Here is a 132754-nt window from a genome sequence, read left to right as displayed (position 1 = left end):
TATATCCTCATTAGTCAATAAATATAATGATGTTCCCTCCTACAATCACTAAACCAGACCTCACCTATACCTACACAAGTCTGGTCGGTTGAAGAATACAATTAGCCGAGTTGGCAAAGGCCATACTTCCTTAACTTCCTCTGCTTAGGTTCAAATCTGTGGTAAGTGGGTGTTGCCGTGAATTATCAGAAAAGAAAAGTCTGGTCGGTGCTAGTTTTATCTTTCTCAAGTAATTTATTTCTATTTTTTTCTTGGTAAGTGGTGGAGATTAATAAGTGTAAGTGCATATTATAATTACAAAGTCACGCGATTTTGAGTTGGGTAAATTTATGTAACAGTTATATTATATTATCTGGGCACAGTTTTAAATTTTGTACATATCAAAGTAAAATATATGAATTCTACAAAATAATTGTTAAATATTCGACTATTAATTGTCCCGCTGCCCCAGCTCATTTATGTAACTGTTACACATGGTTTTCTCTACCAGATAGTAGTTTCTTCGCATGCGAGTGGGTAGGCCACATTGGAATTTATTAGTCTAACTTGACAGCAGAGGCCATAATTAGAGAAGGTCACTGCTTACATATTATACACCTGGTTTCATACTCTGTTCAATAATGTAGCTTTCAAGTTTTCCAATTGCCAATGGACCGTGTCTGCTAGTCTTCACTCTTTCTTTAATTTTTTTCCCCCTTCTGACATCATGCTGCTGCCATTTGCTTCCTGTCATTGATCTGAATTTAAACTCCCAATCTTTTTCTAATAACTTTGTCGTTAGACTATTCTCGAGACGAAATATAAGATTTATAGAGTTGATATTACATATGTCTACTTAGCCTATTGGTTTCATATGCATTATTATATATTATAGTTTGTGCAAAGCATATTGATAACTTGGAAAAAAAAAAAAAAAAAAAAAAACACAAATAGTGGAGGGGAAATGAACGAAGGCCGAAATAAAAGATTACCTTTTCACATCAATAACGTAACTATGGTAAACATTTCTATCAAAAGGTGTACAAATACCCTGTATTGACTACAGAGTCTTCTTTACAACTGGGTTTGGATATATATATATATATATATATCTCTTTCTGTATCTTAAGCATATGCTTCTACTCGGTCATAATGAAGAACATGACATCCAAAAGGGTTCTTTTTATTTGGTTGGTTTTCTTCTATCTTATGCTTCTCCCAATTCCCCAGGCAGAATCAAGGCAAGTACATGGGGCTTGCAATCCTTGCATTATTCGTAAGTCTTCCTGTCTCTCTCTTTGTCTTTATTTATTTATTTATTTTTGCTGTTTTACATTTATTACTGAAATCTTCCTAATTATGAATGATAATGTTTGTAAGACAAAAATGCGTGAGGACAATAATGTACAGAAGAGACATGGCTGGGATATATATGTATATATAGCTCTCTAGCTTTGTCGAAAACCATAATTTTGTTTTTCTTCTCCACCCTATTCCGTTTGTGTATATATACATATAAATATATCAGAAGTTTACACTGATTGATTAATTAGTATTAGTCGTATGATTATTAATCTTTGATGGGGCTTAATGAACACAAATGCAGTTTGAGAACAAGTTAGAAGTGACTAAGGTAAAACTTTTGTAAAGAAGGATATGTTAACGATGACATATATGCAGTATAAGAAACTTCACGGAGTGACTTGGAATAAGAGCTATATACATACATAAATATATGATAAATAATATTATTTGGTTAGGCTAATAAATTATGCGTTGTTGTTTTCAGATGAGAAGGTTAGGAAGCTTCTAACTGTATTCAAGTGCGATGATCCTTGGAGCCACAACTATGAATCTTCTAAGGTGCCTACGGGTGTTGCTCCTGGAGGTGGTTGACTATTTTCTTCACATAAAGCATATTTGAGAAAATTCTGTGATTCGTAGCTCTTTAAATTAACCAAAAAAAATATACATATGTAAAATAATTAAGAGAAATCGTGCTTGCATATTGTTATTGAGTACTAATATTGGCTCTTTGATTGGAAGGAATCATGATGTGAAATTATGTGTAACATTTGGATATATAAAGAAGTTATTCGACAAAATTGGAGGAGCATATTATATATTTGCATGTATGTTTAATTTCATTAATATTAATTAACAACTTAGTGAGCAATATAGATGGTTCCTTTTTTTTTTCTTTTTTTTTTTTCGCATTTAATGTTCCATGCTATCAAACATCAAAGCAGAAAATTTCATCAATAAGAACGTAGCCAGGATTTAAAAATAGAGTGGACTTCTATAATTTTTTAAACATGTGCTTAGATGGCATTAAAAAAAAAAATTTATTAGTTGAAGAGAAAGAAATGCACCTAAATAAAGGGGAAATAATTGAGTTTCAGCTCTCAACGGCATGTAACTATCAATTTAAACATGTTAACTTAAAAAATTTTAAAAAAATAAAAGACAACAATATATGAATGCATATACCATAAATAATTACTTAAGAATATATGAATGCATATACCATAAATAACTACTTAAGTCGTAACTTGCAGAATACCTAAAAATTTGTTCTATATTATAAAATGTAATTATTCCATTTAATATAATAACAACCTCTAACTAAATCATAAAATATTGGCAAATAATATCATCTAAATCATCTCTAAATTTAAACTTTACCAATCAAAATAGTAAATCTCAGTTAAAATTCACTATTTTAAAATGAAACCAATTTAAATTATAAAAATGTACAAAAATTCTTGCCACTATTCCCTACATTTTTATATTTAATTATTTTTCTTGAAAGAAGGCTTATCATTTTTTTTTTAAAAAAAAAAGAAAAAGAAAAAAAGAAAAACCCACTAACATGGAAAGCAATTTGATTTATATACTCATTTTTATTTCGCCATTATTCCTTTTATTTTTATTTTTATTTTTTTGTCAATGAAATACTAATGTTTATGTACATGCATACATATATGGGCGGGCTTGACCCAACCTAGCCCTGTTCCTCAGTTCCACTCTCTAGGATAAAAACCTAAGAAGATCCATAATTCATCAAAATAACATTGAAAAAAATAAAAATAAAAATTAAGAGGGCCCAGCACTATGTTCAACTATCATTAACAAGACAATAGTTCGCAAGAGAATCTTCTGCTGAGTTTGAATCTTCTATCTTCAGTATTAAAAAAAAAAAAGAAAAAAAAAGAAAAAGAAAAAGCCAATGAGAGATAAACATAATCATATTTTTCTAAAAATATCTCAACTAGCTAATCCCGACCGAAGCGATTATCATATACATCAGTACTGAAGATACTGAGCTGCTATCCAAATTTCTTTGACTACTTACCAAGAAATCAAACATGCTTTATTAATCATGTAAAGGACGACTTGGGTCAATGAGCAATATAGAAGTGGAAAAGTGTGGTCTCGCAACAAAAGAAATAATGCAGATTACAATGATTCTTCTTTGATCCCAACTTATTAATTTAATATATTACCTAATATGCAAAATGGGTAGTTTCGTTTGTGAAAGAAACAATAATAATGATGGAAATCTTTCCTAGCTCCTGGTGGAATAAGATGCAGCTGTGTACCCAAGCATCATAAACCGTGTGTTTTGGTTATATTTATATGAATATGTGTTCCTAAATAATATATATTGCCTCCTTGAGAATATTAATGGGTTTCCCCAAGCTTATTTTCATGATCATTTTTGCTGTTCTTGTAGCTGTCATGCTTCTTCCAGTCTGGGCAGTGGCAGCCAAGGGAGTGATTATATCTTATGGTTCCCATGCAGATGCAACTGCCAGTAAGTTCTTCCTAATTAAGCCCTCCATCCATATTAATATGGGACTACAAACTCATCTGGTGATAACACTTACTTTCTCTTGCTAGTTACATATATATATATATATATATACATATATGCATATATTTTAGTCAACAGGGTACTTTTTTGCTGATCCAAATTATATGAACCAGTTTCTTTTGAATTATACTCTGAAATCCCTAATAAATGTTATTTGTTTTTCCCCATATGATAACCTTTTGGGTTTATGCATAGAGTAGTACTCTAGGGTCCCATGTATAGCTCATTTAATATATATATATATGTTGCAAGCTAGCATATCTTTGTTTTCTAAAACAAGAAAATGTTATGTATATTAGATATAGATTGGTAAATAAATTTGATATACTCATACAGGAGATTCTTCTATTCTACCACCCAATTTATTGACAAATGATAAACCTTCTTGTGTTGATTTATTATTATTATTATTATCATTGGAATTGAGAATACAAACTTAAATAGTTGTTCAAGAAAATAACGACTTTATCAATGACTCTACAGGAATATATGCAGTATTGATAATGTAAGAGAAGGGAATTTTGATGTCTTCCATCTGATTACCCTCTAGCGCATAGCACTCAGTTTCATACAATCATCTAGCATTTATTATTTATTTTAATTTGTTCTACCGACCATAGGATCCTTTTAGGAAGCTTATCTAATTCGAACTCGATGAATTGACTTCAGATAGACAAGATTATTACAGCATTAGTTTGTGTGATTGTGTTCCTTGGAAATGTTTAATATTCAAGTCCTGTTCACATCATATGATATCTTGAGTCCTCATGACTTTATCATACTTATATATACGTATATATGTATATATATATATATATATATATATCACTAATACAATGAATTATTTAGATTTAGTTATTGGATATGGATTTTTAACTAATTATATATTGTTGTTGCACGCTATATTTTTCAGAAGAAGTTGCGAACAAAGCGGCCACTGCTATAGGAAAATCACATGATCCCATTGATCATAATTACAGAAAGTAAGCCCTGAAGTTCATGTATGTTAACACCGTTTATGTATATAATATGATATAAAAGAAAAAAAAAAAAATATATATATATATATATGTACGTATGTGCAGTTATGTGCCTAAAGAAATGCACTACTATCAGGACCCGTCCAGAATTCCTTCCCCGGAACCCTAGACAGCCCTGATCCCAGGGAAACCCTACCGAACCTTCCAACGGAAGATCCGGCAGAGCCTCCCCTAAGGGATTTACTTACCACAAAATTCCCTGCACTGAAAACACACTTCTAAAATTATCCCCTTATTCCTCCCACAGTACTACAAATCGATTCCACAAATTGCAGCACTTAAAAAAATAAATACAGTAATCCAGTGCAAAATAAATACAACAAGAGTGAAAGAAATATTACAACTGCAATAAAAGAATAACAGGGTACTGCCGAACTAAAACAGCGAGGAAGATCAAGTCCGCTCCGAGTGAACACCGACAACCTGGTACCTAGAGGAACGGAATTTAAGAGTGTGAGATGCTAATCATCTCAGTGAGCGACCCTACGACTATACCATATAATATCACAGTAATAAGTATAAATAATAATTATTTGGAAATAATAATTTCTCTCAAAACCCTTACAATTCTCTCAGTTGGAAAGGTTCCCCTTTTAAAACATTTTCACAAAACCCTTTATTCATATTCCCCGAAAACCAAGACATCAAATAAATATCCGAACAGTAATAATTATATTTTTAATTCAATACAGTTTCCAAACATTTTATTTTTAAAACACAGTTCTGAAAATCATTTGATGCACCCACTATATACCAGTGGCGCCAGAGTACCCAGCGTCCCGAGGTACTACCAGACAGGAGGTTATAGAGAGAAACCGGCATACGGTCGCGTGGCGTCCCACTGCGCCGCTGCTAACCTGGTGTCCCGGCCAAAGGGGGGTGGCCACCCTCTCCGATGGCATCCACAGGACACCCTCATAATATCACCTGCGCGCTACTCACACCCACCTGCGCGCTAATCATATCCGTGTGCACAATATCCATATCACATATACCATATCACATAATCAGAACACCAGTACGTGCGTGGTGCATCTAAAAATTATAAAATCCATAAATTTAAATCATAAAACAAATTTCACATTTTTCATAAGCATAGCGGGCATAATCCATCCGCTTGAACCGGGAAATTCTCCACAATTTCCTTATAATCCATACCATAAATTCCATGATTTTCAAATCCACCAACTCCCAAATCCATCAATTCAAATATCCACATTTTTTCCAAGCATAAATAATTTCTCGAAATATCATAATCAAATCCCATAATATTTTATGGGCATATTTCATAAAAATTGAAATCACCAACATAACCAAATATTTTCCTTGAAATATTTGAAAATCAAATCGTGTCCAATTTACCATTAAAACCACACCAATTTCAAAATCCTCAAAACCATAAAATAATTCCACATGGCATAAATTGGTGAAATGCACATTTTCTTAAATCCGATAAATTCACAATAATTTCCACAATAAATCAAATAAATATTTGGCACATAAAAATTAAATTCCAAATATTTAAATCACACATAATATATTCACCAAATTAGAGTTCCCAAAATTAAATTGAAGGTGGGTCACTCACCTGGAGCACGCAATTAACCCATGATCCACTACGGGATCAATTCTACGACTCACCGGTGCTCCTAGAACAAAATTCACAGACAGTCAAATAAATTAATATTTTATTCGGGTAAATAATACCCGGTACCCGGGGGGTCAAAACACAAACGATATCTAGAATTTACGAGTTATATACCGAATCGAAGCTCGAGTGATGCTAATCACAGATCCGGTCTTAATTTTCGATGATCGTACCCGACGGGGTTTGAATTTCGTCGGGAAGCTTTCCGGGTTTCGGCTCCGCAATTCTCCCAAACCGTCGCGAATTGGCGGAAACGGAAGTCGGATTTGGGTTCAGGAGGTCGAACACTGCGGACTGGAGCTGGCCGGAATTTTCGGGTACTCGCCGGAACAGTATTTTCCGGCGGTGGCCGTTGGCTGTGAAATTTTGCAGATTTGTAGATCGTGAGGAGAGCAATCCAACGGGACTGACGGTGAGCAAAACGGAGGTCGGACGGCGGAGAAATCACCGTTTGAAAATTTCCGACCCCTCGCCGGAAAACGCTCCGATCCCGGCGCGTCGGTGGTCCGATGGCCGTGATTTTTGGTGGGTAGGCCGGACTTGAGGAGAGGATGATGGGTGTATGGCGCGTGTACTGTATATCGGCCGGAATAGTGCCGATTCGCGGTGGCCGGCGGTGGAGGGGGAAAAATCGCCGCCAAACTTCGGACGTCCGATCCGGGCGCGTCCGGCGGCCGTTCGTCGTGAAATTTGGAGGGTTTGCCGGAAATGAGGTGGGCAATCTGGCTGGCTGGCGCATGTACAGTAACTAGGCCGGAAAACGTGAAAATGGCCGGCGGCCGGTGACTCTCTCTCTCTCTCTCTCCTCTCTCTTTCTCTCTCCTCTCTCTCTTTCTCTCTCTTCTCTCTCTTTCTCGAGTGTTTTAACAAATAAAAACCCTGCATGATACTGTTCATGCCACATGGACCAATCAGAAGCTGACACGTGGCATTTCACTGTTCACCGACCCAAAAACATTAAAATAATACGGTATCCGGTAAACTTCAAACGTCCATAACTTTTTAACCGGATGTCCGTTTTGAGCGTGCCGCTAGTCTGTGAACTCGTATCGATGAGCACTTCACAACCATGCATGAGTCAAAGCTCAATTCCCCATAAAAAAAAAGTCAACTCCAGCACCCCTTGGACAGTTTGGACCGCAACTTGTTTCGTCCATAACTTTCAAACCGTAGCTCCGTTTTCGACGTGCTACCAGTCTACGAACTCGTGGCATCGTGCACTTCGCCACGGTACCCTAGTCAACTCAAAATTCTCACCGAGTCAAAAAGTCAACTTTTGACCCCCTTCGGTCAACGGTCAACCTCGGTCAACGTGCACGGATTCCGGTGCGATTTGGGACGGGGTGTTACACTATTATGGTAGTTTATACTTTTGCGTACTGATTTTGTTACTTAAAATTAAGTTGGTTAAAGTGAATGATGCTTTCCTAGACAAATGGCCCAAAGTGTGGAGAAAAAATCAGTTGGGACATGATTTATTTCAATCAATAATGGAAAATAAATAGCGGGAAAATCTCTCTTCCACTCTCTACACTTGTTTTAATAAAAGGACAGTTTAAGATTGCAAAAGTTGTATTTAATATAAATATTGTATTTTTGTATTTCACATTTTGACACTTAGAATTTTAGGATTGAATTTGGAATCATTATCTAGAAAATATGGCTTCATTGAACCAAAAGAAGAACTCCACAATTATCTATAGATGTAACAATTTTTTTTTTTTTTTTGGTAATCAAAGTTTGAAACAAAGAAACCGAAACAATTTTATATATATATATATATATATATATATATTTAATTTGTTGGTTATTAATTAAGATGTAGTTTATTCTTTGGTTAGGCTCTGTTTAATATCGTGTCTGTTCAAGGACTCTAGTTTTTAGACTGTATGTTTGTTTATTGAAACGAATTCAGTATAAATGGTTATTCTCCGAGAAATTAAAGTGCAACTTCTAGCTACTGCCAAAGAGTTTTCAAGATAATTTTCTAGCTCTTGATTAGCTGAGAGTGCTTCGAATTTCAGAATCATTTTTCTCTTAACCTTTCGTATTAGCAATTAACAAAATGATAGACAAAAATAGTCTTATATAGAAAATTTGAGTATATTTTCCGTTTCCATGGGACCCATCTTATAAGCACTACGAGATCGAGAAATTTTTTAGTACACATGGTGTATTGATTTGGAATTTTACCTGCTACACATGATTAATTATAAAATACCATGTATATTATTAATTATATATTATAATAAAAATTACCAAATCATCCAAAATATATTTTTACCCTTTTAACGCCTTCCATTATTTTATTTATTTATTTATTTTTTGCGTAGACTTTTTTTTCCCCTTCTTATTGAGGCCTGCCTGCATCATATATCTCAATTCCAATATATCCGTCTAGATCCATAGACATTCATGTGGGTAAGATAGAAAAATTTTGATAACACCCATTTGCTCATCTTATCGATTTACACCTATTCATCAAAATATAACTTTGATGAAAACTGTTTGTATTTACACTGTCATCTTCTACCAGGGATGCCTTCATGACACCCATTTTATTTTATTTCCTATTTCTTTCTTTGGACTTTTCTCTTTCTACCTTATCCCTTAGAATATAAACCGATCCCTTAGAGTATAAATAGAAACATCAGTTTTCCTCTCTCAACTAAATTAACTTAATTATTTTTTTTATTTTTCTATTTCGTAATTAAACCAGCATAAATATAGAAAACGCATATGACTGAGAAGGAAAAATTAAACATAAATAGATGGATGCTACAGTGTGCACGATAGCCGTCGGATAGAAGGAAAAAGAAAAAACAGATGCAAAACTTGAACTTAATGGCGTTAATATTCTAATCTAACCTATAATTGCTTCTAAACAAGAAATCTGAATTATTATTAATATTACATATGGAATTACATGAGTGGCTATGTGTACCAAGTCAGCTGGTACACATTGTGGATGGAAAAATTTCTTCCTACCAAATCTACCAAATAGCTAGCCAAAAAAAAAAGAAAAAAAGAAAAAAGAAAAATGAGTGTCTTGGAAGACATGGTTCACTCACGTGAATGCAGATAGGATTTACATAATACCACAAAATTTGCGAGAGAAAACTAGATAGTTCCAGAACTATTTGAAAATTGCTAGATGGTTAGACAGGCTTTGCCTAGGGATGGATATATAGGGAGAGATATAAACTGAATGGGACGGACCAAATTGACCGAATTAAATTAATTTGATTCAGTTCAACTCGATTTGTTATCTACAATCGGTTCAGTTCAATTTGGATTGAAAATAACACTGCCTAAACGAACTGAATCTATATATTATATATAATTATTTTATTAATTTATTATAATTAATTATATTTTTATGTTTTTGGATATTTTAATTAAATATATTAATAAAATTAAATTCAAAACATTAAAAAAAATACTATTTAAAAAAAAAAAATTAAAACAGTAAAATATTCAACTTGAACGAATTGATTTGGTTTGCTTTTTCTTTATGATTCGGTTTGCCAAAAAAAAAGTAAAAACTGACTAAAAAGATTTGATGCCAACCGCTACGCCAAATTCGATATTTTGACCAATTTCAACAAATATTAGTTAAAATCATTTTTTTAAATAAAAATACTATATTACCATTGATGACAATTAATAATGAAATCCATAAGCTCACCTAGCATTTTAGTTTACTATCTAAAAATATTTATTTTTCCATATTAAATTTTTAATTTTAAAATATAAAAAATTAAACACAACAATCAATACTTTTTATACGGTTTATATTAATATGCATTCCAGTAGTAATGAATATCATTAATAGCAAAAAGCAAAACTTTATAATGCGTCTAAAATATTTAAATTTGTTTGGGAAATAAATGTTTGAATTGTAGGATTTGGACAATTGTAAGTCATATTCGTGGTTCAGAGTGATTGATTGTTATTATTTATTATTTATTTATTTATTTTCCTTTAGCTGATCAAACTTTAGGGAGCGGCTTTCTTTTTTTAGTTTTTTATGAAAAGGGGGGGGTTGTTTGGTTATTATATTAGTCCTTGAATGCACACCACCATATATATGAGGGCTTACTTCACACACAGCGTAAGCACTATCTTTCTTTCTTTCATTTAATTTTTTAATGTACATATTCTGAAAGGAGCACTAACTTTTTTATTTTTTTATTTTTTTATTTTTTTAATATATTATTCCAAGATATATACTAATTAATGGAGTTTTGAGTATCATATCTTTCATAGATTTTATTCACTAAAAAAAAAAAAAAATCTTTCGAAGTTTTTCACCAAAGACAATTATTATCTTTGCATTAAATATAATGAGCAATAGGCTGATGTTTCTTCTGTTTCTGTTTAATATATTATATTTTCTTTCAAAAAAATAAGTTGCTTTCACTCACAAAAAATCTATAATATCTGTGTGCATAAGCTTAATTTTTCAATTAATTGTATATGTGATGAACGATGTGACTTTCCTAACCGGCCATTAAGGGACAATATTTAATTTTAAGGAGGACAAGTACAGTAATCTTAGGACAACCCAAACTATATGAATACCATAATATCTTGGTGGACTAAAAAAAACAAAGAGTAAATTGTATGCGATAACCAACAAAAATAATGCAGATTCCAACGGTTCCTCTTTCATTTAATTACCATTTGCAAATAGGTTGTTTGTGGAAGAATACGTTAGTAATCTTGATGAAATTAAGTACTAAAGGATACAATCCATATTTTGGTTATATTTATATATATTTTACGAGTCCTAAATAATATATTGCCTCCTAAAGAAATGGCTTTTCCTAAGCTTTAACTCTATCATATTGGCAGTTCTCATGTATGTGTCATGCTTTGTGCAAGTTAGTTTAACAACTTCCGTGTCTTGAACCTTTTTATTTTATTTTATTTTCCTTCCAAAATTTGCCTTACTATTTTCAGAAATTACAGATTCATCAAACTTATAAATAAGTTTTCTTTTTACTTTACAATGACATCCATCTAATTATTAGTCAAATTTTTACGTTGAGACCCCATCATTTCCACTTCTTAAAACCACCTTATATATAGCTTGCAACCTTTAAATAAACTAAAAAAAAAAAAGAAAAAAAAGAAAGAAAGACAAATATTGATCAGCTTAAGCACTATCTTATTTTATACCAATATATTAATGGAGTTATTGGAATATCAAATCTTCAATTAAGTCTCATCAAAGACAATTATTTTATGTTGTTTATTCATAAAGATGCTAACAGAAAAACCCATATATATCAAATCTGCCATATATATCCAAATTGCTTCCACTCACAAAGAAATACATTTAGGGGTGGATATATTTTATCAGTCATACTAGAGTTACTAAATTGTTTACAAAAAGGATATGATCACCATATTGTTTATGGAATGGTTTGGTAATATTTAATACCGATTTATTTATTTGTTAATTTACAAATTTACTTATTTATATCCAAGTTAATTAATATTTCAACCAATAATTACATATTTATATATATTATCACATTATTATGTTATATAAAATAATTATTTTAAAAAGAAAAAAAATTAAATACAACTGGATGATATGGTACAACAAACTAACTATAAATGAAATATTTAATCAATTTTTTTAGAACCTTCATACTTTTTTTGATATTGTACATTAATATAGATTATCAATTATACACTTGTATGTTACTATTTCCCATTGCACAGGTGACATTATGTGGCATCACGTTGTACCTAAGTGATTCTCCTATTGGAGATAATGCTTAACTCCAAAGTGGAAAGGTGTACGTAATATTGCAACCAAAGAAAATCTAGCACATTAATTCCACTAGTTTTTCTCCTTGATTCCCACTCGATTGTACCTCATGTGTGTGATGCTTCCACAGTAAGTGTGGCTAGTGGGGACAAGATGTGCAGCTTTGGACCCCCGAACATCATAAAATGTGTTTGTGCGTTTTGGGTTTATCATCATCTTTGTTTTATCAATCTTAAATAATCCATTGCCTCCTAATCACCTAGAATCAATGGCTATTCCCAAACTTTTTATAATTTCAGCGATTCTCATCGTGACTTTCATGGCGGTGGCAGTGGCAGTGGAAGCAAGAGACATGCCCATGGCCATGCCTTTAAAGGAAGTGGGACGTTTGGCTTCTACTTCTCCAAATTCTAGCCGTAAGTAGTCTTCCTAGCTAATTCTCCAAATTAATGATAATTAAATTAAGAAAAGTTTCCCACTGCTTGCTACTTTAATAAAGGGACATTTAAATATATAGATGGTCATAACATATTTATAAATATGTATGTGTATATATATGCATATATATATATATATATACAATTTTCTAAACCCATTTCAGCATTAATATATATTATACTGGACGATTATATTGTTTGATTGGTTCTGATTACTTATAACTTAGGGGATACTTCACACGGCTGACACGGTTGAGATTACATATAATATATAAGCTAAGGATATTACCTTGTAAAATAAAGTTAATTTATATATTAATGTAGTCCAACTTCAAAAATATTTTAATATCGTTACAAAATAACATTGGGATTCCAGCTAAGTGCTTTGCTCTTCGAATCAGTTCCATATCTACTTTTGAATCACTCTCTGAATCACTCTCAACCACACCTCTTTGAAATCGTACTTAACATTTTTCTGCCGTTCACTTCTCCCTCGAGAAATAGGGAAGTCTCACCGATTGATATATAGATGTAGTCGTCCCTGTGCATATTGTGTGTTAGATCTGGCCCGTTTCTTAATTCTGAGACTTTAAGCCTTGGCCCTGTTTTGTTCTCTTCAGCCCACTATTCTTGTAGAGCCCACCACTCTACATGGTCTATCCCTAAGTCAGTTGCCACGTAGGCCTTCCCAAGTCCAATGAACGACTTTTGTTTTTATTACGTTAAAGAAGTCTGATTTATTCCATCAAAAAAAAAAAAAGAAAAAGAAAAAAGAAAGGAAAAATGAAATTTGATTTGTACACGACATTTATATTTTTGTTTCTAAATTTCTTCCATAACAAATTCTTTTGAAAAACAAAATAGTAAACAAAAAGAAAAAATTGTAAGAAACAAGTTTTTATTACTAAACTTTTAGTAACAAACAAATATAAACAAAAAACACTTTACCAAGGAATTAAAAGGACTTAATTGGAATTCATTTGCACATTTCAATTTTCAAGACCTTAGCAATTAGGTTTTGTGCAACCCTTCTACCGTTTGTATTTGTATGCATAGGTATTTATGTATATAGTCCAAATAAAGTAACATGAGAATTAACATCAATTTTTTTTTTAAACTTTTATATGGCATTATCAAAGATTAAAATTTAAAGTTATATTTATTAATCATATCGAATTTATTTTTCTTAAATAGAATTTTAATATGTTATTAAATTTATCTTTTTGATTAATTTTTAAATTTTAAATCTTAATTCTTGATATAATTTAATAGCAATAAAAATAAATTTTATTTAAAACTATCTTACATATTTATATTTATATTGTTGGCTTATATGATTTTTCACTAATAGTCTAATAGTAATATATGGTTATTACAAATTTTTAATCTGTTTTCAGATGATCGGATTATTAAAGGGCATGGAGTTCGAGGTCTTGCAAACTTGGATCATATTACTCAGCCCTTAAGTCCGCCCAAAAAGCATAATTATAACAAGCATAATTATAACAACGGACACTAGTGTCATGTGTGTTCTTTTTTTTTGGGTAATAAGTATAGTGTGTGTATGTATTATATATATATATATATATATGTATAATAAGGCCCTTTATGGAGACAAGACTAAGTTTATATTCCATGAACAATCTGTTAGCACTAACAGGCTCCTATAACCGTTAAGAAGATTACAGGCATCTGCAAATCCTAAACAGGGGCATTTATAAACGCTTGCAGACTTTTGTCCAAGTAATTGTGGCTTGCTTGTGGAATTTTGTACTTTATATAAGGGTATTCTTGTACAGCTTATCATATATATATATATATATATACGGAAATTCTATGGTGAAGACTGTCCGCATGAGGACCGCAATATTAGTGACGGTTTTTCATAGTGTTAACGACGGTTTTTTAGAAAATCGTCACCAATACTATAAAAAACTGTCACCAATAATGTAGTCCGCATGAGTACCGTCCGCACCATAAACAGGCTGTATATATATATATATATATATCTAAGGAAAGTACTCTAGTTACGGTTCTGGTTTAGTTTGATTAAAATGTGCTTTCCACCTGGCAACTACTTGTCAATTTCAGCTGATGAGTTTTCTTGAATGGACACATGTACAAGATATGTTGCAATGAAACTCTTTGACTTCAAAGTGTAGCGATACCACTATATATATATATATATATATATTTATCTTTCTTACATTCTATGTATAAATAATAAGAAATTGGAGCTTAGTTTCAAGCCAACGATAATTATCTTGTATGATCTTTAATATTCAATAATATCCACAATAAAACTCCTTGGCGTGCAATGAACCAAATGATGGCACAATTAATTAGTCCGTGTTTGACACTGCTCTTCAAATTCTTTCTACACCATCATAATTTTAAATGTCAAAATATTGTAGTTATCACAGAATTTAACAAAAAAATTAATAACACGTTATTTGTTAATACAAACAAAAATGGGAATATATAGAAAATGGTCTTACTGGACCTTATAATATTCTTTTTTGGTAAATGGACTTATAAAATTCTTGGAGATTTAAAAGTGTTATGACATATAAGAAAAGAATCAAGTAAAAGTCATTTAATATAATCAATGCAATAAATGGAATTAACAAGACTACTTTAATTTTGATGGAAAGCGTCCTAACTTCTCAGAGAGAGCAGGAGCAGCCGAAAAGAAAAACTACAGTGAGCTTGCCATTTTCGTGGAGTGGAATTATTTATTATACAAGTGGAATTGTACAAATATAATTTATCGAACCATTACGAAACCCATTAGTCAAGGCAAATAATCAAGTTCGTGTGAAAATGAATCATAGCATAAGATCAAAATTAGCGTGTCCCAACATTTTCTCTCTCTTTTTCTTTGTATCATAAACAAATAAAACGAAAAAAATTTTCAGTATTGCTCATTTTGGTGTTGAGCCCATCATGGCGCAAATCAAAATAAGCGTGTCTCAGCATTTTGTACGAGCACTGTTGGTTTAGCTCATAATTCACTGTGCAGTCAGTTGGAGATCTCACTTTTCTTTTAAATATTTGCATGTTTAACATGATGTTGAAGAAGATAGACACGGAGAGAGATCAATACTGTGAATGAAACAAAATCAAGGCATATATAAATTCCCATATCAAGCTAGAAACAAAAAAAACCGAGTTTCCAACTATGGCCAGCCAAGGAAAATGTGTGTCATTCTCAATCCTTCTTTCACTAGTAGCTTTGCTATCTTTCTGCAAAGCTGATACTAGTAAAGAAGTTGAGGCTCTTCTAAAATGGAAGGATAGTCTCCCAGAGCAGTCAATTTTTGAGTCGTGGTATTTTCCAGTGCATTACAACAATTCTAGTACTCCTCCAAGTCCATGCAAATGGTTTGGCATAACCTGTGACATGGCAGGAAGTGTAACTGCAATAAACCTGGCATATACAGGGTTAAGAGGTACGCTTCAAAACTTAGATTTCTCCTCCTTTCCAAACCTTCTTCGCCTTGATCTTAAATTCAACAATCTCACAGGAACCATACCACCAAACATTGGCATGGTTTCCAAGCTTCAATTCCTTGACCTTTCTACGAATTCTCTCAATGGCTCTCTCCCACTTTCTCTTGCTAATCTCACTCAAGTTTATGAGCTTGATGTATCCCGGAACCATATAACTGGGATATTTGACCCTTTTTTATTCCCTGATGGATCTAGTCAGTCCAAAAAAGGTCTTGTAAGTATGAAAAATCTTTTATTCCAAGATAATCAGCTTGGAGGCAGAATTCCTGAAGAGATAGGAAACTTGAAATTCCTGGTTCTACTAGCTCTAGATGGGAATTATTTCAATGGTCCTATTCCTCAGTCTTTGGCTAATTTGAGTCACTTGAGCATTCTCCGTCTTGCCAATAATGAACTATCCGGACAAATCCCGGCTAAGTTGGGAACTTTAACCAACTTATCGGATTTGCGCTTATTGACTAACCGCCTTTCAGGTGTTGTACCTATTGAACTTGGAAATCTTTCATCTTTAACTGTTCTGCATCTAGCTGAGAATAACTTCACCGGCCAATTACCACCTCAAGTGTGTAGAGGTGGAAAACTTGTCAACTTCAGTGCAGCTCACAACAGTTTCACCGGTCCAATTCCAATAAGCCTTAAAAACTGTCCAAGCTTATACAGGGTCAGGCTTGAATATAACCAGCTCACAGGCTACATAGACCAAGACTTTGGTGTGTATCCCAACCTTACTTATATTGATTTGAGCTTCAACAAATTGCGAGGTGAGCTTTCATCAAACTGGGGACAATGCCGGAATTTAACACTGTTCCAAATAGCTGGAAATATGATAACTGGAAGAATACCAGATGAGATTGTTCAGCTGAGCCAGCTAGTGAAGCTTGATCTTTCTTCCAATCAGTTGTCTGGTGAGATACCGGAAGATATTGGAAATTTATCCAAGTTGTCCTTGCTAAACCTGAAAGATAACAAGCTTTCGGGTAATATAGCATTAGGGATTGGAAAATTATCCAACCTGGAGTTCTTAGACCTTTCTATGAACATGCTAAGTGGGCCAATTCCAGATCAAATAGGGGACTGCTTAAAGCTTCTTGATTTGAGTTTGAGCAAGAATCAGCTCAACGGTACAATCCCGTTTCAAATTGGTAACATGGTGGCCTTACAAGATTTACTAGATTTGAGTTGCAATTCACTCAGCGGGCAAATACCACCCCAGCTTGGGAGGCTAAAAAGTTTAGAAAACTTGAATCTCTCCCACAACAATCTCACTGGTTCAATCCTTGATTCACTCAGCAACATGGTGAGCATGACGGATATCAATCTGTCATACAACTATTTGGAGGGTCCTCTTCCTGCTGGAAACATCTTTCAGTCAGCTCCGCCGGAGTCATTCAGCAACAACAAAGATTTATGTGGAAAAATCAAAGGTCTTCGCCCCTGCAATGGCACAGCAATGGAGGAGCAAAAAGGTGACAGAAAAAAGAATCGCAAACTTTTAGTTGTAATTGTTTCTTCTTTAGCAGGTGCAGTGTTAGTTTCACTTATCGGAATATATGCATTCCTTTTGAAAAAGAAATCATTAAATCATTTGATGAAAGTTGAGCATTCCTCAAAGGGAAAAGATCCATTCTCAATATGGTATTTCAATGGCAAAATAGAGTACGAAGACATACTTGAAGCTACTAAGAACTTCGATGACATGTACTGCATTGGGTTGGGAGGGTCTGGGAAGGTATACAGAGTAGACATTCCTGGCTATGATGTCTTAGCAGTAAAGAAACTGAATTTTCAGGCAAGAGATTACTCAGAGATAGAGGATATAAAGCATCTTGGGAGCGAGGTGGCGGCATTGACAGAAATCAAGCATAGAAACATTGTGAAACTTTTTGGATTCTGTTCTCAAGGACAACATACATTTTTGGTTTATGAGTTCATTGAAAGAGGAAGTCTAGCAGATATGTTGGGAAGCGAGAAGGGTGCAGAGGAGTTGGATTGGGTGAAGAGGATCAGAGTAGTGAAAGGTGTAGCACATGCTTTATCTTATATGCATCATGATCATGTGCCACCTATAATTCATAGAGACATATCAAGCAAAAATGTATTGTTGGACTCAGAACTTGAGGCCCATGTTTCGGATTTTGGCACAGCAAGGTTTTTGAACCTTGATTCCTCAAATTGGACTGAAGTTGAAGGTACATTTGGATATTTGGCCCCAGGTAAGCTTTCATTAATTTCATGCTTTATCTGTTAGATTCTAAAATCTATATTTCATAACAACATATATATTTTTCGTTTTGTTGCAGAGTTTGCATTTAGTATGGTAGTGACAGAAAAGTGTGATGTTTATAGTTTTGGGGTTTTGGCACTTGAAGTTGTAATGGGCAAACATCCAGGAGAAGAAGTTTTGAGTTTTCAATCAGGGGCTGTGGGAAGAATCCAATACAAAGATATTTTGGATCATCGTCTATCACCTCCTGAAAGTCACAACATTGGTGTTGAATTAGCTTCCATTGTGAAAGTTGCTGTATCATGTTTGAGTCCCAATCCACAATCTCGTCCTACCATGCGAACGGTCTCTAATTTGCTCCATGTGTATGCCGATTGCCCGTGACTGCTGGAAAAATCTTTTTATTTCTGTTTTAATGTTTTTAAGATTTTGGATGAATGTATTCAAGGATCTTTTATGCTCGTATTTTGCATAAATATGTGACTGCAAATACAAGTTCTAGTTGCAAACTTGCAATGCAAAAGCAAATTTATACAGTCCCTACAATAATAATTATTAAAATTGGAGATGTTGACCATAAGAAAATAATACATGCTAGAAAAAATATTGTATGAATACTGAAATAAATGATTCATTGTTCAAAAGATGTAGCTTTTCCTTTTTATGTTTACCCAAAGTAACTCAAACGTACACAAATCATGCTGAATAATATTTTAACATATAAATTACAGAAATAAAAATATTTATCAAAATTTTAATTTAATTAAAATTTTAACAATATATTTTATTAGTACACTAAATTTTGCTTTTTCTTATTTATTATTTAATGCAATTATATTGATATAGTTATATATATATATATATATTTTGATATTATTTTATGTTAAATTTATAAAGAAAATTTAAAGTCTTATATAATAATATTAACATATAAATAATATAGACGTCTTAATAATAATATAATAGTTTCAATTTTTTTGAAAGATGATTTGGAATAGTTTTAACCATTAAAATCAGTGTGAAAACATGTAATAAAAAGATAGAATCCAAATTTAGATACTCTATACTTACCAGAAAAAAAAGAAAAAAGAAAAAAAGATTGAGATCTTCTACTCCTATAAAAGTGTGAATATCTAACTTCTTCAACGATCACTCTATCACTTTACAAAAAAAAAAAAATATATATATATATATATATATACATATATACACGTTAAAAATATGTATGAAATAATTTTAAATTATTTAGTAATAATTATTTTATAATTATTTAAACAAAGTTACATGTCTTGTATAATGGATTGAGGAATTGTGTTTAAACTTGCCATCTTAATTTTGTTAGAAAAGTAATTGCTATTTGTCTACTAATTCCTTAATAAAAATTCCTAAAAAAAAAAATAAGAAAAAATTCTTAGTGAGTAAATTGATTTTTGTAAGGAGAGTAATTGTACTAATTTCTTAGTTAAATTCGCTAAAAAGAAAATTTTAGTTAACCAAATATATTATACTACTGCAAATTTTGGACATCATACCATTGTTCGAACTAAAAATAATGTCCACCTTATTATCTACATTTATCATAACATGGGAAAATTAAACCAAAAATGACGAAAAGGATTATCTTGTATTCCAAATTTAACTTATATGAAATTCAAGTTTCATTATAAACTTTTTTTATGAAGTCTCTTTTATATTCCAAATATTTTAATTTTGACATGCCATTCCAAATTTTATTGTAAAAGTTTTTGATATTCTAAAATTCATTAACAGTTATGTTTAATTTTATTGCAAATATGTTTAAATTGCAAAATGAAATTCAAACATAATTTACAAGAGGGACATATGAATACAAGTTTTGAGTGTTCTGCATTTTTGTACATGCACTCAGAGTTTTTACTGAGAGGGTTAACAAACGTTACTTTTAATATATATGTCTTGCAAAAAACGTAATTGTTATTTGTCTACTACTATATTCCTCCTATTAATTTTCTAAGTGTAAAAATATGATATAAGATTATAGGTAAAAAATATGTATATCACATGGGATTTTGAATTTTAGATACACATATCATTATTATATGAAATGCGTATCTTAAAAAGAGAAAATATATATATATATATATATACACAATTACATATTAATGTACTGCAATAAGCCATTCTTTCTTAACAGAATATTTAATAAATATCTTTTGTTGAACTTTCATGCTTTATTTTAATATTGTGTATGAGTATATATATATATATATATATATATTCATTTATTTTACACTTATATGTGATTGTTGCCTACTGTACCGTTGTACCTAAGTGATACTCCTATAAAAGATAATTAATTCTTTATTCCAAAGTGGAAACATGCACGTAATATTGCAACCTTAGAAAATCTAGCATATTGATTAATGCACTGGTTTTTCTCTTTGACTCCCACTCGATTACACTGATATGTGTGATGCTTCAATAATAAGTGTGACTAGTGGGGATAACATATGCACTTATGCAGCTTTGGACCCAAACGTCATAAAATGTGTGTGCGTTTTGGGTTTATCAACATTTGTGTTTTATTTTATCAATCCTAAATAATCTATTGCCTCTTGATCACCAAGAATCAATGGCTATTCCCAAATCTTTTATAATATCGGCGATTCTCATCGTGATTTTCATGGCAGTGGAAGCAAGAAAAATGCCGAGCCTTCAAAGGAAGTGGGACGTGTGGCTTCTACTTCAAATTCTAGCCGAAAGTCTTCCTAATGATCCTCCAAAATAATGATGATAAATTACGCGCTAAGAAAAGTACTTTCTAATGATCCTCCAAAATAATGATGATAGATTACGCGCAAAGAAAAGTAGTTTAATAATAAAAAGGACATTAGATGGCCCTAATTTATTATATAGTCCATATTTTGGTGTTGAAACTTTTATTCCAATAGAAAATTCAAAAATATTTTCTATCTTTTACCAAATAACATTAGGATTCCAGCCATATCAGTGCTTCATTTGCTACCTATCCAATCAGTTCCACATTTACTTTTGAATTACTCTTAATGACACCTCTTGATTTTTTATTTTTTATTTTTTAATAAATATAGTTCGATTCTCCCTTGAGAAATATGGAAATATCACCCATCGAAACTTAATGGTTGTCGTACCTAGAACCATCGATTAAAAAATTCCATAATTTATTTGATATTTCTTTTAAAAACCGTATTTTTCAAGGGTTAATATAAAAAATTCTGTCCATATTTTCATATTTCTAAAAGGTTCTTTCTATCAATACCTGAGAGCTAATGTTCTCGTTGACATTTCCTTGTTTCGGAACCCTTAATATTTGTTTTGAACCTCGCTTTTTGCCACATCCTAATAAAAATGGATGTTTGAACCTCTCCTTTTGCCACATCATGATAAAAATGGATGTTTATTGTCAAACCGAGCATATGAGGACCAGATATAAAGGGCAATTTAAGCCTTTTACTTCTCTCTCAAAGAGAACGAGTATTTCACCATGGCCAGTTTCTAAATTCCTACATGTTAAGCCCTGGTCCTGTTTTACTGTCCCCAACCCATTATTGTCCAACTGCCCATCACTACACATGGTCATGCCAAAGTCAGTTGCCACGTACAGGCTTCCCCATTATTATTATTATTATTATTATTATTATTATTTGTTTGTTAAGAAGTAAGATTAAATCCATAAAAAACAAATTTTTAATTCTAAAATTATAAAAATTAAAAATTAAAAACAAAAAACTTTTACAAAGGAAGTGGACTTCCAACTCAATTCGTGCAATTCAACGCGTTACTAATTAGGTGGTTGTTGTTGTCCAGCCCTTTGGATCGTTTTGTATTTGTAAAGCACAGGTATATCTGTTTATATAGTTCCTTCAGATTGCTTTTCATGAATACTCTAATAACAATATATAGTTATTGCAAATTTTCAATCTATTTTCAGATGTCAGATTAGTAAAAGGCATGGAGTTCAAGGTCTCGCACACTGTGGATAGTGTTGATGAACCCTTGCATGCGCCCATTAATCGTAATTATATTTTTAATCAAACATATATATTATATTATTTTTTATAATTAATTATATTTTTAATATATTTTCTTGTTTTAAATTATTTTATTAAGTACATTAATAATATTAAATTTAAAACATTTAAAAATAATAATTTTTTAAAATTAACAAAAATGATAAAATATTCAATCCAACCAAACTAAACTAAATTGAACAGAAATTGATAGATTCATTTTGGTTTAATTTTCCTTCATTTTTTAGTTTGCAAAATAAAAGTAAAAAACTAATCAAACCGAACCAACATCTATCCTAGAAACTTGTGTACAAATACAATTTCAGCTTGTCTGACTATGTCCTTTCACCAAAAACGAAAAATGTCCTTGACCTTAACCACGTGCACATTATACAGCAATGAAAGTCGCTCACTTCAAGGTCAGCCAAACAACAACAACAACAACAACAACCCAAAAAAACAAAGAAAAAAAGAAAAAAAAAAGAAGAGTAAAAAGCTACTTGTTGACTATTTTTAGGAGTACGTATCTCATATTTTGTTAATTGGTTGTTAAAAAAAAAAAATGTTAGACTTCTCTATATTATATTATTATTATTTTTTTTTTGGTGAGAATAAATTTCTATATTAGGTTTTTAATGTAAAAGTTAATACATTGTTAAATGTATGGCTTATTATTTTTATAACGGAATCTAATGCCCATCACAGTAATTACAAATAACAAAACATATATTTATCTTCTTTCATTCTATATATCTATAATGGGAAATTGGAGGTTATTTTCAAGCCAAAGATAATTATTATCTTGCATGATCTTTAATATTCAATAATCCATATAACTCTTTGGCGTGCATTGAACCAAATGATGGCCCAATTAATAAGTCCATGTTTTACACTGCTTTTCGAATCCTTTCTGCACCCTCATAATTTAAGATGTCAAAGCATTTAGCTATCACATAATTTAACAAAAATAATAGCACGTTATTTTATAATACGTACAAAAAGGGCAATATGTAGAAATTGGTCTTACTGGCCCCTTATAATCTTGTTGATTTAAAAGTGATTTTCTTTTATATATATATATATATATATATTTTTTTTTTTCTTAATCTCGAAAATTTAAAACAAAGAACAATACTGACGAGTCCAAGCATGGCGCAAATCAAAATTAGGGTATCTTAGCATTTTTTTAAGCACTGTTGGTTTAGATCATAATTTACTGTACAGTTAGTTGGAGAGCTCACTCCTTTTGGTTTATTTGCATGTTGAACATGATAATCGACAAGAGAGAGAGAGAGAGATTAGTACAAGTGTAAAGAAAAAAGGAAGAGAGAGAGAGAGAGAGAGAGAGAGAGAGAGAGAGAGAGAGAGAGAGAGAGAGAGAGAGATTAGTACAAGTGTAAAGGAAAAAGGAAGATGAAGAACGATTAAATTTAATTCCATGTTAAAATGAGCAATTTTGAGTTAGATTTACTATTTTGATGTGGTTGTTTACTGACTAATTTGCAAGATTAGTTAAATCTTTATTTATTTTTTCATCACAACTTAATGCTTTAAATAATATTTTGTATGCTTTGTTGGGCTGATTATAAACAATTGATATATTAATTTAACTTAGTTGTTGATTTTATACAATTAAATATTAGTTGTTGATTTTATACAATTAAATATTTATTCTAGAATTATATTTTATTTCATGAACATTTGTATATAAAAATATTTTTAATGTGTAACAAATTTTGAATAATTACAATTGCTACCTAAATACTTTTTCTTAATACCTTTTGAAAGAATGTACTTTTTTTAAAAATACATATATTGTGTTTTATATTGCATAACATTTTTTTTTTAATTTTATTATTTAAGTTAATTTATTAAATTATCTTCACATCAAGAAATTCAATTTTAGGTATGAATTAATAACCACCTATAGCTTGAGGAAGATCACTCGAAGGATGTACCTTTGTATGATAACTGACTTTACCTTCTTTTATAGTATGAGGCAAGTGCCTTTTCTGTTAGTGTACCCCGTTGCAATCTTTCTATTAATTTAATATGAATTAATAAATTATTTTTGTACCATTGATATTCATTTTAATTTTTTTGTTATTATTATTATTTTTTTTGTATAAGCCACATCTAATGTTGAAACTTGGCTACATTCTGAAATAAAATCCTAGTTTTTGACTAATATTAGCACTTGTGGACGTGAATTACAATAGTTAAACAAGCCTTATGAGATATATTTTATTTATTTATTTATTTATTTTGTTTTTGGTGTGGGGTTTGAAAGAGTTCTGTTCCACATGGTGTGATTATCTTCTTAAACATGAATAGAGTTGAATTTTGTAAGAAAATTTTCCTTTCCTTTTCCTTTGAATCTATCATTGTCTGATCAAACCTTAAAGCTTGAACCAAATTGGATGCATCCCATTTACATTTTTACATGTGCTTTTCATCTTCTCACTCAATTTTCAAAACCATCACCTAAAAGCCAATTAGTGTTTGTTTTTAATGTGAGTAAGTTGATTTACATCATCATGGGATACTTTGTATCATACATAATTTCAATTTATATGTGAATAGTTTCTGTAAAAAGTGGTAATGATTTTAATTTAAAGTTTTTTGTTTTCAATAGTTTGCATTTCCAAACACTATAAATTTGGTTGATGATCAGGATGTGGTGTTTTGCAAGTCTATCCTAAATGAATTTGTTTTAAGATGAATATGAAAAAGCCAACATATAACACCATTCGACATGAAGGACCGTTGCTAGTTTTTCTATCTTCGCTGTCTTTTAATGGCATATTATTTACTGGTGATCCTAGCAAAAACCAAAAAGAAACTGAAAGATTGGCAGCTCGTGCTATTATTATGTCACTTTCATTCAACGTAGAAACTAGAGAGATGCTTATAGAAGCTGATAAATCTGTACTTTAGTTTGGAAACATTATCATGTTGTCACACTTGCTTAAACAAACAAAACACATCCTGTCATTATCACACTTGTTTCACAGTTCATAATTCAAATTCTAAAACCGTCACTTGAAATCCAATTGGTGATATTTTATTATGAGGGAGTTTATTTATGTCACAATGTGATACTTTATAACATTTGAGATATTAATTTAGCTAAGTTGTTGATTTTATATAATCAAATATTTATTATGGAATTATATTTTATTTCATGAATATTTTTATATAGAAATATTTTTAGTGTATAACAAATTTTGAATAATTAGAGTTACTACCTAAATACATTTTTTTAATACCTTTTTAAAGAATGTACTTTTTTTTTAAAAATACATATATTGTGTTTTATTATATTTGCATAGCATTTTATTTTATTTTATTACTTAAGTCAATTTATTAAATTATCTGCACATCAAGAAATTAAATTTTACGTATGAATCAATAAATTATTTTTGTACCATCGATATTCCCTTTTTCTTTTTCTTTTTTTTGTATAAGCCACATCGAATGTTGAAACTTGGCTACATTCTAAAATAAAAACCGTTTGACTAGCACTTGTGGATGTGAATTACAGTAATTAAACAAGGCTTATGAGATATTTCCTATTTATTTATTTATTTTGGTTTTGTTTCTGGTGTGGGGTTTGAAAGAGTTCATGTTCCACATGGTGTGATTTATCTTCTTAAACATGAATAGAATTGGATTTTGTAAGAATTTTTTCCTTTCCTTTTCCTTTGAATCTATCATTGTCTTATGATAAAACCTGCTTAAAGCTTGAACCATATTGGATGCATCCCATCTACATTGTTACATGTGCTTTTCATCTTCTCATTCAATTTTCAAAACCATCACCCAAAAGCCAATTAGTGTTTGTTTTTACTGTGAGTAAGTTGATTTACATCACAATGGGATACTTTGTATCATACATAATTTCAATTTATATGTGAATAGTTTTTGTAAAAATTGGTAATAATTTTAATTTAAAGTCTTGTTGTCAATAAATTTAGTTGATGACCGGGATGTGGTGTTTTGCAAGTCCATCCTGAATGAATTTGTTGTGAAGATGAATATGGAAAAGCCAATATATAACACCATTCGACATGAAGGACAGCTGCCAATTTTTATAACTTCGCTGTCTTTTAATGGCATATTATATACTGGAGATCCTAGCAAAAAAAAAAAAAAAAAAAGCTGAAAGATTGGCAGTTCATGTTGTTATTATGTCACTTTCATTCAAGGTAGAAACTAGAGAGATGCTCATAGAAGCTGATAAATTTGCACTTTAGTTTGGAAACATTATCATGTTGTCACACTTGCTTAAGCAAACACAACACATCCCATCATCGTAATACTTGTTTCACAACTCATCATTCAAATTCTAAAACTGTCATTTGAAACTCAATTGGTGATATTTCATTATGTGGGAGTTTATAACAATTGAGATATTAATTTAACTTAGTTGTTGATTTTATATAATTAAATATTTATTATAGAATTATCTTTTATTTCATGAATATTTTTATATAGAAATATTTTTAGTATATAATAAATTTTGAATAATTACAGTTACTACCTGAATATTTTTTTTAATACCTTTTTAAAAAACGTACTTTTTTATTAAAATACATATATTGTGTTTTATTATATTTGCATAGCAATTTTTTTTAATTTTATTATTTAAGTCAATTTATTAAATTATATGCACATCAAGAAATTAAATTTTACATATGAATTAATAATTTATTTTTGTACCATTGATATCCATTTTTATTTTTTTATTTTTTTGGGTATACGCCACATCCAATGTTGAAACTTGGCTACATTCTGAAATAAAAACCCATTTGATTAAGCCATTTATAAAATCCCAGTTTTTGACTAATATTAGCACTTGTGGATGTGAATTACAATAGTTAAAACAGTCTTATGAGATATTTCTTATTTAATTATTTTTTTTGGTGTGAGTTTTAAAGAGTTCATGTTCCATATGGTGTGATTTAGCTTAAACATGAATAGAATTGAATTTTGTAAGAATTTTTTCCTTTGCTTTTCCTTTGAATCTATCATTGTCTATATGATAAAACCTTGAAGCTTGAACCAAATTGGATGCATTCCATTTACATTGTTACATGTGCGTTTCATCTTCTCACTGAATTTTTCAAAACCATCACCTAAAAGCCAATTAGTGTTTGTTTCTACTGTAAGTAAGTTGATTTACCTCACAATGGGATACTTTGTACCATACATAATTTCAATTTATATCTGAATACTTTCTGTAAAAATTGATAATAATTTTAATTTAAAAGTCTTTTGGTTTCAATAGTTTGCATTTCCAAATGCTATAAATTTGGTTGATGACTAGGATGTGGTGTTTTGCAAGTCCATCTTGAATGAATTTGTTGTTAAGATGGATATGGAAAAGCCAACACCATTCGAGATGGAGGGACATCAGGATGTGGTGTTTTGCAAGTGCATCCTGAATGAATTTGTTGTTAAGATGAATATGGAAAAGCCAACATATAACACCATTCGACATGAAGGACAAGTACCAGTTTTTGTATCATGTATTGTAGCGAATTGTGTATCATAAGATACACAATATATGCATATATATGGTCAGCTATCATTTATATTTTATTTTGGTAATGATATATGCATATATATGGTCAGCTATCATTTATATTTTATTTTGTCAATGATAATTCATCAAAATATTCTCCTCATTATTGTAGTATATATATATATGTAATAAATAGACTTTCAATATCCCAATTTATAGATTTCAATTATAAAATTTATCTCCTTATTTGATATTTTTAAAATATATGTAAACAGAAATAAATTAATAATGAGATTCATCTCCTTATTTGATATATATTTTTTTTAAATCTTAAAAGATAAGATAAAAAATATGTATATAATAAACGGTTTTCTTATTACTAAATATATTTTATCTAAAATTTCCATATACCAATATATATTCACATATATATATATATATATGTATATTAATAAATTGAATTATATTATAAATAGTAAGATTAAAATATATAATAAATAATAATATTGATCGTCTTACCAAAACAATTAAGGTAAATCATGCATTTTAAAAATATTTTCCAAAAAAATGTTTAAAATATATTTATATATGTATTTATATCAACAAAGAAAACAAATGCTTAAAATTACTTTATTTATATAAATATATATATATATATATATATATATATAACAAATATATTATATATATATATATACATTGATACCATACTCTCAGGAAATAATAAAAATACAAAAATACAAAAGCAATAATAAAGAATATTATATGTATTTAAATTTGATTACATAAATTTTATATACTTATAAGAAAATATTTTAAAATAATTATAATCTATATATAAATATTTTTATTAATTTTTATGTTTATTTTATTGCAAAATAACAAGAATTTAATACAGCAATTGCTAATGAAATTGATCTCCTTATTTTATTATATAACAAAAAATGTTCTTTATGTTTAAATATATTTTACACAAAAATTCCATATACTAACACATATTCATATTCGTATATGTATATGTAATAAGTAGAATTTTAATATTCTAATATATAGATTTCAATTATAAAATCGATATCTTTATTTGATATCCTTAAAATATATATAATCATAAATAAATTAATAATAAAATTAATCTTCTTATTTGGATTTTTTTTTTAAATTTTAAAAGATAAGGTAAAAAACATGTATGTAATAAAAAAAAATTTATTATCAAAATATTTCACATAATAATTTTATAAACCAATACATATTCATATATAGATATATAAGAAATGGGATTTCATTATAAGATAATAATATTAAAATACAGTAACTAATAATGAGATTGATCTTCTTACCAATAAATTTATGTTGAATAATGTATTTTTTTAATATTTTTCAAAAAATGTTTAAGATGTACTTTTATATATATATATATATATATATATGTTTTAACAATGGAAACAAATGTTTATAAAGACTTATATATATATATATATATATAAATATATTAAGTTGCATTTAAAATATAATCTTAAAATTATGATAATATTAATACATAATAATCTTAAATAATAAATTAATAAATAAATATGTAAATTAAATTATGAATATTTAATATATCAAAATAAATTATTTGTAAAGAATCAAAATACATTTAAATTGAAATTTAAATTATATAGGTGAAAAATATTATTTAAATATATTTGAATTTGAATTAAATTATATAAATGAATTTAAATTTAAATTTCATAAATGGAAAAAAATCAGATAAGAAAATTCCATACATGGAAACATTATATCTGTATATATTTTTAAATTTGAATTTTATAATTGTATAGTATTATATATATAAGTCAAATTTATAGTTTTTTGATAAACTTTTATAGTATAGATTGAAAAAAAAAATCAAATATAATTATAAACAATAAAAATTTTAAAAAAGCTTTTAAATATAATTAATAATTATTGATTATTTTTAAAACAATCTATTATGATTAAATATACCGTGCATTGCACACGATGAATGCTAGTAAAATATAAACCACATTACCAAACAACACCTAAAAAGGTAAATATGCACATTTATAGCTTCTTTATAATTTTTTTAGATGTCATTGATATATATGTATATTTATATATATATATTTCGAGATATAAATCAAATTTGATATGTTAAAGTGACTTCTTAAAAAGGATAAAAGCATTTAGAAGCTTGTTGTGGACCCGCATTCACATATGCAATTGCACATCACTGAAAAAGCTTGGTTAATTGTGAGATATAGAGAGGACATAACAATTACCAATTACCAAGTTTGATAGCTTGAATACTACCCTGTCCAACATTTTGATTTGTCATCAGACAGTAATTTTGATCTGTCAACACCATATATAGCTTCACATTTTCAAAAATAGTCATATTAGTTTTAACAATAATGGAGGATGTATTGCATCTTCTTTTGATGTTAAACATTGAAGAAAATATATGGAATTAAGAAAGTTTAAGTTGAGTGAACCAAAAAGTCATCCATATAAGTCGGTTACAGAACAAAATCAAACTTGACCATCAGCATTAAAATTAACCCATGCGAGATTCTCAATGTAGGGATACAAATAACAATAAGGTAAGAACTTCATTTTCGAAAGATGATCAGGATTAATAATGTGCTTCACAGTTTGAGTCTTGTAGTAGTAAACCAAAAGTGAATGGTCTTGTTTTTGGAGCACCATTTATAATTCATCATTTTGCTCACTTCGACGGACAAAAATGATGTAGGAGTACTTGTTATATTCAGTCTGTATTAAGGTGTATACAGATTCAGGGATATCAAGGTGGAACTTATTAACATCAAACTCCGGATTCATATGGTAATCATCGGTATAAAACGTCTTAATAAGATGCAATGAAGATAACAATTTATCCTCCTCTTTGATGCTCTATCATTAATGGCAATGGCAATTGGTTTAGTACTTCCTTCTCAACATTGAATGAGGCCCCAAAACCATGAATAGCCCAATGAAAAGCACCATTCCAAAATACCCCCATCAGAAACAGCGCAAAGAGAAACACACTTAGAAAGTGATAAAAGTGATATACAGGGAGGTAAGTTGGAAAAATCCACCGGAGAACTTCCAATGGCATGTGTGGGATGAGTAAATCTCAATCTGGCATGGCTTCTTTATACACCCACTAGTCCTAATGCAAACGACTTTGAAGGAATGCGGCGACTTACCAGGACCATAAGCATGGCAATCCGACATTGACGAAGGCCGAGGAAGTATGGTAATTTGCTTTGTGTTTGGATTGGCCATGTAAATTAAATTTTGTTTCTGGATTGGGAGTGCAAAATAACAACCCAGGAAAGGGAGAGATCTCAAGGGGCAAGTGGCGTGGTTGGAGAATTCGAATCCATTAAAATCCATGAAATTTATTACACGTTGTGGTCTGAAACCATTGCAGAACAATATTAGGCCGCTGGCGGAGTTTGGGTAAGGGGCACGTCGAGAACGAAAACGGCAACGGAAATAATAGAGAGCCAGTGTTTGGATACTGATTTTAGTGTAATCATGGCAGTCCGACTTGGATTTCTGTGAGGAGGTCATCGTTGTTGCCTGTTTTTCTGGGCCATAGATATGATGTTGTTGTTTCATTAGAATCGGCCATGGATGAGATTTTCAATTTGTCGGTCGCAGATTGGGCCCAATACTCTGCCAATATATATACAAGGGATCGTCCCCTGATTTTTTTTATTTTTTATTTTTTTAAATCCCCTGAACGTTTGTTTATATTTTTGAAATACCCCTTAACCTTTATTAGTGGTACCTGTAAAATAAGCGCCTTGAGTTATTTATTTATTTCTGGTGGGATAAAAAGGAATCGATAATGGATTCTGACGTTTAAGTTTCGGCAGACTTGAGCAATTTTCAATTGACAATTGGGCTAGAGAATAGAATTTTGGCCCAAATATTTTTCTAAACCTAGCTTGGAACATTAAGCCAGATCTGGCCCTACTCGAATATAATCCAGCCCACACTAGTTGATCATGCGGAGGATTTTTTTTTTTTTTTTTCCTCGTCCTCTCTCTCCTACTTCTTTCTTTTTATTTACCTTCTTCTACGGATTTTTTTTTTGGCAGTTTGTTTACGTGTCATTTGATAGCGTGTTGGTTTTTAATTTTTTCTACTTTTTTTTTTTTTTTTTTTTTTTTACTGATTACATGTTTCCATATAGACTCGAATCCAGTGTAGAAAACGTAGATAGGATTGCTCTTATCAACTGAGCTATCACACTCATTTTAATTTTTTCTACTTAACTGTATATAATTTGTTTACTCCAAATATCGATTAATATTCTTTAAAATTTATTATATTTCGAGTAGTTATAAATTTGAAGGAAAAAGAACAATCTTACATTTCTAATAATTACGAATGACAAGCTATTATCAAAAAATAAAAATAAAAATAAAAATTACCAATTTAAATCCAAAAAGTTACAACACCTTGTTACTTTTGCACAATTAAATAACTATTTAGTAAAAAATATTAGAAATAGGCAAATTACACACAATTAAGTAAAATAAACCAGAAGTCACAAGGCCTTATTAATTTCAAGGAGTTTCAAGGGAGTCAATTTGAAAAATGACCTACTTGGAAACTCAAAGTTTTAAAGCTTAACTTTCCCCGAACCAGAAATTGTAGCAGAACACCATATATAACTTTAATTTAAAAGATATTCATATTCATATTATTAGTGGATTATTGGATCTTCGTTTCATGTTCAAGATTTAAAAAAAAATATATATATATATATATATAGAGTTAAGAAAGTTGATTGAAACAAAAATCATTATTATGTTTCTCTCTATCTTTTTTTTTTTTTTTTTTGTTGGGTGATAATCATTTTGTTTATCTTGTAGTTGCATTACATGTTCTCCATGAAACTTGCTGCTTCCAATGGTGAACGAGAAGCATAAATGGATAAGATTTTCATATTGCTAAAGCTAAGGGAAGAGGACTTGGGAAATAGATCATTGACGTCCTAAATCCCCTAACAATAACATGACAAATAATTCTTCTTTTTCTCCAATTTTGTTGTTTTATGATCATAAGTGTTTCCAATGCCTCTCTAATTATGTATCCATGGCTGTTAAAATAGATGAATGTGCCACCGCTTGAATCATATGGCAATTATGATCATATTATATGGTGTAGAAACGGTATCACAATTGGATGACCATCAACGTTATTAATGGACCCTATTTAAAATATAAGTTTCTAAAACTAAAAATAAGTTATATCAAAAAGTAAAACCATATATAATACTTAACCAATTAAGTTGTCATCTAACATTCAAGATTCCTTAATAATGGTTAATACTAGTGGAAAATAGTATATTTTTTCAGTATAAGTATGAAACTGAAAGAAAACAAATTACACATGAAAGTGAGATTAGAAAACAAATGGTTTTCTTCATTTGGAATCTTATGCCCAAACACAACGACTATTAATACTAAATTATGCTTCAATACTTAATCCAAATTAATAAAATGTTTAATTTGAAATAGCAATTTCAAAGACGATTTTTTTTTTCTTGAATAAAATTAGAGAAAGCATTGTACATTGCTAAAACTAGCCTCAGATTGGAAACAAAGAAACAAAAATAAAACCCTCTATATGTATATAGCAGTTCACATTAACAGAACCAAATCAAATTTGATCATCATTGATCAGCATTCAAATTAAGCCGAGCGACACTTTCAATGTAGGGATAAAAATATTGAAAAGGTAAGTTAATCATTCTTGAAGGATGCGAAACAATTTGAGTCAAAGTTTGAGTCTTGAAGTAGTAAACTACAAGTATACCCGATGTTTGGAGTACCATGTACGATTCTTCATCTTTCTTACTTGGAGCAACAAAAATTATGTGAAAGATGCCATTATATTTTGGTACAAAAGGCAATACAGATTCACGGAGATCAACATGGAACTTGAACGTCCATTTGGAATAGTCCCTCTCCAACTCATAGATATCAAACTCCGGATTCACATCATGAAACCCATTTAGCAAGAAGGTAGCAATGAAAAGCAAATGGTCTCTCGACTCCTCGAAATACCAGTTGATCCTTGGTTTTGACATGTTGTCGACGTCCCTGGGCAATGGCAGTCCCTTTATATTTAATACTCCTTCCTCGACATTGAAATACACTAAACGGCCGACCCGAATCCAATGAATAGCACCATTCCAAAAGACACCACCAAGAGAACAACCATCATAATCATCAAGATTTAAATGCATGTACTCATTGAAAAAACCGGAGTGCTTCCAACGACCTGTCTGGGATGAGTAAATATCAATCTTGTGTGATCCATAGCCACTCTTTGTAACGCAAACAACTTTGAAGTAATGCTTCGACTTACAATGATCATAAGCTAAATTGAAGATGAAACATCCATTATTGCGAGCCAATGATGGAGGCCGAGGAAGTTTCATACATTGCTTTGTGGTGGGATTGGCTACGTAGAAATTCCTATCTAGGGTACGAAATAGCAATAACCCATTACAGGCGTGCAAGAGATCAATACCTTCTTTTGCATTGCTTTCAAGGAATGGAAGAGATTTCAAGGGCCCGGGGCCGCCGGAGAATTTGAAGTGGGTGGTGTTTCTGAGGTTGAAATCGATGAAATCTATGAAAGTATAACTGTTGCAGAACATGATTAAGCCGCTGGCGGAGTTTGGGCGAGTATTACGGCGAGAGTAAACGGTGGAGACGAGAGATAGCCAGTGTTTGGATACTGATTGTAGTCTAATCAGGGATTTTATTGGCAGTCGGTCAAGGATTTGATCGAGGAGGTCGTCATTGTTGGCTATTTTTTCCGCCAATAGCGATGCAGCCATCGATGAAACTTCTCGTTTGACCTTCCTCATGATTTTGTCTGTCAGTCCGCGCAGTCGACGACGATCGCCCAAAAATAATACTAGTCTGCCAATGTGTTCATAAAGTCTCCTAAACTTCTATGCTAACGGAACCCTAATGTATTGGAATTAAAATTGTTGCTAGTGAAATTTCAATCTTATTTTTTCTTTTATTTTATTTTGATTTTTTATTTTTAACTTTGAGAATAGTTTCAAATATATATATATATATATTAGAAGATGGAGGATTTAAACTTTTACTATTGCACTGTTTTGTAGAAACATGGGATTTCAATCTTTTTATTTATTTATTTTTCATTCTTTATTGACTACAAAGTCTATAATTGTACTTAGAGGTATTAAAAAATCTAAATGTTTATCCGTGTGATGTTAATATTTTATTGGATAAGTGTTTAACTAAATAAACAGTAAAGCTAAAGTTATTAAAATATTTATCATATAATATGGTGAATGATATGCATATGTCAATATTTCATTGTTTTATTTATTTATTTATTTATCTATTTAAAAATTTAATTATTCATATTTAAATTATATAAATATATGGTCAATAATATACTAAATTATTAATACATGCTATTTAATAAATGTTAAACAATGTATTCTTTGATAAATATAAACAAAATATTATTTGATAAATATTTTATTACCTATAATATTATTGTTAAATACTAAACTAATAAAATAATAACTTATTCATTCAGTAAACTTTTTATATCACTAGTATTATTTTATAATAGTAAAAACATTGTAAATTGCTAAAAGAAATAGCCTCCAAATTAAAGAAAGAAAGAAACAAAAATAAAACCAATCGCATTTCTCAAAAATGAAAAGGGTATAGTAACAGAACCAATTCAGATTTTTGTCAGCATTGAAATTAATCGAAGGAAGATCCTCAATGTAGGGACAAGCATTTTTACGAACAGAGCTTGGACTTTGAAGCCATATCTGGCCCAACTTGAATATGGTCCAGCCCACTAATTGATTATGCTCTTTCTTTTCCTTTTTTTATTTTTATTTTTATTTTTATTTTTATATATTTTTTGTTTTTTATGTGTGCGCTCCCGCGCGTGCGTGTGTGTGTGAAAGAATTGGTCATGCTTTTTATTCCACCTTTCCTTGTCGGTTTAATTTATGTTGCCCAAGGAAAACTGGAAAATGATATGAAAAAAACTTTGTCAAACTCTAATAAAAGATTTTGACCGAAAAAAGAAGAAGAAAAAACTCTAATAAAAACAAACATAATTAGGCCAAAATATTTGACTATTACACTTCACAAAAACAAGTGTTATTTTATTCTTTTTTTTTTTCCCGAGTTTTCTTTTATGATATTAGAACAGGATTTGATCTCTGGACTTTTACCATTGTCATATAGACACAATTTTTCCAGAGTTAGAAACATAGATGCTTGAATCCCCATGACCTTAATAGGACATGTAACAATTTCAATTTCTCTGATATATATATATATATATGTATATTTTTTTTTTTTGGAAACAATTTCTCTTATTTTTTCTTTTTCCTTATGTGATTCAATTTCAATATACGAGTGAGCGAAAGAAATGGTGGGGGAAAAAAAAAAATACATTAATTAAAAAAAAAAAAAAAGGAGAGTAAAGTATGCGCTCTTGTTTGTTTTTGGTCAAAATTTTCCTAGTTTTCGTTGATTTGTAGGTCCAAGCCGGGCTTCCATACTAGCTAATATCATAACCAGTCACTTTAATAGATCACATGTATTTGCATCACTGAAAAGTTTGGTTAATTATTTCCTAAATCAATGTAAGCGAAATTGTGAAATAATACTGAGACGTGACTATTATATTAGCTAGTATGGTTGGCTTGACTAACCCTATCCAACATTTTGATTAGTTTTCCTTTTAATTTTTTCTAAATATAGTCAATTTCTTCAAAAAATTAAAAATAAAAAAATAAATCGTTAATTTCTAAATAATTAAATGTCAGTATAACAATAACAACCATTTTGTTTAATTTCAAAGGGTCATGTTGATAGATGACCAACGGTAACCCAAAAATTTAAAGCTTAACTTCGAATGACCAAAAATTTCAGCAGCACCGGTGACGAAACTATATTTAGCCCCGCCCCATTTTCTTTTAATTTTCTTTTTTAAGAAATTAAAGTTAATGAAAATAAAATTTCGGCCCCCCATTAATAACATACCAAATAAATTTTTCTATAATCGATTGCCACTTTAAAAGCTTCCAATCAAAATATCTGTTATTTGTTAAAAATAGAAAGAATTTAGTTTATATATTAAATATATCATAAACTCAATTAGTAATTTTATGTACTTTTTTAGTAATGAAGTGATAAACTAAGTTTTAGCATTAGATTTTTTTTTTAATTTTAGCTAAATATATATTTTATGTGATTATACATCTGTATAGATGTTGCCAAAAAATATATATATTCACCTAATAATTAGTCTAAAAATTAAATTTACTTATAAACAATTTTTCTTCAATAATTACACAAAGGTTGTGTTAAAATATAACAAACTTGTCTAGAATTAATTTTTTTTTGCACCTGTTTTCTTAATATCATATTTTTTCCTTGATAATTAATATTTTTTTTTAAACCTTTTGTCCTTTTTATTATAGCATCTATTATTCGTTTTATATTTTGAATTATTATATATTATAAATGAAAAATACATACATCTATATTTCGATATATATTTATTTTTCCTTCACATTGCGCCCCAAAACTAAGGATCCTGGTTTCGTCACTGAGCAGAACCATCTATAGCTTCCCAAATTTATTAATATTAATATTAATGGTGGATGTATATATTGGATCTTCTTGCATTTTAATTAAACATGGAAGAAAAAACACATGGAATTAAGAAAGTTTTAGTGGATTGAACCAAAAAATCATCATTATGTTTCTCTTGCACTACATGTTCTTCATGACTTGTGTTGCTTTTACATAAATATTGGACATGAAGGATAAGTAGATAAGATTAACATATAGTTAAAGCCAAATGGAACAAGACTTTGGAATCGATGGAAGATGTCCTAACTCCCTTACAATAACTTGGACAAATAATTTATTTCCATTTTTATTGTTTAATTGGTTGCTTTTATGATATGTTTTCAACTGGTCTCTCATTATATACTTCAAGCTGTTAAGATAAATAATGTTTGTGCCACTACGTGAGTCACATGGCAATTAATGTTATGCTTAGATATTATTAAAAACAAAAACAAAAAAGGCGATGTTTTTGTATATAGAATAAAGATTTTTGTTATTTATCTAATCCATTATAAATAATGGAATGTCACGATTATTAATTGATTTTATTTAATTATTTTTTTATTTAAAAAGATGAGATGGAAAAGTAAACTGATTATGATATTTTAACCAATTAAATTGTTATATCTACATGTAAGATTCAGTGCTATATAAATAAATAATATCTTTTTAGTGTAAAATTTGGATTTGAAACAACTGAAGGTAACTATGGAGATGGGGAAAGAAAATAGCATCTTATAATTTTGTAAAGGATTTGGAATCTTATTCCCAAATACACCACTATTAATACTAAATTATACTTTTATATATACTTAATCCAAATAACTAAAATTATAATTTGTAAAAGTTAATATCTTACTAATTTCTATTTTCACTTTCCATACTAAACAACCAAGATGATACAAAACTTTCTTTTCCTCATTAATTCTCTTACAAAACAAATGAATTTCCATTAGTATAATAATAATAATAATAATAATAATAATAATAATAATAAAGTTCGTGAATTGCTATTTTTCATCCCCTGTATTTTAGAACTAGGTTAATTAATTATTATTTCTTTTTCAATTTCTCCCATACATAAGATCGATCTCGGGTAGCCAACTATTACCAACAAAATTAGTAAAAAGGCTCGGGCAACCAATTCTCAAGGTTGTCTTTGTTAATTTAGTATTGCAAGTCAAAAGCGAAAATGATCACGTTTGTGAAAAACATGGTTAACTAAGCGTGTGTCAGCATTTTCAAGATGTAGGCCCAACGAAATTACATTTTTCCAACAAATTAGATTAAAATAAAATAGAGTCCATTTGATGAAACAATTTGGTCTTTATTTAAATAGTTCACAAACAGGGTCATAGATTGGTTAATGAACTTGAACCCACATGGACAAAAGTCACAAAACTAATATATAAAGCCTCATTAAGCCACCAACAAAACAGTACCAAAAAAACAGTCTCCAAATTTCCATTTTCAAGTCATGGCCAAGAAACTAGAATTCCTCTCATTTTCAATCCTTTTTTCTTGGGTAGCTTTGCTTTCTTTCCACAAAGCTGATGCACTGTCAAACACAGAAGCTGAGGCTTTAATCGAGTGGAAAAATAGCCTACCAAACCAATCAGTTTTCAACTCCTGGGTTTTTCCAACACATACCAATAGTTCTTCCACTCCTCCAAGTCCATGCAAATGGTATGGAATTACCTGCAACAGAGCAGGAAACATAACTCAGATAAACCTTCCAAGCAGAGGCATAAATGGCACCCTCCAAAACTTTGATTTCTCATCCTTTCCCAACCTTCTTCGTCTCGATCTCAATGAAAACAATGTCACAGGAACTATACCAATCAATATTGGCCTCATGTCAAATCTCCAATTCCTTGATCTTTCTACAAATTCTCTCCATGGTTCTCTTCCTCTTTCCCTTGCTAATCTCACTAAAGTTTATGAGCTTGACATTTCCCGAAACCAGATTAAGGGAATTTTGGATCCCCGTTTATTCCCTCAATCAAGCCAGTCCAAAACTGGTCTTTTAAGTATTAAAAACCTTTTGTTCCAAGATAACCAGCTTGGAGGCAGAATTCCTGAAGAGATAGGAAACTTGAAGTCCCTGCGTCTATTGGCTCTAGATGGGAATTATTTCAATGGTCCTATTCCTTCATCTCTCTGCAATTTGAGTGACTTAAGCATTCTTCGTCTTCCCAATAATGTATTATCCGGAGAGATACCTGCTGAGTTGGGAACTCTAACCAAATTGTCTGATTTGCGTTTATTTACTAACCACTTATCAGGAGTTGTACCAAAAGAACTTGGAAATCTTTCATCTTTGACTGTTCTGCATCTGGCAGAGAACAGCTTCACTGGCCATTTACCTCCACAAGTTTGTAAAGGTGGAATGCTTGTCAACTTCAGTGCAGCCTACAACAATTTCACAGGTCTAATCCCGATGAGCCTAAGAAATTGTCGAAGCTTATATCGGGTTAGGCTTGAATATAACCAGCTCACAGGATATATAGACCAAGACTTTGGTGTGTATCCCAACCTTACTTATATTGATTTGAGCTTCAACAAATTGCGAGGCGAGCTTTCACCAAACTGGGGACAATGCCGGAATTTAACGCTGCTGCAGATAGCTGGGAATATGATTACTGGAAAAATACCAGATAAGATTGTTCAGTTGAGCCAGCTAGTGAAGCTTGATCTTTCTTCCAATCAGTTATCTGGTGAGATACCAGCAGATATTCAAAATTTGTCAAAGTTGTCCTTCCTAAACCTGAAAGATAACCAACTTTCAGGCAGAGTACCTGCTGGGATTGGATCATTATCTGACTTGGAGTCCTTGGACCTCTCAATGAACAAGCTAAGTGGGTCAATTCCATCTCAAACAGGGGGCTGTTCCAAGCTTCGAACTTTGTGTTTGAGCAAGAATCGGCTGAGTGGTAGAATCCCATATCAGATTGGTAATCTAGCAGAGTCATTACAAGATTTACTAGATTTGAGTTGCAATTCTCTCAGCGGAGGAATACCACCCCAGCTTGGGAGGCTTACAAGTCTAGAGATATTGAACCTGTCCAACAACAATCTCTCTGGATCAATCCCGGCCTCTTTCAGCGACTTGGTAAGCTTAATGGGTATCAATCTCTCATACAACTCCTTGGAGGGTCCTGTTCCAGGCACGAACATATTTCAGTCAGCGAATCCACAAGCCTTCAGCAACAATAAAGGTTTATGTGGGAACATAAAAGGTCTCCTCCCCTGCAGCAATGGTGGAGGGAAAGGAAAGCACAAGCTTTTGATAGTCGTCGTTGCTTCTTTAGCTATTGCGTTGCTAATTTCGTTGATATTTGTTGGGATTATGACATTTATGTGGAAAAACAAATCACCATCAAGAAATTTGTCGGAAGGTGAACGGACAACATTGAAAGTAGAAAATCCGTTTTCAATATGGTATTTCGATGGAAAACTTGTGTACGAAGATATACTGGAAGCTACAGATAACTTTGATGACAAGTATTTGGTTGGGTTGGGAGGGTATGGGAAGGTATACAAAGTGGACATGCCGGGGTATGATGTATTAGCGGTAAAAAAGCTCAACTTTCAGGCCAGAGATGATTCGGAAATGGAGAATATAAAACATTTTGCGAATGAAGTGGCAGCATTGACAGAAATCAAGCACCGAAACATCGTAAAACTTTATGGATTCTGTTTTCAAGGACTGCATACATTTTTGGTTTATCAGTTCATGGAAAGAGGAAGTCTAGCGGATATTCTGAGAAGTGAAGAGGGTGCCGAAGAGTTGGATTGGGTGAAAAGAATAGCAGTAGTGCGAGGCGTAGCCAATGCATTATCCTATATGCATCATGATTGTGTGCCACCAATAATTCACCGAGACATTTCAAGCAAAAATGTGTTGTTGGACTCAGAACTTGAGGCTCATGTCTCGGATTTTGGCACTGCAAGGTTTCTGAATCCAGATTCCTCAAACTGGACATCAATAGCAGGCACATATGGTTACCTAGCCCCAGGTATATATATTTGCTTACTTTTAATTTGCCAATATGCATGTTGCATAATTTTGCAATTTAATTTATGATTTTCATGCACGTTTTTGGGGTGTATATATATATATATATATACACGTATACAGAGCTGGCATTTAGCATGGCAGTGACAGAAAAATGTGATGTTTATAGCTTTGGAGTTCTGACACTTGAAGTTGTAACGGGAAAGCACCCAGGGGAACTCATATCTTGTCTACATTCGGGGACTGACCAAAGAATTGAATACAAAGACGTAGTAGATTCTCGTTTATTGCCTCCTGGAAATGAGAAAATCGGTGACAAATTAGATCTGATTTTGAAAGTTGGCATATCGTGTTTGAGTGCAGATCCACAAGCTTGTCCTACCATGCGAAATGTATCCAATCAGCTTGAAGTACACGGTGGTGATGATAGAAAATATGGTTTGAAGCGGATGATAGAAAATATGGTTTGAAGCATACTCAGGTTGGTAATATGTAAATGTCTTTTTTTTTGGGTGAATAGGTATATGTAAATGGCTTGCAGCCTAGTTGAGAGTGTTTTCGGTATGATTGTCATTTTCCAATACGTATTAAGTAACATCATGACACGACATGGTGGGCGTAATTAATCACCCATTGATTAGTGGGTGTCGCCTAGATATATTTGCATGTAAGTAGGTGATGCTTTAAGTTAAGTTATACATGAATATAACTAAATGATGCCAATTAAATAATGAGCGACTCCGCTTATAATAGTGCAGCTCTCTCTCTCTCTCTCTCTCTCTCTCTCTCTCTCTATGTATGTATACATACGGTGGCAGTCTCTCTCTCTCTCTCTCTCTGTATGTATACATACGGTGGCAGATCTTTTTTTTTTAGAGGGACATCCTTACATAATTAAACATTGATCTTTTTTTTTTTTTTGTAATGTATGATTTTAAAAAAATAATAATAATATAGTTAAAAAAAATGCAACAAATTTAGTTATACTAAAGACCCAACTAATTAATTATGATATTTATTAAACTTTTTTTATAAAAAAATATTATGATTAAAAGGCTAACAAGACCTTTTTTGGAATATCTGTTCGAAAATGATCCTCTTATCATCATGAAATGTTTGTTTTAGTTGTAAGCTATTATTTCAAATTTAACCTATATCTCAAATATCTAAAAAGTCAAAAAAATAAATTAAAATGAAAAAAATAATAAAAGAAAATTTTCATTAAATATAATTAATATTTAATAAACATTAATAAATATAATATTGTTGAAACTGTATATTTCTGGTTTTAATTACAGATTTATTTTGCTATTAATTAGTAGTTAATAAGCATTATATAACTAAGAAACTGCTTTTCATCAAAAAAAAGAAAAGAAAAAAAGAAATTGCTAATAAATATTATTAAGTATGATATAATTTTTAGATAAGTGTGAGGTGAAGGACAAAAGGGTAAATATCGACCAAAATAAAAAAGAAGATAAAAAGTGGATAAATGAGAAGATAACAAATAAATATTAAAAAAAAAAAAAAACGGTATATAAACAGCGGACCAGAATTTTTTTTGGGGCACATTTCATTATTAAACATTGATTGTCTTATAATATTTAATTTGAAGAAATGATTACGTAGGTTAAAATGCAACCAATTTAATTATTTTAAAGTCTAACTAATTAAGATATTTACTAAAACTGTTTTTTTTCCAACACATTATATATATATGTATATATGATTTAAATGCCCTTCTACAAGTATATCTTCAAACTTGATCCTCTAACCGTGATCAAAGAATATTTTATTTATAATTATCTTTCCATAACTATTTCAAACTCTAGTATATTGATAACAATTTACCATGTCAATGTATGCTAATTTAATTGTGCATATATTATGGGGATAACTTTTAAAAGCATTATCCTGCAGATTTTCCATAGTTATAATTTAGACCACACGTATATGGACGGTGGGGATTTATTTATAAGAAATTTATAAGTTAATTAAATTGGGATGGTTGACATCAACATGTACTAGTCACAGTATGACACACTGACTAGTTTAAACTTTTAAGGGAAAAAAAAAATCAACAATAAATGTATTTCTTGTATCGAGGTTATAAACTTATAGTGAAATAATCCCCGAAAACCATTTACATTAATGCTATGTTGCAACTTTTTTTTTTTTTTTTTTGGGGGGGGTAAAAAAATGTTATTTTCGCATTTGAATGTTCAATAATTTTTTTTCTTAATACTTCCTAAAAAATTAATTAAAAATACTTCGATAGGTACTTGCCAAGTCCCTCCATAGTCATAAGTGATATCAAATAATTAAGATATATATATATATATAATCAATATCTTCTCAAAATGTGTTACAATTTTCTTATGAAAATTTTTATTATTAGTTTTGTATTGCTTTTACGAGCATATATGAGCTTAGTGAAATATTAAAATTCTAAAAGAATAAAAAAATAAAATAAATTCTGTTTAAATACTAAATATATTTTTAAATATAGCATTTGAAATAATTTAAAAGTTAATAAATAAGATCGAAAAATTGTAAGTATGTCCTAATAAGAAAATTTATATGTAATATAGAGCTCTAGTATATTGAAAACTTAATGACATAACAAATGTTAAAAGTTACTACTTATCTAACTAAACTTTTAATATTAATTTTACTAATTAATATAATATATTCAATAATTCCACATTAAAATGTCCAACTTATCTTATAAACATATTCCCTATACAACAGCTTTTTATACAGATATACTACTGCCACTAAGATGGCGTGTAAACATTACATAGTATTCAAGATTTGTATGCCTCAAAAAGGCCTTTCTCTTACAAATGATGTAATGCCTTTTAATTCTCAATGAATCACTTACTTTCCATAATAAAAGTAATAATAATCAACTATCACCACTAATAATAATAATAAAATGAAAAAAAACAATATTATTAGACAACTTTTTCCCATTAATTTGATAAATATATATATATATATATATATTAGACCATTTAACTGAGCATGACATTGGGATTATTATATTATTGGATGGTAATCAACTTCGTGATGTTGTCAAAATCAAGTCCGTTGAAATAGAAAAGTACCATTTTAAACCATACAAATATCCTAAATGAATAAAAAATGGTTTTTCCAAGTAAAGCAGCTTGAGATTTCTAGTTTTTTCAAATAAAGCAGCTTGAGATTTACAAGTAAATGCATTGAACAACTTTATTTAAATCTTTAAATAATAGATGAAAAAGGAAAAACTTCTAACATGATTTGTTCATAAACGAACAAGGAACAGAGTCATATTGTTCGAGAATCCCACACCACGCTAAATATTTTCTATTTCTAGTGACTTACAGGCACAGTATTGAGATTTTAGTCTATTTTATTATTTATTATCATCATCATCATCATCATCATTTTTCTCATATAAACTGTCAGTTTGTTCTGTTGATGTCAAGTGAATCTATCTCTTAGAGGTCTTCTTTGATATGTCTAACTTGAACTGCTTATATATATATATATATATGAATTATATATTTATGAGAATTAACTAACTTGATAAGCTCAAAATATATATATATAGATATATAATTTTGCTATGATATGCATAAATCTTTATTATAAATGTAAATAATCTCTCGGCAAAGTTTGGATTTGACAAAAAAAACAAAAATTCTATGTAATTGAGTAACGTCATTATAAATATATGGACTACAATCATTTATTTGTTTTTTGTGCTTGAATATGCTTGTTCTTTTAAATTCTGGCTTTTCATTTTAACTTCATCTAATCTAGTGGCAATTAAGAATGTTATATACAGTGAAGAAAATATCGATGTTGATGAAAATGTTAAGTATATGATTTTATATAAATATCGATGGAAATGTCGATATCGATGGAAATATCAATAAAGTTACGAAAATTGTAAATTTTTGATTTAGAATATAAATTTTTATATATGAGATAATTAATATAGTAAAATGATATAAAAATATAATAATTAGAATACAATAATCATAAAATACAATAAAATACTCATCCAATTAGGCATATATACTAAAATCTTATATATTATATAACAGAAAAACTAACAGTATTATTTATTTACTTTTAAATAGATAAAATCAAATTAAACACTAAGACAAAAAAATAAAAAAGATAAAAGGAATGTGTATTAACATGCTACAATATAAAAAGGTCATGTATCATCTATTATATAATATAATATTATCATATTATTATTTTATATTATTTTTTCTTTCTCTTTCCTTTTTCCCCCACGTGGGAAGAAATATTTCTTTCTTATCCTTTAAAGATTTCTTTCTTATCCTTTCTTTTTCTTCCTCTCTTCCTTTCGTCTTCTTCCTCCCTCTCTTCTCGGCCAGATCACAACCAGCCCTCTCTTCTCTGCCGATCACACTTACATCACAACCAGGGAAACAAATTCACAATCACAACATACAAACACACAAACCAAATAGCAACAGATCACAAACACACAAAAATCAGATCAGATCTCAGATTACAACCCCAACACACACTGGTCGAGATCTTGTCGAAAATTCCACTGACAACTGACGATAATCCACCGATTTTCCACCATATCCAACCAAAAAATGAAATTCCCACCGATATCTGCATTTTCAGTCGAAACCCATCGATTTTGGCGACATTCCTCCAGCAACCATAACGGAAACTCTTCCCCCCTCCCCCCCTCCCCCTTTTCGGTGTCGGCGGTGGACGACAACAGACATTATCGGCAATTTTTCACCGATGTCGACGACATTTGCTTCCCTAGTTATATGATTTTCATATGGACACTAAAGCTTAAGCAGTACACATCTCTCTGCTCTCTCACTCTATCTTCCCTTTCTGACTCTCTATCCTCTCTGGCTGTCTCGTTTCCTCTCTCTTTTAAATAATGATGTCCCCCCCCCCCCCCCCCCCCCTTTTTTTTTTGGGGGGGAGAACACAAAACATGAAAAAAAAAATTTCAAAATGAGGGAAAGAGGGTGAGAGAAAGAGAGTGATCCAAGTAGAAAATGAAATTGATTGTGTTTATATACTCAAAATGAATCTAATTGGGCTTAAACATTTCGTTTTTCCTTTGGTTTTCTCATCAAATCTTTCTCTTCTTTTTGTTTCTGAAGCAAATGAAGTAAATGATTATTCATTCTGTAATATACTTAACTTTTTTATTCTAATTTCTAACACCTATTTTTATGCTTAAAATCTTTAACTACATAGTAATTATATTTTATACTATCTATATTACAAATTTTCTAATTCTTATTGTTGTTGTTGTTTTTGTTCTTCTTCTTCTTCTTATTATTATTTATTATTATTCTTTTTTAAAAAAAAATGATGCATTAATTTTAGCATTTAAAAAATATATGAATAAAAATTTTGTAATTTTTTTAGAGTTTCCATCCACATCAGCACTTTCCTAAAATCTTTAAATTTAACTTTCAATATTTAGGGATAGGTTTTATGTATGAAGATATTTGACAAAGATTATTAACAAATATCATCCTATCTATTAAATGTTTAGATCTAATAATGTTTAAATCATGAGGATGACTATCTATAACTTCTCCATTCTTATTAACCCTTACGGTATGTTTGGATAATGATAAAGTTAGTGAAAATCTAATTTTTTTGGAAAAGTGATAATTTTTTTTTTTCGTTTGGATATTTATTGTGAGGTGGAAAAATGTGGGCTCAAAAAATTAGGTTTCCACCAATATACGAAAATATGTGTGAAAGTTATTTTTTAAAAGTGCAATTTTGAGAATTCCAAATAAAGTAGTTTCAAATTGTTTTTTTCCAATACATATTTGCCCTTAATATAGTATACAATAATAAATTTAGTACTTTCTTATTACTCATGAAACATATCAGGAGAAAAATTAATTCTTAGGAAACTAAATTCCAGGGATTAGTTTCCTTCTCAACTTTGATACTTACCAAACGGGATGTTAGATGTACTAAATTAATTGTTAATATAATTTGTCAAAAGATCTTCATCGAATATTTTCTTTAGTTGAACGCTTCCCTAATATTTATACTGATTCCTGCTAAATATTTTTACTATTTTTGAATAACCAAAAACAAATAATTTTCAAGAAATGTCTAGACCTTAAAAGGGCACCACTAGCCAATACCAGTAAAAAAATTTTACTGATTGAATCTTTAGGCCATGTTCATTTCACCGGATTGGCCAGGTCAAGATTGGCCACAGTCTTAATCCAATGTTTAGGAAGCCAAATTGGAGAACTGGACAACTTATCCCAACTGGTCACTTTATCCCATTCGAAGAGGACTCAAATGACCCGTCTCACCCTTCAGGCCACGCTTGTCCCAGACTCTTCGAAGCAACTCTCTTTGTCTCTCACTGGATTGTGTTTCTGGCTGGACCTCCACATCTCTTCAATTTGAGAACGTTGATGAGTACTTCTTCTTCTTCTCTAATCTGTGATCTTCTGCTTCTTCATTTTGAATGTGATTTCTTTATCTTTGATTTGCAAAAATAAGGCTTTGATTTGTTTTCATTTCTTCTTCTTCTTCTCTGATCTGTGGATGGAGGATTATATTTTCGTTAAGCTAGACAACTAAATTAAGTTGGTGAGGCTGCGTATGTATGTTTTTAATTATCAAATGAAAATCAATTTGCACTGACTTTACTAACAAACAATATGAAGATTGTGCATTAACTTGGAAGTGGATCTTGTTCTCAAACTAGTCTTTCATTTGGCTACTGATTCCTTTTATTAATTAACAGTTGATTTATACTGGAATATGAAGCATCTTGTAATAGCTGGAAATCCAATAAGAAGTTATAGCTTTATGGTTGACATTAGCAGATGCAACCAAGGACAAGGCAAAAATCTGTGACTTAAATGTTATTTTAGTTAATTTTTATTTATGAAATAATATGTTATAATGTAATTTTAATTTATTTCTAAAATTATATATTAATATAATTTGTGAATGTAAAATAAATACTAAAATTTGGTATGTAAATATAAATATAAAAATTTATAACTTTAATTAAATATAATATTTTTTTTTCTAAATATAAATATATCATTTAAATTTTTACTTTTAAAAATAATTATTTTAAATAATTACAGAATAGTCCAGTTTGATTCTGCATTAAATATGGAATAATTAATCCAGCATAATTAATCCAGCATTCAGTACAAAACTATGTCAAACATAGATCGTATTATTTTATTCTCTCCGATTTAAACTTGTTCTATTCAATCCAGTTTAATCCGGATCTGTCTTACATATCAAATACCCCCCCTCCCCCCCCCCCCCTAAAGGTCACCAAATGCCCCCCTTAAAGGGCTACAAGCCATTGGATTGCAGGCCCTTGGTAACTGGGTACTATGCCTTGGACCATGGCCAGCGAGCCATAGCCATGTGGCCTGGTGACTGTGGACACTTAGGACCTGGGCCTATGTCAGTCGGCTTCTCCAGTCGGTCCAACTTAGTTCTGCATAATGGACCTTGAGATAGCAAGACTTGGGCTGTTGAACCTCTGTTTACATTGGAGGCTGTGGGCCTGGTCTTGATTAATTCCAATTAAATGACACCCATTATCTGCAGGAGATGAGTCTGACAAGTAGCTTTCCAAATCAATAAGCTTTACTATATATATGTATAGAATACTACAATTACAAAACAATTTATAAGAGAACAAGAATTATCAAAATAGATTATTTTAATATTCTTAAAATCTCTAAAAATAAAATGAAACACAAATATATAAGTGAAAAACTAAAATACGAATATATTATGAGAGTTGCTATTTTCTGGAATCTCTCAAAATACAAATATTTCATTTTTATTTTTCCTATTACAATTAAACCCCGGTTGCTATTTTCTGGAATCTCTAGAAATTCTATGGATTCTCTATATATCTTATTTAAATGTGGGGTTTTTCTTCTAAGACGGTTGAAACGGCAAACCAACAACGGTGGAAAACTATAAAACGAACAGAGGGAAACCACGATTAAGAGCCAAGAAAGAGACAAAGATGAAGCGAGGATTAAGGTGGCGTCAGTTAGTCGCCAACCAAGGCGTTCTCTTCCGGTGCCTGGTAACGGATTTGAGAAGACGTACATGAGAAAACAAGTAATGGATTCACTTGCTGCTATGTCAAAAATCTGATGTGTTCATAGTAGGACACATGTTACAATCTTATTGATCATGTGTACCACTTTGGATTCCAAGTCTCAATACACAATGGAGATAAAGAAACTCTATAGGTTAATGAATTGTCCGCCCTTCATCAGTTCCTCCACCAATACTAGGTTTTCTTCTCCTTCCAACGCAAACCAAGCAACCGTTTCTTTTTACCAAAGATTTTTATTGAATGAAAATGAACCTTGAAACATCTATCGCTTTCTTTGTGTCCTCTCTCTTTACATTTGCAGTTATTGCCGCGTCAAAAAAAAAAAAGCTTATGAAAATTTTAAATGGGAATTAAAATTTTACATTATTTAATAGGAATTAAGAAAATTCGGTTAAAAAAACACAGGAAACAAAAGATGCCCAGCCAAGGAAAAATAGATCAATCGATTTAAAGAAAAAAGAAAAAAGAAAAAAGTAGGATTACTTTTTAGATCGTTAGATTACTCAAACCCTCATATGGAGGAGTGTGGAAAACGCCACCTGGCTCTCTCATTTGAAAGAAAAAAAAAAAAAGGGTTTTCCAGGAGATTGAATCAATGGAAAGCACTGGGAGTTTTATTCACTTACAAAATCAAAAAGTAACTCAGCGTTGCTGATAGGTGATGAACAAATATCCAAACTGCAAAACTTTTTGATTTAGAACTAATTAATCGATTTTAATTAAAAAAATAGTACAATCATTTTTTTAAACCCAGAAGATTACCAATGCTATTTGGTATTGTACCATTCAACTAATTGTTACTCAAAGATAAGTACATCAGCTTGGACCAGTCTCCAATTTGATGTGGAATTGGTCCACTTAGATTGTTCATAGACATATCTAAGGTAACTAAGTTGAATAGTGCTCCAATTTGCACAGTCAAGCCACCTGAAAGCTGGTTATCTTTCAGGTTTAATAAGGACAGATTGGATAAATTCCCTATATTTGCTGGTGTCTCACCCGATAAGTTGTTGTGGGAAACGTCAAGTTCACAAACCTGAGTGAAGTTTGCAAGAGAAAGAGGTAAAGATCCATTGAAAGAATTTCTAGAAAGGCTAAGCAAAAGGAGTTTGGAAAAAATGCCAATGTCGTTTGGTATTGTTCTTTTTGTGAAGTCCAGCCGCACCACCACTGCACCGACAGTGTGAAGACTGCTTAGCCACCATCTTTGACAATGGCCATTGCTGCATTTAACACCGAACTCCAACTTGCTCAACAATTGTGGGCTACTGTCAGAAGCTGTTGAAGATTGTGGCCATGCAACCGACTTGTAAGCCTATAAATAGGTTCATTCCGTTGCATGCAAAGCAAGCCAAGAGAGCAAGCTCAATATCATCCCAAGTGAGGAGTATTGAGAGTAAACTCCGAGAGAGAGAGTGTTTAAGTTCCAAAGAGAGCTTGAGAGAAGAGTGAGCAATTCCATAGAGAATTTGACAGTGTAGAGAGAGGTTCCACTTGAGAATCCTCCACGAGAGAAGTTTTTATTTTTGTATTCTATTTTCAAGAGAGTAATAGAATTCTTTTTATTTTTCTTCTCATATTTCTTCTCTAAAGTGGTCAGAGAACCACAACAAGTGGTATTAGAACTCCAGGTCGAGAGCTTGGGTTCAAAATTTGAAAAAATAGAGCCTCTGTTTTTCAAGTTGGTGTTTCGAAAAGTTGCTCAAATAATTAATTTCACAATACCAGGTGAAAGTACTCGACGAGACGAGAACAACCAAGTTCGCCGGAGAGAAACGCAGAGATTCATGCGCCCGCACGCGCCGTCTGAAATTTTCTGCAGTAGATCACACGCCTCACACACCGCACACGCCGTCTGGAGGTTAAGACGACCACGTCAGCAGACACGTCAGCGCACTCAGCTACGTCATCTGCCACGTGTTGACACATCAACACAATCTGCCACGGCATCAGAAGTTTCTGAAATTACGGAACAGCCCTTGAATTGTTGGAAATTACAGATTGATCCCTATAGTTTCTGTATTTATAGGTTGACCCAGAATTTTTATGAAATTACATTTTTGCCCCAAAATTTTTGGTAATTATATTTTGACCCCAGAATAGTCAAGTCCACCATTTTCGGCCGTTCTGGACGCAACGGTTAACTCCGTTTTGCCAAATTCGGCTCCATTTTTGGTTAAACCATAATGTCAATGGAAGAATCGTCTTCGGGAGCTATGGTTAAGCTCACTGCCACAAATTATACACTTTGGAGACCTTAGATGGAAGATCTCCTCAATTGTAAGGATCTGTTTGATCCTATAGAAGTTAAAGGAGAAAATTTCGATCCCAGCAAAGAAGCAGAATGGAAGAAATTAAATAAGAAAACGATTGGTCAGATTAGGCAATGGATCGACCACAGTGTCTTCCATCATGTAGCGAAGGAAACGGATGCATATGCCATCTGGACAAAATTAGAGGACATGTACCAGGCCAAGACTGCTCGGAACAAAGCCCTGTTGCTTAAGCGATTGGTAAATCTAAAATTACAGAGTGGAACTTCTGTAGCCGAGCATACCAGTGAGTTTCAGAGCTTGGTAAATCAACTATCTGCTGTGGATTACCAACTAGGGGATGAGGATCAGGTCCTCCTACTTTTAAGCTCTCTTCCAGATAGTTGGGAGACATTTTTAGTCTCTCTCATAAATTCGGCCCCGAATGGCAAACTTACTATGTCTATGGTTAAGGATGCTCTATTTAATAAAGAGGCCAGGAGAAAGGACATTGGCATGGATCAGTCACATGCCTTGTCACAGAGAGAGGAAGACAGCAAAGAGGTGGTTGAGATAGGGGGAGAGGCAAGAGCAAGAGCAGAGGTAGATCTATAGATGGCAGAAAATCATCATATAAGTGCTATCATTGTGGCCTGGAGGGTCACATGAAGAAGAACTGCAGAAAGTTGTTGAGAGAGCAGAGACTCCAAGGTAATCAGCCGAAGAAGGATGGAGACACACTAGTCACTGTTACAGGAGAAGTGGCGCTCTGCTCCGCCGAAGAAGAGACATGCCTTCATATATCAACCTAAGATGTTGAGTGGGTAGTCGATACTGCAGCATCCTACCATGTCACTCCACACAGAGATTTCTTCAAAACATACAAAGCAGGAGACTTTGGTACGGTAAAGATGGGAAATTCTAGTTTTGCAAAGATTATGGGAACTGGTGATATTCAGGTAAAAATGAATGTTGGTTGTACAATCACTTTGAAGGATGTCCGTCATGTTCCAGATCTTCGGCTTAATCTACTTTCGGGAGCAGCCTTAGACAAGCAAGGCTATGACAACTACTTCAGCAAAGGCACATGAAAAATGACGAAAGGTGCCATAGTTGTCGCCCGAGGACATATTTGTGGAACGTTGTACAAGACTCATGTGAAGATATGTGCAGATAGCCTCAATATTGCAGAAGGAGAGGCGTCTCAAAATCTGTGGCACCAGAGACTCGATCACATGAGTGAAAAAGAATTGTCCACTTTGGCAAGGAAGAAGCTTATCACTATTTGCAAGGATGCTGCGCTAGATCCTTGTAATCACTGCTTGTTTGGTAAGCAACATAGAGTCTCCTTCAGTTCCTCTACATCGAGAAGATCAGAGTTGCTTAGTTTGGTGCACTCTGATGTTTGTGGTCCCATGGAGGTGGAATCATTAGGTGGCAACAAGTATTTCCTGACCTTCATTGATGATGCTTCTCGGAAGGTATGGGTATATTTCTTGAAGACAAAGGACCAGGTATTAGATTACTTCAAACTATTTCATACCATGGTAGAGCGTGAAACAGGAAAGAAGCTGAAATGTCTCCACTCAGATAATGGAGGTGAGTATACTTCCAAGGAGTTCGATGCCTATTGCAGAAGATACGGCATTCGACATGAGAAGACGGTCTCTCGCACCTCACTACATAATGGAATAGCTGAAAGAATGAACCGAACCATTATGGAAAAGGTCAAAAGTATGATCAGTATGGCTAAGCTGCCAAAGCCATTCTGGGGAGAAGCTGTTCATGCCGCCTGCAATTTAATCAATAGATCACCATCAGTACCGTTGAAGTTTGAAATTCCGGAGAAAATATGGTCGGGTAAGATTCCCTCATATTCTCATTTAAGAGTGTTTGGTTGTTTAGCTTATGTACATGTATCCAAGGAGCTCAGACAGAAGCTGGATGCAAGATCTACTCCATGCATCTTTATAGGATATGGAGATGAAGAATTCAGATACAAGTTATGGGACCCGAAAACAAAGAAGGTTATTAGAAGCAGGGATGTAGTATTCCATGAAAACCAGACAATGGAAGACATTGAAAAGCCCAGAATGTCTCCTAATTGTAGTTCTAGTGCTGAGAATTTTGGTCCTAATCCAGCACCAGCACAAATAGCCACAGAGGATAATGAGGTGCATGAAGATATACCAGAAGCAGACCAGGAGGAAGAAGGGGATATTGAGCAGGGGGAGACTCAATCCTCTCAAGCAGCTGCAGGGCCATCACAGTGGTCAGATGATGGTACATCTCCTGAAACCAGTGGTTTACAAGTTCGGAGATCTAAGCGAGGCCGAATTCCATCAAAGAGATTTCCAGAATCTGAGTATATTCTGCTTACTAAAGAAGGGGAGCCAGAGAGTTTCCAGGAAGCTGTTTCTCATCAAGAGAAGGAAAAGTGGCTGCAAGCAATGCAAGATGAGATGGAATCCTTGCAGAAAAATCATACTTATGAATTGGTTGAGCTTCCAATAGGAAAGAAGACACTAAAGAATAAATAGGTGTTCAAGCTCAAGAAAGATGGCAGCGGAAAGGTGGTGAAATACAAAGCTCAATTGGTGGTCAAAGGATTTCTTCAGAAGAAAGGAATTGACTTTGATGAGATTTTTTCACCAGTGGTAAAAATGACTTCAATTCGAGTCATTTTTGGTTTAGTAGCAAGTCTAAACCTAGAGCTTGAACAAATGGATGTGAAGACAGCATTTTTTCACGGTGATTTACATGAGGAAATCTACATGGAGCAGCCAGAAGGATTTGAGGTTTCAGGGAAATAAAACTTCGTATGCAAGCTGAAGAAGAGCTTGTATGGCCTCAAGCATGCACCAAGACAATGATACAAGAAGTTTGACTCGTTTATGATGAGTCAAGGCTATAAAAGGACTGCAACAGACCAGTGTGTTTATATTCAAAAATTTTCAGGTGGAAACTTCATTGCACTTTTGCTATATGTGGACGACATGTTGATTGTTGGACAAGATGCAATGAAGATTAGTCAGCTGAAGAAAGAATTGTCTAAGTTCTTTGATATAAAAAACTTAGCACCAGCTCAACAAATTTTGGGAATGCAAATAATTCGAGATAGGAAGAATAGAAGGTTATGGCTATCTCAAGAGAAGTATGTTGAACGGGTGATAAAGAGATTCAACATGGATAAAGCCAAACCGATCAGCATTCCACTTGCAAATCATTTCAAGTTGAGCAAGAGATTGTGCCCCTCATGCAAAGAAGAGATAGAGGAGATGACTTCAGTACCATATTCTTCAGTGGTAGGAAGTCTGATGTATGCAATGGTGTGTACCAGACCAAACATTGCTCATGCAGTAGGTGTTATGAGCAGATTTCTTTCAAATCCTGGAAAGAAACACTGGGAAGCAGTCAAATGGATTCTCAGGTATCTTAAAGGTACATCAAAGCTGTGCTTGTGCTACAGGGGAGGTGCTCCAATCTTAGAAGGCTATACAGATGCAGATATGGCTGGAGACCCTGATAATAGAAAGTCTACATCAGGTTATCTCTACACTTTTGCGGGGGGAGCTGTGTCATGGCAATCAAGATTGCAGAAGTGTATTGCTTTATCCATTACTGAAGCAGAGTATATTGCCGCAGCGGAAGCGGGTAAGGAAATGTTGTGGTTAAAGCGTTTTCTCACAGAATTGGGCATCAAGTAAGAAGACTACAAGATACATTGTGATAACCAAAGTGCCATGGATTTGAGCAAAAACTCAATGTATCATTCCCGTACAAAGCATATTGACATCTGCTATCATTGGATACGCGAAGTAATAGATCAACAGTTGCTGAAACTGATGAAGATCCACACAAAAGAGAATCCAGCAGACATGTTAACAAAAGTTGTTGCTCAAGAGAAGCTGAAGCTGTGCAGAGACATAGCTGGAATGGATGGCAGATGACCATCAGTTTAAATGCGGCTGGAGGGGGAGAATTGTGAAATCTATCCGTACCACCACTGCACCGACAGTGTGAAGACTGCTCAGCCACCATCTTTGACAATGGCCATTGCTGCATTTAACACCGAACTCCAACTTGCTCAACAATTGTGGGCTACTGTCAGAAGCTGTTGAAGATTGTGGCCATGCAACCGACTTGTAAGCCTATAAATAGGTTCATCCTGTTGCATGCAAGGCAAGCCAAGAGAGCAAGCTCAATATCATCCCAAGTGAGGAGTATTGAGATTAAACTCCGAGAGAGAGAGTGTTTAAGTTCCAGAGAGAGCTTGAGAGAAGAGTGAGCAATTCCAGAGAGAATTTGACAGTGTAGAGAGAGGTTCCACGTGAGAATCCTCCACAAGAGAAGTTTTTATTTTTGTATTCTATTTCCAAGAGAGTAATAGAATTCTTTTTATTTTTCTTCTCATATTTCTTCTCTAAAGTGGTCAGAGAACCACAACACTTTTGAGATAGTTGGATTTAAAATCAAGGCGTATAAGCTTTTGAAAGGAGGATAAATCTAAGTTTTGAAGGGTACCTTTTAACCCTGTGTGTGCCAAGTTTATTGCAATTACGCTAATTCCATACCATTCACATGGACTTGGAGGAGTAGAAGAAGAACTATTGGTATGTGTTGGAAAAGCCCAAGAGTCGAAAACTGATTGGCTTGGTAGGCTATCTTTCCACTTGATTAAAGCCTCAGCTTCTTTGTTTGATGCTGTATCGGCTTTGCCCGATAGCAGAAGAAACACCCAAGAAACAATCATTGCCATTGAGATCACACATCTTCGTAGTCTGCACATGTTTTTCAAAATAATCTTATGAGTCCGTTCTACTTAAATTAGTAGCTTAGCTTGAGTGGCCTTTCATACATAACTAGAGGAAAAAGTTTTGACTTTACTCAGTATTTCCCAGGAATTCCCTTTATCCTATTTTTTTTATATATAAATAATAATTTAAAAAAAAAAAAAAAAGATCTCCAGATAGGAAGAAAAAGTTCATAAAATGTTAAAAAAAATTCATAAAATGTAAAATTGACTTCATAAAATCTTATTTTGGCCCTAGATCAAATGGGCCCTTCCCATCTGCCATGGATGGAAAGCCTATTCTAAATTATTGAAATCCGGGATTGGGTTTGACCCATGGATCAAAGTGTCCAATCCACAGGTGCTTGTCTGGCTTACTCTAGCACACTACATCTTTTTGAATTTTGGCTTATTTTCATCCAGACTTATTTTGATGATTAAAGGTGGTCCAGGTGCTATATGCCCGGCACACTCACAAATTCTAGTTCGTGGGGTGAAATCACAGCTCCTCATCTTTTGAAATATCATAGTAATTTTGATGACGATGAGCCTACTTAACACTAACAAAAATTTCACGTTTTGCAGGGTATGAATGGAAGATAATATACTTGGGCCTAGCAATATATATTGGGGGAAATGACGCCCAATACCGATTAGTTGGCTGTAATGTCAGTGAGCCCACACCACTCAATGCGCCGATGCTTCATCCACTTTGAATTTTAAAGAAGATTTCCATATGCAATTTGTCGGGAAAAAAAAAAAAAAAACACCAAACACTCAATTTGCTTGTCAATTAAAAAACCAAAACGCTATTTTATTATTTATTATTGTTTTAACTTTTATTTACAATCTATAATCATCGATCCAATGGATGATCAAGAGAATTATCTCATTTTTCCTGTTTTCATTTCTATTAACTAATAATATTATATCATTTCATTAAACATTTACAGATAAATAAAATAATTTAAGCCCTAAAATCAAAGGAAGAACCCTTTCCTTCTGTGTAAAAAATTATTCCAATAATTCCAAACCTAATCTTTTCCCCCCCAAAAAAAAAAAAAAAAAAAGTCCGTACGAATCAAAATTTTAAGACAAGAAATAAGTTATTCTATATGGCTCTAGTATTTTTATTTTAATGAGAGGTAGTAAGAAATTAACAGAAGAAAATAAACTTTGTTAGTTTAATTAGAAGTTACATAAACACAAAATACAAATGAGTGTGACAAAGCAGAAAATCCCAAAAAAAAGCACCAGTAGGATGAATGACAAAATTGTATCCACCAGAGGCTTCTGCTATATGATTCTGTTTTGATCAGCGTCTGGCGATGGTGCGAAAGACTGGATAAGTGACTCTTCCTCCTTCACATCTGATTAAAATTAGATTTTAAATTTTTTTCCTTAATTGATAAATTAATCAAGAATATAAAATAGTAAATACTCGATAAAATAGGTGTACCTGTTCTAGCAAATTTAGCAATAAACTAGGCTGTTTTCTAAATAAAGCCATTTCATATTATTTGCAGTTGTTTTTTTATTGCTTTTTAAAAAAAAATAAAAAAAATTAAAGGATGATGACCTACGTAGGTCGGAGGAAGGTCAAATCCATTAGGAATGTCAGCACTCTGATATTCAGGCGCCAGCATGTTATTCTGAAATCGTTCCTCATCCTTTACATCTGAATAAAGCTAGAAAAAATTAATTATGAGTTCTTATATTGAATATGGTGCAAGATTTTAGCATTATTAATATTATGTATAAGAAATGATTATTTTTGCTATGATTTACCTAGTGGAAATATAATACTTATTTAAGCATTTGAAATTATGATACTTATTATAATTACTCATTTTTGTCTATGAGATATCAATTTTGTCGTAATGAAAAATACATAAGTTTTATGTAAAGTTTTTTCAAAATAGGAAAATTTTTAAAGAGCGAAAACTAAGGTTTTGAGCAAAAAATTTGATAATAAATGATTATTTTTATATTTTTGTTTCATTCTACTCATTGAATTTGTCTCATAGTTTTATTTTTAAATTATTCTCGTATATCTTAATTGACAGATTACATAGATCATATTTAAGTGTTTCTATTTTTCATATATTATTATGTTGCTCATGTTGTTATATATTTTGACTTTAATGATTTTATGTATTCTTTTTTTTGTTCATTTTAATGTATGGATTATATCAAACACTTTTAATATTTTACATTTATTCCTTTTACTTTTAAATTAATATAATATATATGACTTTTATTTTATTTGTTCATTTGGTGGAAATTCTTCAAAAATGTTTTTATGATATTTTATTTATACGGTTGAGTTATATCCAATTCCCAAAGGAATCTTACTGAATTTTTAATAGGGCTTCTTTATGTGAGAACCACTTTGGATGTATGGATAGAGCCTCGTGGATGATTCTGTCATATATATATATATATATATATATTGGATATTTATCAAAAGATTTTTTTTTAAATTTTTTTTAGAGTTAGAAGTGGGTAAGTTTTAAAATTTATGAATATATTAGTTGAGTATAGACATTTAATGGATAATATTACTGAATTTCTTTTATTTTGATAATAATTTTCATTTTTATTTGTAAATGGTTAATGAAAAATATGAAAATGAAATTAAAAAAAATGAAGAAAAATTATAAAAAAAGAACCATGTCAATCCGAGGTTAAAGACGACATGCTATGCCCTCATAAGTAAGGGACCCCTATTATGAAGCGAGGTGTGTAATTGAGAATAGAGTGTAAGCAAAATCAAGTGAGATATAATTTGCCTCATTAAGAAAGGAGCCCCTACCACGGAGCAAAGTGTGTAATTGGAGTTAGAATATAAACAAAATAAAAGTAAAATTACCTTGCCCTCCTTAGGATAGAGCCTCTATTAGAGTGTAGGATAGTCTTATTTGATTTTGTCCACACCTTACTCTATGTTAGGTGCCCTCTTTCTAACGGAGGTGAAATAGTTTTACTTGATTTTGTTTGTGCCCCGCCTCCAATAACACATTCCGCTCCATGGTAAGGTCCCCTTCCTAATGGGGGAAGGATACATCGTTTTTGAACCTTGGACTAACATTGTTTTTTATTATTTTTCTTTATTTTTTATTTTTTTTTCATATTTCCTAATTCTTTTTCATAGTTTCCTCTAATTATTTGCAAATTAAAATGAATATTATCATCAAAGTAAAATTCATAAATTTTAAAACTTATCAATTTTTAATTAAAAAATCTTTTAATGAATATCCAAATATATATATATATATATAATACCATAAATACCATTGCTAAAAAATTATAGCACAGCTAGAATTACTGATCATGCCAATTATATTATTAAATTTCTTGATAAATCTAATGATAATGGCGGCTGCAAAGCAGTCCATTTTTCATGGAATTATTTGAATAAGTGGTAAAAAAATATTTTGAATAATTTATTAAGTAGGATGAATAAAATATGGATAAAATTATTGAAAATAAAAAAGGTTAAAAAATTTTCTCATTTAATTTTAGAGCGGACCTTTTTATGTTTAAAAAATTTTCTCATCTTAATTTTAGAGCGGACCTTTTTATGTTTAAAAAATTTTCTCATCTTGATTTTAGAGCGGACCTTTTTATGTTTTCCTCTATATAATTCAGAGCCTAATTATTCTTCGACAGCTAACTCATGTACTAAAACATCGTTGTTACTTTCATTAGCTAGAGCTACGTGGGCTAGAGGGAGCCCATGTTGATCCCCATGAGGCTTCACTTTTGGCCGATCCGTACCTCATTTATTTTTGAGCATATTGAAATATCAGTTTTCTTAACCCAATTAAAAATAAATAAATAAATTTTTGAGCCTCCAATTTCAAAACTCAAAACAATGCGAAGTCCTCCCATTGACCGAGGATTTATATTGCCGTCCACAGCTCATTGATTAATAATTTATAGTTTTTTAGGGATTTAAACGGATAAATAAATATTCTGTATCCTTTTAATAAGATGCTCTTTTTTTTTTTTAATAAATATTATGTTTCCTTTTAATAATATTCTGTATCCTCTTCTTATTCTCTTCAGTCACTGGTGTATCTTGCAACTGAAGGTATTGGTATAGAAATTATTGAGACTGCTACTATAATTTTTTTTTTAAAAAAAATTACCACGTCTTCTATTATAATTTCCAAAAAAATATTATTGTTTAAAATATATGTTACCTTGGAGCAACATATTATTTGATTTTAAATTTTGAGATATATATGCAAAGTAAGTTATCACGTACGTATACATGTTGTGTACAAACTAAATGATCACAATTTAAGAGTAGTATTAAAAAAATAATCATCTACAAATGTTACTGAGCATGTGCCAACCAAACATAAAAGATTATATTATTTTTTTGCTTAGATATAGAAGATTATATACCATATATGGCGTGTAATTAGTTTTTATTACGTAGAACTATATACTGTGACTAGTTGTTTGTATATCCAATTGAAAGGGAAACCATTTACACAGTATTTTTGTTTAGTATAGCTTTTTTTTTTTTAATAGTAAAAAGCTCTATTAGATGGCTTAAGTGTTAAACATAATAGGTATTTGGCTACAATTTCATAAATGTTTCTTGATTAAAAAAAAAAGAAAAAAAGAAAAAAGAAAAGCTTCTTTACACATTTTGGAAAAATCCAAATTTTAGACTTAAAAAAAAAAAAAAAACCATTTGGGAAGCCTTAAGGAGCATTTAAAATTTTTTTAATGCCAATTTTATCTTTATTATTTTATTAATGAGCATTTAATGAGAGTCAAAAGCATTTTTTTAAGTTATGGTTTCAAATAATTTGCTATGAGAAAACTCTATAAGCAAAGCATTTTCTAAATCATGATGCTGGCATGCATGCTCCAGGATCGCATGCTATTTGGAATGTGCATGGATCAAGGTCCGAATGAAGAGTTGGGTTACTAGCTAGATCTTGAAATACAGTTGAGCTGCAGGCTACCGAGTGGGATTGAGGCTATTGGGCTAGTTGTTGGACGGCGTGAGCCTTGATGACCATGAGAATCTATAGATGGGCGAGCATCTAAGCTAAGAGCCATGATGCTGGGAAGCAATCTTAGTTGCCCATGTGCGAGACTCGTGAGAGTAGTTTTTGTCGGTGAACCTCAGGAGCGTGCAATTGGTATCAGATGGGTCGATATATGAACTCAGATAGTGAGAAGGTTGACCTTGACTAGAGAGTCTTGACGCCGCACGATTTATTTCCGCTGCATAAAATGTAGAACCGTGACAATTGGTATCAACTAAACATTTATTAATTTTTTTAATAAAAAAAACTTATTTAAAAACGAGTATCGTCAAAGGTTCTACTTACATTAGTTATACTAAACAAATCCTTAAAACTCATTAAACAGACCATAGCCAAACCAAGTTAATGCATGCATGTTATACATGCTAAGAGACATGTCTAATTAGAACATTTCTAGCCATCAAGTGCCTCCATTTTCAAGTAGCTCAGAGGCGCTTCTCATGCTAGGACGAGCTTCTGGATTGGGAGACAAACATGAGATAGCAAGCTTCATAATCAAATCTAATTTATCATCAATGTCTTGAGTTGCAGGGGGTGGGAGACGCGGATCCAATACATCTTTATGTTGCATGCTTTCAACAGAAGATGAATAGTGCAGACTGAAAATGAGTTCCCCAGGGTGCTTTCCCATTAGAACCTCAAGAGCCAGAACACCAAAGCTATACACATCACATTTTTCTGTCATTACCATGGTGTAAGCAAGCTCTGCACCCAAAGAAATAAACAAAGAGATGAGGAACTCTTAAAGTGTTAATACATTGTGGAGGGACGGTGAGTGAATAATACACTTAAATTAAGTTATAATGTATATATATATATATATATATATATTTTTCTTTATTAACTATGACAAAACAGAGGCTAGTACATATAAACTGAGGTTGATCTAGCGATAAGCTTAAATTGATTGTTAGTTTATAAAATTATGAAATAGGTTAATATGTATGCAATAATTAATTCAAACTATGGAACTTTTTCTCTCTAGACAAATTAAATGTATATCTGCTGGACAGGAAAACAATTAATCAAGCTTCATGTACAGTACCTGTGTCTGTATATATGCATGTATGGTGTTTCAACATTACTTTTCAATACTTATTTTGGAAGCACACTTTTATTGGAACGTTAAATGATATTTTGTTGGCTTTCAATGAATTTTCTACAACAGCAATTCATAAACTAAACTGAAAATTAATTATGTTCAATTAATTTGAATTTAATGCAAATAAAATGCACTACATATGAAACATGCATCTCCCAAGATTAGAAACATACAAATTAAGTATAAGCATTGGAAGCTTACCTGGTGCAAGGTACCCATAGGTGCCAGCAACTATGGTATGGTTTGAGGAATCAGGGTTAAGAATCCTTGCTGTGCCAAAATCTGAGACATGAGCTTCAAGTTTTGAGTCCAACAAAATGTTGTTGCTAGTTATGTCTCGATGAATCATATGAGGCACAAAATCATAGTGCATATAACATAAAGCATTGGCTACTCCTTTCACTACTCGAATCCTCTTCTCCCAATCTAGCGCGTTTGCAGTGTACTCACTTTTTAGCATATTTGCCAAACTTCCCCTTTCCATGTACTCCCATACCAAAAATTTATGAATCTCTCTAGAGCAGAATGCAAAGAGTTTCACAATGTTTGGATGCTTGATTTGTTTCAAAATTGCTACTTCGTTCTCAACATGTTTTGCATTCTCCATCTCTGACTCATAACTCAGCTTCTTTACTGCTTATACATCATGACCTGGAATATACGCTATGTATACTTTCCCAAACCCTCCCTCACCAATGCAATACATGTCATCAAAATTCTGTGTCCCTTCCAATATGTCTTCGTACGAAATTTTGGTCCTAACATACCTTAGAGAAAATGGAAGTGAATTTATCGATTTATGTTTCTTCCGAATTCGAAATGCCAAAAACCCAATACATATAAAAGAAAGCAACATCAAAATGGATAAAGGACATGTTAGAGTTTGTGACCCGAATTCTTGTTGACCCGACCCGAAAAGCTCGCGGTGCGACCCATTTGGTCAAATTAAATTTTGGAGAAAAATTTGGGGCTCTGTGGTGGAAGCGGAGGTCTCGGGCCGATAGGCCCGAGACCGTAGCCCACCACTGAGCCTTAGGGTTTTAGAAGGTATCGCGCAGTCAGGCTCACCTTTTGTACCAATCTTTCGATATTGGATTTGCTTCTCCCTGCCCGTGGTTTTTCCCGTCAAGGGTTTCCACGTAAATTGTGTGTCTGTTCTTCGCTTTCTTTGTTTCCGTTGCTATTTGTTTTTCTCCCAATTCCGTAACAGGACAGATGACGACAAAGATTAGTAGTTTGTCTTTTCTAGTATATCTCTCACCCGACCTCGTTTCCGTGCAAGACCTCATAGCTGTTATATTCCCGCATAAATTTATGCCGTTGGTTGATGCCTTTGGCAGTGGAGGTTTCCGATATTCTTTCAAATCAGGAAGAGGACTTTCCAAAAAGTTGTTTGAGAGGTCGATGTATGTTAAGCTTCCCATGCTGCTGAGTAAATCAGGGATTGGGCCAGTGAGATTGTTGTGGGAGAGATTCAATTTCTCTAGCCCTGAAAGCATCCCAAGCTCTTCTGGTATTTCTCCACTAAGCGAGTTGTAACTCAAATCTAGCAAATCATGTAAGGAATTGGACAGATTACCAATCTCATCCGGGATTGTACCACTCAGCTTATTCTTGCTCAAATTCAAAGTTCGTAGCTTGTGGCAGTTGGCTATTTGAGATGGAATCGACCCACTTAACATGTTCGTTGAGAGGTCCAAGGACTCCAAGTTAGATAATGATCCAATCCTCTCAGGTATTCTGCCTGAAAGCTGATTATCTTGGAGGCTAAGGAAGGCTAACTTGGATAAATTTCCGATCTGTGGCGGTATCTCACCGGACAATTTATTTGAAGAGAGATCAAGCTTCTCTAGTTGGTCCAACTGGACAATTTCATTTGGGATTTTTCCACTAATCATATTACCTGCAATACTCAGTAGCGCTAAGCTTCGACATTCACCCCACTTTGGTGAGAGCTCACCTCGCAATTTGTTGGAGCTCAGAAGGATATAAGTAAGGTTGGGATACACACCAAGGTCTTGGTCTATATGCCCTGTTAGTTGGTTTTGTTGAAGCCCAAGCCGATACAGAGTTGGGCAGTATCTTAGGCTTATCGGGATTGGACCGGTGAACATGTTGGATTCTGCAGTGAAGTTGACAAGCTTTCCACCTCTACAAACTTGTGGAGGTAAACGTCCAGTAAAGTTGTTGTCTTCCAGATGCAGAGCAGTCAAAGACGAAAATTTTCCCAGTTCACTAGGGACAATACCTGATAAATTGTTAGCAAGCAGACGCAAATCGGTCAAGTTTCTCAGAGTTGCTAATGTTGATGGGATATTCCCGGAAAGTTGATTATTGCCGAGATTAAGAATTTGCAAGTGGCTCAAATTACCAAAAGAAGGAGGGATAGGACCATTGAAATGATTTTTGTCTAGAACCAGAGTGACTAAGAATTTCAAGTTTCCTATTTCTTGAGGAATTTTGCCTCCAAGCTGAGTATCTTGGAGTAGTAGATATTTGAGACTTAGAAGACCAATTTTGGGTTGGGTTGACGACTCACCTAGAAATAAACGGCTGTCTAGTATTCCTGTTATTTGGTTACCGGAAACATCAAGCTTAGAGAGCAGAGTGAGATTTGCAAGGGAAAGAGGCAGAGGGCCATTGAGTGAATTTGTTGAAAGGTCAAGCAATTGGAGCTTGGAAACCATGCCAATGTTGTATGGTATACTGCCTCCAAAGTTGTTTCTTTGAAGATCAAGACGGACAAGGTTTGGAAAGGATGAGAAATCAAAGTTTTTGAGGGTTCCATTTATGCCTTTCCCTGGCAGGTCTATTTGGTTTACGCTTCCTGCATTATTACAGGTTATTCCATACCATCTACATGGACTTAGAGGAGTAGGATTATTGGTGTGTATCGGAGAGACCCAAGAGTTGAATACTGATTGGTTTGGTAGGCTATCTTTCCAATTGAGTAGAGCCGCAGCTTCTCTGTTTGATGCTGGATCGGCTTTGCAGAAAGATAGCAAAACCACCCAGGCAACAACTATTGCCAACGAGACACATTCTTGTAAGCTCAACATGGGAATCATTTTACTTTTTTAGAAGTGTTTCCTTGCTTATCAACTCTCGATGGGCTTTATATGTATGTTACTAGCTAGTAAATTCACTTGGTAAGTTCAGATTATTTTTTCTAACTCATTGAAAACTGTCATAGTTTTTTTTTTTTCTCCCCCCAGTTATGTGATTATTAATGCCTTCATACACGACTAGACATTTTTATTTTTATTTTTGGGTGAAAATATACGCGAACTAGACTAGTATTTTGCTTTTTTTCTGGTCAACAAACTAGACTAGTATTAAAAGAGATAGACTCTAGGCTTCCAATTGGCTTAGAAGTTGGTCGCTCTACGAAAGTCCTCTTCATTTATTGTTCACCCAAAAAAAAGTCTTCTTCATTTACTTTGCATACTGGGTCCACACGGCCTGACCAACGATTAACGCTTTTTATGAATAATATTTATCCATCTTGGTCTTGGCTTTGATGTAGAAATTTTGTGTTGAACTTTGAATACTAACATTGTGGAAAACATTTTAGAAGGCTTACTCATGAAAATAAAAAATAAAAATAAAAAAACAGAAGAAGATGGGACCTACGTAGAACTGAACTTCTTCGTTCCCCTTGACCATTTTCTATGGGAATTCAGCTACTTTAGCATATGTGTGATTTTTTTTTAAAGAAAAACATATGCTTATAATGATGGATTACATCTTATACAACGGTTATTTATAATTGCGATAGGATTACCATCAACTTATGTCGTATTTATATTCTGGCATATTCATCGGCAGTCCCAAAAATTGTAGAATTTTCAGGGAAAAAAAAGAAAAAAAGTGAGCTCTATTACTGCCCCCTCTAAGCTGCATGCATAGATTCTATGAAAGTTCTTAGCTAGCAAAAAGAAGAGCAAATTCTTGTTAATTTTAATTTTAAGACATAAGTTTCTCTCTCTATATACAGGGCATATTTAATTATGTTTAAAGTCCTACATCCATTTTAGAAAGTTATACTCAATAGACGTTTACATTTTAAAGAAAAAAATGAAAAGATTTAAAGTCATGTATATTAGTATATCATTAAACTGATAGTTCATCATTTTTTGAATTTTAAATTCTGACTTTCATTGTGATCGAATGGTTAATAAAAAAACACTAATGTTAAAACCATAAAATCGTCCTTATGTAGCTTAGCATATATAATTATAAAATTTTAAGATGGCCATGACTTTGTAATACCCAAATTAGAGGTACTGAAATGTACATTTCTAAAATAAAAAAGAATGAAGTCGCAACAATTGAACATAATTTCATTTTAGTATTGATCATTTGGATTGGAGTTATTGACTAAAGTTGGCCAACAAAAATTCAATTAGATCATAATGCGACTAAGTAAAGTTAAGAGGGATACATTGCAACAATTTATGTCATGTGTGATATATGTTATGTGCGTACCGCATTTACATTTCAAGTGAAGAAAAGTTAATCTTCTAAGTCGACCTAATTAACTTCCATATGCTGTATATTAGGATTTATCCACCACCTAGGGAAGAGATAATTAATTAAGATTATCTGATTATGAGATATATGTGATAAGTCCAAGGACAATCACTAATATACGAAGCTGTTTTTATATCATTACAGTTGAACTGCAAGGGAAGCAATTCACGTATGATCAACCAAAAGAAATAAAAAACTCAGTCAACATAGGTATGCATGATGGTATTATAATTTTTGCACCATGCATGCTAGAGGAAAGAAGATTGAGAAGATAATTAGAATTCTTCTAGTCATCAGGAGCCTGCATTTCGACTCTCAAGTAGCCTAGACACACTTGTCATTGTAGGACGAGCTTGAGGATTTGCCGACAAACATGAAACAGCAATGCTCATAACCAAAGCTAATTTATCAGCAATATTTTGAGTTGCAGGAGGAGAGAGACGAGGATCCAACACATCTCCAAGTTGTATTCTATCAACAGCCGACGAGGATCGTAGGCAGCAAATACGCTCTCCTGGATGCTTTCCCATAAGAACTTCAAGAGCCAAAACGCCAAAGCTATACACATCACATTTTTCTGATACTACCATACTATAAGCAAACTCTGCAAACCCAAAAAATAAATAAACAAATAAAAATAAAGTAAATTTTGTTGAAATAAACAGTTGGGAACTATAATACCCAACCATGTAAAAAAGATGTATTTTGAACCAACAACAAGCTAATTCTAGAGCTATCAAATTTATATATTATTAATTAACAGGACGGCATGTTAGCTGTGGCAAATATAAATAAGAAATTGTTTTATATAAATAAGAAAGATCTATTAATTAGTAGATAGGAACTTCCATATATATTCATGTCAGCAATGATGTTATTATGAAATAATTTCAAATATATAAACATTTTTAGGCCATAAATGGATTATCCATCCAGTTACATTTTTCATAAAAAAGAAAAAAAAAATTATACATCTCAAATTCTCTCTCTCTCTCTCTCTCTATATATATATATATATTTGGATGAATAAATATCCAAATATATTTTAAAAATAAAGCAAATAAATGTTCCCACATCATTGAACATTTAATAATTCAAGCATTATTTATATATTATTATGTCTTAACAATTTTCAGTATTTTTTCTATTTCTTAAAATGTAATGTACCAAAGGAAAGGTTTTCTTTCTTTTTGTGCTAATCAAAACTTTAATGCGTTACACCCTACTGCCAAAGTGGTAAGGCTATCATTTCCTCAAACAAATCCTGCGTTAGAATCCCCCCATTACTGAATTGAGAAAAAAATAAAATAAAACACAAAATGTGAATTTAATAAAATGTTGTATGGTAATTTTGTTTGATTTTATGCGTTTTCCTCTGAAAAATAATGTATACAAAAACTGAAAGTGAATATATTTAGAACATTAATATGTGCGTTTTCTTCTTTTTTTTGGAAAAGGAACACTACTTGCAAATTGAAAAATGCAATTTTTGACAAGTAATGAAATTAAACAAATAAAGCAAGTATATATTGAAAACCTACCTGGGGCAAGGTACCCATAGGTTCCAGCAACCGCCGTAGTCCATTTAGAAGAATCAGGCTTCAGGAACCTTGCTGCACCAAAATCAGAGACATGAGCCTCAAATTCTGAGTCTAATAATACATTTTTGCTGGATACATCTCGATGAAGTATAGGCGGTACACAATCATGATGCATATAACACAAAGCATATGCTACACCTTTGACTATATGGATCCTCTTCATCCAATCTAACTCCTTCGCTCCATTCTCACTTCTTAGCATATCTGCTAAACTTCCCCTTTCCATAAACTCATAAACCAAAAATGCATCAATTCCTTGAGATACGAACGCAAAAAGTTTCACAATGTTTCTATGCTTGATATGTGTCAAAGCTGCTACTTTTTTCCCAAAATGTTTTATATTCTCTATTTCTGCCTCATCACTGGCCTGGAAATTCAGCTTCTTTACTGCTAATACATCGCAACCAGGGATATTCACTCTGTAGACCTTCCCCATCCTTCCCACTCCAATGCAATACATGTCATCAAAACTATTTGTTGCTTCCAATATGTCTTCGTACAAAAGTTTTGCATTAAAATGCCACGCCGAAAACCGATTATGTCCCTTCGGAATGCTGTCCTGTTTAACCAAATTTGCTGGGGATTTTTTTCTCCAAAGGTATGCCAAAATCCCAAGAAATATAAAAGAAAATAACAGAGCACCCACTAAAGAAGAGATTAAAAGTCTCTGTTTCTTTTTTATCCCACCTTTTTGCTCTGTTTCGATGCAGGGGCGAGGACCTTTTATGTTTCCACATAAAGCATTGTTGTTGCCGAATGCCTCCGGCTGAGCTGACTGAAAGACACTCGTATTAGGGACATGACCCTCCAAACAATTGTGCGAAAGATTGATATCCAATAAGCTCACCATGTTGCCAAGCGAATTTGGGATTGAACCGGTGAGATTATTGTGGGAGAGGTTCAAATTCTCCAAACTTGTAAGCCTGCCAAGCTGGGGTGGTATTTTCCGCCAAGTGAATTGTAACTCAAATCAAGTAACCGGTGTAAACCCAGAAGATTACCAATGCTATTTGGTATTGTACCATTCAACTGATTGTTACTCAAAGATAAGTACATCAGCTTGGAACAGTCTCCAATTTGATGTGGAATTGGTCCCCTTAGATTGTTCATAGACAGATCTAAGGTAACCAAGTTGGATAGTGCTCCAATTCCCACAGTCAAACCACCTGAAAGCTGGTTATCTTTCAGGTTTAATAAGGATAGATTGGATAAATTTCCTATATTTGCTGGTATCTCACCTGATAAGTGGTTGCGGGAAATGTCAAGTTCACGAATCTGAGTGAGGTTTGCAAGAGAAAGAGGTAAAGATCCATTGAAAGAATTTGTAGAAAGGTTAAGCAAATGGAGTTTGGAAACAATGCCAATGTCGTTTGGTATTGTTCCTGTGAGATTGTTGAATTTAAGATCAAGGAATAAAAGGTTTTGAAAGGAGGATAAATCCAAGTTTTGAAGCGTACCTTTTAACCCTGTGGATGCCAAGTTTATTCCAATTACGCTTCCCGCTTGGTTACAGGTAATTCCATACCATTCACATGGACTTGGAGGAGTAGAAGAAAAACTATTGGTATGTGTTGGAAAAACCCAAGAGTCGAAAACTGATTGGTTTGGTAGGCTATCTTTCCACTTGATTAGAGCCTCAGCTTCTTTGTTTGATGTTGTATCAGCTTTGCAGGATAGCAGAAGAAACGCCCAAGAAACAATCATTGCCATTGAGATCACACATCCTCGTAGGCTGGACATGTTTTCCAAAATAATCTTGTAAGAGTCCGTTTTACTTTAGTATATTATTTTTGGCTTAGCTTGATTTGCCTTACATACATAACTTATGGAAAAAGTGTCCTTTTCTTTTTTTTTTTTTTTTGGCTGAAACTTATTGAAAAAGTTTCACTTTAATCTGTATTTCCAGGAATTCCTCTTATCCTATACTTAATAAAAATAACAATAATAAATAAATAAATAAAAATCTCCAGCCAGGAAAAAAAAAATTCATTAAATGTAAAATTGACGGCAGTGAAAGCAACAAGTAAACGATTGTTGGTGAAAGTAAACGGTTAAAAAAAAAAAAAAAGGACAGATGGCATTCATCAACTACATGAGAACCACTTTAAATTTGAAAAAACTTTAGGGTACGGAGGGTGGAATTAGGATGCTTCACTTGGTGTTAAATATTCCATGCTAAAAGTCAAGCTTTAACAGTGTGCCGTGTTGATTTGCTTCATTCAGGAAGACTAGATGGTCCCCGCAGGAAAGGTCAATTGGCAAACCCCTGTTTCCTTGCATTGAATCCTGAATTTCAATCTTCAACCCCAATAATAATAATAATAATCAAACTAGCTGGAAATTGGTTTGTAGTTCTCATGGACACTTTTATTAGGACAGTTTCTCTATGCATACAGAGCATATTTTGGTTTAGTTGGTTTAACACTTTCCAAGAAATGTTATTAATTAGCAGATATCATTTCTCTCCGCGTACACAGTATACTTTGGCTTTGGTCCTGCGTCCCTCTTAACATTCGTCGTAATTGACCAAAAAAAATTGAAAACGTATTGGATAAGACTTTACTGCTCAATAATAATAAATAAAATTCCAAGTCCAAAGCACGTGACACAATGGAGTATGGAATGGGACTCAGTAGACCTTTTGGAGAATACCGGAGCATAGAAATTATAATTGACAAAATTATCATGCATGTAGTGTAACTTCTTCTGCTAATTACATGTTATCTAAATTATACAAATAAGTATTTACCAAAATATATATATATATATATATAAACAAGTAATTTATAATTATACATGATATAGGTGGGCTATAAATTTAAAATATAAATAATAATAATAATAAAAATACTATTTTATCCTTGAAGTAAAAAGGATTCAATATTTCGTCTTTTTACATATAATCGCGTAATATACTATATTACGTGTAATTTCATCCGCACACATTTTATGGCGTGGATGTGCATTTTAAGGGTGAAGTATATTTCTGTGGTTGCTAATGTTTGGGAGTAGCAATAACAACTAATTATCTAAATGAAGAAGGCAACAACCCATTGTTGATCGAGATAATGGAACTCGAAACAATAATTATCTACATATATATATATATATATATATATATGTACAAATACTTAGTCTTTGTTTAATGTCAAAAACGACCAAAGTTTTTTTTGGGGGGGGGGGGGGGGGGGGGGGGAAATACGTTGTATTTGATTGGTAGTACTAGAATAACTTCTCCTCTAACATCAATCTGCTATTACGGATTTTTCCTTTCCTTGTAGTAAATTTCACATAAGAAACAAAGAAAAGCCACTGGTTTTATTCTCTTTTCCTGACGCCCAAGCTTTATGATTGAAAATGTGTCTAGTTCTTAAATTAATATTTGTTTTCCTTTAGGTCTCAGCTAATTGATGTAGATTTGGCTAGTTAGCTCCCAATCTCAGATATGAAATTCGGACAGTTTTGTGTTGATGACTTCAGAACGTGATTTTAATTTGGTTCTAGTTGAATTACAAGTTGGCATGCATATATGAGTTTCAATATTGTACTATATTTGAGTATCTTTAATGGTTTTGTATATTATTTTCTATATGGCTTATAAGTTTAAAGAACTTTTAGTCTATGTAGTATAAATGTCTATTTGATAAACTTTCATCTGAAAATTATTTTCTAATGATTCTATTTGAATATCAATTAATTAATAATATATATATATATATATATATATTTCTTAAAAAATAATATAATAATTTATTTATCTATTTTTTTTTTTAAAAATTATCTTGATAAATAATATTTTGATGAATCACATTATTTATTTAGGAGACTATCTAAAATAAACAGTTTCCTTAACAATATATATTTTATTTTTTATCATATCAATTTCACAGAGTAATTAAACAGAATCATAAGAAAAACTTTTTTTTTTTTTCGTTTTTTTTCGTTTTTAACTTTGTATATATTTCTAATATAAACAAAACAATATAGTAATTAAAAAAGCTATTAGAGATACTCTTAACGTACAATGTATTAATTTTAGTTTTCTATAATTTTTTATTTCTACGTCAAAATGTATAGCCAGCTAAAGCTGCGCCTCATTTGGATCCACTTGCATATGTTTGGACAAAACAAGGCTTGAAATATCACACGATCTTTTTCCCCTTTCTTTTTTATCCATTCACTTATCCTGGTGAATTATCCATTATACCCTTTAATTTTTTTTTATTTTCTTTTTTCCAAAAGTCCATCATTTGTATTTAATCTAGAATTTAAAAGATTTTAAAAATATTTAAAAGTTTGAAGGTATTCGATATAGATTTTAAAGAAATCTATACAAGTCTAATGATATTTAATTTAAATTTTAATAAATTTTATAAAAATCCATTAAAATATATGTGTATTCAATTAGGATTTTATAAAAAATTTTAAAATATAATGGTATTTAAAAAGTTGTTAATTTTTAAAAATTTTATTAAATAATAAATTTTAATGGATTTTATCAGTAAAATTTTGAAGAAAATTCTCAATATGAAATCCAGTTTTAATTTTAAAGATTTTATTGGATTCTCATAAATTCTTTATGAAATATATGAAATTCCATTAAAATTTATCAAATGCTTTAAAATCTATAACTCATTTTAAATCCATTGAATTCTGGATTATGTATCTCTCCATCTCCCTCTCTTTATTTCTCTGTTTAACAGTGTGAGATGAAAAAATTATGTATCTCTCCATCTCCCTCTCTTTATTTCTCTCTTTAACAGTGTGAGATGAAAAAATCCATCTATGAGTCCATCAATAAAAAAAGATATAATAGATAATTTACCAAGCTAAATAAATGAATAATGGATAAAATTATGTTTTAAAAAAGTGGGACATTTTAAAGAGGCGGCGTGAGAATCCTTGGCTTGTAACCGCCCAATTCAGCAGCACGCTCGCCTAGGTTTATGGGCCTGCCCATCCACCATGTATGGAAAGCCAAATCAAAATGATTGAAATCTTGGATTGGGTTCGACCCATGGATCTTTAGAGTCCAACTCACAACCACTTTTTAAATTTCGGCCTACTTTGTTTGGACTTTTTATTTGTTAATTAGTGTCTAATATTTTTAAGAAATTAGGCCCACTTGGTTTGGACTTTTAATTTGTCAGTTAGAGTCTGAGATTTTTAAATTTCAGCCCAGTTGGTTTGGACTTTTAATTTATCAATTAGCGTCTGCTATTCTTCGTGTACTCTGCGCGGGTTTTGAATTATATTAAAAATAAAAATATATGTATAGAACTAAAACCAAACTATGCTCATGTAAGGCTGTTAATTATTATGTTACCAAAATAATAATAATAAAAAAGATCATATGGTAGTTTTGATGGTTAGAGATACCAACATTTGAGATTTATGAATGCTGCTAATTATTATGTTACCAAAATAATAATAATAATAAAAAAGATCGTGTGATAGCTCTGATGGTTAGACGTACCAACATCCCAGATCTATGAAAGCTGCTAATTAACGAACAAGATTTTCTTATTAAGTCTGATGATTAAAGTTGGTCATATGCCCCTCACTCGCACATTTGAGTTCATGAAGTGACTAAATCTCAGCTCCTCACCTTTTAAAATAATAATAATAATAATAATAATAATAATAATAATATGATTAGCTTACGTAACATTAACAATAATTATAAGTTTACAGAATAATATGAGTTTTCCCCATTAATTTTAAAATGGAAGCATTAAAGAGTAGGAGGGTATGCAGGGAAGAGAATATACTTGGGCATAACAGTATATTTAGGTTTTAAATGATACCCAATACCGATTAGTCTTTTTTTTTTTTTTTTTTTTTTTTTTTTTGGGGGGGGGGGGGGAGGTGGTGGGGGAAGGAAACAATACTGATTAGTTGGCTGCAATATCAGTGTGACAATGCTTCATCCACTTCGAACTTGTTAGGAAGTTTTACATATGAATTCTGTAAATTCACGTGGTCGTATTAAAAGAATTATCTAATTTTTCATATTTTTGTTTCTATTTATCAATAATATAACATCATCTCGTTAAAATATTTATGAAAAAATAAAATAAATTAATTAAAAGAAAAAAGTTGCTTTTTATAAAATGAAGTGGATAGGAATGGGGATTAACAACAACAAATATATATAAATGAATAAAAAAAACAGAAGATTCCTATTTAGCCCAAAGTCAATCATATCCTAAACGTTACTTGAAATAGGAATTTTAAATGATATTAAGTAAACGATAGCCAAAACCAATTGCAATAATTTTTATGTGCCTAGACAATGATATCGCAATAAATATTTTATACATATGCACTATAAGTTTTGATCATAAATTTAGATATGAGAACTCGATCCACAGTGTAGATCATTATATTATATAATTAAGCTAGCATCATGCTGGTGATAAGACCAGTTTCGTAAATAATTCAAATCAAAGGCGGAGCACCTTTCAAATATAAAGCAAACTTTTGTAGCTGGCTGCTGTATGTTGAACTTCATGATGGCGTGGTCAATAGGGTGCTGTAATATTAAGTTTTATTATTATTTTTATTGTCCTAGCTTTCTTGTTTAAAAACAAAAAAGCAACCAACTTTAGATTGAGATTCTATATAACCCACACAATATTCACAATTAACATTGCTAATTAAGAAAATGGCTTCTAATAACAAGTTTTCAGTGATTTGGGTGGGTTTTTTGGTTGCTACGCTTCTCCTTGGGATGGCACTGGCATCAAAGGAACTCCCTGGGACTACTTTTAACATTCGTCTAAATTGTAAGTGTGACTTCCCTTTATGCCCAAAGTCATTATAATTACTTCAAAACAGTTAATTAATTAGACAATTGACCATTCTAATGCGTAAAAACTCATTTGAACAGCTTCTTATCAAAGAGGTATACATCGGGTGGTTTTGAATGGTCAGAGTTATCCAGAGGGTGATCCCGTAGGACACAATTATCCTGGACGTGGTCCTGACAATGGTAATTAACCGCTTTAGATGAGTACCCAAACGGTGAACGAATCAGTAAAATTCACTGGTATATAGCTAGAGCTGGATATTCATGGGGGTTTAGGTCGTAGTCAAGTTGGCACAGCCATACTTGCTAAATTCCCACCACATGCCTCTGTCGAGTTCGATCCTGGCCAAAGGAACGCAGTACCACCTTAAAAAAAAAAAAAAAAAAAAAAAAAAAAAAAAAAAAAAAAAAAAAAAAAAAAATGGAAGCTGGATATTCATGTTGTTGCTTTTTAGTAATTAAAATAATTTCCTCGTTCTGCATAATAATTTTTGCAGTTATTAATTAATACTTATTGTTGTTATCAATTTTCCTTTTTTTTTTTTTTTTGGTCGATCCGTTTAAATTTTAACAGAATTACAGCAACAGTTTTGAGCCATTAATGATCTTTTTTTCTTTTCTTTGGTGAATTCATGGCTTTCCAGCCATTTATCATTGATATGCTCGACAACGGTATATACAATTCAGACAATAATTATTCTTCAATAGCTAATGATGTAACTTTATTCACAAAAAAGGTAACCTATATAGCTTTTGTTGCAGCTAGAGCTACGTGGGCCAGAGGATGAGCTTCATTGCGCCTTTTCCTCTGGCCCAGCTCATGGACATTTATTTTTGTGCGTATTGAAAATCAATTTTATTCACCCAATTAAAAAAAGAAAAAAACAAATTTTGAGCCTCCAATTTCAAAATTCAAAACCATATGCCCAAGTCCTCCCATTGACCTGGAATTTATATTGCTGGCCACAGCTTATTGATTAATGATTTGTAGTTTTTTAGGAATTTAAAGGGATAAATAAATATTTCTGTTTCCTTTTAATAAGATACTTGATTTAATAGTACTTCTAAAACCCACAATTAAAGGATGATGATAACTCAACGTGGAGTGCATATCTTAAACAGTTAATAATTTTGTTAACCAATACTTTCAGTTGTAAGATGTATAATAACATGTATGATCACTTTGTCAAATATGTACTTTTCAGGCTTCATGCATGAAAAAGACTACGGAGTGCCGAGTCACACACACACACAAACACACACACACACACACACACACACACACACACACACACGTATATGTATATATATATATATATATATATATACATACATACATATATTCCACCAATACATAATTCCCATGCTTAAATATAATCGTTTTGTCGACTTTGAATTTGAATTTTTTTGTTATAGAACTTAAAACTAAACTATGCTCTATATATATTTTCACCGAACGACTTTAAGTCTTTTCTAAACGTTTTTACTTTATTTGTGGGATTTACATTTTCTTTAAATGATAAGACTCAGGCCACTTTGGTGAATATTTTTAATTTTTTAAAAAATATTTAAAGTAATTTTAAAAATTGAAATATTAAATGATCTAATAAAAATAAAAAATAAGCTAGGCCCTTTTTTATTATTTTAGGTTTTTATTATTAAATGAAAATTAATGTCTTTAAATGCTATTGTAATTTTTCAAAAAAAATAACAACCCTAATTATCTTTTATTGGAATGTTTATCTATTGCATAAATCACTCTTATGCATAAAAATAAAATAAAATAAAAAAACTATCTCAGGCTCTCACCCCTTTAATTTCTTATCGTTTAAATCTTTATGACCATCTTCCATATCTTCCTATATGACTTCAATTTTATTCTTCTAAGATCACAATTTTTTTTTTTTTTGGATGAATACTAAGATCTCCATTTAAATATTGTCTATATGAACAACTTATTATAATTATTTTTTAATATTTTTATTGAAACTAATTATTTTAATGGATTCTTAATATTTTTGTAGTTTAAAGAAAAATATCTGTTTATATCAGATTTTATTGTTCATCAACTACTTAATATTTAAACCTGTATTGATTTTTGATTAATTTTATTATTTTTATATGAAAGTATATATCTGAACATGAAAAAATAAAAAATAAAAAAAATTGATGCTAACCTATAAAATAGGCCTAAGGCCACCAAAATTCCAGGAGGGGGAGAATTGTGAAGTCCAGCCGCACCACCACTGCACCGACAGTGTGAAGACTGCACAGCCACCATTTTTGACAATGGCCATTGCTGCACCGAAAATGGATTGCTCAACAATTGTGGGCTACTGTCAGAAGCTGTTGAAGATTGTGGCCATGCAACCGACCTTGTAAGCCTATAAATAGGCTCCATCCCGTTGTATGCAAGCCAAGCCAAGAGAGCAAGCTCAATATTATCCCAAGTGAGGAATATTGAGAGAAAACTCCGAGAGAGAGAGTGTTTAAGTTCCAGAGAGAGCTTGAGAGAAGAGTGAGCAATTCCAGAGAGAATTTGAGAGTGTAGAGAGAGGTTCCACGTGAGAATCCTCCATGAGAGAAGTTTTTATTTTTGTATTCTATTTCTAAGCGATTAATAGAATTCTTTTTATTTTTCTTCTCATATTTCTTCTCTAAAGTGGTCAGAGAACCACAACAAGTGGTATCAGAGCTCCAGGTCGAGAGCTTGGGTTCAAAATTTGAAGAAACAGAGCCACTGTTCTTCAGGTTGGTGTTTCGAAAAGTTGCTCAAATAATTAATTTGACAATACCAGGTGAAAGTACCCGACGAGACGAGAACAACGAAGTTCGCCGGAGAGAAACGCAGCGTCTCACGCGCCGCCTGAAGTTTTCTGCAACAGTTCACGCTCCTCACGCGCCGCACGCGCCGTCTGGAGGTTCAAGACGACCACGTCAGCGCACCCTGCCACGTCATCTGCCACGCCATCCGACACGTCGTCAGCCACGCATCCGACACGTCATCTGACACGTGTTGACATGTCAGCACAATCTGCCATGTCATCAGAAGTTTCTGAAATTACAGAACAGCCCCTGAACTATTGGAAATTACAGATTGATCCCTGTAGTTTCTGTATTTACAGGTTGACCCAGAAATTTTGTGAAATTACATTTTTGCCCTCAAATTTCTGGTAATTATATTTTGACCCCGGAAGAGTCAAGTCCACCATTTTCGGCCGTTCCGGACGCAACGGTTAACTCCGTTTTGCCAAATTCAGCTCCATTTTTGGTCAAGCCATAATGTTAATGGAAGAATCATCTTCGGGAGCTATGGTTAAGCTCACTGCCACAAATTATACACTTTGGAGACCTCGGATGGAAGATCTCCTCAATTGTAAGGATCTGTTTGATCCTATAGAAGCTAAAGGAGAAAACCCCGATCCCAGCAAAGAAGCAGAATGGAAGAAATTAAACAAGAAAACGATCGGTCAGATCAGGCAATGGATCGATCACAGTGTCTTTCATCATGTAGCAAAGGAAACGGATGCATATGCCCTCTGGACAAAATTGGAGGACATGTACCAGGCCAAGACTGCTCGGAACAAAGCCCTGTTGCTTAAGCGATTGGTAAATTTAAAATTACAGAATGGAACTTCTGTAGCCGAGCATACCAGTGAGTTCCAGAGCTTGGTAAATCAACTATCTGCTGTGAATTATCAACTAGGGGATGAGGATCAAGCCCTCCTACTTCTAAGCTCTCTTCCAGACAGTTGGGAGACATTGGTAGTCTCTCTCAGCAATTCGGCTCCGAATGGCAAACTTACTATGTCTATGGTTAAGGATGCCCTATTTAATGAAGAGGCCAGGAGAAAGGACATTGGCATGGATCAGTCACATGCCCTCGTCACAGAGAGAGGAAGACAGCAAAGAGGTAGTCGAGATAGAGGGAGAGGCAGGAGCAAGAGTAGAGGCAGATCTACAGACGGTAGAAAATCATCATATAAGTGCTATCATTGTGGCCTGGAGGGTCACATGAAGAAGAACTGCAGAAAGTTGTTGAGAGAGCAGAGACTCCAAGGTAATCAGCCGAAGAAGGATGGAGAGACACTAGTCACTGTTACAGGAGAAGTGGCGCTCTGCTCCACCGAAGAAGAGATATGCCTTCATATATCAACCCAAGATGTTGAGTGGGTAGTCGATACTGCAGCATCCTACCATGTCACTCCACACAGAGATTTCTTCAAAACGTACAAAGCAGGAGACTTTGGTACGGTAAAGATGGGAAATTCCAGTTTCGCAAAGATTATGGGAACTGGTGATATTCAGGTAAAAACGAATTCTGGTTGTACAATCACTTTGAAGGATGTCCGTCATGTTCCAGATCTTCGGCTTAATCTACTTTCGGGAGCAGCCTTAGACAAGCAAGGCTATGACAACTACTTCAGCAAAGGCACATGGAAAATGACGAAAGGTGCCATAGTTGTCGCCCGAGGACATATTTGTGGAACGCTGTACAAGACTCATGTGAAGATATGTGCAGATAGCCTCAATATTGCAGAAGGAGAGGCGTCTCAAAATCTGTGGCACCAGACACTCGGTCACATGAGTGAAAAAGGATTGTCCACTTTGGCAAGGAAGAAGCTTATCACTGTTTGCAAGGATGCTGCACTAGATCCTTGTAGTCACTGCTTATTTGGTAAGCAACATAGAGTCTCTTCAGTTCTTCTACATTGAGAAGATCAGAGTTGCTTAGTCTGGTGCACTCTGATGTTTGTGGTCCCATGGAGGTGGAATCATTAGGTGGCAACAAGTATTTCCTGACCTTCATTGATGATGCTTCTCGGAAGGTGTGGGTATATTTCTTGAAGACAAAGGACCAGGTATTGGATTACTTCAAACTGTTTCATACCATGGTAGAGCGTGAAACAGGAAAGAAGCTGAAATGTCTCCGCTCAGATAATGGAGGCGAGTATACTTCCAAGGAGTTCGATGCCTACTGCAGAAGACACGGCATTCGACATGAGAAGACGGTCCCTCGCACCCCACAACATAATGGAATAGCCGAAAGAATGAACCGAACCATTATGGAAAAGGTCAGAAGTATGATCAGTATGGCTAAGCTGCCAAAGCCATTCTGGGGAGAAACTATTCGTGCCGCCTGCTATTTAATCAACAGATCACCGTCAGTACCGTTGAATTTTGAAATTCCGGAGAAAATGTGGTCGGGTAAGATTCCCTCCTACTCTCATTTAAGAGTGTTTGGTTGTTTAGCTTATGTACATGTATCCAAGGAGCTCAGACAGAAGCTCGATGCAAGATCTACTCCATGCATCTTTATAGGATATGGAGATGAAGAATTCGGATACAGGTTATGGGACCCGAAAACAAAGAAGGTTATTAGAAGCAGGGATGTAGTATTCCATGAAAACCAGAAAATGGAAGACATTGAAAAGCCCAGAATGTCTCCTAATTGTAGTTCTAGTGCCGAGAATTTTTGTCCTAATCCAGCACCAGCACAAATAGCCACAGAGGATAATGAGGTGCATGAAGATATACCAGAAGCAGACCAGGAGGAAGAAGGGGATATTGAGCAGGGGGAGACTCAATCCTCTCAAGCAGCTGCAGGGCCATCACAGCGGTCAGATGATGGTACATCTCCTGAAACCAGTGGTTTACAAGTTCGGAGATCTGAGCGAGGCCGAATTCCATCAAAGAGATTTCCAGAATCTGAGTATATTCTGCTTACTGAAGAGGGGGAGCCAGAGAGTTTCCAGGAAGCTGTTTCTCATCAAGAGAAAGAAAAGTGGCTGCAAGCAATGCAAGATGAGATGGAATCCTTGCAGAAAAATCATACTTATGAGTTGGTTGAGCTTCCAACAGGAAAGAAGGCACTAAAGAATAAATGGGTGTTCAAGCTCAAGAAAGATGGCAGCGGAAAGGTGGTGAAACACAAAGCCCGATTGGTGGTCAAAGGATTTCTTCAGAAGAAAGGAATTGACTTTGATGAGATTTTTTCACCAGTGGTAAAAATGACTTCAATTCGAGTCATTTTTGGTTTAGTAGCAAGTCTAAACCTAGAGCTTGAACAAATGGATGTGAAGACAGCATTTCTTCACGGTGATTTACATGAAGAAATCTACATGGAGCAGCCAGAAGGATTTGAGGTTTCAGGAAAAGAAAACCTCGTATGCAAGCTGAAGAAGAGCTTGTATGGCCTCAAGCAAGCACCAAGACAATGGTACAAGAAGTTTGACTCGTTTATGGTGAGTCAAGGCTATAAAAGGACTGCAGCAGACCAGTGTGTTTATATTCAAAAATTTTCAGGTGGAAACTTCATTGCACTTTTGCTATATGTGGACGACATGTTGATCGTTGGACAAGATGCAATAAAGATTAGTCAGCTGAAGAAAGAATTGTCTAAGTCCTTTGATATGAAAGACTTAGGACCAGCTCAACAAATTTTGGGAATGCAAATAATCCGAGACAGGAAGAATAGAAGGTTATGGCTATCTCAAGAGAAGTATGTTGAACGGGTGATAAAGAGATTCAACATGGATAAAGCCAAACTGGTCAGCATTCCACTTGCAAATCATTTCAAGTTGAGTAAGAGATTGTGCCCCTCATCCAAAGAAGAGATAGAGGAGATGGCTTCAGTACCATATTCTTCAGCGGTAGGAAGTCTGATGTATGCAATGGTGTGTACCAGACCAGATATTGCTCATGCAGTAGGTGTTGTGAGCAGATTTCTTTCAAATCCTGGAAAGAAACACTGGGAAGCAGTTAAATGGATTCTCAGGTATCTTAAAGGTACATCGAAGCTGTGCTTGAGCTACGGGGGAGGTGATCCAATCTTAGAAAGCTATACAGATGCAGATATGGCCGGAGACCCTGATAATAGAAAGTCTACATCAGGTTATCTCTACACTTTTGCAGGGGGAGCTGTGTCATGGCAGTCAAGATTGCAGAAGTGTGTTGCTTTATCCACTACTGAAGCAGAGTACATTGCCGCAGCGGAAGCGGGTAAGGAAATGTTGTGGTTAAAGCGTTTTCTCACAGAATTGGGCATCAAGCAAGAAGACTACAAGATACATTGTGATAACCAAAGTGCCATGAATTTAAGCAAAAACTCAATGTATCATTCCCGTACAAAGCACATTGACATCTGCTATCATTGGATACGCGAAGTAATAGATCAACAGTTGCTGAAACTGATGAAGATCCACACAAAAGAGAATCCAGCAGATATGCTAACAAAAGTTGTTGCTCAAGAGAAGCTGAAGCTATGCAGAGACATAGCTGGAATAGATGGCAGATGACCATCGGTTTTAAATGCGGCTGGAGGGGGAGAATTGTGAAGTCCAGCCGCACCACCACTGCACCGACAGTGTGAAGACTGCACAACCACCATTTTTGACAATGGCCATTGCTGCACCGAAAATGGATTGCTCAACAATTGTGGGCTACTGTCAGAAGCTGTTGAAGATTGTGGCCATGCAACCGACCTTGTAAGCCTATAAATAGGCTCCATCCCGTTGTATGCAAGCCAAGCCAAGAGAGCAAGCTCAATATTATCCCAAGTGAGGAATATTGAGAGAAAACTCCGAGAGAGAGAGTGTTTAAGTTCCAGAGAGAGCTTGAGAGAAGAGTGAGCAATTCCAGAGAGAATTTGAGAGTGTAGAGAGAGGTTCCACGTGAGAATCCTCCATGAGAGAAGTTTTTATTTTTGTATTCTATTTCTAAGCGATTAATAGAATTCTTTTTATTTTTCTTCTCATATTTCTTCTCTAAAGTGGTCAGAGAACCACAACACGGCCATGTACACAATGTGTCTCTAGTATTTTTAATTTAATGAGAGGCGGTGAGAAATTAACGGAAGAAAATAAACTTTGTTAGTTTAATTAGAAGTTACATAAACACAAAATACAAATGAACGTGAGAAAGACGAAAAACCCTGTTGCAAAAAAAGCGCCACCTGTAGGATGAATGACAAAATTGTATCCATCAGGGGGATCAGCTGTATGATATCGAGTTTGATCAGCCTCCGGCGATGGTGCGTAAGCCTGAAAAAGTAATTCTTCCTCCTTCACATCTGATTAAAAATTATACTTTAATGTTTTTCCTTAACTGAAAAATTAATCGAGAATATAAAGTAGTAAATACTCAAAAAGATTGGTGTACCTGTTCTAGCAAATGTTAGCAACATACTGGGCAGTTTTCTAAACAAGCTACTTAAGGCATTTCATATTATTTGCATTTTTTTTTTCGTATGATAAAAACTTAAAAGATGATTACCTGATATGTAGGTAGGAGGAAGGTCAAATCCATAAGGAGTGTCAGCAATCTGATATTCAGGCGACATGTTATTCTGAAATTGTTCCTCATTCTTTACATCTGAATAAAACTAGAAAAAATAAATTGAGTACCGAACTACCAATTCTTTAATTAGAACTCAATTTATTATTATTATTATTATTATTTTTCCCTTTAATCTAGTTTTGATCCAGGAAGAGAAAGTCATCCAAATTGTATGTAAAAGAAGACAGACTTACAAAGCATATGAGCCTGGACATTAAGTAGTTCCCTTGATGCCACTGCTTGACCCAGAAAAAGAATAACAACGAAGAAAATTTCCCAAAGAATTGCAATCCTGTTAGAAGCCATTTCCTTTCTTTAATTAATAGCCAGTACTGCATGTATATATTCTGTATTCAGTGTTGATATATAGACAAAACAGTAGCTTTTTATTTTTTTTATTTTTTGGGTATGGTCCACTAAAGTTATTACTACACTCGCTTTCAAACAAAAACTAGGACAAGTTAATGAGTTTACTAGCGGGACAAAGTTAGCCATCTTTTAGGAAAAAAAGTTAATATGTTGTGTGTGATGTGATGCAAAAGACCAGTTATATACATATATAAAATGGAATAGTAAATGAATAAATACCAAAATAGATGAATAAATGTTTTATTTTGATGCTGTATGCACATGTGCGTAACTAATATAGCTCGTTGACTTTTACATAGTGCATGAATATTTGTAGTGTCACGGTGTAGGGAATTTCATCTCCTAAAAAAGTTTGAAGATAATTTGGAACTCAGGTCTGTTGAGATAGTTAGCAAAACTTTTGCTCTAAATTTTACTGCAAAATTAATAGGATAATCGGAAGAAAATCAAAATTGACCTGCGGAAACGAAAGAGATGGAAAAGACAATAATCGACTGAAAGGCAAAATTTGACGATGCTATTCTTCTTTAATGCCGTTGGCTTTGCCTTTTTTAAAATGATGCGTCAGATTTTAATTGGGGAGACAAATATTGGGATATTAAACAGAGGGAGAAAATCTTGCATACCACTGTAACTGTTATTTATAAATTTGGGCAATGCTGTTGATTATTATAATAACCTTTCATACATTGAAATTTCAAGCCACCTCCCAAGGAAGTTTGACTTATTTAATAATTGTTTTGGGTCTACGTAAGCGTATGGTTGATATAATTTGAAATTTCTACCTCACTGGCTAAAGAAGCAAAAACAAAAATTTTATTATTATTATTATTATTATTATTGTATTTCTCCGTTAACTAAATTATAAGTATCTCTTATAAAGATACTAGATTGTCAATTTGATTTGTATTAGACTTAATACAACCCCTATATGTAAGCTTATTAATAGGGAGGAAAGAAATTGGTCTCACACTACTAAACAATGCAAGCAAACAACAATTCAACACACATATAAAGAATTTTCAGTCATCAAAACTTTGGTCTCACACTACTAAACAATGCAAGCAAACAACAATTCAACACACATATAAAGAATTTTCAGTCATCAAAACTTAAATGCCAGGTTAAATCACCGTCTATGGATCCCAATACATCTATAGATAGTAGGAAATGGGTCTAATAATGTATATTAAACTTATTTTCATATAGTTTCAACCGAATTTATATACTGTCTGGGTGGATTTTACAAGTTATCATATTCCTTTTAAGTTTCAGCACCTCCCCTAGTTTGGTGAGAGCTCACCTTGCAATTTGTTGAAACTGGACCCGATCAATATAAGTAAGGTTGGGATACACAAAACATTCTTGATCTATATATCTTGTAATTGGACTGGTAAAATGGTAGGAGAATCCAATGATCTTGACAAGCTTTCCATCTTTATAAACCTGTGGAGGCAAATGACCCGTGAAGTTGTTATTGGCTAGATGCAAAACAACCAAAGATGAAAATCTCCTAGTTCTGTTGGTAAAATTTGATAAGTAATTATTGTTTAGATCGACCTAATTTATACAGCTTGCTCAAAGTTACTTAGTTGGGATTTATCTGTCCGGCAGCATAAAGATTGCGCTGCATTCAAATGAAGACTTAAGAAAGTCCTACATAAATTGCTTACGGCTTACACCTTTTATTAGTATATGATCTTAGGATTCCAAAATCAATTTGGCTGGCGTTTTTGCAAGAGGTTTTTTGATGGCTTGTTACAAATGGTATCAAATATATAACATGATGAATAACCAAATTTAATTTGGATGTATTATTTATTTATGCCTCTCCTTTTGGTATACGTTCCTTATTCACTTTGGACTCTGTTTTCCCTGCAGAAATTATTTTAGCCAGTGTATGGATCATAAAACTCACAAAAGAATAAGATAATGATCATTAAATAAAAATTCTGATATTTCCTATAAAAATTTAAATTAATGAACTGTTTATTTTTCTGTTAATTTTCTTTACAATTTCCCTTTTTTTTTGTAGATTCTTTGTTCCAAATTCCATGGATGTGTTATTGTTTGGAAGTAAGGTGGGCGTTGTTAGGAGGAGGTAGGAGGCATGTACTATATCCAATGAATTTTGAAAGAAAACGTTGATAGTAGTAGTAGTAGTAGTAGTTGTTGTTATTATTATTCTTTTTGGCGATTAATTATGTGTAGCTTGTTTATTATATGTTAACATTCCTCTTTATTTTTGGTTTTTAAAGTATTAAGTCCTTCTAATAGGTGGTAGTATCAATTGAACTTTGGTGTTTAGAATTTTAGATTGGGAAACTATATTGTATAAATTAATATTGTTTCAAAAAACTTCAAATTAGTAGGAAGTAGAGTTTAATATGTATAATCCTCTGTGTGAAGAGTATTTAATTTCTTGAAAACCAACGATCTAAATTTCAACGTTCAGCATTTGTGTCTTTGCCTTTTAGTCGACAAGGGCATTTAATTCAATTTTGTATACACAGAATCAAGTCCTTGTTCAACGAACCAACTTGAACACATCATGCTTTCTCTATTTAGCAATAAAATTTAATGTAAGAAGTTTCCATCCCGTCAACCAATTCAATTACCTTTTCCATTGACAAATAAATGACAAGTGTCTCTGTCATCTAGTTAAACAATGGAATTTTCTGCATGTTCACTCCCATGGAAAGAACAAGAGAGAAAATTAATCTGGAAGTTCATGAAAATTTCTATCCATATTTCCACCACAAATTTTGTTTAGACTTTGAATTGAATTTCTGTAACTTCAACAAAATCTTTTGAAATATTTAAAATTGTCCATAGGAATTAAATATTTATATATGGGCAATCTCTTTTCAAGACATCGTGATGAGAAAATCATAGAACTCTATTATTAGTCCTTGGGTGATTAAGCTGACTTGCTTATTTTGGTTCCATAGTCCTACAATCAGAAAAGGACAGGGAGGGCCCTGCTTCGAGAATTTAGATATCTCAACCTATGCCCTGTTGAGACTTCTTCCTTTTCAGTTGATTCATATTCCTTAGTGGGTCAGGTACATTAAAAGATCAAAGGCACAGTCAAACTTTAAAAGCTAAAGTCTTACGAAGGCAAAGTAAACTTTGTTTGAGCTCATGTAGATTACAAAAATAATTTTACATCTTGAGTAATTGAAGTTTGGATAGAAAAACTATCAAGATATCTTGATAAAATAATTTTCCTATATATATATAAATATATATAGATATTATTTCACAAATTTTAAAAGTTTTAATAAAATTTTAATAAAACGCATATCATTTTAAAATCCATATATAGGATTTACCAGTTTTACATTGTACAAAATAATGACAAATTTGATAAATAATAATATTACAAATGAGACTTTGGAAGCGAAAGATGCACCGATTGATGCTCTTCCAGCCCAGCTGCTGCTTATTGAGCTCAAAGTGGATGAGAGAGAGGCTTTTCCTTTTCACAATTACAGTTCACTGCGCCCTTTCTTCCTTGTTTCAAAGCGAAACAACATGAATTTAAATTACCTAGGCGGTTAGGGGCAAATGGTCATTACCAATTAGTACAACTAAATAAAAAATATACCTTTTTTTTGTTTGTTTTTTTTTTGGGTAATGAAATAAAGACTATACTTCCTTTCCCCTCCTTAAAACGCAGATAAAATCAACAGCTTTGAGAAATTGTTTTTTAAATTATTTGGCACATTGAACTCTGCATGATTCTTCAAAGAAGTATGGTATTTCAATTCAAAAAGACCTCATAAAAGCAAATGCTAATTACGTACACATAAATATCGAATGAAATACATAAAACAAAAGTGACAATATTATAACTAATAATCATGGAAACCTCACATAACTTCTTCTTCTTGTTTATTTATTTATTTATTTTATTGTTAAAACCGTACAGATCTAGTTTAGAACTTACGAAGATCACTCATAAAGAAATGCATAATAGGCTAGTCATCAGGACCATGCATTTCAAGAAGCTTAGAAACAGTTCGCATGGTAGGACGAGATTGTGGACTAGCAGCCAAACATGAGATGGCTAGTTTCACAATCGAACTTAATTTATCACAAAGGCTTTGAGTTTCAGGAGGTGAGAGACGAGGATCCATTAATAAATCTTCATCTTCGATACTGCTTTCATCACCGGCAGATGATTGTAGAGAGCGAATGAGCTCACCCGGGTGCTTTCCCATAATCACTTCAAGTGCCAGAACCCCAAACCCATAAACGTCACATTTTTCTGTCACTACCATCGTATAAGCTAGCTCTGCAACAAAATATATTTCAAATTTCAATCAATTATTGAAAAAACGATTAATTAATCATGCTTTTGGAATCAAAAGCGCATATATTATATTTATATGTACCTGGGGCCATGTAACCAAAGGTACCGGCAACTTCAGTCCAGTTTGATGAGTCAGGGTTCAAAAACCTTGCAGTGCCAAAATCCGAAACATGAGCCTGAAGTTCTGAGTCCAACAATATGTTTTTGCTTGATATGTCTCTGTGAATTATAGGTGGTACATGATCATGATGCATATAAGATAAAGCATGTGCTATGCCTTGCACTACTCTGATCCTTTTCACCCAATCCAACTCCTCTGCGCCCTTTTCGCTTCTCAACATATCTGCTAGACTTCCTCTTTCAATGAATTCATAGACCAAAAATGTGTGCACTCCTTGACAACAGAATCCATAGAGTTTCACAATGTTTCTATGCTTGATTTCTGTCAGAGCTGCTACCTCATTTCCAAAATATTTTATATTCTCCAATGCGTCTGAGTCGTTGATGGCCTGAAAATTAAGTTTCTTTATTGCTAATATATCATAGCCCGGAATATCCGCTCTGTATACTTTCCCAGACACTCCAACCCCAACGCAATACATGTCGTCGAAGTTCTTGGTAGCTTCAAGAATGTCTTCGTACACTACTCTTCCATCAAAGTACCATATTGAAAATGGATTTTCTCCTCTCCTGGTCCGTTCAGCTTTCATCGAATTTGTTGATGATTTCTTTTTCCAAAGAAAGGCTAAAATCCCAACGAACATGGCTGAAATTAAAAATGACCCGACTAAAGAAGAAACAACAATAATTTCAATTTTGTGATTCTTTTTCCGGCCATCATTTCGATCTGTCAATGTGGTGTTGCCGCACGGCGACAGACCTTTGATATTTCCACATAAAGCTTTGTTGTTGCTGAGTGCCTCTGGCGGAGCTGACTGAAAGATTTTAATATCAGGAACAGGGCCCTCCAAAAGGTTGTTAGAGAGGTTGATATCCGATAAGCTCACCATGTATTTGAATGAATCAGGGACTGAACCAGTGAGATTATTGTGGGAGAGATTCAATGTCTCCAAACTTGTAAGTCTTCCAAGCTGGGGTGGTATTGCTCCGCCAAGTGAATTGTAACTGAAATCTAGTAACTCTTGTAAGGCCAGCAGGTCACCTATTTGATGTGGGATTGGGCCTTTCAACAGATTCTTGCTCAAAGACAATTTTCTCAGCCTGGAGCAGTCCCCTATTTGATCAGGAATTGGCCCGCTTAGCATGTTCATAGAGAGCTCTAAGGTTTCCAAATTGGGTAATGCCCCAATTCCAACAGGTAATCTGCCTGAAAGCCGGTTATCTTGTAGCCTTAATGAGGACAATTTGAATAAATTTCCAATATTTTCTGGTATCTCACCAATCAACTGATTGTGAGAAAGATCAAGCTTCACCAATTGGCTTGAGTGAACAATCTGGGTTGGGATTTTTCCACTTATCATATTTCCAGATATCTGCAGTACTTCTAATTTCTTGCACTCTCCCCAGTTCCGCGAGAGCTCGCCTTCCAAGTTGTTGAAGCTCAAATCGATATAAGTAAGGTTGGGATACACACCAAAGTCTTGGTCTATATATCCTGTGAGCTGGTTATATTCAAGCCTTGCTCTGTATAAGCTTGGGCAGTTTTTCAGGCTTACTGGGATTGGACCTGTGAAATGGTTGAAGGCTGTACTGAAGTTGACAAGCTTTCCGTCTCTACAAACTTGTGGTGGTAAATGCCCGGTGAAGTTATTGTAGGCCAGATGGAGAACAGTAATCGATGAAACGCTTTCTAGTTTTGTAGGTAAAGCACCTGAAAACTGGTTATACATTAAACGCACATCTGATAAGTTTCTCAAAGCTACTAAGGTTGATGGAACTTGCCCGGATAGCTGATTATTGGCGAGACGAAGAGCGTGCAAATGACTCAAATTACCCAAAGAAGGAGGAATTGGACCTGTGAATTTATTTCCGTCCAAAACCAGTGTAATCAGGAACTTCAAATTTCCTATCTCTTCAGGGATTTCTCCACCAAGTTGATTATCCTGGAGTAGTAGGTAATTGAGACTTAGAAGTCCAGTTTTGGGTTGACTTGACTCATAAGGAAACAATCGGCGGTCCAATATTCCCGTGATGTTGTTTCGGGAAATGTCAAGCTGAAAAACCTTAGTAAGGTTTGCAAGAGAAAGAGGCAGAGATCCATTGAAAGCATTTGAAGAAAGATCAAGCCATTGGAGATTGGAAATCATGCCAATATTGGATGGTATGGTACCTCTGAGATTGTTTCTTCTGAGATCGAGCCGAAGAAGGTGTGGAAAGGAAGAAAAATCGAAGTTTTGAAGGGTGCCATTTATGTCTCTGCCAAAAAGTTCTATTTGGGTTACGGTTCCAGCATTGTTACAGGTTATTCCATACCATTTGCAAGGACTTTGAGGTGTGGAATTGGTATGCGATATTGGAAACAACCATGACTAAAAAACTGATTGGTTTTGAAGGCTATTTTTCCACTTGAGTAGAGCTTCAGCTTCTTTATTTGATGCTGGATGATCAGCTTTGCAGAAAGATAGCAAAACCACCAAACCAAGAATTGCTGCCAATGAGACATATTCTTGTAGGCTAGACATGGCTCGAAAATATGGAGACCCTTTTTACTAGCTTGATCATTGGCCTTTATATACATAAATACATGTACCTATAGCCATGTCTGTCAACTGACTTGAAAAAACCACTCCAGTTGGATGGGAAAAAAAATGTTTGTAAAATGTAAAATGGATGTCCAAAAGATGAGAGAAACAAGGTAAATAAAAATTTATAGATGGACTTGTACCAACCACTTGAAAATTGAGAACCATTTAAAATATGCAATAACTAAAAATGTGAATATCATTGGTCTTTATATCTACGTACGTATATATATATATATATATATATAGCCAAGTTTGTAAACTGACTTGGAAAAAATATATCTTAAAAGTAAAATGGATGTCCAGTAGAGTAAACAAAATTAAATTTATAGATACATTTAATTACACTAACCACATGAGAAGTACAAGTTAAAATCTACAGGAATGTGGTGGGGAATTAACAATTTTGATGTTAATATAATTAAGAATGCATATCTCATATTGATGTTATCGGTTGTTGAAAGTCAAGTCTCAAAGCTAGCTGGGTGTAATTTACTCCATCAACATCAAGAAAGATTCAGCTAAAGTTGGCCCTGTTTGTTAGTGGATTTCAAGGGGAATAAAAAAATATCCAGGACCAATTCTTTCCATTCAAAATTCCACCTCATATTAGTCCATCCCATTTTTCTCTTAAAGGGTTTTAGCTGTATGCCACTACTCATGCAAGATTAAATTTTCTCTTAAAGGGTTGTGGCTGGGTGTAATTTACTCCATTAACATTAAGAAAGACTTAGCTAAAGTTGGCCCTGTTTGGTAGTGGACTTCAAGGGAAAAAAAAGAAAAGAAAAAAAGTCCAGGACCAATTCTTTCCATTCAAAATTCCACCTCGTGTTAGTCCATCCCATTTTTCTCTTAAAGGGTTTTACCTGTATGCCACTACTCATGCAAGATTAAAATTTTGAATCTCAACATTGAGAATGGATATACATACATACATATATATATATATATATAAGAAGAATTTTACAATTAGGATATTCTACTTGATAAGTCATGTAATTAATTTTGATTGCCACAAAAATAAATTATCAATCAAATTTTTGAAAAAATCAATTAACTTTATATAAATAAGTACTGGTGGATCTAATGCAAATTTGGTGAGTTGTTATTTTCTTGCTATATTTAAAAACAATCAAAATATATTTAAATAAGATGACATTACTTAGATGATATGTTTTGCCAAATAAAACATCCTTATTATAATGTCCTTACCACATATTTACCATATATATATATATATATGGTATATGGCCGTTAATTATATTAAGGAAAGGAAATGGCTTCTAATAAGATTTCAATATTCTTTGGAAATTATTCTTTGCTGTTATTCTTCTTCTAGGCTTGGCAGCACCAAGAGAACTGCTTAATGTTCATACTCGTATACTTTGTATGTCTGCCTAAATGTGAAAATTTGTGGACTATTACCCCATAATTTATAGTGCCGGTCAAGCAACGCAACTATACGGACCACATATTTTAAATAATGTGTGGCTCCTACTACACTGAAACTTTGTGCGAAACTATTGGCATCTCAAAGCCCATTATTCAACAAGAGAGGAAGGATATTCCATTTAAAAATAATAACAATAATAATAATAATAAAGGAGAAAATTTGAGGTTCTGTCCTTTTTGCTGAGATCACTTTTAGATTAGAAATTTTAAGACACAAAAACAAACATGGTAGTTAAAAATAATCCTCACTCAGCTGGGTGGTCCAACAATGATAAACAACCATCGTAGCATATTAGATGGTAGTATTTGATTTGAGCTTGACCATAGAGAGCTAGTTGTCATTTAAATTGTTGACAAATTGGAAAAAGGGATTTAATCATCAAACTTTGAAGTCATAATTTAAAGCTAATCATTAGTGATCATTACAATTGAATTGTTCTAAAAAGAAAATTAAAAGCATTTTCAATTTGGATTGCTGCTTAAATATATGGTGTAAAAATTGATATTATCTAAATTTAAGTGGTATAAATTTACGAATACAGAATATCATTTATGGTTATTTATTGATATATATTTTATTAATAATGCTAGAGTTATCAAAATATTTATTGAATTTATTAATCAAATGATATGGTACATGATGTAGCAATATTTAATTGTATTATTTTGTAATTCATTTTTTTATTTAAAAATAGGTTATATGAATATGCCAACTAATAATATCGTAACAGATATTATTTGGTAAATAATTTGATAAATAATTTGAAATTGTAGCATTACCGATATTTTATTTATTTTTTATTATTTGTTGAAAAAATTGACATTTTAAGATAAAATTATTTTTAAAGAAACTTTATAATGTTTGATAGATCGTCCGTAAGGAAAGGGTTAACTAGATACTGTTTATTTTTTCTTTTTCTTTTTTTCTTTTAACATTAGCTTGGCATATTGTCTAGACAAATTCATTGGAGATTTTTTTACTAGCTGTTTATTTTTCTGATATGATAAAAAACTGAGCAATAGACAAAGTTATTAGAAACACTTTAAGAGCATCTCCGATTATTCTGTCTACTGCTAAATTATTTTTGCAACATCAAAAAAATAGATAGCTGTTTAAAAAAAAAAAAAAAAAAAAACTCTCCAATATGTTTCTATCAAATTGATGTATAAAATAAAATAAAAAAAAAGAAAAAAAAGAAAAAGATAATGTCAAGATGACCTCTACTTTTATAGAGTCTATTAAAATATATTGAAACTTTTTAAAAAGCAATTTTTTTAAAAAAATCAATTATTTCAAAAATAAAAAATTAAATTAATAACTATATATAATTTTTGTACATATTAATAATTTTAAAATTGATTGTGCGTTAATATTACATAAATTTAAACGATATGTATTTTTATACTACATAAATAATAATCCACGTTCAGCATTACTGAAAGATGCTCTGTTTGAGATCCGGATCATCTCTTCTTAGATGTCTCTCACAAATCAATCAATGCCACATCATTTAAAATTGATTCCCTTTTTTTCCTGTCAGTTTCTTCCGTTCCCTTTATTTATTTATTTTTATTTTTTAATTGGGTTAAGAAGTTTCTTCGTTATCTCTTTTTTTCTTTGAATGTCCCCAGTTCCTCTTATCAACAACAAATAGAAGAGATTGACCCAAAAAAAGACAGGTGGAAGAGTATTATCAGAAGAACAACAGATAGAAGAGATTCAGATTTATTTATTTATTTTAAATACAATGAAGAGAACAGCCAATGGCATGGCTGATTGTTATCAAGCCAGGGACTCTCATTTTTTTGTGGAACTTTATCATTCCCGTGATGCAAATAAAAGTTGGTAGGCTCTTTTGTATATATTGACCGATCATAATGATGCTTTTGAGTTTAATATAATATACAGAGTGAATAAGGAACACCACCAAGTTTTTTAATTCTTTTTTTGAGAGATATAAATGCTCATGAGATTTGCTTTTCATATGCAATGGATAAAAAGTAAGAATCGGAATTTAATCTTGAGTGGCATAAAGAATGGGTTGAGTGATGGCCAACGATGATTTTGAAAGCAAATTGCAAAAAGAGAAAACGAAATAGAAATTAACGTCAGTTTCCTTTCTAAATGACATGTTACAATCTCATTGGAGGGACATGTACGGGGACAGCAAATCTTGATTCCCCTAATTGTCATTCATTGAACTAATTTTCTTTGTTTGCTTGCGAAAATAAACTAAAATTTTCCAACGAAGAAAATTGTCCAAATTTTACATGAAGAAAAAGAATACAATTAATTAATGGCTGTATTGTCTCCGTCCAATTAATTAGCTCATTAATTTCTCTAAATGTTCTTTGTAAAGGTGCAGGTTCTACACAGTTGATATTTGGATTGTGTATGAAAATAGGATTTACAACATGGCTTTAAAAAAAAAAAAAAAAAAAAAAGAACAAGAAAAAGGAAGAAAATGAATACAATTAATTAATGGCTGTATTATCTCCGTCCAATTAGCTCATTAATTTCTCTAAATTTTCTTCGTAAAGATACAGGTTTTATACAATTGATATTTGGATTGTGTATAAAAATAGGATTCACAACATGGCTAAAAATATAAAAAATAAATAAAAAAACTCTAAAGATGGCTTTGAACAAAGATGTTAGTTATTAAGGAATTCGTCATGGTAGTCATTCTTCTGTTGGCCTTTGCAGTGGCATCAAGGTTTCAGACAATTGATATTTGGATTGTGTATAAAAATAGGATTTATAACATGGCTTTTATTTAAAAAAAAAAGAAAAAAAAAAAAAAACTCTAAAGATGGCTTTGAACAAGATGATAGTTATTAAGGAATTAGTCGTGGTTGTCATTCTTCCGTTGGCCTTTGCCGTGGATCAGTTCCCGGAACTGATCATAGATGTCCAGAATCGATCGTATGCCTTTTCACTGTAAGTAATTAAATACGAGATAAAGCTTTGACAACGAACAACGGCAATATTGTTTATCTGGTTAATCATTTTTATTTTTTAATCCTTATTAAATTGAAAAAGAAACTTCTCAACTTACTAATACTCGTGTGAATTAGATGTGAAGAATGAGGAATTACAACATTCAGCCCCATTTGAAATTAAAAGCGCTGATCACGTCCCTTACGGGTACAATTTAGGCATTCCTCAGCCTAATAATAAGTATGACAGTAATTTATTATATATTCTATTATATACATAATAAGTCAGCTTCTCCCCAAACCTCTTGATGGATAGATTTTCATCATCATCTTACTTATAGTATTTGGATTTCTTTAGGAATTGAAATTTAAATATGCATTTAAGATTTATATGAGTTTGATAAAGTTCACAATTATTCTTCTAGAATTTTAATATTTTATTAGATTTATATAAAATTCAAATCTCAGATTTTGAAAAGATCTAATTTTGATAAATAAGGTTATGATAGAAAATTCATCCAAATATTCTAGTGAGAGACTAATTATATATATATATATATACATGTATGTATATACATATATATTAGTTTTGATTTATTAGGAACATAATTTTGATCTCGTATCTAAGGAAGTGAAAAGTTTTAAAGTTTCTACTTGCTCAATTAAGATTATAATTTTAATTCATTAATTAAGATGGCATTTGATAAGTTATCATGTGCCCAAAGGAAAAGCTCCTAACAAATCAGCTCTCTCTTTATATATATATATTTAATTGCAATTTAGCACCTTTTAGGTTAAAAAAATTATATTCTACATTAAGTATAAAACATTGCAATTTCAGCTCACATAATTTTTTGCAAAAAGGCGGTTAATGTGGGATCTAAATTAAAAGCACTAAACTGCAAATTTACATAACTTAAAAGATCTGAATTGCCACAAATTTGACCAAATTGAATTGTAACATTGGTAAAGTGAGACAAAATGTTAACTTCCCTTTGTTAAAAAACTCAAATTTGTTCAAAATGCACTAAATTGGAATTTAAAAGGCTTAAAATGCAACATTTTAAATATTCTCCTAAACTAAAAGCATACTCAATTGCAATCAATCCAAAGAATAAAAACAAAATGTCGACGGTCGTGGCTTGAAATTTCCATTTATAACAAAGAAAAGAGATTACAAGAACTGGCAACTCTAATTTGTCTTATGACTTCCTTGTCATTTTGCGTCAAGACTTATTAGAATAGTCTGCAATACGTTCTTCTCTATTTAATGTTGCATTGCTTGACAGGGCGGAGGTAATACGTGAAGTCTACTACTTTGAAAATTCATATCACTATTGTAGAAAATACCATAATATGTTGCCCATTTCCCCCCTAATTTGCCCAAGTTTTCTTTGAAAACGAGTAATATGATCAACCACGACCAACGAAAAATACTTTGAAAGGGGGGGGGAAAAAAAAAAAAGGACTAATTTTTTGTTATATATAAACACTGGATATAGTATTCATCAAGGCAGCATATGGCTAATTAAGGAAATGGCTTCTAAAAAGATTTCAATTATTTGGGAAGTTTTCCTAGTTGTTACTCTTTTGATGAGCTTGGCAGTGGCATCAAGGGAACCTCTTAATGTTCAGACTCGTATGCTTTGTAAGTCTACATTCTCTTATGCATAAATATGATCACTTAAGAAAGTAATTTTTAATCAACCATATAAATAGAAAGTAATTTTTAATCAACCATATAAATAGATAATGGAAAGTTTGATGACTTTTACTTCGTTAATCAAACTAGATTGTGATGAACAATATGCTATGGTCTTATTGATGTAATTAATTAATTGATGTTTTTCAGCGAAAGAAAAAAGTCCTAAAAGAAATAATAAGTCTATTTATTTTTCTTATTTAAATCAGATGTAAAGAATGAGGAACAACTTCAGCATAACATGCTGTCGCCTCAATATCAGAGGGCTTATGCTCCTAATGGTTTTAGCATTCCTCCTACCTACATATCAGGTGATCCTTTAATTTTTACCATGCACAAAAATTAAATAAAATAAAAGAAAATAAACAAGAGGAAGAAAATAAACAAAAACTACAACTGTAATATAAATTGTTTAAATTTAAAATATCTTATTTTATAAAAATGCCCGGTTTATGGCTAAATTGCTAGACTAATATTCTTCATTGATTTCTGAATTCAGAAAAAGAAATTACTGCTAATATTTTGTTAAGTCAGATGTGAAGAAGGAGGAACTACTTCAGTCTATGGCTTTGTCGCCTGATCAATATCATACAACTGATGCCCCTTCCGGTCACAATTTTGCCATGCCTCCTACGTATGTGAATTAAGAAGCTTAATTCTTGTTTTCATTAGATATGCATGAAGAGAAATATAATTCTGTGCGTCTATAAGTTAATTAATTGCCAATAATTAATGTAGCTTATAAGTTAACAGACAAATACATATATATATATATATATATTAATTAATTTGTTGACTATAATCAGGCATGCAACATTTATAGTTAATCAAATGATTACATGATGTACACAATAAGGAAAACGTTTTTTAATAAAATAAAAAATGATGACTAAAGTAATTAATATGTTAATTTGGTTACAATCTATGGCTAATAAATATAAATTTAGACATATATATAAATATTTTTGTGACAAAAAAGCAATTCATTAATTTTCCTCATCCTTTTTTTTTTTTTTTTTTTTAAGAAATCTTATTTTCCTTAGTTTTTTACATATTTTGTTCGGACTGCTAGCTCTTTTGCTAATAAACATTATATGGTTCCTTTAATCCATTTTCAGAATGAGGTAATTGAAGGCAATCAGGGTCAAGCTCGAAATCCAAGTGCCATAGATGCTGCTCTTGTCTATGATCAAATTTGTTGCTATTATTGGGATCACAAGTTGAGGATTATTTTTAGACTGATGCTAAAGTTACCAACTAGTTTATTAAAATATTTACCAATATAATGTGACATTTTTATGTTTTTATTTATTGATTGAAATTATATATATATAATTCAAATATAGATAATTGAAAATCTCTTAAAAGAGTGTAATTAAATATAAATCAATAATATAATATAATATAATCACACTTATAATTTGATAAATTTATTAGTAGATTTATTGGTACCTTTAAAACGTTACTCTTATTTTTAAGAACCAATGTTTTTGTATCTTATATACATATATATATATATATATATATATATATATATATATATATGTATATATATAATTCTTAATTTAAATCTGATCTGTAAAACATAATATGTCTTACTAGACAGGGCATCTTTCTTCCTCTCTCTATCTTTATTTTTTTTTTTTTCAAATTTATTTATTAGAAAAACAAAGAAAATATATACTCATGGAAGATTCGCTCTTCTTCTCTTGTCAATCTATGGGCTTGAGATGCATAATCTAAAAACAATTAAATTTAAGTTGAACATTGCATAAGCCCACTACAATGTAATCCAAGGGGGCCTTAGGCCCGCCAGAATGATGTTTACCATCTTCTGTTTTCGATAGTTGCTTCTAGATGATGGCCTTGGTTGGCATACCCATTGGGCATTTTTTGTTTTTTGGTTTTTTTTTGGGCTCTCTTTCTCTCTCTCTCTCTCTCTCTCTTTAAAAGTGGTTTATAAGAAAGTCTTTTTTTTTTTTTAACAATTTTGGTTAAAAAAATTTTAGGTCTAAAATATTTTTAAAAATTTTTTCAAAATATTTTCAAAAACAACTTGTAAACCTTAAAAATGACTTTTCAAAAGCCATACCAAACAAGATTGAAAAAAAAAAAAAACAGAAGGTATTTATTAAAAGCATAAATGATGAATTTAGTAGTTTAATACCATTTGCTTGAGTATGGTTTCTAATATGATTTTCTAAAATGGCAGTAACAAAGTGATGAAACACACTGAATTTCAAAACCATTGTAAGAAATAATAATCTATATGTCACATTGGTCATAAAAATATATTAACAAGTCATTAAATATTTTTCAAGGTCCATATATTTAATTTACTTTGATGTTCTAGATATTATATGTAACTGTATATAAGTCGGATTAATCATTAAAAGTAACAAGACGACAATGACTTAATAGTCACATGTGATGATTCATCTCATTCAACATAAATAGTCAAGTCAAAGAGGGCTACATCATACACGTGTTAATTGCTGATCCCTGTATTTTTCCCTCCATAGAAAAGGGATGTATACAAATCAATTTCCATTATATGGAATAGTAAAAGAAAACTTAATGGAAGACGTCAGAATTTGGTGAGGAAACATTTCAGCATGGATTGATTAATAAATGAATGGAAGAGATACTCCAAGAGCCACCAACATTTCATGCTTGCCCCACTTTGAATATATTTATTAAAATCTCTTCTTCCGGTTGTGTATAGCAGTTTAAATGAGTTGAAATTTATCAAATAATAATAATAATAAATAATGAGTTGAAAAAATTGAAACTTGTCGATTTGTTGAATTTTCAATGAGTTGAATAAATGATACAACATATCATTATTTCAATGAGTTGAAAAAAATGAAACGTCTTGTAATGTACTACCCATCATAACATAAAGTTATTTCAATGAAGATAAGCCCTTGGACTTTATTTGCATATACTAACACATCCATGGATTGGATATTGGCTAATTTAGAGCTTAGAATCTATGAGAAAAAAACGGCCCAAAAAAAAATGTTCGAGAACTGTAAGTTTCATTATTTGGTTAACCAAAATTACCTTCATTTAAAAATAAATAAATAAATAAATAAATATAACATAAAAATGATCAATATTTATAGAATATATATGAACAATCTCAATTTTAAATTTTTAGAACAGTTGGAGATTTTTATCTCCTTCTTCTGCTCTCCTTTCTCTCGTAAATTCCATGATCCAAATTAACATAAAGTAAAAAAATTACTTCGGCGAAAACAAAGTGGAAGTGAAACAATGATCCATAAAAGCCATTCAACAGTTCCTAAGCAACACAAATACAACTAAAACATTTCCCCATATTTTCCAACCATGTCCAGCCTACAACAACGTGTCTCGTTGGCAAAGATTCTTGCTTGGATGGTATTGGTTTTGATATCTTTCTGTAAAGCTGATTCAGGATCAAACAGAGAAGCTGAGGCTCTAATCAAGTGGAAAGATAGCCTACCAATCCAATCAGTTTTCGACACTTGGATTTTTCCAACACAAACCAATAATTCCACTCCTCCAAATCCATGCAAATGGTATGGAATTACCTGCAGTAATGCAGGAAGTGTAACGGAAATAGAGCTTCCAGACAGAGGCATAAACGGTACGCTCCAAAACTTCGATTTCTCTTCCTTTCCAAACCTCCTTCGCCTTGATCTTCATAGAAACAATCTCAGAGGCACAATACCAGCCAGCATTGGTAGGCTTTCCAACCTCCAATTGCTTGATTTTTCTAGAAATTCTCTCAATGGCTCTCTACCTCTTTCTCTCGCAAATCTCACTCAGGTTTCCGAGCTTGACATTTCCCACAACAACATAACCGGAATTTTGGACGGCCGTCTATTTCCTGATGACTCAAACCAATCCAAAACTGGCCTTCTTAGTCTCAAATATCTTCTATTCCAGAGAACTCAGCTTGGAGGCCAAAAGAGATAGGGAACTTGAAATTCCTGGTTTCTCTAGTTCTAGACTACAGTCATTTCAATGGTCCTCTTCCTCCTTCTTTGGGAAATTTGAGTAACTTGCAAGCTCTTCGTGTTATAGGGAATCAACTTTCCGGACCAATCCCAGCAACATTAGGGACGTTGAGTAAGCTAACTGATGTGCGTTTGATGTATAACCAGTTGTCAGGTGTTGTACCTCCAGAACTAGGAAACCATTCATTGCTGACTACTCTGTATCTGTCCGGTAATAACTTCACTGGCCAATTACCACAACAAGTATGTGGACGTGGAAATCTTGTCAACTTTACTGCAGATAACAACAATTTCACAGGTCCAATCCCAATAAGCTTGAAAAACTGCACAAGCTTATACAGGGTTAGGCTTGAACGGAACCAGCTCACAGGATATATAGACCAAAACTTTGGTGTGTATCCAAACCTTACTTATGTCGATCTGAGTTTCAACAAATTGCAAGGCGAGCTATCACCGAGCTGGGGTGAATGCCGGAACTTAACACTACTGTATATTGCAAGTAATATGGTTATCGGAAAAATCCCAAATGAGATTGTCCGGTTGAACCAACTAGAAGAGCTTGATCTTTCTTCCAATCAATTGTCGGGAGAGATACCAGCACATATTGGAAATTTATCCAAACTTTCTTTGTTAAACCTGAAAGATAACCGCCTTTCAGGTAGTTTAGCAGTGGGAATTGGAGCATTATCCAACTTGGTCACCTTAGACCTGTCGACGAACATGTTAAGAGGGCCGATTCCGGAACAAATAGGAGATTGTTCCAAGTTGCTGTATTTGTCTTTGAGCAAGAACCAATTGAATGGCACAATCCCAAATGGTATTGGGAATCTTAGGGCTTTACAGGGGTTACTGGATTTGAGTTACAATTCTCTGGGTGGAAAAATACCTGCCCAGCTTGCGAGGCTTATAAGTTTAGAGAATTTGAATCTCTCCCACAATAATCTCACCGGTTCAATCCCTGATTCGCTGCGAAACATGGTGAGCTTGATAGAAATTAACCTCTCAAACAACCTTTTGGAGGGTCCTGTTCCTGATGCTAAAATCTTTCAGTCAGCTAAGCCGGAGGCATACAGCAACAACAAAGCTTTATGTGGAAATATAGAAGGTCTCATCCCCTGCATCAAAACAGAGCAAAAAGGTGGCAGTGACAAGAATCAGACACTTATAATTGTTATATCTTCTATAGCAGGTGCACTGTTATTTACTATTATAGTTGTTGGGATTTTGGTATTTGTTTGGAAAAGAAGATCGTCAACGAATTCGGTTAAACACGAAGGTATTCCAAAGGGGCAGAATCCATTTTCGATGTGGTATTTTAATGGCAAAATTTTGTACGAAGAAATATTGGAAGCAACAGGGAATTTTGATGATATGTATTGCATTGGTGTGGGAGGATCAGGGAAGGTGTACAGAGTGGAAATTCCAGGTTATGATGATGTATTAGCAGTAAAGAAGCTGAATTTCATGGCTAAGGATGAGTCAGAGATTGAGAATGCAAAACATTTTGGTAATGAGATTGCAGCTTTGACAGAAATCAAGCATCGAAACATTGTGAAACTATTAGGATTCTGCTGTCGAGGAATTCATACATTTTTGGTTTATGAGTTCATGGAAGAAGGAAGTTTAGCAGATATTCTGAGAAGTGAGAAGGGTGCACGAGAATTGAATTGGGTGAAAAGAGTGGGAATAGTGAAAGGTGTAGCCGATGCTTTGAGTTATATGCATCATGATCGTGTGCCGCCGATCATTCACCGAGACATTTCAAGCAAAAATGTACTGTTGGACTCAGAACTTGAGGCTCATGTCTCGGATTTTGGCACAGCAAAGTTTTTGAACCCTGATTCTTCTAATTGGACTGCAATTGCTGGCACTTATGGATACCTTGCCCCAGGTAGGCTTATAAAAATATATATATATATATATATTGTTGATACATCAATTTATTTATTTTAATAATTTTTTTTTCTTTCTTTTTTTTTTTTTTTTGTGTGTGCAGAGCTTGCTTACACCATGGTAGTGACAGAGAAATGTGATGTGTATAGCTTTGGTGTTCTGGCTCTTGAAATTCTAATGGGAAAGCATCCAGGCGAACTTATTTCCAGTCTACAATCATCCGATTTTGAAAGCATCCGACATAAAGTTGAATTGGATCCTCGTCTCTCACCTCCTGCTGCAACTGAAAACGACATTGATGATAAATTAGGTTTGATCATGAAGCTTGCTATTTCATGCTTGTCTGCTAATCCACAAGCTCATCCTACCATGCGAACTGTGTCTAAGCTGCTTGAATTTCAAGCTCTTGATGGCTGTAAATATACTTAGTATTGGTTTCCTTTTCAGTTGGACTGCAATAATTCAAAACAATTATGATTTCTATGCTTGGTCTTGGAATGCTTGTATACGATGTATAAACGTGATAAATTACTTTATATATATATATATACATCAAATTTCAAAAGAAATGGTAGGATGTATATCAAATTTCAAAAGAAATGGTAGGATCCCAAACGGTGCAGTAGCAACCACATAACGTTTGTCTTGTTATTTGAGAAAATTTTAGAAATTCATAGAATATTATGTAAATTCAAAATTCAACATTTGCTGAATCGTAGTGTTTTAAAATTAATTAGTGATAGGTTAGGTGTTTCTTTTTTTTTTTTATAATTATTGTCATTGTCGTTTCATCACATGTTGGAATCTAAATGTGTGAGATTTTGATAATTGAAAAAACCACTCAAGTCATAAAAGAAGAAGAAAGTAGATCATAATTAGTTAAATGTAAAATCGACATCCAATGAACGCAAGCCGGAGAGTCAACACGAAAATATATGTTCTCAGAAATGGTGAAAATTATAAGTTCATGTGAGGCACGAAAATGTTAATAAAATATACATATTATACCAATATAGATTGATAAAGAGTCAAGTCAACAAAAATATTACATATATATTAATATAATGCTACGTGGCAGATTGTTATTCAAGATGACTCGCATAAGCATGGGATTGGCCGCAGTACGGCACGCATTGTAATCAAATAGACCAGAACATGTAAACCATCTTCTTTTTTTTTTTCTTTTCTTTTCTTTCTTTTTTCAACCAACATAAGCGTTTACGCCTCTGCATTGCATATATCTAATTTTGTGTTTCATGAATTTTAAAAACAAAAGTTTATTATTATATAGAGTTTGAAAATAATTTTTCAACTTTCTAAAAAATAGTGTAAAATGCAATATTGTATAATAAAATATATATTTATTGTGCCAAAACAAAAATAAAAATATTCATAAAAGTTCTCTTGGGTTTTTCTTTTCTTCCATTTTCGTTTTCTTTTAGATGGAATATTTAAACTCAAATTCTTCCTCAAGGAAAAAAGTTACATAATGTACTTCCAACTCATACTCTAAAATTATCATAAAACCTTTTTTCTGCCTTCGTTAATTAGACTTTCTTTTTTTTTCCTTTCTTTTTTCGTTTGGTCTCCTTTTGAAAACCGTGTATCTGAATATGATGGAAGCTTAGTCCAACAAAGGAACCCAAAAAAAAAAAAAAAAAAAAAAAAAGGAATAGTTAGCCAATAACCCTGTTGACCCAGTATTCATGCAATGTGTAATAAGCAACCACAACCACAATTCTTCTATGGTTTGAAAATTCCAGTGGACAAATGAAAATTTTAGTCCATTTTCAGATTTTTTTTCTTGAATTTTACCATGTTTGCTCAAAAGTTGGTAGGATCTTTTATTATGTCATGGTCCAAAATTAAATGAAAGGATTCCTTTTTCAATATCTGCTTTTATAAAATAAATGAAAATTATTGAAAGTTTCAGATTAGTACCCATTGTCTTCGTTAAGTGCTCATCAAGTAATTTGCCCCAATTGAAATTTCTATGAAAATAACATGTCTTAGTCAATTAAGCTTGGGGTTACTACTATATAAACACTAGATTCACATACAACATGGATAACAAAAAAATATGGCTTCAAATAAGTTTTTAGTTATTAGGGAAGTTCTTTTGGTTTTTATTCTTCTGCTGGCTTTGGGATCCGGGGCATCAAGGGAACTGCTAGACGTGCACAATCGTATGCCTTGTAAGTGAAGCTTCTCTTATATATATATGCTATTATGCATTTTAAAGTATGAGAAAAAAGCTTTCAAGTTCGTCCATAGAGTACCATATATATAGCCTAAAAACATTTTTCATTTATATGAAATTTAAATATTATTTTTGGAAAACTCATACTTATGTTATCGGCCACCTTTTTTTTCTTTTTTTTTTTTTTTAAAAAAAAACCGTTTGGAAAAGCAAATCAAAATTAAGAAAAGATAAAAAAAAAAAAAAGACAAAATTTAGAGAAGAACAGAAAGTTATTTTCTGCTGGGTTTTATCAAACACTACCTCATCTCATCTGGCAATGATATTAATTCCTGAGTTCAAAATTTGAATCTCCATGCCTCAGATAAAAAAACATCTCTTGCTTTCATAAAACAATAAAATACTATTTTTTTTGTTGTTTATTTTGAAAAAAAAATAAATGGAAAATTAAAGAGGCCCTATTTTTTTTTTTATTATTGTTTTAATTTTTTTTTTCCTCGTTGTAATCAGACGACGTGAAGAACCGAGTGTTAATCGGAACACTAAAACGTAAGGAAGCTGCTCCCCCTGAAGAGAACCATAACCGTCATCGTCTGACTCCGAATAAGTACGTGTGAAACAATTCTAGTTTAATTTAACCAATGCATTGATAATCATGCTTTATGGACAACTAATTTCAAATAGCTAGTTCCATCAAAAATAAAAAAAATAAAAAATAAATATCCAGTAATTGATTAGTGCAGATAATGGCAAATACCTAGCAGTTTAAGATGATATTCATGCATGATATAATAATGAACATTTACTAATTAATTAGTTTTATATAATTTTTTTAAAAAATACATTTCACGGCCATCATATTTTGCATGCCTCATACTGGAAGTGAGGTGCACACTGTAACAAATTTATAGTTTCATATATACATGTGGCAAACATGATAACAGGGCCCAACTTGTGATCAGCTAAGTTTTCAATATTTATTCAATTATTTAGTTTTATTATACTTGAATTATTCTTTCCAAAAAAAAAAATCCTAGATATAGTTAAGCCTAATGCATGAGAACATATGTGTAATTAAGGTAATCAATTTTACATATATCAAATAAATTAACAGATAGTGCAACACCTTACGTTACAACTCCAATGAAAACATCTTAATTATTTAAGTTGAAAATAAATAGGTTCAATCATTTAGAGCCATTAGATTTGATAAATGATGATACATCATATCAGTTTATAAGGTTTTAAATAATTAAACCTATTTATTTTCAATTTAAAAAGTTAAAGAATGTTTTCATTAGAACTCCTTTGCAACCCCTTATAGATGGAGATAATTCTAACTGCATGTACTATATTTTATTTTTGGTTTAGACGGCTCTCGAATTAATAGATAATAATAATAATAATATGTTAATGTTATATATATGGTTGTTTCCAGGTCCAGATGAGATGATTGAAGAGAAGCTTGACGCGCGTCAGCTCCAAATAAAAAATTATCAACTCCTGCTCCTGTATACTATCGTTGATGTTTAATTAAGTAATTACATTTTTTGTATGTTATGGTGTTTTACGTACACTAATACTAAAAATTTTGTGTAACAAAATAGGAGATCTCAGCAGAAAGAGCCTTTCAATTGTTCTTGTCACAATGGTCTCACGTAATGGGGTTTAAGCCGCCTCCAATATATTATACGTTCGTAGTGCTTAATGTATACCCATTTGTATCTGATGTTTTGAAATATCATGCTAATTGATTAGAAGCTTTATAAAAGAATATTTGCCCCAATATTCCACCGCAAGCTGATTTATTTATTTATTAAACCAAACCAAAAGTGTAAATGCATAAAAAAGTATTTGAAAAATAGAAGAAAAAAACCTACCTTACTGGCCTATAAAAAGTATATTGTGTACTAATTTATTAACAGGTATACGGACAGGGTGGCATTCTTTTCATTTAATGTTTGACTTAAAAGTCTATTGGGAAAGTGAACACTTGATATATGTCACTGACTAAATGGAAAAGAGATATATTTCACTTGATTTTAATTTAGTTTTTTGATATTTTGGTCCTAATTTTAAGTTTTAACGCAAAAAAAAGAAAACAAAAACGTTTAGCATTCTAAAATAAATCATTGGTAGGTTCCTCTGGTAATTAAATGGGACTAATGAGTGACAAGTCATGTTGGTATCTCTTAAATAAAGAAATTCAAGACACACTTCAAAAGGAGCAAGGGATATTAGCTTGAAATAATTCATTCAAAGAACTTGGTGAAATGAAGAATTGAATAGTCAGACAAGGAAAAAAAAATATATATATATATATATATATATATGGATATGACAAATTTTTTGCCATCATTTTCCTTTAACTCTCCTCTGGTAAAAAAATAAATTAAAATAAAATTGAAGTATAAAAATTATCAAGAGAGATTAAACTAAGCTATAGAATTGTTATTAGGAAAAAAAATAAATTAAAATGTTTAGAACTGTTTTACCCACTTGGTATACTCTGTACCCTTTTGTGTTACTGCTGTAACCAACAAAAATTCCCATATCAGCTTTTTGATCCAACTTGTCTATCTTAATTTCAGGAACAAGTATATAACAAATTCTCCCATATATCTTCAAATGCTCCACAGTAGGCTTGACCCCATACCACACCTCATATGGAGTTTTAAACTCCAATGCTTTAGTTGGTAATCTATTTAGCAAATATATTGAAGTATTCACTGCTTCAGCCCAAAACTTCTTTGGTAATTGCTTCTCAAACAACAAGCATCTACACATCTCCATAATAGTCCTATTCTTCCTCTCACTAACCCCATTTTGCTGAGGAGTATAGGGAGAGGTCAGCTGATATTGAATTCCAGCTTCTTTGCATTGCAACTCAAACTTTTGAGCTATATATTTTGTCCCATTATTTTCTTTCTTGTTCCACTCTACTACAAAGCTTTTATCTTTCATTATAGCATTTAGAATTTCACTTCCATGTTGATCATATATTATGTAAGACTTATCTTAAAAATTTAAAGAATATCCATTTTCAAGCATTTGTCCCACACTTAACAAGCTTTGATTAATTTCGGGTACATATAACACATTTAAAATGAGTGTAGTACCTGTTGAAGTTTCCACAGCCACTTGTCCTTTGCCTTGAACTTGAATAAAATCCCATTTCCTATTTGGACTTTGGAAACAAAGCTTCTATCTAAGGTCTTGAAGAGATCAGCATCATGAGTCATATGTTGAGTGCAGCCACTATCCACCAACCAAGCTTTTTTTGTCAGGACCCGTCCAAAATTCCTCTCCGGAACCCTAGACAAGCCCTGATCCCAGGGAAATACCACCGAACCTTCCAACGGAAAATCCGGCAGCACCTCCCCTACGGGTAGGACTAACCAAAAATTACCTGCACTGAAAACACACTTCAAAAATCCATCCCCTTATTCCTCCCACAATACTATAAATTGATTCCACAAATTTACAGCACTTAAAAAAAAAACAGTAAATCAGTGCATAAAGAACAACTACACATCCAATACAGTATACAGAGCATTATACAGATAAATGTGGAATTTATACAATGATAGATAAGAAGTAATGCAGGATAGAGATGAAAAAAGGGAAGAAATATTTCTTGAACCTTCGGCAACGAACTGAGACGTTGGGCTCGCCCCAGACAATCAACGTCTCCAACCTGAACCTAGGGGAACGGAATTTAAGAGTGTGAGATGCTAATCATTTCAGTGAGTGACCCTATCTACTAAACACCTTTAATATCAATAGTATGTCAAATAAAGGGATTTAATAAATTAATACCGAATAATTAAATAAATAAATAAATAAACATTTGAAGTAACAATTTCTCTCAAAACCCTCACTATTCACTCCGTTGGAAATGTTCCCCTTTTAAAACATTTTCACAAAACCCGATATTCGTACTTCCCAAAAGCCAATGGACCAAATAAGTTTAACAAACAACAAATAAATAAATAAATACCCAAAATATAAATAAACTGCAATAATTTATAATAAATAATTTTGTACTCTTTGGGGTTTGAAACTTTATTTGAAAATTACACTTGACAATTACACCTGACGCTTTTACACTTGACGCACCACACCATATACCAGTGATGCCCTCCGATACCCAGCGTCCTGAGCACCGACTGGCGGGGGGGTTAAAGAGAGAAACTTGCAAACGGTACTTCAGCGTCCCGACAGTACCGCTGCTGAAACCATCATCCCGGCCAAGGAGGGGGGCGGCTATGCGCAATAACAAACTTGCCTGCCCACGGTCCAATGGCAACTCACGGGTGAAATAATAATACTTGCGCGTTGAACCACATATACATATACCAGAACACCAATATTGTGTGAATGCGTCTAAAATAATTATTAAACCAACCGTACTGTTTTCCAAAATTACCATGGGAAATATACCAAATTTTTCATACTTACCATCCCACATATTTTTATTTAACAAACCGGTACGAAAACTTCGATAACAAATAAAACCATACCTTTTCTCGTAATACGAGATTCAACAATTGAAATACCGCGGGCATAATTTATAAAATTAAACCACCAACTTAAACAAATATTTTCATAAAATATTTAACCCAATTATGCCCGAAAAATAATATAAAATCCAAACACTACGAATTACTGAAAATACCCGCTCATGTGTAATAAATACAATTTAATCATAATAAAATAAAAATCGGGGATTTCTTGATAACCCAAAAATTCCATTTAGCACCAATGGGTAAATATATATATAAAATAATATTTTTTCCCGATTGTATTTAAAATACGCCACATGAGCACCAATTACAGATATCAATTTAATACCACATAAATACAATTAATTACCTCAAAAACATTTTCAAAGGTGGGTCACTCACCTGGAGCACACAATTAAACCATGATCCACCATGGGATCAATTCCACAACTCACCGGTGCTCCTAGAACACAATTCACACACAGTCAAATAAATTAATATTTTAATCGGATAAATAATACCCGGTACCCGGGGGGTCAAACACAAACATTGTCCAAAATAGGCGAATAATATACCGAATCGAAGCTTGAGCGATGAGGATTACAAATCCGGTCTCCATCGACCCCAATTCCGCCGGAGGTGGCCAAAATTTGGCCGGAAAGCTTTGGCCGGATTTAAACTTGGGGGATCTTTCAAACGGTGGGGATTTTGGGCAATCTAACCCCGGAAATGGACTCAGAGGGGTCAAAAATGGTGGAATAGAGGTATGGGTCGGGCTGGGTTGGTCGGAAACAGCAAGAATCGCCGGAAAAACTTAACCGACCGCCGCCGGCTTCACCGGCCCGATCTGGGCACGTCCGGTGGCGACTGGCGGGGAAATTTGAAGGCCGAGGTCGCGAGGAGGTGGGCTACACCGGTGGCCATCGCGTGTGGCATTCCGGCTACTGAAATCCGGCCAAATGGCCGGTCAAACAGAGAGAGGGAGAGAGTCAAAGGAGAGAGAGAGAGAAAAAGTCTGCATTTTTGTTCGTCTCTGTCGAGCTCGGGGAAGAAGAAGGGAAGGAAAGGAAAAGAAAGAGAAGGGTGTTTTCCCACGTGGGGAAAAGAAAAGAAAAAGGAAAGAAAAAGAAAAAGAAAAAGGAAAATAAAAAAATAATTAAATAATTAAATAAAAATATTATTATTTAAAATAATAATAAAAATAATTCGATTTTACACATGTTTGACATGTGGTTTCTTAACATGGTGACACATGGTCACCTTCATTAAGTCACACGTGGCACATCATTACGCGTTTAAAAATAATATTAAAATAATACGGTGTTTGAAAAACTCTACAGGTCCATAACTTTCAAACCACATGTCCAACTCGGACGTACCGCTAGTCTACGGACTCGTATCGACGAACACTTCACAACCATGCATGAGTCAAAGCTCAACCTTGTATGAATAAAAAGTCAACTCCGGCACCCCTTGGACAGTTTGGACCTCAACTTGTTTTGCTCATAACTTTCAAACCGTAGCTCCGTTTTCAACGTGCTACTAGTCTACGAACTCGTGCCAGCGTGTACTTCGTAACGGTACCTCAGTCAACCTATAATTCCAATCGGATCAAAAAGTCAACTTTTGACCCCTTGGTCAACGGTCAACGGTCAAAGTCAACAGTCAACCTCGATCGACGTGCAAAAATTCCGACATGGTTCGGGACGGGGTGTTACATTTTTGCTGCCATTTTCTGCATAACATGTAGCAACAAACTGCCTTTCCTCACTTTGCTGTACTTCATTAGCAACTTGTATTTGATGTGCTTGTTGCATAGTCCTCCTTTGTTTTTGCAAACTTTTTCAATATGTCCAAGTTGTTTACAAGCTCTACATTGAATATTAGGCCTAAACCAACAATATTTTTCAGGATGGTTGTCCTTTTTGCAATAAGAGCACTTCATAAACTTCTTTCTTTCACCCTCTCTGCTTGTACCAGCACCATGTTTTCCTTTGACATTACTTCCTCCACCTTGCTGCTTCCTTTGATTATTGTTTTCTGGAGCATTACCTTTTTGCAATGCTAAAAAAGCACTTTCTGAGGTTTCTTCTTGTTTTATAGATCTTCTTTGTTCAGTTGCTTGTAAAGCATTAACAAGCTCTGACAAAGAAATCTAATTCAGGTCTCTTGACTCCTCCAAGGATGAGATCTTTGCTTTGAACTTTTCTGGTAAGTTGACCAGCACTTTCTCCACCACTCTTCTATCTCCTAGCTCCTTTCTAAGAATTCTGATATGGTTTACTACCTTCATATGCCAGAATTCTGTTCCGGCGAGTACCTGAATTTCCGGCCAGCTCCAGTCCGCTGTGTTCGACCTCCTGAACCTCAATCCGGCTTCTGTTTCCGCCAATTCGTGACGGTTTGGGAGAATTGCAGAGCCGAAATTCGAAAAGCTTTCCGGCGAGATACCGACCCCGTCGGGTCCGATCACCGGAAAGTAAGACCGAATCCGTGATCCTCATCACGCGAGCTTTGATTCGGTATATAACTCGTAACCCTTTAGATATCGCTTGGTGTTCGCTCCCCGGGTACCCATTTGGGAATTACCCGAATAAAATATTAATATTTTTAGTTTGTGCACTGTGGTTGTTTAGGTGCATGCACGAGTGGCGGAGTTGATCCCGAGGAGGATCTTAGTTGATTTGCGTGCTCCAGGTGAGTGACCCACCTTCAAAAATTATTTTGGGCAATTAATTATATTTAATTGGTATTTAAATTGATATTTAAATTATACTCATGTGGTGTGATTTATTTATGAATTATATTGTGGTTTAATTTATTATGCATGAGCAAGGTGTATTTTGGTAGTATTTGTACGTGGTTTTAAATTTGATTTTCCGGGCATAATTGGGTTAAATATTTTACGAAAATATTGGTTTAAATTTTATAAATTATGCCCGCGGTATTTTTATGGTTGCATCTCATACTTCGAGGAAATTTAGACGCACTTATACAGTATTGGTGTTCTGGTGTATGGTGTATGGACACGTGGTAGTGCGCGGTTATTATGTGGTTTAGCGCACGGTTATTACTTCACCCGTGAGTTGCCATTGGACCGTGGGCAGGCAAGGTTATTGTTGCACAAAGCTACCCCCCTCCTTGGCCGGGTTGATGGTTTTAGCAGCGGTACTGTCGGGACGCCGAAGTGACCGTTGCAGGTTTCTCTCTTTAACCCCTCGCCAGTCGGTGCTCAGGACGGTGGGTATCGGAGGGCATCACCGGTATATGGTGTGGTGCGTCAGGTGTAATCGTCGGTGTAAATTGCAAATAATGTTTTAAACCCCAAAGGTGTTCAAAAGTATTTATTATAATCTATTACATTTTAATTATATATTTGGGGTATGTATTTATTTAATTATTGTTTATCAAATGGTTTAAACCCTTGGTTTTTGGGAGGTATGTACATTGGGTTTTGCGAAAAGGTTTTAAAAAGGGAACATTTCAAACGGAGCGATTGGTGAGAGTTTTGAGGGAAATTATTATTTTCCAACAGTATTATTATTTATTTATTAATTGTTGGTATGTGTTCTATTCCTTAATTGCTATTACTATTATTTTTATTATCACAAAAGGTGTTCAGTAGTTCGGGTTACTCACGGAGATGATTAGCATCTCACACTCTTAAATTCCGTTCCCTTAGGTGAAAGTGGTGGTAGATGTTCTTCCGGAGCGAACCAAGTTTTCCGCTGCTGTTGTGTTTCGAGAAGTACTTCTGTACTCTTTCATTTCAATGTATTATTTCTTTCAGCCTTGTTGTATTTCTGTTGTTTAGCACTTCTTAAAGCTCTGTATACTATTGGGATACTTCTGTTTTATTTATGCACTGGACTGTTGTTGCTTTTGAGAAGTGCTGAATTTGTGGAACAACTTGTAGTTTGTGGGAGGAATAAGGAGATGTTTTTAGAAGTGTGGTTTCAGTGTAAGTAGTTTGTGGTAAGTAAATCCCTTAGGGGAGGCTCTGTCGGATTTTCCGTTTGAGGATCCGGTAGGGTTTTCCTGGGATCAGGGCTGTCTAGGGTTCCGGGGAAGAAATTCTGGACGGGTCCTGACAGTATAAGTCTGTCAATAAAGTCTTTTACCAACTCAAAATCCTTCATTCTTAAATTTTCGAACTCCCTCCTTAAGTTCAATACTTGCATTTGTCTTGTTCTTGCACTTCCTTGGAACTCTTCTTTCAGCTTGTCTCAGACCTCTTTAGCTGTAGTGCAAGCCATAATTCTGGTGAACATCACTTCTGAAACACCAGCATGTAAGGCAGATAAAGCCTTAAACTTTTTAGCAACATCCTCACTATGTTGCTTTATTTGAGTGATAGTGGGATTTGTTGTCAAAGGGAGAGGATTTTTTTTCGGTCTCTACTACTTCCCACAAGTCAAAAGCTTGAAGGTAAGTAAGCTTTCATTTTTATAAACCACATGGCACAATTTTCTCCAAAAAATATAGGAGGTGATGGAGCAGAAAAATGAGTTGAAGTCATTTAAAAAAGCAAGGAAAGGTAGAAAGAAAGTTTCTGTATTTTTTGCTGTTTCACTCACAGCCCCACTAAAATCATTAGAGCTTTGATACCATTTGTAGGATTTTTAGAACAAAAAACACAACAAAAACGAAAGAGAAAGAAGCTTAAACTGGTGTGGTTAACACACTTGTTCATTTTGGACAGAACATATAACCACAAGTTTTCAGAAATAGTAAACCACCTAATTTTAACCTACTACTGCAGTAATCATATTCCCTAAAGACAAACCATATTTTGGCTACCTAATACAATAATATTTTTACCAAAAACTAAAAATACAGTAACTAATCATTACAAAGCAACTTATGACAGTAACCAAAGTAACATTATACTAACACTCAATTTCACTCAATTTCCCCATGCAAGCTCACCTTCCACTTTCCAAACTTCTATCTTTATAGATTAAAAATTTTCAATACCTTCCTACTTCAATTTCTTTACCCAAGTCTCATTTGAAACCACTCCATCTCTCAGATCTCCATCTCTCAGACCAAAATGACCCTGGTAAAATAAAACCTTGATCTTCTTCACCAAAACTTCACAATGAATTTCACACTTTTCATCACATCTTCGTTTAATGTATTACCCACCATGTCGTCGCATCTCATATGCCACAGACTCATTTGAGTCGGACAAATTGTTGTTTAAACTGGGCGGGTGGTTTTTGGATGGAAATCTTCTAGAAGTGGCAGAGGGGTGAACTTCGGTTGTGGATTCGAAGGAGAAGAGGGTGAATCGGTAAAGGACAAAAAGACATCGAATGCCGCTGTTTAAGAATCACGTGCACAACACATATTAGTTCTGTTTAGTATTAAGGTTTTGATTAGTTCAAGATTTAAAATGCAGAAAAAAATAGTTTATGATACAAAATGAAATGCTTATATAATTTAGAGTGCACGCATATGGCGAGCATCAGAACTAAAAAGCCTCAACGCCTATAAAATTAAGCGGGAACTTAAAAGCTTAAGCCTTATGGTCCGAGCTGCAGTGCCTTTTACATAAAGCGTGCGCCTAGTAAACTTAAAAGAAAAAAGAAATTAATTTGTCTGTCTTTCCCTTCCACTCTTCCTTCCCTGCTCGCAATAGCAACTGCCAACCACAGCACGCCAGCAACTAAAAAGTTGGCGATTAATCATCGTCAACCATTGGACACCGACCAAGAGCGTAAGATAGTAAAATTTCATCTTTCAAGATCCAGATCTATTTGTTTTCTTTATTTTCTTGCATAAGCAAATAGCTGCTACAATCGATAGTCACCAAAAACCAACCACTATTAGTATCCCACCCCATCCCTTTTTATCATACCGTAATTTTGTGACTGAAGGTTAATTTGTTGGGTATATATCATTGAGATTTTGTGATAGAAGTACATTGAAACAAGACACTTTATTAAAATGTACTTATCCATGTACTTTATCTTGTGTAAATTGCCTAGATTTTTGTGTAGATTATTATTACTTTTTTTCTTGTATTGTTGATTATTTCTAACGTCACGGATAGTTATTTATGTATTTAATTGTAAATTTTTAAATATATTTTTATAATTTTTTTTGGGAAGGAATATACTTTTATAATTTATTAATTAAAAAATTACCTAGATTATTATTTTTATATATTTTTTTTATTGTGGATTACTTTTAAACTTTATGGATAGTTATTTATGTATTTATTTTTAAAATTTAAATATATTTTTATAATTTATTAATTAAAAAATAAATGCTTTTGGACACTCTGAAAAGGCTCATTGCGTCGGCGCTTACGCATCCCCTTTTGAGTATGTACGTCCCATCACTCCATCATCTCGAAATTTCTATCATCATCCTGAGTCATCAACTCTAGTGGTCCACCATCCTTCGAGGCCCCATCCCTCCAAGCACCACCATGAAATTTCCATTATTAAGTCCAGGGCTCTACCGCGGCTTGGTCACCTTTGGATTTTTATCATGTGCCTACAATAATTCTATTTGGATTCGGAATTTGATACAAATTTTTAAGGCTTGGGTTCCATAATTTATTTGGAAATGAAGGCATAAAGCTATTTTCTCGGAAAGTTTTTCTAAGATGAGAGTGGGATTATTAGGAGCTAGCTATGCTTTGGTGATGTATATTGTCAATCATTGTAATGTTGTTCAAGAGAAAAAGAGAGGAATTTTTGGCTTTATTGGAAAGCTTCCAATGAAAGATGGATCAAGTTGGATACTGATCTGCGTCTTCTTATGATTGTGCTATAAAACTAGGGGAATTTTGAGAAATGGTAGTGGTTGCTGGATACCAGGTTTTGTAGTTAATCTTGAAAGTGATAAGAAGTTAAATGGCATGCTAGGAAATTGGGATTTAGAAAGGTTTAAATACTGAAGATAAATTCCAAACAGCTTTCTTTTGGATGATTATGGCGTGTTTGTTTCACCGGATTGGACAGGATTGTGTCCCAATCCGGTGTTTGGTAAAAGCAAATGAAGAAGCGGATAACTTAACCACTACAGTAGAATAATCCCCCTAGAGGAGAATTAAGCTGACCCGTCCTTCCCCTGGGTCAAGTTTCTGTCCGAAGCTCATCGAAGGCTTTGCTGGTGTCTCTCAGGTGCCTCTGCCCAGATCAAGCTCGTGGTAGTGTTCTTCTTCTTGAATCTGTGAGTTTGTCTTCTTCTTCTTTCTCTTCTCATTGTTTGTCTACTTCTTCTTCTTCATTTTTCAGTTTATTTTTTTTTTTAGGGCTTAGATCTGCCCATATTCCTTTTCTTTGATCTGCCATAGAAAAGACTTTTTCTTCTTCTTCTTCTTCTCTGTTCTCCTTCTTCTTCTTCTTCATCTACATTGTTTTTCTTCTTCTTCTTCGTTTTTCATTTATTTCGTTCCTGCCATATTCCTCTTCTTCGATCTGGCAATTTGTTTTTTTCTGCAATTTTATTTTCGATCTGGTAGTACAAATCTGTAGAAAAAAATTTCTTCTTCTTTGTTCTTCTTCTCCTTCGATCTGGCATTGTTTTTTTTTTTCCATTTTATTTCTTCTTATTCTTCAATCTGGTAGTACAAATCTGTAGAAAAATATTTCTTCTTCTTCTTCTTTGTTCTTCTTCTCCTTCGATCTTGCATTGTTTTTTTTTTTTTTCCATTTTATTTCTTCTTCTTCTTCAATCTAGTAGTACAAATCTGTAGAAAAAATTACTTCTTCTTCTTCTTCGTTCTTCTTCTCCTTCAATCTGGCATTGTTTTTTTTTTTTTTTTGCCATTTTATTTCTTCTTCTTCTTCAATCTGGTAGGACAAATCTGTAGAAAAAATTTCTTCTTCTTCTTCTTCTTCTTCGTTCTTCTTCTCCTTCAATCTAGCATTGTTTTTTTCTTTTTCTTTTTGCCATTTTATTTCTTCTTCTTCTTCAATCTGGTAGTACAAATCTACAGAAAAAATTTCTTCTTTTTCTTCTTCTTCTTCTTCTTCTTCTTCGTTCTCTGTTCTCCTTTGATCTGGCATTGTTTTTTTTTTTTTTTTTTTTGCCATTTTATTTCTTCTTCTTCTTCAATCTGCTAATACATATTTGTAGAAAAAATTTCTCCATCTTCATTCTTCATCTTCATCCTTCTTCTTCTCCTTCCATCTGCCATTGTTTTTTTTTTTTTGCAATTTTATTTCTTCTTCCATATGTACAATGCTTAGTGTACAGTCATGTCAAGTTTATACATTTGTTTATGTTGGACTTGTCCTTCTATGCGTAGGCTGTGAATGCTGATTTTGTATCGGAGTTGAGTGAACTTGGAAATCAAATAGCCAACAAAAGCCATTAGGTATGCAGCTATCTACCTACAGATATGATTGTCAATGTATTTCTAACATATTTTTCTTTCTCTATTTAACATTCATTGATTAGACTGTTCTGTTTTTTTTATGTTATTAGTTGACTGCAATTTATCCTTTAAATGCATTGCTTTTTAATTTAATATGGAAAATAAAAATAAGTGTAGCGCACATCATGCTAGAGAAACAGAGAAGGATGAGGAACCACTTCATTCTTCACCACCAATATGTGAACTATGTGTATGATAACTTTTGACAAGTCATATTGGCCTTTGAATGAATATATTCAGGGTGAATAAGCATTGAGAAGTTATGATCATGATTTATACACCGTTAGATCAATTCATTTACTAGTCAAAATGCTATTTGTAAAAAATATTACTTGAATAGCTTAGTACATAGGACTCGGTCCTTAATCTCACCATGAGATTCTTTAAAAAGTACTAAATAAACAAAGTTAAAATCAAAAGTGGGACTGCAACTAATAAGAGGAAAAGAAATAGTGAACAAAATAGCTTAGGGCTAATTAATTATCGGATAGTTCTGCTCTAATAACAATGATTATGATTTTAAATACTGTATGTGTGAAAGTTTAAGGGAAAAATTGGCAGAAGAGCACTATGATGTGCAATTTCCTTTCTTAATTTATTTGAATTTCTCTTTACTGTGGACATTACATGGTTTTCAAATTCAACATCCCTTTGCAGTGACCGGGTGATAAGGCTTTATAAATCTTCATTGACTATCTGTTGACCACCTTATTGCAAAAACTATGGATATATCTAACTAAACTTCTAAATATTATTATTAGAAGAGATCATATAATATTTTTTTTTTCCTTTTCCTAATCTAGGCTTCTAGATAAACATGGTTTATTTAGATTTTTGTTCCCTAAAGAATTGTTTGTTTGAGGGTACGTATATGACAAAGAAGAGATTATATTTCTTGGCAATTTACTTTTTGTTAGGCTTTGGTTTTCTATGGGTTCAACGTTTCGTAATCCTCATGAACCAAGGCTTGATTATTTCTTCGCAATTTATTTTTTGTTAGGCTTTGGTTTTGTACAGGTTCAACGTTTCATAATCCTCATGAACCAAGACTTTCTGCTAAAGTACTTGCCACACCTTTAGATTCCAAGAATAAGGAAATGTTTCCCAAGAAGCTGAAATTGCATATGTTGAGTGTGTAGAACAACTGATGCGAATCGTAATGACGCAAATCTAATACAAAATACCACCGCACATACACATGCTCAATTGAATAATGAATGGCGTAATGGTTTTATAGTAGGTTTTTTATTTGGATTGCTATCAACAAGTGTATTTACTTATTTTTTTTATAAGTAGATTATCCTTGTAAAATCCAATATATTTATATTTATATAGTACTTGTTATTTGAATTGCTACATGTGAAATCTATATACATATACGTATAAATTGGATATGGATATTCTTATATTATCAACAAGTTCTTAATTACATATACTGTTAATTATTTCTTTATTTGTGAATAATTGTTATTTATGATTTACCATACTAAAATTTTATTTTAATTGGTTTTGGAAACAATATATTCATGTAATTTATGGGTTGAAAAAATATTCAATTGTCTTATGCATACCATTAAAATATATTTATTTTTAATTAATTGTTATTTATGGCATACTATGTTTTAAGTTAATTTTAAGCTATTTCTAAAGTTATATATTAATATTATTTGTGGGTGTATACAACAAATTTTGCATATTTTGCATGTATATATAAATATATAAATGTACAACCTTAATTAGATGTAATAATTTTTTTCATATAAATTTAACTTTTAAAATTTTTATTCTTTTTAAATTAAAAATATAATTACAAAATAGTTCTATCCAGTCCGATTCGGCACCAAACATGGTACAGTTAGTCCATCATTCAGTCTGAAACTATGCCAAACATAGTACTGCACTAATTATCCTGTCCGATCCTATCTGATTTTGTCCGATCCTGTCCGATCTAGACCTATCCGGCGTACCAAACGCCCCTTTAATGGAAGGATTGAATCTACGCATCGTTGCATAGGGATTAGTGCTAGCTGCAAAGATGTTTTTCAAGGAAATTTTGATTTTGATTTACATAAATCACATCTTTAGGACACCTAATAAAATAGAGGATTATCATGAAAAGCCTCCGAGGAGGTGTACTTGACCAGTGATAAAAATATTAGTATCGATAAAAATATCGAAGGTACAATTTTATAGAAATATCGATGGAAACTATAGAAACTATAACTATTTAGTTTAGAATATAGATTTTTACGTATAAGATAATTAAAATCGTAAAATAATATAAAAAAATAATAATTAGAATATAAAGATAATAACATAGTCCATAAATATTAAAAATTATTGTAAGTAAAGAAAATATAGTATTTGTTATTATTAAAATATAGAAAATTTAACAAATAATATTAAGATATATTAAATTATCAAATATAATTCATAATACATCATTAATACCAAAAAAAACTCCTTAATGTTTCAAATTGATTTGTTAATTGTATATTATAAATCCACAATTTTATATTATAATAGTAAAAAACTACTTATTAATATCTTGGTCATTGAACCAAAATCAGAGTTAAAATTAAAAAATTATGATCAAAACAGTTTTGAAGATATTTTGATCATTTAGCAATTGGATCCCCACATATCTAAGTATTGTACAATTTTGTTATTAAAATATTATTTTTCTAGATAATTAAAATCCGTCAATCCGTTAACTATCTTTATGTGTATATATATATATACAGTCCGTCTATGGTGGGGACGGTTCTCATGCGGATCACAGTATTGGTGACGGTTTTTTATAGTATTGGTAACGATTTTCTAAGAAACCGTCGTTAATACTATGAAAAACCATCACTAATACTGCGGTTCTCATACGGACCGTTCTCACCATGGAATTTCCATATATATATATATATATATATTCTAAATTATTAATATTTTATTATTTTTAATTATTTTAATTTTAAAATTTTTTATTCCTTTTACTGGGGATATTTTTCACTCTTCCGCTCTCCTATTCATTCTTCTTTTGGGATCACTCAAAAGAAAATAGAAAGAAACCAGCAACCTCACGGCAGCAACTCCCATAAACAATTTCATTTTATTTTTGGACACCCACCAAAAAATACTTATGCCAAATTGATACCCACATTCCTAGGAACCTATAGCTACCTTTATTCCGCCATAAAATGGGATAGGTTCGCTGGAAAACCATGAAAACTGGTGGGGATTATATTTTCTGATCGTCATTTTTTGGTGAGTACCAAGTCGAATGGATGGGTCCTGACATCTTGGGTAGCCCCTTGATGGGAGTTTTCATCAAATCTATCCATTTTTAGATTCACAGGTATTATCTTTCTCTTTCTTTATAGTCTTCCTCTCTTGGTTTTGTTTTTTATTTTCTTTATCTCATATTTTCCATTTTTTGGTCATCATTTTTTCAATTGAATCAGTGAGATTTTGGCTGAGGTTGGTTTTGGATTTTTTTGGTTTGGGAAAGATGAAAGAGATAAGAAAGAGGCAGCCGAGATTTTGTCTATTTCCATTAGTTTTCCATTGATATCCATGGGATTTCTACAAATTTTCTAAAATTTCAACCGATTTCTTCTAACAACGATGATATTACATGACACCGACAATGTTTCCACGACACCACTGGTAGAAATTTCTTCCCTCCTCTATTGGTGTCGATGGTTGGCGATACGCGAAACTATCGACAATATTTCGATGATTTTGGCGATATTTTCTTTCTTGCTTCAGACACTATCTTTTAGGATTTTGGTATTCATTTTAAGTTTTAACCCCTAAAAACAAAAACGAAAGCAAAAACATTTACCATTCTAATTTTTTTTTTTTGGGTGAATTCTAAAATTAATTATTGGTAGTTTCCTTTGGTAATTAAATGGGACTAATGAATGACAAGTCGTGTTGGCATCCCTTAAATTCAAGGAAATTCATCAAATGGAGCAAGGGATATTTGCCAGAAATAATTTATTCAAAGAAATTAGAGAAATGAAGGATTGCTATGGTGGACAAGGAAACACATATGTGACAAATTTTTTGCCATTATTTTCCTTTAACACTCCTCTGGGATGGCAATGATTTTTTTTTTTATTTTTTTATTTTTGAAAATGATGGAAATGATATTAAAAAAATAAAATTGAAGTATAAAAATTTCCATCCCCTAGTCAAGCCATCGGACTTGAATTGCCTATGTCCACCTCATTGGATTTAAGTTGTCCAAGTCTATAGTACTGTTGATTCACTAATAATAAATATAAATTTGCATTGTTACTAATATTTTCTGATAGAGGGATAAACTTTAATTGCTTCCGTCAAGCATCTGAAGTCTTATTTCATAGAGCTAAAATAAATCAACTGACTTAAAAAAAAAAAAAAAAGAAAACTCATGTCATAAAAGAAGAAGGAAGATATAGACCATAATTAGTGAAATGTAAAATTGTCATCCAATAATGAAAGCAAGCAATCCGTCAAACAACTGGTGAAATTGTATTTATTTTGTTCAGTTCATGGATTGTGAGGCATAATTATTAAAAGAAAAATATGGAAATACATATAATATATATATATAGATAGTCATTGACAACTTTATTAATTTACAAAAAAAAAAAAAAAGATAAGCTTAATAATCAAGTTCACAATAATCGCCAAATAAGATTAATTAGTGGTAAATTACTCACAGTAATTAAAAAATTATAAATTTTAAAATGTTGTAACGAAGATGAAGAATATATTGTAAATGATAAAAAAAATATAAGTTCCCAATAATCAAGTCAAAAAAAATTTTATATTTCACCGTTATGTGGCAGATTGTTGGCTGCGAAATCGCATATATCGTAATCAAATATATATTTCTTTTAATTTTTTTTGTCATCATATTTCTCTTAGTTAAAAACAAAACAGAAAAAATAAATAATTTAATGAATCACAATGGTCTTTTTAACTTTAAGTTTTCCTCCTTTTTTTTATTTATTTTCAAGGGGGAATTCAAAGTCAAAGTCGAAGACATTGTCTAGCTAGAAAACAAAAGTTTTGATATGGAACTACACGATATTAATGTGGGCCATGTTGAAAATTGTTTTCATATGAATTTTATACTCAGTAATTTTATAGCCATCAAAAATCTGCATTAAGTAGCTTAGAGGCGGTTCGCATGGACGAGCTTGTGGATCAGCCGACAAACAAGAAAATAGCAAGCTTCATAACCAAACTTAGCTACTTTTTCTTTTGAACTTAAAAATATTTATTTTTTACTTTTTCGCTTTCATTTTCTGCAGCCCATTGTCTTCTTTTTCCCTTTTTTTCGCCCCAATAAGTTTCATATTTTTTTTCTCAAAAAAAAAAAAAAAAGAAAAGAATAAAATTTTATAGACGCTGAAGCCTATTGTCTTCTTTTTCCTTTTTTTTTTTTTTCCCAATAATTTTTTTTTTCTTCAGGAAAAAAAAGAATAAAATGAAGCTCCAGCTTGCAGCTACTAGCTCGATAGACCTCCTATTGGCCGGTGGGTATTTTTATATATATACATATATATATATATATATATATATATATTTGCAATATTTTCGGTTACTTCCTTCACCAAAAAAGAAAATATTTTCAGTTTTACTTCTTGCTAAAAAGAAATGCTTGCTGTTATGGGCGGGTTTAACTTGACCCCCTCAATTTATTTTTTTTATTTTTAACGGTTTGATGGGTTAGTCGCTTAATTACATAATTGTCATTAAAAATTAGGCATGTGGCCCCCCTTAATGTAAGATTTTTTATCTAGTATTCACCCATTTTCTTTTAAAATTTAATTTTTCCTTTTCAGCTTAATGACTGTTTAATTCAACGCCAAATATTATATTATTAAATATTGTAAACATACTTATTTTACATGTACGCCTACAAACTTCTTTACTTGAGAAACAAAAATCAAAGAATATCTTTTGTCAATGAAACTAGATTTTTTATTAAAAAAATCAATTTCTTTTTAGTCTTCAAGTTTAATATATGTAAAATCTTCATGTCTTTATTTTTTTTTTAAAAAAAAAATTTGTCTTTTTAAATGTTATTTCTAATAATAAATTATTTTATTATTTTATATTACTACGCTATAATTATTGAATAAAAAATATAAATTACTAATCATACACTGCATGTATAAGTAAATTTTTTGTTTTATTATGAAATATTATAATTTGATTTTTTTTTTTAAATTATTGGCAATGAAGCCATTTTAATCAAATTTTCTGGATGCGCCACTCCTTACTGTGGAATATTAGGACAAATGTTCTTTATACAGTTTTCAATATATAAGACAATAAGTAGCTCAAATTGTAGGATACATATAGAACTACTAACCAATCAGGACATACGGTTACACAGCATGTGTTCCATTAATTATATATATATATATATATATATATATGGTGTGTTCTATTATATCGGACACCATAAGATACAAAAAATATTGACAATTAATATTAACCATGAAGAATCATTAATAAGAGCAGAAGTATCTGGTAAATATTTTGATTTGGTGCTCGCCAAGCTTCTCTTCAGTCATCTGATCATCTCGACCTGCATTAGAGCACCCACGTATTAATACAATATATATTCTTTCAATTTTTTTGAGAACTATAATATTAGCTATCTAACCAAAAATAAAAAATAAAAACATAATAAATATTATTACGGGACTCTAGGAGACAACAAAGTGACATTACTCTATTTAGAGTATATATGTATATAATATAAATATGTAATTTGTTTGAAACAATGTTAAACTCGTCATTACAATTGGAAGAGAGGGGATTGTGGTTTCTTCCTGTACTGCAGGATGAATGAACCCCAATGTTGCCACCTATGGGACAATATCTACGTCTCTCCTCACTAGATAATTACAATATTGTTGCATGCTTTATATGTAATATAAGATTAATTGTATTTTACTATCTTGTACTTTAACTTTTAAAATTTAAAATTGTTTTATATTAACTTTTAATTTACAATTTAATTGATATTAATCTAATTTCTAAATTGATTTTAAAAAGTTTTCAAATTGAAAAAACCGAATAGTTTTCTCAATTTAAAAACAAGATGAGAAAAAAATTAATTAATTGATTATTTTTTTAAATGTTTAAATCTTCTGTTAATTAATTTGAAAATTGGATTGATATGAAATAAATTTTAAATTAAAATTTTGATGTGAAACATTTTAAATTCGAGTTAATGTACAGTCTAACCGATACAGGTATTAAAATGCAATTAATCTTTAATTAATATAGATTGATGCCATTATCTGTTTATTTTTTAATGGAAATTAACAGGCTACTTAATTAATTATCCATAAAACATCATTATTGATCTTGGCAAAATTATTCTTGAATGCATAATTTATTATTTATTATTTATTTATTTATTTATTTATTTTGAAATAAAACCTCAACTTTTAATTAAACAGAAACACCAAGACATAAAGACATCCTGAATAACAGAAGCTAACCGTGGTGGTGGCTCCTCAGTCCAGGTTGCATACTCAGTTAAACCCAAAGAATAACGAGCAGTTACATGTGCGGCCTTATCACAGTTCCTAGGAACGTACTTACAAGAAAAACTACCAAGAAAAGCAAGAGCATCTTTAATATCCATCACTAAATAACAATCAGCACCTACAAATATATTTTGGTCATGAATCAAACGAATACCCTCCATAGAATCACCTTCCAATTCAACACCAGCAAAGCCATTATCGAGAGAGAATTTTTAAATTAAATTAAGCTATAGAATTTTTATCAGGAAAAAAAAGTAAATTAAACTATGTAGAATTGTTTCACCTACTTGGTAGTTGGTACGATCATCCATGGATGTCCTCAGGGGGAGCAGCGGGTGATGAAGGAGTTCTAGAAGGAGTGCTATCTCTTCCAACTAACACTCGATTCTTCATATAATCTGATTAAATCAAGAAAATATAGAAGTTCTATAAAGCCTGTTTCGCTGCTTTTCCAAATGATCAATAAAAAATAAAATTTTTACTGTTAATTAAATGAAAATAAGAAGCGTTAGACAACTTATTTTTAAAAGCCGTTTCCATGAAAAAAAAAAAAAAAAAAAGGAAAACCCTAAAAATAACTTTTTGTTCTTCTTTAATATATTTTCTCTCTCATTTTTCCTTTTTTTCCTTAAAATATACCTATGAGAAGAAGAGTAAATGTCAAACTTACGACGCATAATGGGATTCTGGACGTGTGGCAGTTCCCTTGATGCCACTCCCAAAGCCAGCAGAAGAATGACAATCAAGAACAGTTCCCTAATAATTATTGAAAACTTGTACAACGCCATATTTTGTTTGTTGATCTTGTTATATCTGAACGCGGTGTTTATATACACAATCCCAATCTCAATTAATTGAATAAAAAATGACATTTTCAGAGAGTTCTAATATGGAAATTTCAATAATTTTCATTTATTTTTAAAGCTGACAGAGAAAAAGAAGTGCTCCTTTCAATTGATCTTGGACCAAGGAAAAACCCAAGGATCCAACCAACCCATGACCCACCGTGGTGTATCATATGAAACAGATTTCCTGTATGAAATTTTCAAACAGAAAAATCAGAAAAGAAAATTCCAAAGCAGAACTTTGGTTGCTTTAGTCATAATTTGCATGCGGACTGGGTCAACAGGCGTGTTTGCTATTTCTTCCATCATTTAAACAAATAAATATATATATCTATATATATATATATATATATAAGATAACCAGAAAAGTTTTATAAACATTTTATAGTGTGAGTTGGAGTCCATGATATCACCTTTTAATTTCCTCGACATTGAAATTAATCTGAGGTTGAATCTTCCACCTCACACTATAGGAAAAGAAAAAATCCAAGAAGTTTTATGAAAATTTTAGTTTTTTTTTTTTTCCTTTTTTAACAACAAATTTATATTTTTAATATGAATAATGTTAGGATACCAATATATTTACCAAGTAATAAGCTATTATTATTATATTGGTGTTGTGCAACATCCGAATTTAACAATTTATCAAACAGTTGTATACACTACTTTTCCAAAATTCAAGAAACAAACACCCCAATGTTTTTATCACACAAAGTTAACAATATGAAAAATAGAATACAAAACAAAGCAAATCGATAGACAATATACAGTAAATTAATGTGATTTAATACCAATATGTGCCTACATGCGACGAATGGTAATTGAATTCCAACATTAAATCATATGGTAGTCATCAGCATTAATAGACAACAAGTAACAAAAGGTTAAGCTAATTAAATATAAGAAAGATTATAAGAAGAAAAAAAATCCTTTTTTGCTTTCAACTTCCATGTTTGTCCTAGTTGAGGTACTTAGCTCTCTTCCAAGTTGTTCAAACTCTCCTCTCTCTTTCTTTTCTTCTACCCACTATTTTGGAGACCAAAAAGGCTTATAATATAAACTTTAACAGAGAAAAAACCAAACTGCCCTTAATGAAACGGCTCAAATTTGAGCCACAAGCCATAATTGGTTTATTTTTAATACATTTATTATTTTAAAAGTTTACATATTTATATTTGAATTGTATTAGTATTTATAACTAATAAAATAAAAATATATCACCTTGATATTTTATTTTGATAAACACTTCAATAAACTTCTTAGTTTTTGTACCTTTATCTTTATAGATTTTCATGGTTTTAAAAAATTGAAAAACTATTTTCAAATTCTCCACAGAAAATATTGTCCATGAACCAAATACACTTTTGTGACTAAAAGCCATGAAAGATATTATTAGATACATGCAAGCAAGCAGGGGCATATGTTTTTTTTTTTTTTTTTGGGTTACAAATAGGATGGTTTATATATATGTATTCGAAATATTATATTTTTCTTGACTTGATTATCGTGCACTGGATTAAAGTCATCAATAATCTAATATATATTAATAATTGTGCTTCACTATCCATGAACATGAACTTAATTTTCACCAAGTTGCGATGGAGAATATATTATTTTTTGGTCAACTGTATATTTTCGTGTTAGACTCGCTAATGATAGCATTGCTCCTTATTTATTTATTTATTTTTGGATGAATTATAGCATTGCTTTCATTTAATAAACTGATGTCTATTTCGCACTTAACTAATTTTTATCTTCTTATTGAAGTGACAAGCCATGATTCATTTAAGAAAAGTTTAGAAGATAAAAATTGAGGAGACAAACATCTTTCTTTATGTATTGTCATATTGTGTACAAACTAAATGGTTATAAAACCAAATATTTAGTATAAATATATCTAAATACAGAACTAAATTCCTCAAAAAAAAAAATAATAATAATAAATAAATAAATACAGAACTAAATTGAGATGCTGGACTGCAGAAAATTAAATTTATTTTTATAGAGCCCAATTTAAAATAATCCGGTCCAATTACAGTCCAACATCCCAAAACAAGAACAACAGTCCAGTTCAGTCTGTATACCTTCCCGGACCCTCCCACACCGATGCAATGCATATCATCAAAATTGTCATCGTGCAAAAATTTTGCCATTAAAATACCACATAGAAAATGGATTCTGTCCCTTGGAATATGTTCATGTTTAACCGAACTCATTGATGATTTTCTTTTCCAAACAAATAACCAAAATCCCAACAAGTATAATAGTAAATAACAATGCAGCTGCTACAGAAGAAATAACAATTTTAACTGTCTGATTCTTGTCACTGCCGCCATTTTGCTCTGTTTCGATGCAGGGATGAGACCTTTGATATTTCCACATAAAGCTTTGTTGTTGCTGAGTGCCTCCGGCTTAATTGACTGAAAGATTTTAGAATCAGGAACAGGACCCTCCAAAAGGTCGAATGGGAGATTGATATCTATGAAGCTCACCATGTTTCTCAGTGGATTGGGGATTGAATCCGTGAGACTATTGTGGGAAATATTCAAATTCTGTAAACTTATAAGCCTCTCAAGCTGGGCTGGTATATTTCTACCAAGTGAATAGTAACTCAAATCCAGTAGCTCCTGTAAAGCCCCAAGATTTCCAATACTATTTGGGATTGTACCATTCAATAGGTTCTTGCTCGAAGAGAAATAGAGCAACTTGGAACAAGCTCCTATTTGCTCTGGAATTGGCACCGCTTAACATGTTCATCGACAGGTCTAAGGTAACCAAGTTGGATAGTTCTCCAATTCCCGTGGCTAAAGTACCATCTTTGAGGTTTAACAAGGAAAAAGTTTGGATAAATTTCCAACATGTGCTGGTATATATCCACAAAATTGATTGGAAGAAAGATAAAACTCTATTAGTTGGTTCAACCGGACAATCTCATTTGGAACTTTCCCGGTAACCGTATTACTTGAGACGTTTAGTAGTGTTAACTTCCGACATTCCCCCCCTCTCAGCAAGAGGTTGCCTCGCAATTTGTTCAAACTCAAATCGACATAAGTAAGGTTAGGATACACACCAAAGTATTGGTCTACATATCCTGTGAGCTGGTTCCTTTCAAGCCTAACCCTGTATGAGCTTGTGCAGTTTTTCAAGCTTATTGGGATTGGACCTGTGAAATTTTTATTTGCTGCAGTGAAGTTGAAAAATTTCCACGTCCACATACTTGTTGTGGTAATTGGCTAGTGAAGTTATTATTGGACAGGTACAGAATGGTCAACAATGAATGGTTTCCTAGTTCTGGAGGTACGACACCTGAGAACTTGTTATCCATCAAACGCACCTCAGTTAGCTTGCTCAAAGGCCGTAATGTTGGCGGGATTGGTCCAGAAAGTTGATTCATCGAAACACGAAGAGCTTGCAAGTTACTCAAATTTCCCAAAGAAGGAGCAAGAAGACCATTGAAATGATAGGTGTCTAGAACCAGAGAAACCTGGAATTTCAAGTTTCCCGTCTCTTTGGGAATTTGGCCTCCAACCCGAGTTCTATGGAATAGTAGATATTTGAGACTAAGATGGCCAGTTTTGGGTTGGTTTGAGTCTTCAGGGAATAAACAACAGTGTAAAATTCCGGTTATGTCATTTCGGGAATTGTCAAGCTCCAAACCTGAGTGAGATTTGCAAGAGAAAGAGGCAGAAAGCCATTGAGTGAATTTGTAGAAAGGTTGGGAAGCATGCCAATGTTGGCTCGTATTATGCGTCTGATATTATTTCTTTGAAGGTCAAGGCAAAGAACGTTCAGAAAGGAGGAGAAATCGAAGTTTTGGAGGGTGCCAATTACGCCTCTGCCTGGAAGCTCTGTTCGGGTTTTGTTTCCTGCGGTTTTGCAAGTGATTCAATACCCTTTGCATGGATTAGGAGGAGTGGGAATTATTGGTTTGCGTTGGAAAAATCCATGTGTCGAAAACTGATTGGTTTGTAGGCTATCTTTCCACTTGATTAGAGCCTCAGCTTCTCTGTTTGATCCTGAATCAGCTCTGCAAAAACATATCAAAACCACGACTCAAGCAAGAATCTTTGCCAACGAGCACCCTCTTGTAGGCTGGACATGGTTAGAAAATAGAAAATATGGGGAAATGTTCTAGTTCTATGAATCTATTTGTGTTGCTTAGCAACTGTAGACGGGCTTTTTGGAACATCTTAAAACTGTTTCACTTCCACTCTGTTTTCGCCAAAGTAATTTTTTTACCCCATGTTTGCATCATGGAATTCACAAGAGAAAAAAACAAAACTAGGAGATAAAAATCTCCAACTGTTGTTCTACTAAAAATTTAAAATTGTAGATATATATTGTATTAGTATTGATCATTTTTACTTTTTTATGTTCTCTCTCTCTCTCTCTCTCTCTCTATATATATATATATATATAACTGCCATTCTATGCTCCAAATAAGCCAATATCCAATCCATGGATGTGTTAGTGTGTGTAAATAAAATCCAAAATCTTGCTTCATTAATTGATATTACTTTATATTTTGATGGGAAGAACATTCCCATAAGATTCATTTTTTTCAAACTCATTCAAATTATGTTATGTCATTTATTCAACTCACTAAAAATAAAATAAATCCACGAGTTTCAATTTTTCAACCTATTCAAACTGCTACATTGATTTTTGTGTGTGTTTATGTGGTTAACAATTATTGTTTTCATACACAAATTATACCAGATTCAGATCTCTGCCTTTTCTATAAGGTCGACCAATTGCATCCTCATTATTCACATTGAATATTATACAGAAACAAGACCAAACTAATTACATTTAATTTTTTTAATTGCAATCATATTAGGCATTTATCCTTTCAAATATATATATATATATATATAGAGAGAGAGAGAGAGAGAGAGAGATTATATGGTTAGATATGACCTGACTAAAATGGTACGGTCCAAAATCATGAAAAAATAACCAGTTATTAGATTTCAACTTATCCAAGAAACGGCTCAGACATTTTCTTGTCACACGTGAGAAAATTGCAACTTCAAAAAAATTTCCTTCAACCTTCCAGCTTCAAAATATCATTTCCTTTCCCACGCGCATCATTGTTTTACACAACCTTTACCATTTCAAAATTTTTAAATAAAATCCACCATCTCTCATCATTTCAAAATTACTAAATAAAATCTACCATCTCCACCATTCCAACTCCAGATATCCTTCTATTGCTTCCACCGCCTGAGCCTTCTCCTCGACAATTCAAAATCCATTTAGAGCTTGGGTTAAAGGTTAGTACTTTTGAGCCATTGGCTTTTTTTTTTTTTTTGGTGAGCCTTTAAAAAAAAAAAAACAATGACATTGATAACTTGCAAAACGCCACCAATTTATGTACCAAACAAGTGGGCATTTTCCTTCATATTAAAAGCTGCTCTTTCTCGATGGTCCATAGTAGT

At 32.4% G+C, this 132754-nt stretch overlaps 7 protein-coding genes, 2 long non-coding RNA genes and 2 pseudogenes across 9 annotated transcripts; 5 read left to right on the top strand and 6 right to left on the bottom strand.

The window, feature by feature from the left end:
• The first annotated feature begins 15673 nt into the window (after positions 1 to 15673).
• LOC107414219 (MDIS1-interacting receptor like kinase 2) lies at positions 15674 to 19035 on the top strand. The gene is made up of 2 exons (XM_016022325.4): positions 15674 to 18492; positions 18580 to 19035. Exons 1-2 carry the CDS (start codon positions 15948 to 15950, stop codon positions 18885 to 18887), a joined length of 2853 nt encoding a protein of 950 aa, XP_015877811.3. The 5' UTR covers positions 15674 to 15947; the 3' UTR covers positions 18888 to 19035.
• A 14721-nt stretch (positions 19036 to 33756) lies between these two features.
• LOC107414202 (F-box protein At5g07610) lies at positions 33757 to 34932 on the bottom strand. Its single transcript, XM_016022304.3, has one exon. The coding sequence runs from the start codon at positions 34930 to 34932 to the stop codon at positions 33757 to 33759; it is 1176 nt and encodes a 391-aa protein (XP_015877790.2).
• Positions 34933 to 39208: 4276 nt separating this feature from the next.
• On the top strand, positions 39209 to 42388 carry LOC107414204 (MDIS1-interacting receptor like kinase 2). The gene is made up of 2 exons (XM_048470827.2): positions 39209 to 41763; positions 41886 to 42388. The coding sequence occupies exons 1-2, from the start codon at positions 39222 to 39224 to the stop codon at positions 42230 to 42232; spliced, it is 2889 nt and encodes a 962-aa protein (XP_048326784.2). The 5' UTR covers positions 39209 to 39221; the 3' UTR covers positions 42233 to 42388.
• A 19851-nt stretch (positions 42389 to 62239) lies between these two features.
• LOC107414208 (MDIS1-interacting receptor like kinase 2-like) lies at positions 62240 to 66278 on the bottom strand. Its single transcript, XM_060819407.1, has 3 exons — positions 64408 to 66278; positions 63343 to 63908; positions 62240 to 62744 (listed from the first exon to the last, which is right to left on the bottom strand). The coding sequence occupies exons 1-2, from the start codon at positions 66207 to 66209 to the stop codon at positions 63779 to 63781; spliced, it is 1932 nt and encodes a 643-aa protein (XP_060675390.1). The 5' UTR covers positions 66210 to 66278; the 3' UTR covers positions 62240 to 62744; positions 63343 to 63778.
• A 1451-nt stretch (positions 66279 to 67729) lies between these two features.
• Positions 67730 to 71174, bottom strand: LOC107414216 (MDIS1-interacting receptor like kinase 2-like). The gene is made up of 2 exons (XM_016022321.4): positions 69216 to 71174; positions 67730 to 68278 (listed from the first exon to the last, which is right to left on the bottom strand). The coding sequence occupies exons 1-2, from the start codon at positions 70123 to 70125 to the stop codon at positions 67968 to 67970; spliced, it is 1221 nt and encodes a 406-aa protein (XP_015877807.3). The 5' UTR covers positions 70126 to 71174; the 3' UTR covers positions 67730 to 67967.
• A 4710-nt stretch (positions 71175 to 75884) lies between these two features.
• Positions 75885 to 76607, top strand: LOC132805159 (uncharacterized). Its single transcript, XR_009640544.1, has 2 exons — positions 75885 to 76063; positions 76168 to 76607. It is a non-coding gene; the product is annotated as an uncharacterized LOC132805159 (long non-coding RNA).
• A 7326-nt stretch (positions 76608 to 83933) lies between these two features.
• LOC107414201 (uncharacterized) lies at positions 83934 to 84729 on the bottom strand. The gene is made up of 3 exons (XM_048469399.2): positions 84618 to 84729; positions 84361 to 84459; positions 83934 to 84157 (listed from the first exon to the last, which is right to left on the bottom strand). The coding sequence occupies exons 1-3, from the start codon at positions 84727 to 84729 to the stop codon at positions 83967 to 83969; spliced, it is 402 nt and encodes a 133-aa protein (XP_048325356.2). The 3' UTR covers positions 83934 to 83966.
• A 3795-nt stretch (positions 84730 to 88524) lies between these two features.
• Positions 88525 to 91995, bottom strand: LOC107414200 (MDIS1-interacting receptor like kinase 2-like; annotated as a pseudogene).
• A 5717-nt stretch (positions 91996 to 97712) lies between these two features.
• LOC125421653 (uncharacterized) lies at positions 97713 to 99206 on the top strand. Its single transcript, XM_048470943.2, has 4 exons — positions 97713 to 97852; positions 98116 to 98217; positions 98441 to 98540; positions 99025 to 99206. The coding sequence occupies exons 1-4, from the start codon at positions 97741 to 97743 to the stop codon at positions 99032 to 99034; spliced, it is 324 nt and encodes a 107-aa protein (XP_048326900.2). The 5' UTR covers positions 97713 to 97740; the 3' UTR covers positions 99035 to 99206.
• Positions 99207 to 101062: 1856 nt separating this feature from the next.
• Positions 101063 to 104375, top strand: LOC107414199 (MDIS1-interacting receptor like kinase 2-like; annotated as a pseudogene).
• A 20805-nt stretch (positions 104376 to 125180) lies between these two features.
• Positions 125181 to 127410, bottom strand: LOC125421437 (uncharacterized). Its single transcript, XR_007239790.2, has 3 exons — positions 127139 to 127410; positions 126756 to 126866; positions 125181 to 125495 (listed from the first exon to the last, which is right to left on the bottom strand). It is a non-coding gene; the product is annotated as an uncharacterized LOC125421437 (long non-coding RNA).
• Positions 127411 to 132754: the final 5344 nt, after the last annotated feature.

This window comes from Ziziphus jujuba, chromosome 8 (assembly GCF_031755915.1).
Source record: "Ziziphus jujuba cultivar Dongzao chromosome 8, ASM3175591v1".
Classification (NCBI taxonomy): Eukaryota; Viridiplantae; Streptophyta; class Magnoliopsida; order Rosales; family Rhamnaceae; genus Ziziphus; species Ziziphus jujuba.
The sequence above is the reverse complement of the archived record's forward strand: the minus strand, read 5'-3'. Positions and strand labels throughout refer to the sequence as shown.

Coding starts and splice junctions, on each gene's coding strand:
- LOC107414219 (XM_016022325.4), top strand. CDS start 15,948: ATGGCCAGCCAAGGAAAATGTGTGTCATTCTCAATCCTTCTTTCACTA. Junction 18,493..18,579: donor ATTTGGATATTTGGCCCCAG/GTAAGCTTTCAT, acceptor GTTTTGTTGCAG/AGTTTGCATTTAGTATGGTA.
- LOC107414202 (XM_016022304.3), bottom strand. CDS start 34,932: ATGGCTGCATCGCTATTGGCGGAAAAAATAGCCAACAATGACGACCTC.
- LOC107414204 (XM_048470827.2), top strand. CDS start 39,222: ATGGCCAAGAAACTAGAATTCCTCTCATTTTCAATCCTTTTTTCTTGG. Junction 41,764..41,885: donor ATATGGTTACCTAGCCCCAG/GTATATATATTT, acceptor ACACGTATACAG/AGCTGGCATTTAGCATGGCA.
- LOC107414208 (XM_060819407.1), bottom strand. CDS start 66,209: ATGATTCCCATGTTGAGCTTACAAGAATGTGTCTCGTTGGCAATAGTT. Junction 63,909..64,407: donor AGGTCTTGCACGGAAACGAG/GTCGGGTGAGAG, acceptor ATTTTCTCTAAG/GTATGTTAGGACCAAAATTT.
- LOC107414216 (XM_016022321.4), bottom strand. CDS start 70,125: ATGGTGAGCTTATTGGATATCAATCTTTCGCACAATTGTTTGGAGGGT. Junction 68,279..69,215: donor CTATGGGTACCTTGCCCCAG/GTAGGTTTTCAA, acceptor TTGGGTTTGCAG/AGTTTGCTTATAGTATGGTA.
- LOC107414201 (XM_048469399.2), bottom strand. CDS start 84,729: ATGGCTTCTAACAGGATTGCAATTCTTTGGGAAATTTTCTTCGTTGTT. Junction 84,460..84,617: donor TGTCCAGGCTCATATGCTTT/GTAAGTCTGTCT, acceptor AGTTTTATTCAG/ATGTAAAGAATGAGGAACAA. Junction 84,158..84,360: donor TCCTCCTACCTACATATCAG/GTAATCATCTTT, acceptor ATTTTTAATCAG/ATGTGAAGGAGGAAGAATTA.
- LOC125421653 (XM_048470943.2), top strand. CDS start 97,741: ATGGCTTCTAAAAAGATTTCAATTATTTGGGAAGTTTTCCTAGTTGTT. Junction 97,853..98,115: donor TGTTCAGACTCGTATGCTTT/GTAAGTCTACAT, acceptor TATTTAAATCAG/ATGTAAAGAATGAGGAACAA. Junction 98,218..98,440: donor TCCTCCTACCTACATATCAG/GTGATCCTTTAA, acceptor TTGTTAAGTCAG/ATGTGAAGAAGGAGGAACTA.